Source organism: Petromyzon marinus, chromosome 10, assembly GCF_048934315.1.
Source record: "Petromyzon marinus isolate PM22_M1 ecotype Great Lakes invasive population chromosome 10, UKy_Petmar_22M1.pri1.0, whole genome shotgun sequence".
Taxonomy (NCBI): Eukaryota; Metazoa; Chordata; class Hyperoartia; order Petromyzontiformes; family Petromyzontidae; genus Petromyzon; species Petromyzon marinus.
The window spans coordinates 4,799,184-4,943,362 of NC_133676.1; the positions used below are offsets into that span (position 1 = coordinate 4,799,184).

The 144,179-nt window shown below is 49.9% G+C and overlaps 3 protein-coding genes across 8 annotated transcripts; 1 reads left to right on the forward strand and 2 right to left on the reverse strand.

Moving 5' to 3' along the window:
- The first annotated feature begins 2,411 nt into the window (after window positions 1-2,411).
- Window positions 2,412-30,941, forward strand: ICA1 (islet cell autoantigen 1). Of its 3 annotated transcripts, none has more exons than XM_032951662.2 (15): window positions 2,412-2,624; window positions 4,221-4,290; window positions 5,671-5,842; window positions 9,702-9,774; window positions 10,383-10,506; window positions 11,133-11,331; window positions 13,459-13,584; window positions 16,870-16,968; window positions 17,549-17,646; window positions 18,975-19,024; window positions 19,955-20,008; window positions 20,550-20,585; window positions 23,411-23,791; window positions 24,731-24,838; window positions 28,653-30,941. In XM_032951662.2, exons 2-15 carry the CDS (start codon window positions 4,283-4,285, stop codon window positions 28,772-28,774), a joined length of 1,650 nt encoding a protein of 549 aa, XP_032807553.2. In that variant the 5' UTR covers window positions 2,412-2,624; window positions 4,221-4,282; the 3' UTR covers window positions 28,775-30,941. The 3 variants fall into 3 exon arrangements, with proteins under 3 accessions (XP_032807553.2, XP_032807554.2, XP_032807555.2); XM_032951663.2 differs by having other exon boundaries at window positions 2,412-2,593; XM_032951664.2 differs by lacking the exon at window positions 20,550-20,585.
- A 1,585-nt stretch (window positions 30,942-32,526) lies between these two features.
- LOC116941059 (uncharacterized) lies at window positions 32,527-90,724 on the reverse strand. Of its 4 annotated transcripts, XM_032951655.2 has the most exons (8): window positions 89,708-90,721; window positions 64,760-64,920; window positions 50,722-50,814; window positions 47,444-47,656; window positions 41,985-42,137; window positions 38,474-38,948; window positions 37,596-37,803; window positions 32,527-34,376 (listed from the first exon to the last, which is right to left on the reverse strand). In XM_032951655.2, the coding sequence occupies exons 1-8, from the start codon at window positions 90,297-90,299 to the stop codon at window positions 33,851-33,853; spliced, it is 2,421 nt and encodes an 806-aa protein (XP_032807546.2). In that variant the 5' UTR covers window positions 90,300-90,721; the 3' UTR covers window positions 32,527-33,850. The 4 variants fall into 4 exon arrangements, with proteins under 4 accessions (XP_032807546.2, XP_032807548.2, XP_032807549.2 ...); XM_032951657.2 differs by lacking the exon at window positions 50,722-50,814 and having other exon boundaries at window positions 89,708-90,723; XM_032951658.2 differs by lacking the exon at window positions 47,444-47,656 and having other exon boundaries at window positions 89,708-90,723.
- A 4,769-nt stretch (window positions 90,725-95,493) lies between these two features.
- Window positions 95,494-120,865, reverse strand: UMAD1 (UBAP1-MVB12-associated (UMA) domain containing 1). The gene is made up of 4 exons (XM_076066071.1): window positions 120,691-120,865; window positions 116,878-116,993; window positions 112,548-112,627; window positions 95,494-102,234 (listed from the first exon to the last, which is right to left on the reverse strand). Exons 2-4 carry the CDS (start codon window positions 116,969-116,971, stop codon window positions 101,986-101,988), a joined length of 423 nt encoding a protein of 140 aa, XP_075922186.1. The 5' UTR covers window positions 116,972-116,993; window positions 120,691-120,865; the 3' UTR covers window positions 95,494-101,985.
- Window positions 120,866-144,179: the final 23,314 nt, after the last annotated feature.

The window sequence follows — 144,179 nt, forward strand, 5'->3', positions numbered from 1 at the left end:
GGCCTTTGCTATTGATGCCCCCAGGGTCTGGAATGCTATTGCCAATAAACTGCAACTTGAATCGCTACCACTCAAAACTGCTCTAGAGGAGTAGTACACCCCTAGCTGCCACTGCAATTCAGTGGCCTAAAATCTAATGTTTTCGTTCCGGATGACCGCTGCAACGTATGATCTTGTGTTTTGATTTAGTCAGCTGATCTTTAAAGGTGCATTTGAAATGTTTTGATACTCCGACTGATGCTCCTGCTGTTGTGGAGTGACTCATGCAGCCAGCTATGGCTGAGGCTGCAGGGTTTGGTGGTACATGTTGTTTATGTCGTTTATTGTGAAATTTCGGTCACAGTTCCTATGATCACTGTTACATTGCTTTTATGGCTTTATATTGGTGATTTCGAAAAGTTTTTTTGGTTTGGCCATGTTCTGTTGTAGTACGGAGTTAGAATGATGTCTTTAATCTAAGTTGTCTTGTGGTTGTTGTTGTTGTTTGACTTGCATCCCACTGGGATTTTTGCACAGCGTTCGTGTACGGTGCTTTTTTTTTTCTGGAAAACTTTGCAGTTTTTTCCTGGATTTTTCTGTTTGCGCACAGTCACATAGTCACTTTAAGACGTTTTCTTGTTCATGTTTTTGTTTGTTGCGGTTGCACCCGATTCAAGAGCCGAATGGCTCACAGGGCTATACCAAATAAATGAAACTGAAAACTGTGCCGCTGCTGCCACTGTGCTGCTGCTGCCATTGTGATGGTGGTGGTGGTGACACTGTGTGGGTGGTGGTGGTGACACTGTGCTGGTGGTTTTGGTGACACTGTGTTGGTGGTGACACTGTGCTGGTGGTGGTGGTTGTGGTGACACTGTGTTGGTGGTGGTGGTGGTGACACTGTGTTGTTGGTGGTGGTGACACTGTGTTGTTGTTGGTGGTGGTGACACTGCCACTTTGTTGGTGGTGGTGGTGACACTGTGTTGGTGGTGGTGGTGACACTGTGTTGGTGGTGGTGGTGACACTGTGTTGTTGGTGGTGGTGGCACTGTGTTGTTGTTGGTGGTGACACTGCCACTGTGTTGGTGGTGGTGGTGGTGACACTGTGTTGGTGGTGGTGACACTGTGTTGGTGGTGGTGGTGACACTGTGTTGGTGGTGGTGGTGACACTACCACTGTGTTGGTGGTGGTGACACTGTGTTGGTGATGGTGGTGACACTGTGGTGGTGGTGACACTGTGTTAGTGGTGGTGGTGACACTGTGTTAGTGGTGGTGGTGACACTGTGTTGGTGGTGGTGACACTGTGTTGGTGGTGGTGACACTGTGTTAGTGGTGGTGGTGACACTGTGTTAGTGGTGGTGGTGACACTGTGTTGGTGGTGGTGACACTGTGTTGGTGGTGGTGACACTGTGGTGGTGGTGACACTGTGGTGGTGGTGGTGACACTGTGTTGGTGGTGACTGACACTGTGTTGGTGGTGGTGGTGACACTGTGGTGGTAGTGGTGGTGACACTGTGTTGTTGGTGGTGGTGGTGACACTGTGTTGTTGGTGGTGGTGGGGACGCTGTGCTGGTGATGGTGGTGACACTGTGTTGGTGGTGGTGGTGATACTGCCACTGTGTTGTTGGTGGTGGTGACACTGCCACTGTGTGGTTGTTGGTGGTGGTGGTGATACTGTGTTGGTGGTGACACTGGGTTGATGGTGGTGGTGACACTGTGTTGGTGGTGGTGACACTCTGTTGGTGGTGGTGACACTGTGTGGGTGGTGGTGACACTGCCACTGGGTTGGTGGTGGTGGTGACACTGTGGTGGTAGTGGTGGTGACACTGCCACTGGGTTGGTGGTGGTGACACTGTGTTGGTGGTGGTGACACTGTGTTGGTGGTGGTGACACTGTGGTGGTGGTGACACTGTGTTGGTGGTGGTGACACTGTGGTGGTGGTGACACTACCACTGTGGTGGTGACACTGTGTTGTTGGTGGTGGTGGTGACTGCCACTGTGGTGGTGGTGGTGGTGACACTGTGTTGGTGGTGGTGGTGGTGACACTGCCACTGTGGTGGTGGTGACACTGTGTTGGTGGTGGTGGTGACACTGCCACTGTGGTGGTGGTGACACTTTGTTGTTGGTGGTGGTGGTGGTGACACTGCCACTGTGGTGGTGGTGACACTGTGGTGGTGGTGACACTGTGTTGGTGGTGGTGACACTGTGTTGGTGGTGGTGACACTGTTGGTGGTGGTGGTGACACTGTGTTGTTGGTGGTGGTGACACTACCACTGTGTTGTTGGTGGTGGTGATGGTGGTGGTGGTGACACTACCACTGTGTTGTTGGTGGTGGTGGTGGTGACACTGTTGTTGGTGGTGGTGGTGGTGACACTGTTGTTGGTGGTGGTGATGGTGGTGACACGTGTCGCGTCTCGCGCGCGCTTCCGGGGGGCGTGGCGAGGGAGAGGAGAGACCGCGGCCCGGGCGAGCCGCGCAGCCTCTGGGCCGTACCCCACCTCGGCAACATCGCAATCAGTCATCATCATTATAATTATTATTTAGTTTCCTCAATTCTCATCTCGACGTGTTCTCCGCCGCCGCCCTAAATCCTCCTCGTGGGAACGCCGCTGGACAGCCGTAAGAGCGAGGCGGCTGGATGCGGTAGCAGGTGGAGCAAGACGTTGTTGTACTGTACCGCGCATCCTCGCCTCGGGCACCTTTAAAGCCATTTGGCAAACACGGGGGGAGGCTTTTTTTTGGGGTCGCGATTGTGGCTGTGGTCGGTGGCCCCATGTTTGTTCACGCGCTGTTGTCGACTCGATATTCTTTATTCGTGTACGCGTTTCGGTCTTCCGTGAGGAGTGGATCTTCATCCAGCAGTGGATGTAGACTGCCTGCGTATGATGATGATGGTGGTGATGGGTTTAGGACCCGCGCGTGGCGGGGTGGTGGTGGTGGTGTGTTAGTGCTGTGGTTTAATAGGCTGCTGCTGTTGCCGACGATGGTGATGTGGTGAGGTAGACGACAGAATTCGACCACTGACGTGAAACACGGCCCCGGCATGGTAACGTGGAGGCGCGTTACGTGTCCGTCGAGTTGCCACGTAGCGGAGGCCTCGGCGCGTTCGGGACTTGCTCCCGTCTTTAACTCGACACGTACGGCAGTGACAACGGTGTGTGTGGCCTTATAATGAACATATATATTGTAATTATCCGACGTTTCAGGCAGCGACCCTTAATCGCATAAATATACAAGCCAGTGAAGGGAGTGGATACGATGTGGAACACTGCACTTGCTAACCTGTTAAGGGCCCGGATAAGAATTGCATTTAGAAATCATTTATTTGGCGAATTTTTTTTTTTACTTGGCATATGAATAAATATATCTTATAGTAACTATTAAAGAACAGACAAACACTTCAATAGTCACAACATGGTGTAGTGTGTCTTTACTATAAGCCACCCTATGCTATACACAGTACTGTCATGTATTGTCAAGGAACACAAACTACAAATGTGTAGAAAAATTAAACAAACAAAAAAATATGTGTGTGTGTGTTTACCCCTAAAAAGCTAAACAAACAACCTTAAAGGATCAATGCTCACGAAAATAGCTTCTGAAGTACAGGCGGAGCTCAGCCTGCGTGATGCGATGTCGTGGTGGATTGATGGATCGTGAATTCGTGACCGGCAGTCGAAACCGGTTCAATGTTTGTGTATCCTTAAGCTAATTCTGCGGGTAAACATTGCTCCACTTAAGTTGTTTCTACGTCGTGGAGGAGGAACAACCCCGTTTGTACGTTGATTACTATCGTGCGTACAGATATTGTAACGATTCATACTAAATTTCGATGTAAAGCTTTCGTGACTGCAGGGATTCATATTCTTGGTTCTTTCGGTAAAGTCACCACGTAGAAGGGAAACAATAAAATAATAAAAATATAAAAATATTAAACAGTTATATTTTTATTATTTTATTGCTTCCCTTCTACGTGACTTTACCGAAAGAACCAAGAATATGATTCATACTAAAGTGTTGTTTTTAGAAAATAATTTACGGCACATGGTTTACCGTTATATGATTTCACACGGATACTGCTGGGTATTTAATGTGGTAATACATCTAACCATATGTTGCGTTAGTCTTCTGTACGATGACGTACTGCTTAGATGCAGTCATTGCTTGACAACGTAATCATGCTGCAAGGGCTTTTTATTAACTCGCCAACTCGATTGAATATGAATAACGCCTCATGTCATTGCAGGTGTTTTGCATTTAGGTAACACTCGCAAGAAAACGGCCGAGTGACATTGGACATCCATCATAATGGAACAGTAAGTCAGCTCTTTGTACATCATCATCATCCGCCATGTGTCAATCCACTGCTGCATGAAGGCCTTCCCAAACCACCGCCTGCGGTGTAACTATCCACCTAGCACCTGAAGACGAGATTGTTTCATTTCTCCGTGACCGCCACGGGCCCCCGCTTTGGGGGCCCCCGGGCTTCGACGTCACGGTTTCAGATGTAATACTTCCGGTTTAGTTTAAAGGCGTCGGGTGGCCCACACAGTGTGGGTTGCCCCGGCCCCCCCCCCCTATAGATGGCCCTGATCGTATGTGCTTAATGTAAAAATTAAAACTACCATTTCAGTGGCATAGCGACCGAGTGTGCAGGTGGTGTAACTGCACTGGGACTCGCTGGCTTTTGGGTCCCAGGCGGTGGGCTATGAAGAAACGAGAAATTGGACAGGGGACCCAATTTCATTGCACCAAGGGCCCATTCCAACCATGCTATGCCACTCCTGGTCTAGGGCTAGATTCCCAAGTTGATTAATGTACATTTTCGCCACTACATTTGGCAACATTGTTCCATTTCCAGTACCAAAATTGGGGCAAATCGCTCAGGTCACCTGTTTCAGCCATTTGTAAATACCGCGCACTATGCTCTGATTTTAGCACACTGTTATAATATTGGTGAGCGATGTCGCAATTAGTCCTTGCATTGACTAGTCTCCTGAAATGTATTCACACAACTGCCATGGCCTTCACAATGTGGTCTGGCCTTCATCCAGCAGTGGACTGACAAAAGACTGAATTATTGTTAAAAACTGTCTCAGGCAATACATTTAGGTTTCACCTACCACAGCATATCCTCCTGACGATTTCACCTGCGGTCACACTGATACGATCCCATGAAGGATGCCTCCTTCATGATATCTGTTTACAGTTTGGCCTTTTTCATGCTAATGGGGAATTTTCACTACTCATTCACCCCATGTCTAATGGTGCAGAGAGGCACGTTGGTATAATTTTCAGATGGTGTCCATATCTTCACTAAAATTTGTATTTATTCACCGCGTGACCAACCATTGTACATATGTTGAACTTATTTCGCACCGTACTTAGCCAACCGTGATAATTGGAGGTGCGGGGGAAAGACAACAAACTAAACACAAAAAGTAGTTCTAAATAAATTAGTTTTAAATGTAGTTTTAAAATGCATAGTTCCAGTGCCTTCCTAATATTGCAAGGCAGAGCATTCCAAACAGTTGCAGAAACGCACATGAAATCTCGGGATGAAGTGACCGTCTATGTTCGATGGTTAGCCAAAAGCCACTGCAAGGATGACCGGAGTTTGCGTGATGGTTTATGCTCCATGACGAGATTGTGCCACCCTCTCGCCCCTTCTCTCCGCCTTGCCTCGCTGACCACAGGGGTTACTCGCGCGAGGCCTACGACAGGCACGTGCGTAGCCAGGACCGCTCGGTGGTGAACAAGGTGCAGCAGAAGTTCTGGAGGACGAAGCAAGTGCTCATCCGGGCCACAGGCAAGAAGGAGGACGCGCACGTGGTGGCCGGAGATGCGGCACTCGACTCCAAGCTCGGGGTCAGTAGCATGGCCGCTCCAAACTTGCCGCTGGCATGAGCCACGTAGCAGGAACACTGCTGCCACCACCACTCCTGATACTGCTTTGGCTAGAAATTCCATCCAGCGGGGCCTGTGTGTAGCTGGATCCATTATAATGCAGTGGCGAGTGATATCTGAACCAGTCCTTGATATCTGAATCGGTCCCCTCCCACTTCACAAACCTGCACTGACAGCTTTGTGAAGTATGGATAATTTTTTGTGTGTGTTTGGTTTGCTGTCCTTCCCCTGCACCTCCGATTAGCACGGTTGGCTACATACGGTGCGAAAGAAGTTCAACATACATACCAAAGAACCCCTTTGACCGATATGGTGTGGGGAGGCCTTCAGTAGTAGAGTGAGAATTCGTTGTAAAGTTTAATTTTTATGAAATGATATTTTAAAAGTCAGTCATGGTTCTTACGGTAATGTGACAGGCAATATTTGCCAGCGGTATCATGCTCTTGACTTGTAAATGGTGTATAGAGAGTCCACCAGACGAAGATTGAGGGTCGACACTCTTCTTTATCTTCTTGGTTCTTTCGGTAAAGTCACGTAGAAAGGAAATAATAAAAATAAAACATAATAAAACTAAATTCTCACGACGTTTCGGCCACAACACAAGCAGCCGTCCTCAGGTGAAGAAACAGAACTGTCGGAAAGACAGCGCTCCATTGGAGCTCCATTGGAGCGCTGTCTTTCCGACAGTTCTGTTTCAGTTCTGTTTCTTCACCCGAGGACGGCTGCTTGTGCTGTGGCCGAAACGTGGTGAGAATTTTATTTTATTATGTTTTATTTTTATTATTTTATCATTTCCCTTCTACGTGACTTTACCGAAAGAACCAAGAAGATGAATCCCTGCATTCACGAAAACTTTAAATCGAAACTCTTCTTTATTTCTCGCGGGTTCATGCCGCACACGTCCACCCTGCTCCGTCCCTCTCCCAGAAGCGCCCCGATCGCCCTGTCTCCCCCGATTCGTCACCTCTCTCTTCCTTTTCTCATGACGTCATCCTGATACTATATCCTTAGATTGCGCGAGTATTTCTACCCTCGGGTCATATACGTACCAACACTACACTTGTATAAGTCGTGCGGTTATATTGGCTAGTTGGTAGTACAACAACATTAATTGTTGTCCTGTACTTCTGTGTGTCTGTGTCTGTGCCCCCTCAATTCGCCAACCAGCACTGATGAGAGTGATGAAGTATGGGCAAACAACCCCATGATAGACATGGAATGGCGAGGCTTTCATCCAGCAGTGAATTGACAAAGGGTGAAACTTGTACTTATGTACATGGCCTGATACATCTGTAGTGGTTGATTTCACTCAGACAACTTTTGTCTTTCTTCCAACACCACTTTATTTACAGTTCTCCACATGTCCGCAATGCTTCACAACTCCCTTGTAGTCACGGCTCGCTCGCCGTGCTTCACTCGACTCGCTCGCCGCCTTTGTCTCTCCAATCTCCACTTCTCCGTCAGTTCCGAAGTCTCTGTGCTTTCCCCACTGCTGGCTGCTTCGTCTCTGCTCCCCGCTTTCCGCTATCACCGTGCTCTCTCTACTGCTGGCTGCTTCGTCTCTGCTCTCCGCTATCACTGTGCTCTCTCTACTGCTAGCTGCTTCGTCTCTGCTCCCCGCTTTCCGCTATCACCGTGCTCTCTCTACTGCTGGCTGCTTCGTCTCTGCTCTTCGCTCTCCGCTATTGCTGTGCTCTCTCTACTGCTAGCTGCTTCGTCTCTGCGCTCCGCTCTCCGCTATTGCTGTGCTCTCTCCACTGCTGACTGCTTCCTCTCTGCTCTCCGCTATCACTGTGCTCTCTCCACTGCTGACTGCTTCATCTCTGCTCTCTGCTATCACTGTGCTCTCTCCACTGCTGGCTACTTCGTCTCTGCTCTCCGCTCTCTGCTATCACTGTGCTCTCTCCACTGCTGGCTGCTTCTCTCTGCTCTCCGCTCTCCGCGATCACTGTGCTCTCTCCACTGCTGGCTGCTTCTTTCCTCAGCTTCTCCACGTCCTGCCTCGTCCAGCCCCGACTCCAACTCCCCTTTCTCCTCGCGTCTCCCCAATTTATCCCCGCTCTCATTACTCTCAAATTAATTAGCCCGTGTCCAAACAACGCTCCGTGTGCCCGTGCACCTGTTACCTCGCCAGACTTCAAGACGCCACTTCAGCCCTGACAAAAACACCAGCCAATCACAGCCGTCCTTGGCTCCCCAGCTTAATTTGCCCAATCGTTACCTCATCGTCCCAACCATCGCACCTGTTTGTCCCAATATGACCCATACTGTCCTGCCCCCGCGCGATCTCACCAATTATCCCCATGCGCCTATTTATTTCACTACACATCCATATGTCTCAATGCAAGCCCTGCCTTTCTGCTTATTCCCCTCTCAGTGTGCGAAGTTATTGTGGCTAATGGTGGCTGTTCTGTATTTTATTAGCATTGATTTTTTCGATTATAGCGGGTGGGTCATGTTTACAACCTGGGCAGCATAAAATAGTCCGCTGAAGTTGATAAAGTAGGCACACACAGTTCTATATTAGTACACGTAGTGTGTCCGCAATTTGAATTGTTGAAAAAAAGTAATGAGACCGCGAAGCTGGGCATGTCCATGTTCCCTCGCGAGCGAGCACGTCTTGCTTTCCTGGAAACTTCGGCTGTCGCCAATTACATCCGGCTGGAGGTCTGAGCCACCCTTTCGCCCTGTGTTAATTTAGTTGACAAAATTAGCGACAAACGTATTCATCAACAAAGCGCGTGTTTTTTTTTACACGCTTTGTATTAACTCACTCTGTCTGTTGTATCCTCAAATCTTGTAACTCAATTTTAACCCACTTCCCAATGTGGTATCGACTGCAAACTTGGTATACTTATGTCATACTGATGACAATACTATATTCTATCATTAAAAATACAAAAAAAAATATTTTTAAACATTATTTTGCCTATGTTATGTTTCGGCTTGGCTCTTATTGTCCACGCTCAACTGACGTTGCCTGTAAATCACCACGGCCCCCTTACGTTGTGGCAAGCTTCGGGGCTACTTCCTGGAGTCGTGGAGTTCTGCCATCACTAGTACGGTACATTTCATTAAAGCGTGTTTTAAAAAAAAGTTGTTTTAAATATTACTTATTTTACTTTAGTCCACGATGCCTATGAGTGGACAGAAATCGTTAAGCTTGATGACTGCCCATGGCCGCTGTCTGCCAAAGTGTGACTTGACGAGACGAAATTAAATTTTGATTGAAAGCTTTCGTGACTGCAGTAATTCATATTCTTAGCTCTTTCGGTAAAGTCACGTTGAAGGGAAACAATAAAATAATGAAATATATATAAAACAATAAAAAATTATTGCCGTTGGTTTTTCACACCTGATGATGACCGTTTGCGTTATGGTCGAAACGTCGTGAGAATTTCTATTGTTTTATATATATATTTTATTATTTTATTGTTTCCCTTCAACGTGACTTTACCGAAAGAGCTAAGAATATGAGACGAAATTAACGACTGAATGAACGTTATCGGACTGAGGAACACTAAACATGGTAAGTTGCAATATATGCGTGTAAAATTATTTACAATTGGGTGCGAGGAATTAGAATCCCCTGAAACGAACATTTAATAATTGAGAGTGAGGTCATTGTTAGACCGCTTTAGTCGATTAGACTAAGATCATTCTTTCGTGAAATCCACAGGCTTGACTACAATTCCGTGAGTTGTCGTCGACTGGATTATGACTGCTGCTAAAATAAAAAAAAGCGTACTGCTTGACACCGCTCCAGGTTCAGTGGTGTGGCAGTTTGCATGACTGCATTAGGTTGTGCTTTCATTTTCAGGTCTTCCACTCCATACAGAGGACTTGCTTTGACCTCCTGAAGGTGGTGGAGCGCTACCAGAAGAGGCTGTGTGGTGAGTTGTTCACGCTGCGACACTTGGTGGCCTTTATAACTGACCAGTAGACATGTCTGTGTGGTGAAGTGTGATCGAACAATCTCCATGACCCGCATGGCCTGGGGAAGATGCCGTCATCCAGCATTGGTTTGACAAAGGGCTGTAAACTGCAATTACTCAGCAATACTACTGCTATGCCATTTGTAACCTTGCCTTTGCAGAGGAAGCAGCTGTGACATTGTTAGGCCCATCCTACCAGATGTCTGTGCTCAAGGCGGGGTGTGTGTGTGTGGGGGAGCGGTGGTGTAGTGGTTAGCATGCTGCGCTATGAACCTGGGTGCCCGAGTTCGATTCGGTCACAGCCAACACCAGTGACGATTATCTGATACGGTCCTGCGCCTCTGCTAGGTCGACTCAGCCTCAGATGAGTACCTGGTGCAATGTGTAAACATCGCCACTAGAGAGCCAAAGGTGGCCGGGCGTGGCGTTTGGCCACCCACCCCCTCATGTGCCGTGCCGGCCTTTATAGGTGCTCGCTAACAGCACTTGCCCCAACAGTCTTTTCAGGCTATACGGGGGATCTTTGCCTTTGTATGGTAATGCGCGCACCACCTCCTGTGTGCCAGCTCTGTCCCAGGAGGAGAATGAGATGGGCCGATTCCTCAAGCAGCAGGGGAACCAGGACAAGACACGAGCCGGGAAGATCATGCACGCTACTGGAAAGAACCTCTGCTACTCCTCCCAGCTGAGGTGGGCGACTGCCCGATCGCCTGTTGTGTTTTATGACCACGGGAGACCAGGCTGTGTGGGTGTCCGTGCGCTTTGGCCCCTGCTTCAGTGCTTTTCACAGTTGCTTTGAAACATTAAAAAGGCTTTTGGTTGGAACCTTCAAGGTTTGGCTTGAAGTCACCGAGGGAAGATATATCTTGCCTTTCTCTCGGGAAACGTAAACACATGGTCGCCGGGTGTTGTTGCCTTTTTAACTGGTTTGGCAGACTGAAGTGGGCGTCTTGCGTACGCGCGAGCGTGCATGTGTTAGTATGGTAGTGTTGTGTCGACCCGGTATCTGGGGTGGTATGTAAGCTTCAGCACTTGGGAGACGAAGGCAGATGATGGGCATGGTGCTAGCGACATCATCCCCTCGTGCTGATCTGGACTTGATAGCATTTTACCCAACAGTCTACATGGCTACGGGGGGGGGGGGGGGGGGGGATATTCGTGTGGCTGCGTGTGTGTGTATGTTCTCACGCAAGTGTGCGTGTGCGGAAACATGTTCAATCGCCACCATTGTCCACGTTCTGTCCACTGCTTGATGATCATTCAGTATTACAGATGAAATTGTCACCTCTGATATGGCATCGTATGTTTCGCCTCAGGCTGAGCCTGCGCCACCCGCTGTCGCGGCTCTACCAGGACGTGCACACGTTCCGCTGCCGCGCCGTGGCCGACACGTGGCTCACGATGCAGCGCATGGAGGAGGCGCGCACAGAGTACCGCGGGGCGCTGCTCTGGATGAAGGATGTCTCGCAGGAGCTCGACCCCGACACCTACAAACAGCTCGAGAAGTTCCGGCAGGTGCGGCCCGCCCGCCCGCCCGCCCGCCCGTCTGCCCGCCTGGCTATGCAACCCGTTTGGATATCTGTGCAATAAAAAAAAATGTCTGGTACAGTTGCGGCTTGCAATTGGAAGAAAGCGAGTTAAAATCCTGGGGCCTGAGCATCCAATGGATTGCGCAGTTCCATATGATACATAAACCAAGCCTTTGTCCTCTCTCCGATTCCCTATGGATTTTACGTGAATGGAATTGCATACATTTCATGAGAACTTAGGGACAGATGGGACCACTCTTAATTAAGTCTTCCATTATTCTCGTCCACACATGCGCACACACATCAACACTCACAAACACACACCCAAAACAAACACGTGTGCACAATCCCCTACAAATAATCCCCACACAAACATGATCTGTCACAAATAGATCAAGAAAAAGTTTCTCAATATAGCCTTTGAACAGACTGTTCACACGATAGATGTATAAAAGGAAAAACAAACAGAAAAAACACTCAAACAATTATATACAAGCGTTCTTAACACACTCGCACAGTTAATTGCACAAAATCACACTCGTATCACTTTAAAAAAACACGTATAATATAAAGATGCAACTTACTTCAGCCACAGCCCGACAACGCACGGAGCAATGACATCAAGGCATCCATGTTGCACAATTCCTGCTATTACAACAACGGCATCCATGTTGTGTATCAGAATTGTCTTCCTGGCAGCTGATTGGCTGGTGTTGCTGGAATGATGACATAATCCCTAGCAAACACTGATGCGTGCCCAGTTTTGCGATCTGGCTGGGATGCGTGTAATGCCTCCGTTTCGGATGCCTACGTGATTCGCTGTCTGGCAGATTTTATACATATTTTCAAGACTGAGGCTCCTGCTCAGAGTGGCTCAACTCGACACCTCCTTGGATGATGGAGGGGATGATTGGTTTCGTCAACCCCCAATCAGGATTTTTTTTATTATCTTGCGACCTTAAGAATACGTTCCGCTCGCTCTACTTCTGAGCTTTTCGGCTAAATTAAATTTTACAGTACGTGCATTTACTAAAAACGTAGTCATTTGAGTGGGGTTCATGTGTAGTATGTGAGAGAAATGTTCAGGTTAGCTGGCTTTCTTTTCCTGTCTCAGAGAAGATTTCTCTTTTTTTAAAGTTTTGGAGTTTGCGATGTCGTTCGGACAAATGACCATGAGGCAAGGCACAGTGTTGGTTTAATGATGTCTAACTGTACAAGAAAAGCATATTACTGCAGTGTGTCACTTTACAACATAGCACAGAGTGCCAACCAAAACATTTCAAAATCCCCGTCTCTTCCTCCCTTTGTGTTGGACACGTAGCCATATTCAGGACTATAATTATGATGATCTAACTGGTTTATTTATACTGTACTTGTTTAACGTTAATCAGAATCAAACAGAGTCCAATTGAAATGTACAGCACACTGTAAAGTGCAGATTTACCTGAATATTTTTAGGTTTCAAATAATGTGTCGTTTTCAGTGAATCACTTGTTTTGCCACATTTATCTTCCAAATTGCGGAATCACCATCACGTCATGTGATGAAGATGTTTACATTTCAAGTGTAGCTCGCCCTACGTTTGAGAATGGCCTTTGGAAGGTGACATCAGAGAATTACTTCTGAGGTCTTTTCAGTCGCCACTTATCTACGCGAGAGGTTGCGGTCCTTCTCACATGCCGTGCTGTAGGGATGCTGATCACAGGGTAATGACACTGAAAAATATAAACTATTCCGAATTGACTGCATTTTTTTTTTACTTTGTTTTTTTTCAGTCAACAGAGTACAGATCAAGACCATACAATCACGATGTTTCAGTACCCTGGTTCGTCTGAAAACCCGGATTCGAACCTAGGGTCTCATCAGTGCCCACTACGTGCTCCGACACAGTAATAATTAGCCTATTGAGCCACCTGGCCAGCTCAGATGAGTCTTGTTTTGAAGCTGCTATTATCTCTCGGGTGACTTGGGCAAAACATGCACCATTGAGCTGCAAATTGACGCGCAAAACGTTGAGGAGCCACCTTCCGACCGATCGTGGCCACCGATCGTGACCACGCGCAACGCCCTCCGAGGTGAACTCCTCTCGTGCGTGCGCTCCCCCCTCTTGCAGGTGCAGACGGAGGTGCGAGCTAGCAAGATGCGCTTCGACAAGCTCACCAATGATGTGTGCCAGAAGGTGGACCTGCTGGGGGCGAGTCGCTGTAACCTGCTCTCCTCAACGCTCACCGCCTACCAGGTGAGGAGCGGCCGCCAATGCGCTTCACCCCTGGTGCCGTGGTCAGGTAGTGTGGCTCGTAGCCGTGGAAATCTGCATAGTTGATGCCCCCCCCCGACTTAAAGTAAACTCAACTTTTTATTTTGCCAGGTAAAGCCCACAGCTTAAAGGTCGCGGTCTGAGCTTGGCTGTGTTCGCTCCAGCGCTGTCCTCCAGACAGTCTCGTCCCTTCACCTGATGAAGGCCACTTGTGTTGTGGCCGAAACGTCGTGAGAATTTTATTGTGTTATTTTATTAATTTATTATTTTATTCTCATTCTACATGACTTTACCGAAAGAACCAAAAGAAAAAAGCCCACTGAGTTATATAGTTCTTTTTCAGAAGCGGCATGTTTCTAAATGTGGAGGTTAAATCCGGAGGACGCGGAGACATCCACTCGGCTAGGGGGAAAACATGCAATAAACAGCAGGCGTTAGGGTCAGAATCGAACTCACGACCTCCTGTATACCAGGCGAGGTATTTAACATCTCGCCACCGTGGCACCCATGTATTCAGATTGCCTGACTAAATCGCTTTGAATGCTGCCGAGCTCATCAGATCTCGGAAGCTAGCCAGGGTTGAGCCAAGACCTTAGTGCTGAGACGGGGCGACTCACCGTACCTAAGGCTGCTGTAGAGCTACTTGGTCAGCAGAGGGTGCAGTGCAGTAAAATTCACTCTTGTCATGCTCCCAACGTCTGCTCCCCGCCAGCACTGACCAAATGCATGGTGTATGTATGTTGAACTTCTTTCACACCGTACGTAGCCAACCCTGCTAACTGGAGGTGCGAGGGAAGAACAGCAAACTAAACACAAAAGGCAGTTCGGAAGAAACGAATTTTCAATGTAAAAAAATTGTTTTCAATTAGAGGTATAGTTAGAGATATCCACAACCCGCATGGTATTGCAAGGCCCTAATCCTGCAGTGGATTCATGAAGGGCTGTACAATTGGCATGCGAGTCAGTTGTGACCGCTACATTAAGAGGGGATGTTACTTGAAAGCCAAATTGGCTGCTCGTGGGGCTGATGGGGATGTTAGTGGTGTCTTTTCTCCCTGTGCCTGCCCCTTGCCCTTTTATTAACTTGCTCACTAGGGACCATGGATATTTAAGATTCTCTCCCTCCCTTGTACAGACATGCGGTTGTGGGGGAGTGGTAGTGTTCCAGTTCGACTCTCGCTCATGGCCAACATCAGTGACATTTATCTGAACCAGTCCTGGGCCTCCTCTAGGATGATTCAGCCTCGAATGAGTATCTGGTGCGACGTGTAAACATCGCCACTAGGAAGACAAAAGTGGCTGGGCGCGGTGCTGGCGACACATCCCCCCCCCCCCTTGTGTGCCATGCCGGCGTTTATAGGTGCTCGCTTAACAGCATTTGCCTCAACGGTCTGTTTAGGCTATACTGGGGATCTTGCACAGAAAAGCGCATTTGAATTTCTACACACTGTCAAGCACTGCTCCTTATAGACACATACGCTTAGAGAAGTATTTATACGTACGCATGAGCAAGAGCCAAAATGTGCACCCACACACGTACATATATGCACGCTAACATAGTCTGCCTTAAAAAGTTTAGGAATATTTTTTTTGAGTCTGCATTGCATGTGTGCACATGACAAAAAAACAAGTTAGGAAAAATGATTGCATACATATGGATTATGTAAAGCCTACTTTAACACGTTTGTCATGGAAATATTTAATTAGCCAGATGAAAGCACAAATATCCCAATTGGCTTGGATTTCTGGCACCACTTTTGGACAATAACCCTTTGATCAATGATGCCGGTTTTCAATAAGGTAAGGCTCCTATAGCAACACAACGTTATACTACTGGCCTCATTCCTATTGGACCATCTTTAGGAGAGTTATCATTTCCTCGCTATTGCCCCGGCCCTGCCCCCCCCCCCCCCCCCCTCTGGTCATTATGGACAGACAAAGCTAATGCATAAACACTTTGAACCTTCGTTTTAAAGCGTAAAAATGATAACATCGCTGGCGCTGTGAGAGACTTGATCCTGAGGCAGAGTGGACAGTGAGTTTGATGTAATCATCCGTGAGCCCTGGGACTGGAGGTGCTGAAGCGATTTGCTTTGTGATGGTTTCATTGTGGGGACAAAGGGAAGGTTCAATTTGCAGAGACTCCCTCCTCTCCCGAGGGAGTCTGTGTGAGGCTACAGGCAGGTCGAACCTTTATATCCCACGGTCAGCGTGCCAAAAGCAATCCATTGCGTTTTTTTTTTCTTGTGCCCTGTGACTATGATCACGGAAAGAAGATGAATGGGGTTTTGGTGATGAAATGGGCTCGCACGCAGGTGCCGGGCGGATTGTTACATTGCAGGATCTTCAGAGATGGCGACGGCTTAGGGAGGGCCTTCATCCAGCAGTGGATTTACCATGGCTGATTGATGATGTTGTTTAGTGACTTAATGTTAATATGTAAGAGCCACTTAGACAAGGGTTTTTTGGATTGGGGTTAGGGGCATAGGGTAGAATTGCCCTCGCTTAAATAGGCCTTAACTCTCATTGATTGACTCATGATGACAAACAGGGTGTCGTTTGTGCAGTGATATCGGTTACACTTGTTGCGCTTGTACACAGCTCCAGTCGGCCAGATCGCCTTGGATGATGCTTGATAGACTGGTATCTGGCTTCGGCCGATTTGGCTCGCTGATTTGGCACTGTGCTGGTTTGTGCACCAGCACGACTGCATGTCACTGCGGAGCAGCCCAACGCACAGTTGTCCACACTGCAGAGCGGCTGCCCCTTAACAGCGGGGCAGTTGGCAGGGAGAGTGAAAAGGCTGATTGAGCCCCATGTGATGTGCCAATCAATTGGTCGAGTCATTTGATTATTGACCAGTGATGGCAAATGCAAGAAGTAGATTAATGCAAGAGGTTATTTTTTATATTCTTAGCTCTTTCGGTAAAGTCACGTTGAAGGGAAACAATAAAATAATAAAATATATATAAATTAAAATTCTCACGACGTCGCCATCTCTGGTTTTCACACCTGATGATGACCGTTTGTGTTATGGTCGAAACGTCGTGAGAATTTTTATTGTTTTAATATATATTTTATTTATTTTATTGTTTCCCTTCAACGTGACTTTACCGAAAGAGCTAAGAATATGAATTACTGCAGTCACGAAAGCTTTAAATCAAAGGTTATTTTTTATTGACATGCTTAAAGAAATCAATGTCCGCTCATGCTCGACGTTATATTTTCGGTGTAACGTTGTTTGCTTTGATACCTCCTGCTTCTCAGAGTGCACTTCTGCAGTTCTGGGAGAAGACGGCCTCCATGATGTCTGCGGTACAAGACTGCTTCAAGGGATACCAGCCGTACGAGTTCACCACCCTCAAGGTGCCGACCCGGCATGCCGGCAATGGTGCAACCCTTGCTGCGAGCTCCTAATGCGGTTCCTAAAACCCATACACCAACGCGAGGGGTATTAAACCAAGCTTTGTAAAGAAGTATGGAAAAAATCGTGCGTAAGAATGCATCATGGAATGCTTCCCTGCATGCACTTGGCTTCACAAGTATTTTATTAACAGTGTGGAATCTGATGGGTGGATATCAGTGACAATGCATTTGCATTTTTCCGAAGGGTAGCTGTCAGGGGAAAAAACAGCTGATGGTGGCATTGCCTGAGAGGGCATACCTTGGCAGGGCTGTGACGGCAAGATATGTCCTTATTGCATTGATTTGTGTCTCCCACCTTTGGGTAACCGTTTGATGAGTTGCCCGGATTTCATGAGGGTAAGTCGCCCATAAAAGCACTATTCAGGCTTATGCCTGCTTAGCCTCTGAGATTCTGATTAGATTGGGCACACTCTGGGTAATTTTGTCATCAGTTTTTAAATAAAGTTCTGCTGCTAACACTACTACTACTACACCTGCCTTACTGCTGACGTGTGGTGGCTGTTCATTTGTCTGTCTGCAGAGCTTGCAGGACCCCATGAAGAAGTTGTCTGAGAATCCGACAGAGGAAGATGCGGATAAGAGAGAGGACAAGGAGGGCGATGGCCAGGACATTGACACGTATGTTTGACCAAGAGACGCTGGGTTTCCCTGACGCACACACGAGTGTTGAATTGGGGCACAACCGGTCACTGAAATGACGGACCGTCACCGGCGGCTGAGTCAGTGGTGACCGGTGTTCACCGCACCCATCGCCAAGCCTGCTCACGTGGAGTTTATTGGATGGATGTTGAGCTTCTTTCGCACCATACGTGGCCAACCGTGCTAATTGGAGGTGCCGGGATTGTTTCGAATCCCCAGTTGTAGTTACGTTTTCCCGTGGAATCTCAGAACAGTGCTGCATAATTCATGCCCACTATTGTCATAGCCTGAATCCATTGGTATTGTTTACACATTGCAATTTGTTTGCTGTATTTGCTGTTGGTATTTCAACGCAGGTCTCCTCTAAAGGATAGACTGTTGGTTTCAATGGGCTTTAACCCAGGCTCTATCCAAATGCAAAATTAAAAAAGCCCCAATATTAAAAGAATATTACTGGTCAATACTTAACATGGGTGGATGGGTGGCATGGTGGTTAATAACACGACACTATAAGCCCAGTGACTAGAGTATGATTCCTGGCTATGCCTAACTTGATTGGCTACCAACACATACTGACCAGCACGGTGAGGTATGGTCAAACAACCCCCATGTCTAACACATTGTGGGGAACCCTTCGTCCAGCAGTGGATTGACGAAGTCGTATAATTATACTAAATAACTGCAGTTTTCTCGACATGGTGAGGAGGGATTGATTCTCAATTGGATCTTACTTTAGTAAAGAAAAATAACGTTTAGATGCAGCTGGTATAAGGAAAAAAACAAACACGCAAATCTGGCAACATTTTTGTTATTGGACTTTTAACAAAGCTTGTTGTGTTTTGACTTCCCGTATGTGCTAGCGTGGCCCGTCTTGCAACAACAAAGATAACACTTTGGTGACGGATGCGTTATAAATGTTGCTGCTCAGTGTCTGCCTAGCAGTGCAATCCGAGCTTCTGTGACCATAAAATTAAACTTTTTATTTTACCAGGTAAGGCCCACTGACCTATATAGCTCTTTTGCAGAAGCAACTTGGCCACAAATGATAGCGCAATGCAAGTGGCTTCTCACGTGAAAATGTATAGCAGCCAAATACTCTAAATGCATGTTTCTAAGTGTAGAGGGGAAAATCCAGAGGATCCGGAGAAAGATCCACGCGACTATGTGGAGAGAGACATGCAAACCCCAAATATACGGGCGTCATGGTCAGGATCAAACCCACAACCCCGAGCATACCAGGCGAGGTGTTTAACGTTTCGCCATTGTGACACCCCTCGTTTTGCTGTCAACCCCCCCCCCCCCGCCAGGCTGGTTTCTCTCGACGAGGGAGGTCTTGCCGAAAGTGCCGGCGGCCAAGGTAACGCCTGAATACGTTCCAGCGGATTCGTCGGGCAGGTTTTTTTTTTTATGGTCGGTGCGTCACAGCTGCCTGCGCCTGCCTAACAACGGACGCTTGGATTTGTCTCGCTCCGGAATATCAACTGTCAAATGGGCAAATCGCCCCGGAGAACGCCCGGTCCTTGTCAGATCACGGGAGCATAAGCCAGGGTTGAGTTTGGATAGCGTTTCAATGGGTGACCACCAAGCACCAAACTTTTCTACTGTTCGCTGTTGAGGTGCTGCGTTGTCAACAGAGGTCAGTGCAGCAAAATGTATTGCTGTTCTGTACTCGGCTGCGATGTCTAATTGCGTCACCTTCAACCCACACTGACCAGCGTGGTAAAGTATGGTCAAATAAAGTATGGCGTGGGGAAGCCTTCATTCAGAGGTGGATTGAAGAGGGCTGTATATGAGCATTTAGATGGACCTGGCAAGCCTACAAAGCAGCCATTGCGACCATAATGCACTCGGTCTTAGTTCATAGCCCAATCTTTGCTGGCTATCGTCACCGCAATAGTTACCGAACCGTATTCTATTATAAATAAAATGTAGTTTCCCCAAATGTGAACAAATCTGACCACTGCTTTCCCCAAGTTGCAAACTGGGATCGCAACTCCCACTCAGATCACAGGGATCACATGACATACCTGAGGTTGTGTACGCTTTATAGATCAATCATGTTTTTCGTCAAAACACAGTTTTCAATTTACCTTGTTTTTCACGTGCTGGATAGAACTCTGTCTCTCTTGGTCACTACGTAGTTCGTCGTAGCGAATGTGTTGCCGTAATCATTGGCACTTAAAATGCCCTGAGTCTATTGTGAGCTTTAGGGAGCATCCCTAAGGGGGGGAAGGACTCGCTGCGGTGTTGATGTTGAGATGGCTGACGGTGGTGTTTGCTCGTGTAGAAGAGGGTGGATACTCGGGCATGACTTCGGAGCAGATGGGACATGCCAATGCAGGTATGAAAGAGAACGGGAAAATATAAAATGTGTAAAATTTTGTTGTGTTTTTTGGTATGTGAAGGTACACTGAATTGTTGTTTGATTACTGTAGTCTTGCATATTTATTTAATGTTTACAATTTTTTCTCTGGACCGTTTATCTTTTCTCTAGTGTCTTGAGATGCTTTTTGTTTTATAATATTTTTGCACGATATAAATTCATCTTAGTCTGGTTATACTGGGTGTTGTTCAGCACGACGTCTGACGCTTCGCACCTCGTGCTGGGAGCTTCTTCAATTCCTGTTCCTTCAGCTCACACTGAACAACATGACGGCACAATCCGAAAACACATGCTATTATACAGCACAACCGCGGAAACCTACAGTCGTATTAAAATTGTTATTGCTAATTTTACAATAAAATTACAGTGTTTTAAAACACCAGAGTTGAAACCTCTCGCATATGAAGGCTCAAGGATTATTAAGTTTTCTTATTAAAAAAAACTAAACTTATAAAACGGCAAGCGTTGGAGCGTTTTGGTGATAACGTTGTGCTTGCAGTGCTGCTGGCCGAGCTGGGCAACAGTGACATGCTGGGTGAGTGCAATGGGCACTGTCCGGCGCCATGTAGTATTAGCACCCCCGTAGAATCCTTCGCCTCTCTCGGCCAGTAGGTGCTGCAACCATTCCACCGCCTGCTCTTTGAAGCCATCCCTAGGAAGCCAGAGAGGGGTCCCGCTCTGCCTCTGGTTCCCGGGATCCTACCTCTCCCTTGCATTATACACGCTGTGCACATGAAACGATCTCTTGGGAGTGTTTGCTCTAAGCCTGTGTAGTCAGGTTGCAGGCAAATGTCAGAGGTGCTCCCACCTCGATATAACTCATTTGATGGATCACAATTCATAGTTCCTTCATGGGGGTTGTTTAACCGTACTTGACCATGCTATCGGTGCGGGCTGGTGAAGGGAGGGGGGTGGTTGCGGCCAGGACCAGTTCAGCTATCTCTCGCCACTGATGTTAGCCGTGACCGGAATAAAACTCGGGGTTGCCGGGTTCGTAGCGCAGCACGCTAACCACTGTGACCTTTAGGGATTAGTATTTCCGAAAACAAAGTGGGAATTATATTTGTTTATTTCATAAGCTTGTTTGAAACTAGGACACGTCATCCTCTGATGCCGGTTTTGTTAATTTTGACATTTATAATCTAATGACTCATTCAAAGGATGTCTTGTAAACACCGTGGTGCAGTCTGGGTGGTGGCGGAGGTGGCGGTACATTAATGGCCCCACGCATTCACCTTGTGGATTCTTATGCGCACAGTTCCATGCAACCTCTTAGATCAGAGCAACGCTCTCATCATCTCCTCTCCCATCGCCTTTTTTAATCTTTTTTAGAAAATGCCGCTTTAAAAAGTGTTATTTGCATTTGTATAAAAGGCGTTTGATTTATTATTTGTTGTGCAAATCATGCTATTTCTTTACAAAATGATAATTTATGCTTCATTAAGCCGTTCGGGGCACTGACACCTCTACAGCTCAGTAGCTGATGATTAGAAAATGTGTGGCTCTAAAATAATCACGGTGAATAATCTCACTTTATTAATGAGTAACCAAGCATCAATTGCATATAACAATAGTCCGCAAGTGGCAACAGCCACAAATGTTAATGTGCAAGCTTCTGGGGGAGGGGATTTTATTTTAAACCGCGTTGGCCCGACGTGGCACAATGCCTGCACTTTCAACCATTGCTGCTGCTGTCTTCTCGACTCCGTTGTCCGCAACTGTCGTAGAGTCCTTGCTGGCTGTTGCTTGGGACTAAATGGGACATGTGCCCGGTGGTTTTCAGTTTTGAATTTCCAAATTTGTTGTCCCTCCTTTGCAGATTTTGGTTGTTGTTGTTGGAAATCCACGCCGAAGTTTCCTTCACGAGTCGATGGGGCAAATCCTCACAGCCAATAGCTTCGGCCATTTTGTCAGGATGTGATTCTGTAACAACATTAATGCTTATTCTTAGTTTTTTCGGTAAAGTCACGTTGAAGAGAAACAACAAAATAACTTTACCGAAAAAACTAAGAATATGAATTACTGCAGTCACGAAAGCTTTAAATCAAAACATTAATGCTGTTTAAATTATCCTGGAAAAGCTTACAGAGTCTCAAAGCTCGTGTTCAAGAGGGTTTTGCATTTGGATATTAGGTCGGTTCCTTTTTAAGAAGTGTTATACTTCTTGTGGGATGAAATTAGAGTACGTTGAGGAAACCCACTTACAATACGAGGAGTTAGCACTCTCCATGTTGCGTATAGATAAATCAACAGCCGATTTACTGTACAGTCCTGCAATATGCCTCCTGCCCATCCTAAGTCTTGTTTTTTTGCTGGATGTGAAAACCTCGCTATGAGCGACTAGACGGTGCTTGGGTCATTTAACGGGGGACCCTCTTTGAGTTTGAGTGGGCAACCGGCGTGTTAATTTGATGGTGGCCTAGCGGCGATATTAACGCGGCAGTTCCCCCTCTGAGTGTGACAGCCGCTCACGCCTTAATGTGATTGGTCAGAAAGAATGGTTGTCTGCACTCGAGCGGCGCCTGTGACCAGAATGTCAGCCGCCAACATTAGGCCCTGCTGGGTAATGCGATAACATTTCATCAACATCTATCTCCGATATAAAAATACAGAAAGGAAGAAAAAACGTAATTGAATAAAAGAAATCAAAAAGGGCTTTTTTACGTTATCGACTTGAAATGTTATTTCGTGCCAACCTTGGCTTTTGAAAGATTTTTTTCCTCTTTCTATTCCCTTCTCAAGAGTAATTTTTAGTGTACAGAATGGCGCTTTATATAAAGGGTCTCCACTGCAGTCTGCAGATCTGTCAGCGGCATTGTCCCTGCCGGCATTCCGAGCCGGGCGTTTGGCACGGCTGCATGCTAATGAGTCGGCGCCCAGCAGGGGAGCGCCCAGCTCCAGGATTAGGGCTTGCCGAGCGCCGGGTTTGTGGCACCTGGAAAGGGGCCCGGAAGGAGCGGCGATTGTGGCGGTGGCGGGCACGGGGGACGCGCGTGATGGATGGAGACGCGACGCCTCGGTCTGTAACAGAGATGCAGCAGCTTCGGCGAGGATTAGCGTCTCTCTCCGCCGGGGATGAAGGCAGATTTGATGCCGACACTGCATTAAATTTGAATTTTTTTCATTACTTTTATCTGATGATTCCTCTGGCAGTGAGGTTTTCTTAAGCCTTTTAAATAAAGTTCAAAACCTCTTGATATTTGTCCCAAAAAAAATTAGCTTCTGAGTTATTGTCGCGACCATGAGATGTGCTCGCCAAGTTGGCCCAAAAAAAAACCGGCCCTCACTTTCGCCATCTTTCTCCGCGTTCGTTCGATCGTCGGTCGACCCTCCCTAAGCCTGCCGCGTGCCGTGCGACAGATTTGCTGGCGGAGCTGGGAGAAGTGGCGGAGGGCGAGGACGGCGAGAAGGACGACCTGGCGCTGCTCAACGAGATCATGAATGCCCCGTCCGACGCCGACTTCGGCTCGGCATGGCAGGCCGTGTTCGGGGGCGAGCTGTCCCAGTGGCCCATGCCGTCGCCTGCCGAGCCGCCCCAAAGCGGTGACGGCGATGGCAGCTGCGGTGGCGGCGGTGATGGCGATCACCTGATGTCGTTGGCGCCCGGCCTGCCAGGCCAGGTCACCGGCACGGCTGGCCTGACCCCTCTCCTCCCGGCTCAAACGATGGACCCATCAGGCGCCCGCGGGGGTTTCCTGCCATCGGAGCTCCTCGACATGAACTACAGCCGCTCTGTCTCAGGTGGGTTTGCTCACCCCTTGCCCTTGCACGTTCCCGTGCTGGTCAGTAATGCAGCGTGGTCTCGTGGCAGTTGAGCTGTGTTCCTTCAATGGTGTGGAATAGTGAGAGGAGGTGATTTCTCAGGCACGTGGGTGTACGTTAGCAAGGAAGTGAGGAATACATAAAGACACGGGTGTGTCTCATAATTGACAACTAGAAATTACGTTAATTAGCCGGTGGTTCTTCTACAGCAACGTTTGTTCAAGCATCTTGGACCATTTACTGGACACACTAGACCAGTTTTGACTTCTATAAGTATCCACAGCAGTGTGTGGGCTGTAGAACAAATGCTGCCAGGTGTTCAGGTCATATTGGCAAGAGCCCTCAATGAACATGTTTGGGCCATTCGGTGCAACTGGGAACAGTTGAGTGTAAGGTAATGTCCTTGCTCTCTCCCTTCGCTCGCAATGTCCTGGGTTAAAATAAAAGGGACTGCTTTGCCAGTAATGTTCAAGCAGAAGCTGTGAACAATTAACCACTCTTACCACTGACAAATACTCATGAATTGACTTGGTGTACCGGAGTAGTAGCAGGCATCCTGGGTTGTGACAAACTCTTATGGTGTCAACTATAAAACACTGTTGAGGAAGCCAAGTGAAAGCCACCTCAACCATCTTTCCCAAGTCATGGCTTAGGAACCTCCGTACGGAGTGTGGTGTAGCCAGGTGAGGAGGTGCCTGTGGGGTCAGCCGAGAAGGTGGGAGCTTGTGCCATGGACCTTTCTCTTGTACGTATGTTGAACTTCTTTTGCACCGTACGTAGCCAACCATGCTAATCGGAGGTGCGGGGGAAGGACATCAAACGAAACGTAAAAAAGTAGTTCTAAAGAAATGTTCTCTTCGGCGGATAACTCACCGTTGACAAACACCGTGTCCCGCTGCTGTGGTGTGATGCATGCAGGGGCGGACTGGGACGCGCTACGGCACGAGCAAATGGGCCCGGGCACCGAACTCAACGCTCCTCTCGCATCACCGGCGGCCCCACCGGGGCACCCGCAGCCAAAAAAAGGTGCCGCCACCTTCAAGGCCTAGCTCGGCACCGGCACCTGAGCCTTTATTATTGTGCTGGTTTATACAGGAGAGCCTCGCTGAGTCTCGTGACTATTTTTAATGTTTTTTGACGAGAGTCCTGACCAATGATTCTGCAGTCGGAGTCGGTGGTTGCGCTGTGTAATTCTAATTGAGTTTAATTGTTGGTAGTTTGAGTAACTTGAAAAATTTGTACCACGACAAGAGGCTGCAATGGCCTACTCTTGTGACTGACGCCACGGGATCTTTCACGTCCACTGCGAAGTAGACGGCGCGGAGTATTTTTACTGTTTACGCACGCACCGCAGCAATAACCAGGGTGGCCGTTGGATTCGAACCGTGAACCTCTGCAATAAACGTTAACTGGGCTAACGCTCGTTGGTGCCGCCGGCCCGTGCCTTCCTTGACACCTGCCGCTTGCCCAGAATTTTCAGGGGAAATGTGATTGTGCATGATCCGAATTGGATGAAATGTCACCTTGGGTAAACACACACACACACACACTTGGCTTCTATGGGCACACGTATGTGTCCGACGCGCAAACGCACGCAATGCCACGCGCGTGCGCGTTCTGGCTCGCTTCCACGCATTCCCCTTCAGTGCAGCATCCATCAACAGGAATCCATGTTGGGAATAGTTTCGTATTATTGTAACATCAAAAGAAAATTGGAAAATATTGCTCTGGAAATCACTGCCATTATGGCATACTTTACATTTGCAAACAGAGCATAAAATATCTCATTACAGACTCAGTGCGCAACTGCGGGGCGCTTGGCTGGGCCGTGGCAGCCACTTGGTTCCCCAGGTGCTCGGAACAGCAACGTTTACAACGAATAACAACCGAATTATGATTCTGTAACGATTGGGAAACAGCGCCCTTCTCTCTGTGCCTCCACAGATTTATTATGGACCTCTAATGCAGCCCATGTGTAATTGCGTGTACTCCTGGGGGTTCTGTGGGCAGATTTGATTTATTTTACAGAGTAATTTAATAATTATTTTTTGCCCTTTGTCAATCCACTGCTAGATGAAGGCCTCCCCACACCGTGTCAGTCATCCGGGGTTGTTTGACGACATGCGACACCGCGCTGCTTCAGTGCGCGTCGATGAAGGGGAGGCCCAGGATCGGTGCACATTTCACTCGCCACCGATGTTAGCCATGGCTGGGAGTTGAACAAAAATCCCCAGTGCGTTAAGCGTTGCGCAACCGCTGCGCCCTTATTTGCAAGTTTTTTTTCTCTCCCGTTTTTTGGTTTAATCTTAAACATCTTGAATGTGAGAGTTTTGACCGAGTCCGTTTCAAGCCCGGGGATCTTAAGCGTTGGCCGTGTTCGCGGGGCATCGTGGATGCTGAAGCGTCACTCGCGTGTCGCCGCAAGTAACGGCGCGGGGCTCTTTAACGAGGCGGCCGTGACGAATGAAAGTGCTCTGGGGGGGGGCGATCGCGTCGCCAGGCGCGTGCGCGTGCGCATGCACGCGCACGCGAAGGGACCGCTAGACGAGCGCGCTCCCAACGGGCGCGGATGCTCGTCGTTCTCAACAGAGAACGGCGCAGGGGGTATCGTGCAGCAATTGTAAAAGTGAACCCCTTGTGCGCACACTCGTGCTTTCTAGGATGCTGCAGTTGGTGAGATGTTAACTAGCTCACGAGATGTACAGGAGGTCGTGGGTTGAATTCTGACCCTCATGCCTCTGCCGTACCTTTGGTGTTTGCATGCCTCTCTCCGCGTGGCCGCGTGGATTTTTCTCCGCGTGCTCTGTTTTTTTCCCTTAACATTTTTTAAACTTGCATTTCGAGTATTTGGCTACTATAAATTTCCACGTGACAAATCCACTTCCTTGAGCTATCATTTGTGGCCAGGTCGCTTCTGAAAAAGAGCTGTAGAGCTCAAGTGGGCCTTACCTGGTAAGATAGTTTAAATAGTTCAAATCAGACGTCTCATTAACATGCAGGAACAGCATGGTGTGAGCCAGTGGTCTTGCTCGGGATTTGTGCCCTCTGCGTTTGTGCCCTTGCGTTTCAGGAAAATTGTATTCCACGTCGTTGCGTTACACACGTGCAACTTTGCGTAGTAATAAGCCCGGCCTGCGCCCTTGTGTTTCCTCCCCTCCCCGTGCCAAGCCACGACGTGAGCTACTCCAACTCAGATTATCCTGCCCCTTCCACGTCTTTGCAGATGTGGATCATTTAACTTCCTGTCCCGGTGGGGAAGGGGTGTGGGAAAATGACACTTGAACATGAAGCCTACTCTGTTGGCAACAGTTGTGGTGGCCAGGCCCAGCACATTAATATCGCGTTATATGTATTAATGTCACGTTATATACGTTTCATGAACTGGAACATGTTGTGCCCTCCAAGCAGCGTGCAGAGCGCTACACAAGCTGCTTATGCTGCCGGTGTGATCGTGTTCCCTGTGTTCCCTGTGTTCATCATATGTATGCTTGTTAATTTTTTTTCCCTCTGCTTGGCACTGATTCGTAAAATGTCCAAATCCAGCACCTACCTACCTGGATGTTTTTTTTTTATCTGGACTCATTTAAAACACGCCCAGCCGCCGATGCATTAGCCTGGCTGTCGAGAGAAAGTGGGCCAGCCAAGGTTGTGGCACGCCCAGAATAAGGCACTTATTTTTACTGCTGAATTTCTCCTAAAAACTGAAAAAACACATTAAGAGAAATAATAATCCTGGACGATTTCGCATTCAGCGAAATGTGAGGTCTGCGTGTGGTGGTGTGTATGTGATGGTGGTGTGTGTGTGGTGTGTGTGTGTGGTGGTGTGTGTGGTGGTGTGTGTGTGGTAGTGTGTGTGTGGCGGTGTGTGTACGTGTGGCAGTGCGTGTGTGTGTGTGTGACGGTGTGTTTATGGGGAGTGGTAGTGTAGCGGTTTTCACGCTGCGCTACGAACCTGACAACCAGAGTTTGATTCCCACTCACGCCCAACATCAGTGACGATTTTCTGAACCTGTCCTGGGCCTTCCGTAGATCGACTCAGCCTCAAATGAGTACCTGGTGTGATGTGTAAAAACATTGTCACTAGGGAGACAAAGGCCGGGTGGTGCTGACCACCCACCCCCTCGTGTGCCGTTCTGGCCTTCATAGGTGCTCGCTAACAGCACTTGCCCCAACAGTCTGTTCAGGCTATACGGGGGATCTTTGTCTTTGTACGTGTGGCGTTGTCTGTGTGTGGCAGTCTGTGTGTGTGTGTGTGTGCGGTGAGGGGTGTGTGTGTGCGTTAAGCACGCTCCTCGACACACTGAGGAATGGAAACGTGGCGTGGGGGAATTGAGCGATGCCCACCGTGCAGTGCCGGGATAAAATTACAGCCGCTGTGGGAGGATGGAGTGGGCGCCTGACTGTCCTTGACACGGGAGGAGGCTCGAGTGTAATGTGTTATCAGAAGGAAAAGCAGCGTTGAGTGTTTTTCTGCCGCGTGGTTTGTTAAAATATAAATTAATAATACAACCATCTTTCTTACGCGCTTTTCATGCCGACGCTTAGGTGTGCCACCCGACGCTGGCCTCATGCAAACTGGCGTGCTCATTTTAACACCAAAGATTCCAACGAGTTGAATGGAAATCTCACTCTTTGGTTCTTTCGGTAAAGTGATGTAGGTAGAAATCAATAAATATTAATTCCCCGCAGCTGAATGAGAAACTCAACATTTTAATAGAGCCGCGGTGCGAATGCATAAAAAAAGTCGCGTTCTCCCAACCCTAACACGCACATGGCCGGCGCTGTGACTGTGTGACCCCGTTGTGTTTGTGTGCGACCCCACTGTGCGTGTCTGACCCAGGTGAGAAGCCCGCGGCGCGAGACATGTCGGCCTGGTTCAGCCTCTTCGCCGACCTCGACCCCCTCGGGAACCCCGATGCCGTGGGGCGCACGGACTCGGACCACGAGCTGCTCAACGCCTAAATCTCCCTGTTGCCAAAAAACCCCCCACTCCCTCCCTCCTTTTCCCTCTCCGCCGTTGTGGGGGGTGGCTGGGGAGGGGGGGAAGACGGAAGGGCGGAGGGGAGCAACCGCAGACTATGCCGCTGTCTCCTCCTTCGGGGAGAGCCTCATTGTGACCTCTGGGACCGCAGTGCGGCGCTCATCTCACCGTGGTTACTCGGAGGGCGAGAGTTTGCGGTTGTGGGGGACCATAGATTGAGTTGTCGCGGAAAGTTGAGAGGGGCCGTTATTGTCCTGGGATCTGTTGGGGTCAAAGATTCAAGTCGGTTTTGGTTGTGTTTATATTTTATTGGACCAACTATATTGTAGCGTACGGTGCCTTTAGTTTTTCGACTTGGTCCCACTGCAGAATGTGATGATCATCTTCTAGAGGTAGAGGATTGCGTGTAAGCCGGAGCACTTGCTTGCTGAAGGTCGAAATCACTGGATAACCTAAACGCGGGTACCCGAGCTCATCGGATCGCGTGCCGGCTTCGGTTAAAACACTCCTTGGTGTTCACACTACTGTTTTATAACACTGCACGTTGCTTTCAGAATGATGCACACCGAGTGGCAACGACGCCACCACCCTTTTGACGGTGCCTGAACCGGGCACGCAAATTTTAGATAAGGACATTTGGATGGAAGCAGATGGGTGATATTTGGGGTTGTTTTTTTGAGGGTCTCGATCAGAACTTCTGATGGGACCTCGGGCCACTGTATTTTATTGGTTATATATGAATTGTTGCTTCTTTGGCAACTCAAATAATAAAGGCACCCGAGTTGCTGTTTAGTTCATCATCTGTATTTGTGCATCACTCCTGGGGCCTTCTCGGCCCAAGGCTCCCGAAGGCCGCAGGTTTTCGCTGACGTTGAAGGCAGCATCTCATCGTAAATCGCACCGCTCTCTTGTGTTGCAGAGATTACTTGTGCGCACCAGGTAGAACAGCGACATCCCCCTCGGCATGTTTTGCTCATTATGCCAAAGTGTTCATTTGAAGTGAGATGTGTTCGTTATTTGCGACGCTGCTGCTGTGGTGTAATGCTTGGCACGCTGGACTTGCAATCCAGAGGTCGCCGGTTCGATCTCCCGGCACGGCAGTTGACACAACGGTGCAGTTTTTAGAATCCCCCACCGCCTCTCTCCACCCAGCAGTAGGAATGGGTGAACTCTTTTAAGACAATCGGCGGGTCGCGTTTGGTGGGGTAAAGTGTGGGTACTGCCACTTTTTCGAAGACGTCTGACCAGCGTGAAACTACAGGCCAGATACCGTACCCTCTGGAGGGGCTCTCTAAAGCTCCCCCTGGTGTCGGTCCTTCCATCAGCAGTGGCGTGAGCGAGCACTTGCAGGGCTGCGCCTGTATCCTAATTCGTCGGAGTGCATTATAATTGCCGGTTCTTCATCGCAATCATAATAGCCTATCACCTGGATAAATAACGGTTGTACTTTCATTTAAGTACTTGTTAGAAATGTTGTGGAGCGGTTATACAATGGTCGAGGAAGTGTAATTATTTTAACTCTGTAGGCATTATTTGGGGGTCACCGTGAGCCCGCTATACACTGTAACGTAAGTCGGATTTTAGTTTTGCTTCAAATTCCACGATGGAAGGGCTTTTGCTATTTTTACAACTGGAAAATGTCACTTTGCATTTTACATACGGGCGTTCGGGTGATACTCTAAAGTTAAAACCTCAAGTAAAGGGACGTCTTGACAACTCTCAATTGGGGGGGGGTGGGGGACATGGGACGGGGGGGGGCTGCATTCAGTGACGCGACCTTCACTTTTTTTACCGAACGTTCTGCGTGTCTCCCGCGCACGTGCCATTTAATTTAATTACCTCCCTACGCGGGTTCTTTCTCCCCCCCTCCCCTCCCCCCCCGTATTGTGGAACGAAAATAATAATAATAATAATTCCGTGGCCTTAGGAGAGAGAGAAAAAAAAACAAAGCATGTCTCTTTTTTTAACGAACCTCCCCTCTGAGTTTCATGTGCGCACGATGCCAGCCCTAGTTCTTGTGCCAAGCGATGTGTTGGGCACCGTGGCTGTTTGCCTGCCACGTCGCTGTCGTGCCGACGGCTCGTCCTTCTCGCTGATCCGTGTTTTGTTGTCTTGGAGATGCTCGTCGAATAAAGCGCTTGGAATGGTGTCAAGATTTTGTTTGATTCTGTTCCTGGTCGTTGCATGGTGCCCCGGAGCATTTAGGCTTAGCGCACTCCAAAATTTGGAAGAACCACACTCCTTGAAACGTCGTTCTGTCCTCCGCCATTCAGATGTACCAGTGGTTTAAGTTCAATTTCATGTTTTTGTCTTAAGCAGGAGTCTTCAGCGGTCCACATAACAACCAGGTTGCGTTTTTGCATGTCGCGTGATGTCACCGTGTTACATGCACAGAGGTGGATGGGTCACAAGCACCTCCGATTAGCACGGTTGGTTACGTATGGTGCGAAATAAGTTTAACATGCATCATGACAACTTGTAATCACATGAGCACTAATCTACCTCTGGTCTCCTGTTTCATTCATCAGTTGTTTCTCTCTCTTTCGTCTCGCGAATCTGTATCTCTAGGCCTAAGCGAGCCATAGCTTGGCAGCCCATAGCTTTGGCTGGCCACTGCAAGAGCCTTCGTGAGCCAGATGTGGCCCCCTCACGGTCAGTTGGAAGAACCTTGGTCCAAAGCATGGCATGATTGTGCCGTCAAATAATAATTTGGTTATTCCATCTTAATTGAGTTGTGAGATATTGATGTAATGCATTTACGGTTATGACGCCTTCCTGGTTTATTGGCAAAGAATCACATTCCCGTACATTTTAGTCAAAAAGTCATTAGCCAAATGTCGTATTGACCTTTGCAATGCAAAAATATTTCTCAAACGAAGATCAGAAATTCATTTCTGCATTTGGAAATGTAAGACTGCAATAATTTAGTGCGAGTTGAAGTTAGTATTTTAGTTTTTTCTCTCCAAATGTCCTTTTTGGCTTTAATATTGATCAGGTGTTTGGCTTTTGTGCGTACATGTGTTTTTTTTGCTTAGTCGACCGCTAATGGGGACATGGTGCAGATGACGTTAGGCCCATTCCGGAATATTGATTGGGGCTGTGGTTCACTTTTGGGGCGTAATGAGAGGTTGTGCGTGTGGGGAGCGGTGGTGGAGCGGTTAGCGCGCTGTACTACGAACTTGGCGGCCCGAGTTCGATTCCCGTTCACGGCTGACACCAGTGACGATTATCTGCACCGGTCCTGGGCTTTCCCCTAGGTCGACTCTGCCTCACATGAGTACCTGGTGCGGTGTGCAGTAAACATAACCATGAGGGAGACAAAGGCGGCCGGGCGTGGTGCTGGCCACCCACCCTCTCGTGTGCCGTGCCGGCCTTCATAGGTGCCCGCTAACAGCACTTGCCCCAGCAGTCTGGTAAAGCTATACGGGGGGATCTTTGTCTTTGCGCTGAATTTATCCAAAGCGCGTTCCGGCGCGGCGGGAGATTTCGTGCTTTTTTGTTGTTGTTGTTGATCCAACAAAAATAGACATGGCAGGAGGAAAAGGGTCGAGAGCCGCGTCGTGATCTCACGGTGGCTCTTGTCTCGTGAAGCCGGCTCCAGAGTCGGCTCGTCGGCGTGGGTCTCAGGAAGCCGCGGAAGAATATCAACAACCACGCGCCCGCGGTGGGGTCGGTGGGCGGCTGGGTGGTAGCAGCAGCAGCAGCGACGTTTTGAGACGAGACGGCCACTCGCTAATTGTTACATTGTTTATTTTAAATAATCAACCACTGCAAACAGGAAATGTGAAAAAAGGGAATGTACAGTAGATACAGTAGTACTTGTGCAATTTCTGGACAAGGGTGTTGGTGGTTGGGTTGTGGTGGTTGGGTGGTGAGTGTTGGCGCGCGTGTGAACGGTACCAACGCCACACGCCAGAGGGAGGTTTGGGCAAGGGCGCGCGAATGATAGCGACAGCGTACAAAAGCAAAATTACGCAGGGCAAAAGCTGTCGAAGCGGGACTTTGCAGTTGAGCTATTGCCGCAAGACAAATTTGACACAAAAAAACTAAACTTTCCTGAGTCTTAGCCGTTATGTTTAAGGAGAATACCAGGTCGCTTTTTTTTTAAACGATCGATAACGCGGCCGATTGATTCATTACATTAATCATTTGAGACGTCCGCTTTCGTTTAAAAGTATCGAACACTCTGTAACACTCACAAATACCATGTATATCGAGGGATTAAAAATACGTAAATACATATGAGGTACTGCAGAACCACCTAAATTCGTGTTGCCTGCCGTGAAAACACGTTGACGATCGGAGAGCATTCTGCCTCGAGCTCCAAAAACGAAAAATAAGGGTTGTATTTATTTGGCACTGGTTCAACAAAACACAGGGCGTCTGCGCAGATGGACGGGGCTGCACGTTTTTAAATCACGAGGTCGGGGGGGGGGTGGTGGTGGACGTCGACTGGTTCAAAAAGATATTTCTGTTTTGCTACTTGACCGCCGGACCTTTTCGTCGGCCCAACCCTCGCAACAACAACAAAAAATCGGGCAGCCCGTTGCGGGGGGGGAAGGATGCACAGGGGTCTCGCGTCTGTCCCCCTCGACCGACACGGGGGAGGGGGCCCCGGTTGCAAGCTGCCCTCCCTCGGCTTGTTGGGATTTGACGTCCACGAGGGGAGTCGCGGAGGATGCGTTCTGCGATTTACAATTCGTTCACGGATAAGTGTGCTTGTTATGTTCGCAGAGCGAGCTGGGTTTATTTTTATTACAACGACGATTCCAGCCATGCGCAAATCAAAGGAGTGCTTGCTGCGCGAAGCAGTTGGTTATGTAAATGATGTCAATCCGAGTAATTGCTGAGAACTCTACGCAAGTCTCCGTTCAAATTTTGGCCCACGCGTAAAATTCAAACTGCTCTCGTGCAAACGTTCTTCACAGCGAAGAGGGGCAAGCGGTAACGCGTCCCTGACCGGCTCGTGAGTACATTTGTAGGAAGTGAACCGTATCGTGTGAAGTACGTCACGCGCTGCACCCGCCGTTCCGTACGCGCCGCGAACAGCGGCCGAACTAGCAGAGCACCGGGTGCGTCTGCGGCGGCATCGCCGCGCCCGCCTGGGGCCGTCCTCGCTCTCCGTCGTTTTGCGGCGGTCCCAGCAGGCCGACGACGCCGCTCGGTGGTCCCTGCGAGCTCGGCTTCGGACTCGCCGTTAGGTCGGGCGGCCGGGCGGCGGCGGCGGCGCCGGCGCCGCCGGGAGCCGCGGCGGTCTGCGGCTCGCGGCTCTCCGGGGGGGTTCCTGTTCGGTTTGCCGACGGGCAAGCGGCGCCGCTGTTCCGAGACTCGGGCCACCCACCGGCTAATCCGGGGGCTGCCTGTCCTCTGCTGATGTGCGCCGGTTTGGTCAGCAACGTGTCTCTGTCCATCACCAAGGTGCGGCAGGAGGAGGGTGGCCCCCAGTCGGCTTCCGACGTGCCCTCGAGGCAGCTCAGTGACGCACATCTGATGCTCCGAATGGAGATGAAGGCAGAATTGCTGTTGGGGATGAAGTTGACTTTGTTCTTGTCCGGAGAACTAATTGTCACGGTTCCGCCAAACCTGAAATGAAAAAGATGCCCAGGTATGAGGGTTGCGTTCAGCTGATAGACACATTGTGGGAGGGGGGGGGGGATTGTTGGAAGTATTTGGACGAAAGCTCAAAATATAATTTTTTCCATTTCAAAGTAAAACACTCCGGAGGTGATGCAGTGAAACGCCTCGCTTATATTTGGCTGACTGTTGATTCGGGTTTCTTGCAAACGGTTTTCCATTCTGTTCGGTTGCTCAAAACAAACGGAAGAACCCAAGTGACTCACATTATTCACATACACAAAAAGCAAATGTAAACAGTCCAAAAGAAAATTCCTCCCTTTTTTTGTACGTTTCTGAGAACCGTGCCGCACGACTGGCAAGGAGGTGGCTGCTGCCACCACAGGAAGCTCGCGGCCACTGGAAACCTGGCACCACCCGAGCCATCGCTACCCCGCATTTCAAGAAACGCGCGCCTGGGCATCGGGGCCCTCTGTCCAACTCGCACCACCGCCACCGCCGGCAGGAGTGGTAGGAAATTACAACTTTGGCTTTTCTACAGCCAGCATAACATTCAACTTTTAAAAAAAGCAGATGGTGACTAATGTTCAGGTGGTGGTCACTGAAATAGCAATGAGCTTCGGTCGAAAGTAGTAATAATAATAAATGGGACTGCCCAAACACTTGTAATGAGCAAACATTCAAATGTAAAAGTAACGAGAGTGGGTGGATAGGGGGGGGGGGTGTGTGGAATGAAGGGGTGTGCCGGTGCATGGGTGTGGAAGCCCGGGAGCCACGGCCCTCCTGGGCTCTTTCCATCGATGTTGAAATTACGAACGGTGGAGAGGGGGAGGAAGGAGGGGGGAGCGTTGCCATGCAGCTGAAAGGAGGCCGAGCGCCAGCGCAGACCTCCGTTACCTGCCCGGCGCCTCTTATCCAGCGGCACGTCCCCCCCTCCGCCCCCATTGTAACGGTGGCTAGCTACGATGGCTCGGTGGCACGTGTAACCGCCTGCGGGGAAGTGTAAACCGTAAGCACACGTGTACGGGCCCGCACGCCGTGTGCTGAGAGCCACAGATACGACGCAGTTCTTAAAAACGTCCTCTGCGCGCTCTCCCATGCCTCGGTGTTTTCCCCATGTGCAGTCTGTTCCATAACGCGGTAGTTGCGTTCCTCAAGAATAAAAAAAATGGCATAAGAAGTAATATATAATATGGGGTAAAGCACAGTCCGTGATAACACGTGCGATGCGTATGCAGGCTTAACAAAGACTGAGACGCGTGAGTAGCATCTAGAAGCATCCAGCAGCATCCCGCCTTGTGCGATGCTACGCCGAGGCAGCCGTACGACCGCTTATTCCTACTCGCGCGGCTTAGTTCTGTTCACTCGATCGTGTTATATCCAATTCGCATTATAAAAACAACACGCGGCGTTCTAGGAGAACAGACGGTACTAATCTCGTCGATTCCAATGCAACCTGAGTTGTTACTTACTGCCCGCGCCGGATAACTGATAATCCATATTGTGGTGGGGCCCGAAAAGACACCTCCACCTGAATTGTTCCTCGTGTGTGTACGTGTACGTGTGTGTGTAGGGGAGCGGTAGTGTAGCGGTTAGCACGTTGTGGTATGAACCCGGCGACCCAGGTTCGATTCCCACTCACGGCCAACACCAGTGACGATTATCTGAACCGGTCCTGGGCCTCCCCTAGGTCGACTCAGCCTCAAATTGGTACCTCGTGCAGTGTGTAAACATCGCCACTGGGGAGACAAAGGCGGTCGGGCGTGGTGCTGGCCACCCACCCCCTCGTGTACCGTTCTGGCCTTCATAGGTGCTTGCTAACAGCACTTGCCTCTACAGTCTGTTAAGGCTACACGGGGGATCTTTGTCTTTATCTTTTTAGTCCACCCAGTCAGTACAGTGTGCAAACGTAAGGTTCAGTTGATTTGAGTAATTTTTGTTCACCTGGGGTAGGGCCTATTGAGCTACATTTTTCAACGGGTGCAGCGGTGACCCTGGAGTGGTGGGAGTGGTGGGAGTAGTGGGGGAGGTGGGGGGGTTAAATCTGGATACAGAAAAATGAATGTGCGTGTTGAACTTTTTTCGCAGAGTACATAGCCAACCATGCCAATCGGAGGTGCAAGATTCGTAGCATAAATACGAAAGCGGACAATTTGAAAAGGAAAATCCACAGCAGCACCTTGCGAGCTTCGACATCGGCAACGGGGAGACAACGGCCACACCACCCCACCCCCTCCTCGCGCGTTGTTACGGCCTGAATAGGCGCTCGCCCCAACACATCTGTTTGAGGCTGGATGAGAGACCTTCCGTCTTCTCTGTTTAAAAGCCCCTTTTTTTGGTAACGAGGTGGCCCCTGGGACGGATCTTCTGAGAGTTTTGTTTTCTGCCGCGACGGAGGAGAACCTTCACGCGGCTTCCGAGGAAACTGCGTCGTGCCGGGGCGACGGTGATGTTGGCACGACCACTCGGCGGCTCGCATCAGCATGTGAAGACGTGGCCAAATGACCCCGGGGCTATGTGACCGCCATGTCATTAAACTGGGTGTGACATCGGCAATAAATAGAGCACGTGATTATAATTACTATAAAATCCACGGAGCCACCGAGTGGCGATAAGCTCGGATGTGGTAGTAGGAATAATAATAATAATAATGATATTAATGATGCCCCTTTGTTTATCCTGGGAAATGACGACTATTTTTTCAGGAGGGTCCTAGGTTGGAAGGGAGGGAGGGGTGCTGTTGTGGTGTCACGGTTACCACACCGGACTTGCACATTGAGAGGTTGCCGCCGATTGACGGTGCATGTTTATCAATGCCCCCCTGCCTCTGTCCACCCGGCTATATGAATATGAACACCACAGATGTGTGGCCAGCGCGGAGGCCAAAATACCCTCCCAGAGGGGCTCTTGAGAGCTCCCGTTCCTGACAGTGGAGCCCCTTCCACCAGCAGTGGCGTGAGCGAGCAACTGCGGGTAGCTGCACCTATCTCCCCCTTTTTTTACCTTTTACCTGCGCTGGGATGTTTAGCCATCCCCACCAATGAGCATCTTGCATTGCGGCGAGGACAAACAGGTTTTTCGATCGTTTGAGAAATATTTCTGACACCCAGTGGATGATCCGGATCTAGACCAGGCAGCGCCACACAGGACCAAGATGATGATTGGGTGGCGGTGAGCGGGGGGGGGGTTGGCGGTGAAACGGGGGTCTGGGAAGAATGCAGGACTCACTGAGTGGAGAGCTCCTCGAGGTTGCAGCTGCCCACCGGGCTGCCCTCTCTGCCCTCGGGGGCCGGCCGGTCCTCGGGCCCCCGCGCCGCGCGCACCGGCTTAGGGAAGGTCGAGCTGCGGCCGGCGCGCGGCGCCGAGATGAGCTTGGGCAGGAAGAAGGCCCCGTCCACCGCCGCGACCGCCACCGCCGCTCCGCTCGCGGCCACCGCTACGTGGGAAGAGCGGTCGGGTCAAAGGGGACCAAGCGGGACGACGCCGCTGGGTTCGGCGCTCGCAGAGAGGGAATAACAAGAAGGGGGAGCTGTGGGTGGTGTGGATTTCATGTGCCTCACTGGAGTGGCAATGTACACTGTGGGGCTATTCTCAAATCTCCCCGCCCCTCTCTCCATCCGGCGGTATTAATGGGTACATGGTAGGGTGAGGTGTAGGTATTCCCACGTCTGGTCGGCATTGATGAGGTCGACCAACTGCGCACTAGGGTTTGATCTCGTAGATGCCCTTGCATCAGCAGCAGGTGCAAGGTCGCACAATTAGCAGACCACCAGTCGGTCAATGAACACTGAAACTCGTCGGGAGCTCCAATGGGAAAGCCTTGAACTCCCTAATGATGCACAATCCCACCGTTACTGTCCCTTGCATTTCAATGCTTTGTATACATCCGCATTGTGTTCTACTTTGCATTGAAACAGAGAAAGGAAGGGAACGCTCGCCCCTGCGAGATCCCACCGATCGTGCTGGAGCCGCACGTCTACTCCGCTCGCCACGGGCGTGACCCCGCGTGCCCGCCCACTCGCCCCCGCGTGCCCGCCCACTCGCCCCCGCGTGCCCACCCACTCGCCCCCGCGTGCCCGCCCACTCGCCCCCGCGTGCCCGCTCACCCCCGTGCGGCCCGTCGCTTGCGCCGGGGCCCCCGGACGACGGCAGCGGCGTCGGCACGGCCTCCGCCTCCACGCAGACGCAGACGAACGGCGACCGCCCGTCGGGCTGCAGCGGCGCCGGCCGCGCCAGACACGGGGGGGACTCGGGCCCTTCCGCAGAACCGAGCGCCGCCACCGCCGCCGCGCTCCGTCGTTTGGCCGCGGCCTCGGCACCGGCGACGCCGCCGTCGTCCGCCCGCCGCGAGGGCGACGCGGCGGGCGCTGCCGCCGCGTCCGCCGGGCGGGTCGCGCCGCCGGAGCCGCCGTGGACGGTCGCGGCCCGGTCCCGCGGGCCCCCACGCTCCGGCGAGCCAGGGGTGCGTGCGTCCCTCCGTGCCGGCACGGGGGGCGTCTGCGTGTCCACGGTGCGAGTGGCGCTGCTCCGCCCGGGGGGGCATGGCAGCGGGGCCCGGTGGCCGTCCGGCGCGTTCTGTAACTACGGGGAGGGAAGGGGGGAGGGCTCTGTCACACGCGTCTGCCAAGGGGTCTCACAAGAATCCAAGAATCTCTCGCAAGGGCAGACCGGTTCTTTCTCCAAAGTCTTTTTGGGTCGTGCCACGTGTTTGTCGTCATGGTGTCCCGGTGTTCCGCTTCAGTTTCTTCAGCAACTGAAAGTTCCTTAGAACTTGGAACGAAACGTCGGAAAACGTTCCAAACAACACGCGGCGGAAAAGACAGTGTAGCTCGACTGCTGCAACCTCCGCAGCCGTAAAAAAACGATTCGTAATTAAATAGCCGACGGCCGGGCGTCGAGGCGCTTCCCACCATGACCCCTCGTCTGTGATGGAGCGGGCATTCACGTTGTCGTTACCCACTTGAGGACCTTCCCGGAGGAAGAGGGCAAGGTCAGGACACTGAGCCACATTGGCGATCGATCGCAATCTGGTTTCTCTTTCAAGCAAAAAAAAATCAGACAGGGCTTCCAATTCCCGCTTAATCCAAGCAATTTTAAAAGACAAATACACGCCATCAGAAGCACATTATGGAGCAGATTTTCGCAGCAGCTGGGGCTCAGCTGGGATTTGGGGGTTTGGAGCGATAGACTCGCGAACGCACGCGTGCACGGAGGGTTGGTGGTGCAGCCACGTGCTGCTCATTGCTTTACTCCCCCACCCCGGGCCCTTCAGTGACTTGTGAGCCACACCTGAAATGCGTCATCACAATCACAGTCCCCAAATCGAAGGGTGTGACTGAGGTTGTCTTCAGAAATGGCTCCGTAAGCAATGCAACGCGTAGCGTTATCACTTTCAACACGTGCTCCGTGTATTGAATGTTTTCACTATTGATGAAAATAAATTGGTATGCTCACGACGAGTGCATCGAATCAGGCGTGTAAGGTCTATTCATTTACAGTTATACGTATGTATGTTGATCTTCATTCACACCGTACGTAGCCAACCGTGCTATTTGCATACAATTTTCATATAACGAACACTACACACAAATCTTATGCAAATTTAACCTTTCGGCTAGTAAACCCGAAGAGGCAAATGCACACGGCACAGTGAATATGAACAAGATGGAGGAGAATCAAACCTTGAATGGAATCTGTGACCTCGAATCGTGTCAAGTGACCCGTACAGGGGCCGGCGAAGCATCGGATTCATTCCCCATTTAGAACGTTGGGAGCGCTGACCCGTTGCACTCCACACGTTTCAATGTGGCCCTATTTGCGGATTCATATTCTCACACGACAATTCACATCGACTGCCCGATGGATATATATGGATGTAGAATTCACAGACAACGGCAGCGTGTTTGCCACGAAAAGCCATTCGTATGATGTGGGGGGGGGGGGGGAAGCAACGGGACACTCACTACAACGCTGGAGAAGATTGTGAAAAAAATATTCTAGAGTGGGCACGTAAATTAGACACTTCAGATCCAAGCGTACGGGGACGTGTGGTAACACACGTCCCCCGTACGCTTCCCCCCCCCCCAAAAAAAAACCCCCCATCAAGACAGGAGATCACTGCCGCCGTGTGTTCGCCGCCATTCATTTAGCGTGAAGACGGATTCGCACCTCCGCAATCCCGCGATGGATTACCGCGCGAGCTTTTATAGCACGTGCCATTTTTGAAGCAGCGCGGCATCTTGATGAAAATGTGGCAGTTGTGATGACGACGACGACGATTGATGCTGCGAAACTTTTCATCAACGCGAACATCGCCGCAAGCCGCGAAGCATGTGGCGGATGGTCGCTTTGTGGCAATTTAATTCAGAACGGGGCGCTGTTTTTGTTTGTTTGTTGTTGTCATGAAAGGGATGCAGTTAAGCTCCGCTTACTTATAAATCACACACCTGATCCCGACAGGCGCTGTACTGTGCCCCCCTAAGCCAGGATTTTCCTAAACGTTGCTTCCAAGGGCTAATCCTCCTCCCACGCAAACACACGCACTCTCCGCTCTCGATCACGCCCCGCCAGTTGACGCGCGCGGCGACTCGACGGGCCCCAATTGCGCCGGAGGCAGAGGTTCAATTCCCACAGCTGCGAAGGAATTTTCACCAAGCAGCCGCCCTGCTGCGAGGCGAGAGGCGAAGGTCCCGAGCGGCGTCGCCGAGTCGCTCGCGGCCCTCGACTCGAACGTCACGTTCAACCGTTCCTGAGATTGACGCCACGACAGGCCTCGCATTCTTAAAGCCCGCGCGGGCGTGGACGCGGACACTTTGCGCCCGCACGTGCCAGTACGGCGCGCCGCCCGCTTTGTCGATCCGCTTGTCGGGTGAGGGCCATCCCACACACCGTGATGCGCGATTTGACCGTACTTCACCAACGCACCAGCCTGTGCGTGTTGGTGAAGGCAGGGAGCATAGGTTCGGATGTTTCTGTTCGTGATGGGTTTTCCCATCGTTTGTAGATCTCAACTGCATGTTGGGATGCGAGAGAAAACCGCCGTGCAGCGATGCTGCAGAGTGGGCAGGTCGGCTCCCGGTGTCGATGCCTCTGTTGTTGCGCTCGAGGCTCGAACCCTTAGCTCCTCGGGACGCTGCCGAATATGCCCCTGCACAGGGCTTCGTTTTTCAATAATTGCCACGTTGCTGGTAGCGATGGGAGATGTTCCGTATGTGGTGTGCCGGGAAAAATGTTTGCCGACCCGGCTGAAATCGATTAAGCCGTACAAGCATCGCAGTGACGCGTCCGGCACATCGCTTGATATTGCGATGGGCGCACTTCCGATTAGCATGGTTGGCTACGTACGGTGCGAAAGGGCAAATGAGAAATTTCCCCAGGGCCTAATATGCCAGAGGGGCCCACAGTAGACAAAAAAACATTGCAAAGAGTAGGCTTGTTTATTCACATTTAACTTTCCATGCGAATATAAACAATTCTATCCTTTACTACACTATTAACTGCTTATGAATTGCTGTAATGGGGGGAGGGGGAGCGTCGTCTTTTGCACTGTGGTGTCGCAAGATCGGAGGGTCTCTGAACCTGGCCGCGGCGGGTCGAGGTCGTGCGCCGCTCCGTTACCTGTCGGCGTGCACGGTCCGTGTCCTCGTTGTGCAGGAAGACGCCCTCCAGCTCCTGGTTGAGGCCCTCGAGGCTGCCCCGCAGCCAGGCCAGGCCCCAGCGGCCCAGCGGCACGGAGGACACGGGGATCGAGTCGCGCCGTGGCCACGACGCCTGCAGAAGGGAGGGGAGGGAGTTTGTCACGAATCGCGCGGCTCTATACGACACTGTTTGTGGATTTGGAATCTTTATTTATGCTGGAGGAATCCGAGGAGCGATGGCGTTCTGTTTCGCAGGTGTCCAGTCGGGGCGGGTCAGGAAGTTAAAACAACAAACAATACAAAGACGCGATAGGAGTGCAAAGTATAGGAAAGGTAAGCAAATCACAACAAAAACTTATTTTTATTTTACCAGCTAAAGCCAACTGAGCTATTAGCGTCTGTTTCAGAAATGACCGGGCCACAAATTATATTTATAGCTCGACGAAGTGGCTTATCATGTGAAAAATCACAGCAGCCAATGAATCTAAATAATCCAAACGCGTGTTTCTAAACGTGGAGGGAGGCTACATGCGATCGTAGTGCCTTCTAGCGACGGGACCACAAAGGCTATTACCAATGTAGAAGAGTATCACCTGCATGTGCAAACAGCCTGCGAACACTCTCAAAGTTTACACCAGAAAGATATATATATTGTTTTTCTCTTGTTCATCAAGACTAAGGACTGAGAGGCAGCCAAATGGGAGAACAGGCCAGAGAGGATGCCCACAGTGGAGATGGGGAGATGATATCGACTCGCGCATCCGGGAGCGAGATTATCTATCCACGGCTGGATGAAGGCCTCCGCTAGCCGTCGCCATCTCTCATGGTCTCGAAATGCAACGAATCATCGAGTGCCTGCACGCGAGTTGATCGCATGTGTAGGAGCCAGATGGATTGTCGTTCCCTCCTTTTGATGCCACTCCTTCATTAGTCTTGACATTTTATTTATTTTTATTCTTCACAATTCTGGCAAATCGCCTGATAGGGCTGGTTGTAATCACCAGCGAAACGTCGTACTCGAATTGTAAATGTTGTGGGTTTACTCTCGAACACACAACCGGTGTGCTGAAGTAGTCACTAACTGGCACGTTCACGTGACAAACCTTACTAATTCGGCTGTGTCGGGTGGTGGCGGGTTAATGACACATTTATATTTATGCGATCTAACAAAAAAACATTTTATTATGGATTTTGTTGGTATTTTAGTATAAATATCAACGTACGATATACTATAGGCCTTGGCTTTGAACAGAATACACATTACGTGCATTAACCTGGCTACACACAGGTTAATGCACGTAATTGGAGAGTAAGTAACAGATAGTTTCGCGAAATCGAATACGTTGCAACACATGTGGTCTGCATTTAGTTTTTCAACTCTCGTAGCCCGCCTGGCGTGGGGGAAAGCAGTGGCGCAGTGGCTACTGCACCGCACGATCAAACCCGTTAACCTGAGTTCGACTCCTGTCCGTAGGCGAGCTGACTTGTGACCCCCCTCCCTCCAGCCCTGCTTGGCGCCGTTCTCCACGGCGTTTACCGACCCCCGGTGATTGCATTAAAAACAACAAGCCAGCAGCCCAGAAAACGTTTTTGAGCATCTGATAATGCGGAGGAAACTGCCTCTGGCAATTGGGGTATGCAGTCACCCGCAGCCTTGCTGGCAAGTGTACAGCCACCTTTGTCAATACACTGCCGGACGAAGGCCTTTCCACGCCATGTCGATCGTTAGTGTTGTTTGACCATACTTCACACTGATGTATGGACTGGGGACTATCATTCTCCACCAGAATCTGGACATCCATGATGAGAGAGCTTCGCAGCCTATCGGATTCCTCCAGTCTAAATAGAGATTCTGTTTCTGATATCCTGCGGTTGGAATCAAGGTCGGGTCGCCGGGTTCGGTAGGGCACCGCGCCAACCACCGCTCCACCCACCAGCCCCGCAGCCTTCGACTGCGGCACAGCCAACAGTGTCCGTCCACCTCGGCGGTGGCTGCGGTGGAGATCCTCTTGGGGGTGGCATTGGGTGGGAGAGGTGGAGGCGGGGGGGGGACGGCGCCCCCACCCCCCCCCCCCAACTCGTGCGTCCCCCATTCAGAGGCCGCTCCCCACGTGGGGTGGGGCGGCACTCGGGGCCCGAGTTAAAGAGGTCACCGCGACCATTGCCACTGATGCCACAACTCTCTCCGCCGCCGAGTGTGTTGTCGTTCTCACACACACCACCCTCCCCTCCCCCCCCCCGGCTCTATCTGCCCTGCATCTCGTCCACGGACGCGGCCCTGCCACTGGCATCTGCTACCAGGGTCCTTAAGGAGGCCATGCGTAACAATCAGGGCCGGATCCAGGGCCGGATCCATCTTTGCCCCTGGGGTACCAGAGCAGAATCCACCACCCCCCCCCGCCGCTCCTCTCTCGACCCTGCTGCATGACCTTCGTTAAACGGGGTGCATACAGAACCGCGTGTGGCACGACAAAGTCAATTAAGTCAAACTTTCAAACTTTAAACACGCTTGAATCCTTAAGAATTTAGAAGGGGGGGGGCTAATCAGAATCAGAATATTTATTTATACTGGAGAAATCTGATGAGCTATGAAGCCTTTTTTGGCAGTGGGGGGCTCTGCCCCCTCCAGCCCCCCCCCCCCCCACCCAACGGGGCTGTCCTTCGCTCCTCCCGTTACACACACGGACACATGCAAAAATGACCAACCCATTAGATCTTAAAATAAAAATGTATTGTACTTTTTTTTCTTTCCCGTGGGTCTCTCTGGAGTCATGGGCCCTGGACTAATATCCCGTTTGCCCCTCCTAAATCCGGCTCTGCTTCCAAGCGTCCCTTGGCTGTGGTCAGGGAGTAGCATCGCCACCTCACCCCTCTTCCTTCCCCCCTTGCCCTCGATCCTGGCACCTCCTCCCTCCTCACAACACCCCCGAGGCTGCCGGTCGCCGGGATACAAAGAAGCTGGGGGCTCGCTGCTGGCGACGCGCGATTCAATGGGGGCCCCGGGCTCCGTTCCGGGAGTGGAAATTAATCAGAGCGCGGAGACGGCACCGCCCGCCGAGCCGAGAGAAAAATCATTCCCCGTCGCCAACGGCGCCGGCTCGGAGGGGCGATACATCGCGACGTGGGGGGGAGGCGCAGGCCCTGCAACCGCTCGCTGGCCCCACTGCTTGCGGAAGGGCCAACTCGAGAGGGTTATTTTAGCCGACTCCTCCGCACTGGCCAGACGCCTTGGACGATTGACTAACCCATTTACACCGCTGGGGGGACAGAGGTGGGGGGAGGGATATAAGAAACCTGCCATGCCAGAAGGTTGCACCGGTGACCCCTGGTTCGCAAGTCCGGTGTGCCAACTGCTCCACCACGGCACGTTGGGAGAAACTCGCGTGAATTTGAGATCGAGAGAGAGCGAGCGAGCGAGCGCGAGGACTTGCTACTCAGAAACATCGAACGCTGCACCGCTGCCGATTAAACGCAGTGCGTGTAAAAAAATCTCACACGCTACCGCCCGTAAAATGATCTCCGATCAGGTTGTGTTTGACCACAGGCTGGAGGTGCGATGAGAATTAGGACATTTTCCGTGGGCGTGCGCACACCTGCGAATAAAGTCGTGACCGCGATTCGAAGGTTCCTGTCGTGTGATTTCCCCCAAAGGCATTGTGTCCACACGACCTTCCCTCGTGCCATCCTTGGCAGGAACTATTGTCCCAGCTGCAGGACGCTGTGCCCGGTATCCTGTCGATCCTGCTCTGCCTACTGTGGTCTCGAATGACTAGACATGATTATATTTTTCGTTACTTATACGTGTGCTATCCATACTATATACCTACTATAATCACTCCACATCGACCAGCGTCCCTCATTAATATTCATGAGCAGGTGACGTCCTCCAAATGGGCACCCCCCCCCCATTATTATTACCGACTATACTGAGTCAAGAATGTCTGTGTGCAACGCTCGTGACGTCACTCCACGTCGCCCAGCCCCCATTAATAATCATGAGCAGGTGACGTCACTCCACATCGAACAGCCCCCCTCATTAATAATCATTATAGATCCCCCCCCCCCCATTCATAATAATTATCGGCTAACGTCACTCCACGGGGGGGGGGGGGGGCGAGTCGCCTCCTCCCCCCTCCTCGGCGTCAACTCACAACCCTCACTACAAAGGCAGAACCCTCACGTCACGTGATCTCCGTAACGCTGTTGTTGAGACATCAAAGTAAAAAGGACGTCGTGATGAACAAGGGATTATAACCTTTAAATGAAATAGGTCTGTGTCACTGCGGCCTTACAAATTGCACACGAATTGATGCAATGAATATCACGTCGCGGTCTGATTTTCACTTGCAAGTTTCAGATTTACTGCAATACACCCGTCCTTGGACGAGCAAAAGGCTAGTGTATTAACAATAACAGTAATGCATGTGTGTATGTTGAACTTCTTTCGCACCATATATAGCCAACTGTGCTAATCGGAGGTGCGGATGACCTTCATGACCTTTATGTACCCAGGAAGGCCACACCGAGTCTCGGCTCTTTTTTAAGAGGGCCCTGCCAAGTTTTCGCGGTAGCGGGAACACGACGCTGCAATTAGTCATTTTCAGGAAACAAAAATGTCAACAATGGGATGTTCCGCCGACACCGATGAAGTGCAAACTAGCACATTGATAGCAACAACAACAACAGAAAGCTGTTTCAAAAAAGGCATTCTGAGGGCGGTACGGTGAAGCCACCATGGTCGCACGTCCTGAAGGCGTCGAGAACCCCGCGTCGAGTGGCGTGGTGCCCAAGAGCCCCCGCCACTTGACTTAGGTTCAGCACCGTGGGCGCGAACACTCGCTCGCTCTTCAGATCATTGAAAACCTTAATAACCTAGCACTCCGTATCGTAGGAAAAACAAAACTTGGGGTAACAACTCCCAAGGCTTAAGAAAAAACACTGTATAGTTTTCTAGTTTTCCTTCTCAAGTACAGGGCCATCCACGTGTTTTTTTTTCGTCCTCAACCCTCCCCACCCCCAGCTCAAGCAGCACCCCAGAGGGGAATGCTCCAGGTGGTGAAATCCTGAGCTATAGGTACTTGCGTGTGTCATTGTGTATGCGTGTGTCTTTGTGGTGTAGCGGTTAGCGCGCTGCACTGCGAACCCGGCGACCCGATTTCAATTTCCCACCACGGCTAACACCAGTTACGATTATCTGAATGGGTCCTGGGCCGTCCATCGGTCGAGTCGGCCTCAAATGAATACCTGGTGCAGTGTGTAAACATCGCCACTAGGGAGACAAAGGCGATCAGGCGTGGTGCTGGCTCCCCACCCCCTCGTAGGTGCTCGCTAACAGCACTTGCCCCAAGTCTGTTAAATGTTATATGGGGGATTTTTGTCTTTGTATGTGCGTGTGTCCGTACGTGCGCGCGTCTGTTCTTGCGTTGTGTCCGTACGTACGTGCGTGTGTCCGAGCGTGGCCGCAGGGCTTCCGTTGTTCTCGCGCCACGCGTTGTGATGCTCGCTCTGGGGGGCCGCCCTGTCCGGTGGCTCGACCACATCGCGTGTCCCCCCCACTCCTCCTGCTCCTGCTCCCCCTCCTCCAGGTGTGACACCGGGCTCGCCCACACCCCGGCTCTTGCCACGCTGCAGCTGCTGCCGGAGTTTCACGATCTGCCGGGAATGTCCACGAACCGCGCTCAGCGCTCCGGATCACGTAGGCCGGTCCCGTGGGATTTTAACCTCAACCCTCTGGAATGTCACCGGTTTTACCATTTTTTTTCACCTGATGATGATTGCGTGTGTTGCGATCGAAATGTCGTGATATTTGATTATTTTTAAAATTATTTTTCTATCTACGTGGCTTTACCGAAAGACCCAAAGAATACGTTAAGAGAGCTTTATAGGGCCCAACTGCGCAGTGGGGTCACGACCTTCCGCACCCCCCCCCCCCCTGCCCAGAACCACGCCACTGACGCAACAATTCTCGTGAGGGATTTTTTGGCATGTAACAATATTTTTAGGCGATTCCACTCCGCCCGTGCTAGCGAGGTCTTGTCACGACGAGATGGAGAGGTTTGAATTATGAAGGCTCGTGGTGAGCGGGGCACTGTCCTGTGTTCGTGTCAAGAGGAGGGCCCCAGACGATGGACATCTTCTAACTATTGCTGCAGTTACTTCAGTCGGCTTCTCTATCCATACGAAGGAGCATATCTGCGTGTGTATATACATGTATGCCAGTCATCTCAGGCAACCCATGGCACCTGGGTCTGTCCCGTGACCCGTCAGCGAGCCTTTCAACAATCCACGTGGCCTCAAGAGTGCACCGCGCCTGCCATAGGCAGCCGCGGTGACGTCACAGTCACTTAGTGGTGAATGGCGGGTGTCGGGAAATATGTGCACCCTGCCAAGCACGTTCATTCCATGCCATTCAAGTAGAAATGTTTAATTCTTACGAAAGCAATTGACTTAAAAAAACAAATCGCAAGCGCAAAATCGAATTCACGGTCGTATTCGACCGCCCAAAGACCGACGGCCTCGCGCCCCGCCGGAGGGCCCGAGCCCCCGGCTCTCGGCGGTGCCAGCCTGGCGGTGGCCATCGTCCGCCAGGGGCCACGCGGCCACTGCCGCACGGACACTACGCAGTGAGCCCCGGTCGCCCCTGACAGCCACGCCCGCACAAAAGTCAAAAGTTCCGGACTAAACGCTCCACGCCAGGCTAATGGTGGGGTGGGCGCACACGTGCTCTGTTAATTTACACCAGGGCAGCGGATGACATTTCCCCCTACCGCTCCCCCTCCCCCACCTTGTAGAGGGAGTGGAGACCACCGGCCACACACGGGACACATCGGTCACACGGACTGACGCGGCGGCGTGAGGGGATGGCTCTGTGCCGCTCTGCCCGGATGATTGCTGTTCCTGGTGCTGAAAGTGGCAGCTGTGAATGGTGGCTCCTATGCCATCCCATTATGTTGACGATTCGCAGCATTTTACAAGAGAACAAAGCATTCTGAATGACGTAAACGCCTCCCACTGTGTCCACTTAAAACAAAATATTCAACAAATGGATCTTATATCGCGCACGGTGCATTGGCTGTGTCCTGGGCTCTCCGACATGGCATTGAAGCTTCATTAACAGCAATAAAGGATATTTGGTGGCTTAACGAAGTTCGTTGCAGTGATGGTACCATAATGATTCGATGAAGAGATGCCATTAGAGCACTAGAGCTCGAGTGTCAATGGCTTTAAATACTTATTTTCGAATTACAAAGCTCAAACTCAATCCGGTATGGATTTATATAGCGTGTAATACAATGCAATGTGTGTATATGTTGAACTTCTTTCGCACCGCACGTGGGCAACCGTGCCGATGTGCATTCGTGCAGAGTTTAAATGCAACCGCGTTTGTGTGCGGACACAGCGGACGTATTTACATTACAGCAAGAGGCAGCCAGTCATGGACGAAGAAAGGTCTTGAGTTTGGACTTGAACAATGACAGGGAGTCTACAGCACGAATAGCTGGAGGAAGCGAATTTCAGACTACGGGGGGGGGGCAGCAGAGGACAAGAAGCGACCTCCCACGTGACGAATGTTGACTGGGAACAGCCGAGAAACGCTGCAGCCGGGGTAAATGAGAGCTGTCTCTTGGGTTGTCTGTTCCTTGAAGTCACACTCCAGCTCTGTGACGAATCAGAAAGTACAAAACTCCCAAGCAACGATTTACCCCGTCCCTGTCCCGCCACGGCGCCTCGGGCAAGCAGCACTAATAGCCACGTCACCGCAGCCGGCTGTTTCGTCCATTTGATATCGCGATGGCTGAGCGTGTGTTCAAGTTCTACTTAGTTATTTTAAAAAATTTCGAAAAAGGCTGCAAGTCATAATAAACGCACGACCGATCTGGGACAACCCTGGGCTTGATAATGAACTCAAGGACAAGCCCGGGCATGTCCGTGCCAGGTCTGCGCGCTCTGCTCCACCGACCGCCGATTGCTCGCCTGGGACGACTTCAAACACGGTGCACAACGAGCAAATTCTACTTTGAAGGAATAAACAAAACGCCGCGGAATTGGCTTTTTTTTATTAAATGTAAACCGTCATCGTTGTTGGCACCGACAGTGACCTCCAAGTGCCGGCACGAAAAAAAAATCAAGGAGAAAACTTTAATTTTCTCGTGAAATTAGGGAGGGGGGGGGGGAAATAGAGAATGAAAAATGTGCGGCGAATGCCAGGCTCGGCTGTCGAGGCGAGTGGCTGGTTGCTCTCCCGATTTTACCGGACATCTGTGAAGGAGAGCTTCATGGCTGATCGGATTTCTCCAGGATAAATAGAGATTCTGATTAATTACTTAGGGTTAACGGCGCTGTGGTTAGAGCACTTCGCTCACACTTGGAAAGGTCGGGAGTTCAATTCCTGGTCAGCGAGTGTATCACTTTTGTGGGAACTCGACAGCGGGCGTTCTTTTGGAGGGACTGAGAATACTGAATTTCCACTGCTGGCTCAGGGTCACAATGAAGGTGACGCACTGCCCAGTACTCATTAATGCAGAGACCCAGCAAACGTGCAACAGTTGGGCCAAGGTTGGCACGTGGCTGGATCCGTTGGCCCAACGTTTCATGTTCAATGGGTGAGACACTTTCACCAGACTTTGATATTCAAATGGGCAGCTTGGATGTGAGATTCCCACACTCGGCTCTAATCATCCCAACTTCTGAATTCACTGCTAACGAAGACAGCTCACCTCTCGGCGTGGGTCAGCGCTGCCCCAGGAAGCCGAGCGGCGGTGCAGGCTGGAGCGTCTTTCAGGGGCCCGGTCTGTCCACGTGCAGGGCGTCTGCACGTGCGCACGCACGCACCACAAAGACAAAGATCCCCCGTATAGACTTAACATGCTTTTGGGGCAGGTGCTGATAGCTAGCACCTACGAAGGCCGGCACGGCACACGAGGGGGTGGATGACCAGCACCACGGACGACTGCCTTCGCCTCGCCAGTGATTTAAGGCTGAGTCGACCTAGGGGAGGCCCAGAACCGGTTCAGATAATTGTCACTGGTGTTGGCCGTGACCGGATCGCCGGGTTCATAGCGCAGCGCGCTAACCACTGTGCCACTGCTGCCCACCGCATTCGCGCGTCACCCACACATACACGTGCACACACACGCACACACACGCACACACGCGCACACACGCACGCACGTGCACGCATACGCGCGAGTGTCCACGCCTGCCCTGGGTCCGGTGGTCCCCCTCCTCGCTCCTCCGCGGGCCTCCCTTGCCCACGACGCTCCGCGATGCCGTCGCCACTGGCGTGTGCTGAGTAACGAATGTAATAATTACAGAGCTTATAGCCACGCGCTGGCGTCACGACGCCTTTGTCTCTTCGCCCACGTATGGTTCCGGCGGCGTCGAGGCAGCGCGCCCGTCAGACGATACAACGGCGGACGGCGGGGTCGCCCGTCACCGCTCGTGGTGGCAAGCGACGGGGATGCGGCTAAATAAGACCATTGACGAAGGGGGCTGATTGAACCCGTTTGCAAACGCAAACGTTGTAGTCGATTACAACGTTTGCATTTGCATCAGGCGTGTAAACATGCAAACGATGCGAAGCGGACATGGCCGATGTCGATTATTTATTCATTTTCCTCGCAGCTGTCTCGAGAGCCGAAGCATCTCCGTTACACACGCTCAGTAAATCGTCTACAGGCATCATCGATGAAGTCTGGAGAGCTGAATGGAGTTCTAAAGAACTCACAAACACCTTGTGAAAGACCCAATGCAGAAGATCCCTGGGTTTGATCTTCCACGAAGCTCATGGTCAACCGTAAACCGCATCCGCCGCACAAACCATGGCAAGATGCGGATACCTGATGCACAAATTAAAAACTCTCCAGTGTTGCGACTGTGGTCACCCAAAACAAACCGTACATGCGGATAACGACGCATTGCCCGATCCACAAAATACGGAGGAGACATCACAGCGATACCACTCCACTACTCGTGACGTAGTTATCTGGGCTTGGCCACCTGAATGTGAAATTGTAGTTGTTGCTCTCCATCTACATCGGCAGCCGTGCCAAAGAAGAAGAGCAAATTGCGACCTCAGTGCGAGGATTAAAGTCACCAAGATGTGCGTAACCCTAGCCGCGGCAGCACGGAAATGTATGTGAACCCATCATTTACATTTTGACAACGGGTTCGTGTTTTTCATCACTTATCGCACCCTACACTACATTTTTTTATTTTTTTAAAGTTACATTCTCCGATTTAAGGGCAAAATGGAAGGCAAACAGTATCGGGTTGATACAGCTGCGTAAATTAATAATAATTAACCCCCCCCCCCCCATTTTCTGCCAGCGTTTTAAAAAGCCAGGCATGTAAGAAGCGAAGCACCTATTGTGCCACTCCGTAAATGCAACAATTACAGCTCCTCTGAACGGCGTTCACTCAGCACCACCACGCACGGCGGAGGCGCGGGGGGGTGGAGCGAGGGGGCTGGCTGGGGGGGGGGGACCCCCGCACATCAAACACGGGAGTTGCTATGGAGGGAGGGGCTCCAACAAAGAGACCCACGCAAACATTCCTCCCATGCGTCGCAAGCCCGGGCACGCCACCTCGGGGGCCCCCCAAACAGCAAACAGCGCCCTCGTACCCTCTCTACCCGTGCCAGGTGGCTGGCGACTCGTCGCTCAGAGGGCCCACGCGAGCACCCAGACGCGCGCGACCGGCGCTGTCTGGCCGATGATGGCCGGGCCCGTAAAATTAAGAGTTTGCGAGCGCCTCATTTTTATTTGTAGCTCGCTCGCACGGCTTTTTCACACGGGGGATCCGAGGCTGGGTGAGCACAACAGCAGCAACAACAAAAGCAACAAAAAAGACGAAAAGAACATCAACGTTGCTGCAAACGACTGGCAGGGTCCATGAGGAATACTGCGCGGCTAACTAGTGGGGGAAAGAAAATGTTTTCGCGTGCAAGCGGAAAGGATGGGAGAATGATTCATTTCACACAACTGCACGGGTGACGTTGCCCTTGAACCTGCCAAGGGCCGCGGCACACATGGACAGTTATAATAATGACCATTTTGTTTGTTTAGAGAAGGCTCAGTGAGTCTTAAGCCTCTTCCCGGCAGCGTCCTTTATTGAGATGTTTGGTCAATCCCACTAAACGAGTGTTTCGAGTGTGGGAGAAAACCGGAATACCTGGAGAAAGCACTTACGAAACTCACCTAAACGGTTTTTTTTAATGTTACCAGGTAAGGCTATGTAGCTCTTTTTTAGAAGTGACCTGGCCTTCACAGGTGACAGCTCAACGAAGTGGCTTATCGCGTGGAAATGTATATCGGCCAAACACTCTAAACGTGCACGATGGGGGAGGAACACTGAACGCTCGGAGAGATTTGAATGTACCGCTTGCTGCGCTGCCACGGCTAAGCAGATTTGTTTTTGGGTGCTTCACCAATAGTTGTCGTGAAGGGCATTACTTCAAGAGCTGAGCAGTCATTGGAGATGACGGGTCACGCTTTTGCAAGGGTGAATACTCGGGTAAACAGGTGCCACATCTAATTGTGATCCGCCAACCCCAGCTCATGTCAGTTCAGCACCATTCGGTTCCCTCTCGTCTGTTTGTCGTTCAATCGGAGGCATTGCCATTTGATGCGTCAGCCTACAACGCCGCGCAGGAAAAGCCACCGGAAGACGAAACGGAAGTTGCGAAGCGTCGCATAATCCACGTGTATCGTCAGTTGTCGCAACTCACTCATTTTGCATTTATAAACGCCTATGTTTGTAAAAAATTGGCATTTTATTTCAGAGAAGTGGGTGCGGGCTGGCCGTTGGTTTGAGAACTTTGTGTTTTTCGGTCTGAAATTTGGATATTTCTCACGAAATTAATGCAGTACATGTGAGAAGCGCAGCCCTATCATCGATCCACTGCTGGATGAGAGCCTCCCCACGACGTTGCGAGCTACAGGGGCCAGGGGGGGTTGCTATTATGACGATACTAAAACCATGCTGGGCACTGCCGTTTGCTTAAGGTTGAAATAAATAACAGCACATAATTACAATACCACGGCAATCACATTTATGTATCCAGAAATGCCCGACAAGAGTTTCAACAAAAAATGTTGTTGCCTGTTGGGTAGAATATGAGATTCACCAGGGTGCACTTTAATTTTCATGGAGCACTATCTTGAGCTCCCCCTTCACCCCCCCCCCCCCCGCCGCCCCACCCCCTTAATATTCTTCTGCTCAGTACAGCTGATGTTCATGGAGAGCAGAGGGTCAGCAACCCGCGGCTTCAGAGTCGCACGCGGCTACTTAATGACTGCTTCGAGACGTAATTTTTGTCAGAACCGCCGTCTCGTATTCACGTTGCATTGCGGCTCTTGAAATACCGAAATTGAGGGTTTTTTATTGGACCGGATTCGAGAAAAAAAAAGTTGTGGCTCTTCTTGTTATTTTGGTTGCCGAACCCTTGACGCAGAGAGCAACGGCTGCAGTGCTACATCCAAGTGGCTGAGCCAGATAATTGATTCAGGAGCAGCGGGGTGGTGCATCGCTGCCCTGACGACGCCTCCTTCGGTGTTTGAGTCGCTACACGTTCCATGGTATCTGTTCTGAGCGGTGAACACAGTCGCACACTGACCGGAGTGTTTTAAAAAAAAAAATCCGTTTGTGAACCAACGTATCCGCATCTGCTGGTGGTGGCGTGGTTTTTTTGCGGTGGATGCTGTTGAGGGTTGTGGCCCCATTAGCTGCGCAGAAGATCGAAGCCGGGGATCTTCCGCGTTGTCAGATCTTTCGCGAGGAGGTGTTCGTTCGTGACTTCTTGTGAACTCCATTCGGCTTTGTGAACTTCATCGTTATGGGGGCTGAAGCTGCTTTGTGGAAGGTCAACTGCGTGGGTCCAAAAGGGCCCGCGAGACTTCAGGCGGTGGCGGCGGCGGCGGTGCTGGCGAGGGACATTATTGAGGTCCTCCTGGTGGATGAGGAGTACGTATTTCCACAATCCGCTGGACTTGCGGCACCAACCCTTTGGCTGTGTACAGACGGGGAAGAACCACACTGACTGGCGTGGCGAAACGTGGTCAGGGCAATTACCACGATCCATGCGGCCTGGACAGGCCTGCATCCAGCAGTGGCTTGACAGAGGGGCCAGCTGGGAATCCTCCAAATTTACTGAGAGGCAACCCCCACCGTGCATCGGAGTGGGAAGACAGCTCACCCTTGCTGTGCTACCATCTTCTGGCCATCTCGCAGCCCAGCCGGGTGGCAGTGTCACGAATTCTCTGCGTGATCCACCAACCCTTTGGTGTACAGAGCCAAAGGGTTGGTGTTTGTGTGCCGCCGATAAGTACATTTCCGTGTCAGCATCGATTCTGGAGCAGCGGGAGTTTGCCGTCAGGTGCGAGAACAATACTGCTGAGCCGCCCGCCGTCCGTCTGCGACGTTACACACCTCAACTCGATGTAGGAGGAATGGTGAATACTGAGCTCCTGTTCGAATGTGCTTAAAAAAAAACCGTTGTAAAAGTACCCCCCACCACCACCAAACAAAAATGGGAAGTGTGCATAAAAATAAAACAGCAACCAACTGCCGGATCAAATTGCTCGCATTTGCTGGTGTTTACCAGCCACGGCTCGTGGTGTAATAAGGTCGCACTCATTAACACACAGAGTGCTTTCCACAAATAAACCACAACATCTTGCTGATCTCGTCAAGGAGCATAAACCGTCACGCGAACTCCGGTCATCCTCGCAGCGGCTTCTGGCTCGGCCATCGAACAATGACGGTGGTCACCGCATCGCGCGCTTTCAGACGCGCTTCTGCGACCGTCTAGAACGCTCTTTCCTTCCGATATTAGAAAGCCACTGGAGCCACCCACTTTAAATCTAGATTGAAAACTCTTATTTTGTTAACTGCGTTATGTGTTTAGTTTGTTGATTAGCACGGTTGGCTACATACGGCGCAAAAGAAGTTCAACACACACACGTAATTCCGTCGCATGGATTTCTGCCAGGAGAACGCATCCTGGGCGGGGACGAAACACACGGGACGAGGGACGCACACACGGGATCGGGCGGCGGTCGCTAAAACATTTTGCGTCTCTGCGCGTTCGACTGCGCGGCCTTCCACGAATATTTTTTTCGATGACAGGGCACGCCGCAAAACCCACACACGTGGTAGAGCCATAATGAGAAATTCAAGTACATGGAGGAAGGAGTGACTTGCTGGAGTTTGATCAACAGAACAATGCGGGGCACGTGCTCTATCCCCCCCCCGCCCCCCTCCGTTATCCGTTATCCAGAAATGCAGATTGCTGGGATAAAAAGCGGTGCACGTCTGGACGACTCGTTTTTGCAGAACGGGAAATTTGATGTTGGTGCACGACTAACGGCCCTTTGGATCGATTTGAGAGAATAGATTTGAGAAGAGAGCGGTCTGTACAAGTGCATTTTGAAGATGCTGTGTCATGAGTGTTGTTTATTCATTTCCATTCGCAAACACGGCTACACATCAGTGGCGAGCAATATATCTGAACCGGTCCTGAGCTCCCCCCCCCACCCACCATCACCAAACCCACACTGACCGGCACGGCAAAGCATCCTCAATAAATCCCCACGACCGACACGGCATGAAGAGGCCCTCCCATCCTGCAGTGGATTGGCTGTAAAGCATTAAGTAAAGCAATTCACTCTCTCCCCCAAAGGGTTGCACAGTGGTATTTCCAAGCCTTGGGGCATTTTCCACGGGAGCCTGCGAATTCAAACAGGGTCCCCTTGCAAAGCGCGCTCCCGCATGCGAGTTTGCATGGTACGCGGGTATTAATATCGTCTTGGCAGCTGTCCATGAAAGCCTTATCTTTATTGTGCTGGCCTAGAGTTGACCGCACAGTGTGGCTCGGACCAGTTTTGCAGATAAGCGGCAAACAAGTGGCACGCAGATGTGCCGCCTCTCAATGTCACCTTAGCAGCGGCACCGCCGGGCTACTTTGCTCGCAAGTAAGATGGCCATGGACCACGTCAGCCAGAATCAGAACCTGTATTTATACTGCTGGAGGAGGAATCCGAGATGAGCCACAAAGCTCGTTTTTCGCAGATGTCCAGTAGGGGCACGGGGTCACAACCTGACAACAACAACAACACAATACAAAAAAAAACACGGCAGGGGTGCAACGTAATAGGAAAGATAAACAAATCACTTTAAATATATATACAAATAAACGACTCTGGTTTGGTGCTGGCCCAAGGCCGATAGACGTTACAGCCCGCAGAGACTACGGCGCAGACGTGTTCTCGGTTTGTGCTGCGCTACCGCCCTCCGACGTGTGACTCGCGTTGTCACCGTTGTTCGGGAACGATGTCCGACGTTTCGCCGCGCGTTTTTTCTGGGAGCTCTTCAACTCGTGGGATACTCGCGGAAACTTTACAAAGCAAAGTTTGACGCGTTCGTTCCGATATCCGAATTGCATTTCGTTAAACGTCGGAACCACAACCTGAACATGTTTCGGAGAGAAACTGCGGCCTCGAACTTTTATTTCCGCCGCAGGAGATAATTTATTTAATATATTTCAGACGCACGTGCACCTGTGGAGTCGTGGCCAGGAATGGAATATTACAGAATTGCATTCGGAAATTGAACTTGTAAGTGTCGTACGATGTGGTGCAAGTCTTTCGGGAAAAGGACATTTCCAAAAGCTATTTTATTAAAAGCCGCACCACTTTAACGCCTTTTAATTACACTTGGAAATGACGGTGATTTGCTCACCGCTTTGGATGCGTGTGAGGACGTTGCCAAACAGCACACGGCTGGGGCGTGTGTGTCGGGCGATGTTCAAACGCAGGGGGCTTCCTGTAGCAGCGAGCGCCCGTCCCTCTACATCACTGAACTTGTGCGCATTTTCACGCAAACTCTCCGAGATGGAAAATTTCCCCCCAAACAGTTAATCGTCTATCCATAAGAGGGGTTTTGTTTTAATTTGTGTTAGATCGCGTGAGTATATAAATGTGTCGTTAAACCCGCCACCACCCGACGCAGCTAATCGGTAAGGATTGTCACGTAAATAAAACGTGACAATTCGTCACTAGTTCAGCACTAACCGATGAGGTTAGTGCCGTGACGTACGGACGGCGATTACAATCAGCCTCATCAGGCGACAGCCAGAGAATTGTGGGGGGGGGGGGTAAATGTCATTGTCGTCTTTTGTGAGCCACTTAGGTGCGAAGACCAGAGGGGGGTGGTGGGGGGGGGGTTAACGTATCATACAAATACATAAAACAGTAATCGTTTCCTGGACGCTCGAAAACTCGGCGGAATTTTTGCTGTGCATGGTGGACAATGAACCACACACACAGAGATGTCTGATAAGGTGTGCCCGTGACAGCCGCGTAATATCGGAATATCCATCACTTGCATGCCCCCCCCCCTCCACGTTTGTACGATTCGGATCGCTGTTCTCGCTGTTTTCGCTGCTGCTGCTGCGGCTGCTGCTGCTGCTACGGCTGCTGGCTGCTGGCTGCTGCTGCTGCTACGGCTGTTGCTGCTGTGGCTGCTGTGCTGCTGCTGCTGCGGCTGCTGCTGCGGCTGCTACGGCTGTTGCTGCTGCTGCGGCTGCTGCTGCTGCGGCTGCTGGCGGCATGCGGACGCATTTTAATTGTCATGCTGCCTGGGACGCCGGTTGAAAAGTAAAGCGCCTGGCACTGAGACACTGCGTGCATACATTGGATCGTCTTTGTGAAAGCTATCGTGAGCTCCCCCTTTTTGTATTAGAGAGAGACTGACGAACAAACGGACAGAGACAGACAGACAGACGCACGTACGGACGGACAAGGCGAATGAGCTCACGCTTTTCTACCTTATCTGGAAAGCGTTACAAAGAGCTGCTCAACTGAAGCACCACGGATGACTGAGCTCTCCACTGCACTCCTCTCTCTGATCGTGATCGTGCCACGGTCGCTCACCTCATCCTCGTAATGAGAAAAAGGTGAGCCCCCCCCCCCCCCCCAGAGCCACTCGCTCGACCGGATCCTGCAGATGCAGCGGGTACCGGGCGCACCTTCCAGCTGGGTCAATCTTCTGATAAAGGCATCGCAGGACTTTTCCTAATGCCAAATTAATGAGCTTTTTATTTGACCCAGCTTCCAGAGAGCATGCCCCCCCATCCCACACCCCCCCCCCATCCCACACACCCCCCCATCCCACACACCCCCCCAGAGGGCCGACCAACAATTTCCGCCGCTCATCTTTTTTTTTGCTCTTCATGTCGTCTCACGGATTAGTGTTGCAGAATTAAGGGCGAATGCCAATTGTGGTCACTTGGTCGTGGTTTGCTTTTTTCTTTGGTGTGTGTGTGTGTGTGGGGCCATAGGTGACCTGGCAGAGACGCACGTGTGCGTGTGTGGACTCTCCCACGCTGTCCAGAGGTGAGCCCGTTTGTTGTTGTTGTTGCTTTTGTCCGTCTGCGAGACTTACACCCCGGATCGAAGAGGTGTGGACATGGACGAAGTGACCTCGTGAGTATGCGACGCTTTGTTTCGTCAAGTGAATTGGCACCCATTGTTGGCACCGCGCAAAGTTCAACATTCGGTGGTTTAAAAACAAAATTGATCAGAACCACCCGATGTTTTATGTGCTCCCCAAACATGTGGTGTCTTGTGTGTGACGTGACGGCTCAAATGACCTCGATTGTGCCTGTGTTGCTCTCGAGCCAATGAAACCCCCTGCCACGCTCGATCATCAGGCGCGCCACGCGTTCAACGAGTCTCAACGCCGCGAGCGATTACTGCAGCCCGGCGCATCTCTCCGAGTCCGCCAGCGGGCGTAGCTGTCGAGTGCGCAGGCGGTGCAACTGCACCAGGCCTCAACGGGGCCGCAGAGTCCCGGGACGCCGGGCTATGACGAGGTGGGGACATAGGAGAAGGCGTGGGGGGGGGGGGGTCCCATTTCAATCCTCGCAAAAGGCCCCCTCCCCCCCACGCCACGCCGCTCGAAGGCCACGGTGCCCCCAGCTGCCGCGTGTCTCGCTGGACCCTGCGATCGGCGCGGCGGTGCTGGGCGGAGATTGAGTTTGGTTCCCAGTGAATAGTGTGCGAGTTTCTGTGAGGCCGGAGTAGTTTCACGCGTGACTGTCAGTCACCAGAGCCACAGCAATCGCGAGATGTATACTGGACATGGTGCGCCGGGGGTGGAAATGTTATCCGGGGTCACGGAACTGGGAAGAACCGGCTGAAATGAAGCCCTGGTGCTGGGTTTTGTGTGTGTGTGTGTGCGCGCGCCGCATGCGGGCCCCATATCAAGCAGTACTGGGGCCATTCACACGCTCTGATGTGTAGCGAGACAAGGACTGTGCGTGTGTGCGTGTGTGTGTGCGTGTGTGTGTGCGTGCGTGCGCGTGCTGCCTGGCAGCAGATGCCGGGAGACGCTGGCAGATAGCATGAATCGGAGCACTTTCTAGCGGACTGCAGGGAGGACGTGAACCCATTATGTACATCATGTTCGGCATTTAAGCGCTCGATAAAGACACGCAAATCCTTATCCTCGTATATGACTATTTATCGATGAATCGATACGTTATTACAGCCATAGCTTTTAGCCATCACAGTATAGGAGGTCTGTGAGGCTCACAGTGATTTTCATCAGCATCATCGTCATCATAATATCCTTAATTTATAATCGGGCAAGGGATGCATTGACCGATAGGCCATGCACGATGAGACTCAATGAAATGCGCAATTGTGGGTGGAACTCTCGTGCGGGAATCCTCTGTTCCTTTAGGATGTATAAGTTTAAACTCTAAACACCTGTGTGAAGGGCAGAGTGCAGGCTTGCTAGGACTGCAGTTACTTCTATCCAGTCCACACCAGCAGTGGATATCATGGCAGAATTCAAAAAATCCACCTGGAGCGCTGAACGTGTGTGCTCAGTGATCACTGATGCAATCTGTGACGGCTTCGGAAATATTCTATGAAGGTTTAAAGAAACGTTTAGTGACATAGACACAATTGTGACTTTTTAAAACAAATTAGTGATTTTCTGGGTGTTTGTTTTCTCCACATCAACAGTTCTAAAGCAAAGGTTCTCTTTATGTTTGTTTTATTGTGTTTGCCCACAATTATCTCCGTTCGGACCTCTCGCAGAGAAGTGCAACCCCTCTGTGTTAGAGAATGGCCTGCGGAAGTGTACATCACAGAGCTACGTCTGAGATCCCCTGAGAGTGGCCTGTAATCCGTGCCATAGGGGGCCAGCACTTTCCCACACACCTCGCCATTCATTAAGAGCCATGGTCATCACACGATCGTCAAAATATATTAAATTCCCAGGCCTGGAATTCATCGAAATTAATTGCAGAAACTAGATTTATGTCATGGGTTTTTTGTGTGTGTATATATTGGTGACCGGGCTGAGACCATTAACTCACTGCCAGGGGCGGAGCCACAGGGGGGGGCTGGGTGGAGCTCAGCTAACCCCTGGAATTTTTGGAAAGTCGGTAATCGGGATAACCGGATATCCGGCTGCTGCAAAATGCTGCAGGCTACCACCTTGTGCTGCCCTGCAGGCTGCTACCTTGTGCTGCCCTGCAGGCTGCTTGAGCGGCAGCCTTTCGAACTTATTAGCCACATCAGCGGCTCCGACCTATTAATAAACTCCGCGTTCAAATCCCTATAAATTAGTTTTATACATTTGTAGCGCCCATTGGAAAACATAAACACTGGATATCTCAGAATATTGAAGTCAGCCCCTCCCAAAGTCAAAATCCTGGCTCCGCCCCTGCTCACTGCACCTGAGAACTCAGTTTAATCACAAACCACCACTGACTGCATTCAAACTCAGGAGCTTGAAAGTCAGCGGTACCTGCTCGGCGCTCTGAGCTCTGAGCCACGCGGCGACCTCTTTAAACATTGACACACACACATACACACATATGTAGTGGAGTATGAAGGTGTGTTGTGGAAACTGCGCGATTGCATGATCACACGGACAGTGTGGGTTTATCTGGGGTCAGCCTGTGGAGAAGGCGTAAACAGTGTGGGTCATGTTAGGACAGCCAGGTGCAAAGGCTGGGATGATGAGGTAACGGTTGGGCCAATTAAGACAGAGGATCAGCAACGGCGGTGATTGGCTGTGGCTGTTGTCAAGGGCGAGGAGGCGTCGGGATGTCTGGAGAAGGACAGGTGTTTGAGGACGCGAAGCGTGCAGAGGCACGCGGGCCAATTAATTAGCGATAATGAGAATGGGGATAAATTGGGGGAGACACAGAGAGACAGGGGTTGGTTAGAGTTGGGAGCTGTACGATGAAGACGCAGAGTTAGGAACGGAGTAGAAGCAGAGTCTAGAAACAGAGTTTGGAAACAGAGTAGAAACAGAGTTCGGAACAGAGTTGGAGACAGAGTGAGAAACGGAGTTGGAATAGCGTCAGCGGAGCTGAAGCAAGACGAAGTAGTTAGCAGTGGAGTGAGCGTAGCGATAGCGGAGCGAAGGCGCTGTGTGCGAGTTGCTGAACGGAGACTCGCTTGTGCGAAGACGCTGTGTGCGGAGGAGCTGAGGAGAATAGCCAGCAGTGGAGAGAGTGTAGCAATAGCGGAGGTGAAGACGCTGGGTGTGGAGCTGCTGAACGGGGACTCGCTCTGTGCGAAGACGTTGTGTGCGGAGAAGTGAAGTGATAGTGGGGAGACAAAGGTGGTGAGCGAGACGGGCGGAGCACGGCGAGTGAGCCGTGGTGACCAGGATACTGTGGAGTGTGGAGGACATGTTGAATGTTGTAAATAAAGCGGTGTTTGAAGAAAGACAGAAGTTGTCCGCATAAAGTCAAACACTACACATATATACAAAAACCAATTCACACCAGTAGCCACTTGGCCTCATCCGCCAGCAGTGTGGCCATGCAGAGCCAGACTGCCTTTGACGCAGAAAGACCGGAGTGCAACCACCGGCTTTTGCAGCGTCAAGGTTACGCTGACAGTCTGTTGGCCCCGGACTGGCAACACATTTCTTTTTTTTTAGTTGTTGTTGCAATTTCTGCTGAATGTGAGAGCGCCAGCGGTCAGCGATACTTCCTGCGGTGTTAATAGGCGAGGCCTCAGCACTCGGCCGAGAGGGCACGTCGACCGTCGCGAGCAAAGCGGCACTGTAGACACAATTGCCGCCGCGCCTGCTGGTGTTTTGAACTTTTTTTTTGTATATATGTTTAAAAAAAAACATTTATAAATCAGCAAGCGTCTCGCGAGGGACGGGCGGGGGGGTGGGGTTTGTTTATCGTCGGCGGCTGCGAGGGGCGCATGTGTCGATTGCTGCGCACTTCCTTCCTGGCTCGGGAAACACAAAGCAAACTTGAGGCCAGCCCAATATCACGTTACGCCAGGCGGCGAGGCCAACACAGTCGCAGCCTTATTTGCCGCAAAAATCTTAACTGTTTGGCCTTTTGCCGTGATGGCGCATTCCAAAATTGCCCCGCGTGCGTTTTGGAGCAAGCTTGAGGCTGTTTTGTGTTTGTTGGTGGCGTTGTTGTTGTTGTTGAAAGAGACTTGCCTTAAATTGTTTACTTTAACAATATAAAGGCACCGTGCTTCACTCTCGTTTTGCTATTTTTACCGGAGGCAGCGTTAGAGAATATTTTTTTTCCTCTCCCATCTAAAGTCAGAATTTTTGCCGCAGTGCCAAAACAAATTACCTAGATGCTCGGCGTGGAAACAAGCACGCCTTGTCACGAATATACACATATATGTATAAGTGTATAATTACGTATAACCTGGTCAGAATCAAAAATTGTGCATTAAATTCGGACACTGCATGAATAAATCTCGTGCAGGCTTGTGCGCGGACGTTTAAAGGCGTTCCCTCACTCTGAGCATGCCACAGCGTGACTTTGCGCAACGACCAGCCCGTTCGTTGAAGCATTCTGGCACGGCGAAAAATGGTCGGTCCTATACAGGCATAAAATAAAAAAATACCCTACAAAAACACGTGCAAGCACACACACTCACGCACTCAAGTGTACACAAACCCCGGCAGGCGTAACACAAACTCAGCCGAGTGAAAATTCGTACCGACAGACGTGCATGGTAGCATAAACATCCAAACTCCCACACGCATCTCTGCTCACGCACACGTTACGCAGGTCCTAAGGACGACGGTTAAAATGGTGCCGGTGATATGTGCGCACGCTACTCCCGGTGTGCCCTGCCCTCGTAATTGTGCCTGGGGAAGGACGCGCCTCTGCGGAGGGGATGCCGGTGGTGGCCGGCAGTCGAGACTAATGATGGAGTGGCAGCCGAAGAAGGGAAGCAGACCCCAAGAGAGCATCCACCGGGGAAATGGCACGGTGAGGTCAGAAATGGTACATTGAGGTCAGAAACGGTACGGTGAGGTCAGAAATGGTACAACGAGGTCAGATTGCACGCAGGGACTGGATGGATTGTTAATTAGCGGCAGTGTAAGGGATGGCGACAGCTTGGATAGGCCTTCATCCAGCAGTGCATAAATGATGGCTGATGATAGTGATGACCATGATCATAACCCACTCCCACGAATAAAACGCACTGACACTATGGTCATACGCAAGGCTTCATCTCAGCTGGGTCCGTCCGCGTCGGCGACACGAACAACGCTTCTGCACCCGGCACACCGCATCCAATGTACCACCTGTCGCTAAGGCCCTGGCTACTCGCCATGTGCCCCCTACGTTCAGCGAGCAATCAATCCCCCATCTGTAGCGTGTACGGCCGCTACGGGCGCCCTTGCGCGAGCAGAGGCAGCGGCGACGCGAACGCCCCAACGTGGCAATCGCACCTGGGTGGCCTTGTCGCAGGTGGAGTTGAGACCGTGGTGAGGCACGGGAGGCTCCCTGGGCCACTGCCCGCTCAGGTAGGGTCCCGTGAGGGCACCGGGGGGCCCCCCCTGCCAGCCGGCCCCTGCTGGGGCAGTCACGTGGAAGGTGCGAGAGCGCTGCACTGTGGAGGGGGGTAGAAAAAAAGCAGAGCGGACGACGAGCGTCAGCGGACGACGAGCGTGAGCGGACGACGCGCGTGTGATTGTCGGACGCAAGCAGTGGCCGTTGCTGCGTTGCTTCACACGTTTTGCATTTCACACATTTTAAACGTCGTAAAAATTGTACAACTCGAGCCAGTGGAGCGCCACGACTCTCGAATTCGCGTCGCTCGCGTGACCGAGACAGCCAGGGACACCCAAGGGCCGCGCCGCGTGTTTGTTGCAGTACGCGTGCACGTGTACAGCCCCCTTTGTCTCTCCACTGCTGGATGAGGGCCTCCCCACACACATGAGGGTCGTGGGAGTTTTATTTGATGGTAATTCACCAGGCTTGGTTAGTACGGGTTGGTTAAGGCGGTGGGCGCATAGGAAATACAGTACAACAGTGGAGTTTGCTGCACTGCCGTCTGCTTGTCAACCACGTGTAGTGTGCTAATTCACAGACACCAGTAGAAGGTACGCTCTCTCTTTTATTCCGGCCTTCACAGCCTTAGGGGATAACCACACACCGGGTCGGGACAGCCAACATGCTGCCAGACCCACAGCTTGAAGAGGGTGAAGATCACAACGACGACGGCAGCACGACGAGTTCCATTCCAGATCGCAGCAGCCCCGACTGTGAGTCAGAGCTCGCCTTTTATCTTCCCCAGCGTGGCCAGGCTCCGCCCTCGGGCCCGCACCCCTCTGGATCCCCCAGAGGGCTCCGTGCCTAGCCCACAGGTGCAATTGGTAGAACGGGCTGCTACCCCTAATTCCATTGTCCAACAATCTCCCAGCGGCACGCGCTACAGTGACTCATTCAATGTCACTACACATGTAGCACAGTCCCGCAGCTGTCGAAAACAACAACCAGGCGTGCACACGGTGTTCACCCAACCGAGCGCTATCTTGGCTCAACGCCGCTTAGCTTCCAAGATCTCACGCTATCGGATGCATTGCTGTTGATGCGTTTGTAGGGTTAAAGTCATTTACGGTTACGGAGATTCATATTTAAGAAGGGCAAACGTCAGAGATATTGTAAACTGCTCTTATGTGTCACGGAAGGGAAACTGAAATGGTTAGCACACTTTGCGCTTGAGCCTCGTGAGTCGAGTTCAATTCCAGCCATCGTTAATATCAATGGCAAAGTGGTATTTGAAGTAAGTCTCGTGCCACCCACATTCATCAGTCTGCATGAACCAGCCTGGTGAAGTATGGTTAAATAAAAAATCCCCCATAACTGCCACAGCATGAGGGGGCCCTTCATCGGGCAGTGGATTGACGAAGGGCCACCTCCGAATGGCACGGTTGGCTACGTACGGTGCGAAAGAAGTTCAACATATCATTAGACCTCCTTTGCCTGTACCAAAATGTAATAATAGGGTTTTTTTCCCCTTTTTTCTGGCAACAAAACTGAAACCTTTTTACAAGTATTCATGTCTGCATTAACCACGATACCTGCAGTCAAAATGCAAACAAAAAACATACTATGATAATATATGCATTGTCCTTGAAACTGATTGGTCCACACCAAGGGAAGGCTTTCTTTTGAGCCTCGACCCAATTGGTGCTCGACCAGATGACGCCAAAAGGCGTACAGCTCAAAGACAATGCACTATCAAAGTAATGAGGGCTCGGGGTGAGCATCTACATCATTAGACCTCCTTTGCCAGTACCAAAATGTAATAATAAGGTTTTTCCCCTTTTTTCTGGCAATAAAACTAAAACCTTTTTACAAGGATTCATGTCTGCATTAACCACAATACCTGCAGTCAAAATGCAAACAAAAAACATACTATGAAAATATATGCACCCAGACTGCTGAAACTGATTGGTCCACACCAAGGGACGGCTTTGGTGTGGACCAATCAGTTTCAAGGACAATGCATATATTATCATAGTATGTTTTTTGTTTGCATTTTGACTGCAGGTATTGTGGTTAATGCAGACATGAATCCTCGTAAAAAAGGTTTCAGTTTTGTTGCCAGAAAAAAGGGGGAAAAAACCCTATTATTAAGTTCAACATACATATGCAAACAATTAATACTATTATAGGATATTTAGTAAGGGCAAGGGGGCACAGAAATGCTGGAACTGTTTTTCTAAATACATTCAGGGCAATTTAGCTTAAACTCAGTTTCCATCAAAGGTTTATAGAGGTGCGTACATTACAAAAAGAAACCATCTGTGTGTATAAAGTGCACGCAGTAATGGTAAACATTTCTCCAAAGGCAACGCACACCGCGAGCTTTCTTGCAAATGTAATTATAAATGCAACGGTACAGTTGATCATAATTGTGTTATTATTCACCTGACAATTACAAAGCGGGAGAGGCCGCGTTTTGGAAACGTGCCGGGCGAGGCCGTCGGGAGAGACTTTTGCAGAATCCTCAAGAGGTGGGGATCGTGGTGCTTGCAATGTGGACGCACGCAACGAGATGAAGGACACTAAAGGTAAAGATACCCCCGAGAGCGCACCCAGACTGCTGGCGCAAGTGCCATTAGCGAGCGTTGAGACAGAAGCATTCACGAGCATGGGGAGACCGCCCTTCGCGTGTGTATGTTGCCAAGTTGTGAAGGAACCTGGCAAAAAGAGAATAACGCAGTGTTCCAATTTACATATGGATGAGTCGGGTACCTCGTGCATTTTAAAGAGGCATCATTAGCAATGATTGACAACACGTAAGGGATATATATTTATTTCTTACACGTGCCATTATGATCGCGCTATGCCAAGTCGACACCTCCCCCAATTCCTTTTTGAAATTTATCGAGTTGATTCGGTCGCCGGACCCGTAACGCGAGCAGTAAATTACGATCTTCGCACTGCGTACATTGGCACGCGCGTGTGAATATTAACAACCGCGTTTTGACGCCGATGAGCATTCGTCGCTGCACTCGACAAAAATGCCATGCTGTCCCGCGTGTCATCAAAGAAAAATGTCACGTGCCGTCTCAACATTTAAATGTGAGCGCGCGCACGCACGCACACACACACACTGGTGCAGCCACTCAGGAGAAGGGGGGGGTGTATCCGCACATAGAAAGTCTCGCGCGAATCGGCAATGCATCTTGGCTGGCGTGAGCCAAGCTGCCCAATTCCAACCACCCCCAAACACTTTCTCAATCTCTCCATGGCCTGGCACATAGGCCTCTCTGGACTCTCCGGTGCAGTTGCACCGCCTGCACACTCAAGTCTCCCACCCCCCCTCCCTCCCGTATTTCCCGTGGATCACGGGCAGCCACCGTTCTTCGTGAGCGCTGTCGCGGCCTGCGCTCTCCAGCCTCCAAAACAAGGATTCCATCTTATCTGAGTCTGTGCAGAAGTCCGAATCTCGAATTGATTCATTCATTTGTGTATTCATTTGTGTTTTTTTTTTGGGGGGGGGGGGGGCGGGGGGAGGTTTTTCATGGCGGGAACTGCCCGTGACTTTCCACCACAAAAATCAGAAGCGGTTTGATGACCAGCGCACGCGACAACGCGGACATACGGGCGCCTCACGATGATGACTTAAGGGCCGTTCATAAATGACGTCACGCGATTTTGGACCATTTCTGACCCCCCCCCCACCTCGTCACACGGCGTCACAAAAGTCAAACCCCCCTCAAATATGACGTCACAAAGCTCTGCCCCCCCCCCCCCCCGCCAAAATAAAACATGCATCAAATCGCTTTAAACTATTGTCATTGTAATGCGTATTTAATGTTGCGCTGCACTCTGATGTTGTAGGAGAGAACATTTATTAAAAAGTCTATTCAATTAAGTAGAACGTACTGTCTATATTTATTTAAAGTTGTGCATTTTGATGTGACGTCACATTTCTCAAACCTCCCCCCCCCCTTCGTCACACATCGTCACAAATGTCTGACCCCCCCCCCCCCCCACGTGCGAGACGTCATTTATGGACGGCCCCTTAAGGCAGGAAACGAACATCTTCAAGTGGCTTCTGGGAGGAGCCAGATTGTTCTTTGCCGGTGCCACGTGCTGTGCACGCGCGGTGCACACGTGGTGCATGTCCCTACTGGACATCTGTGCAAAAAGAGCTTCATAGCTCATCAGATTCATCCTCCAGTTTAAATAAATATTCTGATTGTGCGCGGAGGGATGGAGGGATCACGTGTGCTTTCCCTTTGCGTCACAGCGTGTACCCAAAACCTTGACGCTCTAGCCAAGCCAAATTGTGACTACTCGGCATTTTTATAAAATGGTTTAAAATTAGCGCAGCGACATCTGCATGTGCGCACTCTGCGTGTGTTTGCTTGAGAATTATTAACGGCGGTGGTTTGTTTTTTCGAGAGCCGGACTTTGGAGACTCGGTAATAAGAAATAAAACATTTCCCATGGCGCGTGACGACATGCACACACTAGGTGCCTCTTGAAAATGTGTTTTCCTTCTCGCAAGGAAAACAGAAAACGCAGGTCGGAGCGTTTCTGCTTAAATTTTCGGTTTATGTTTTATGGTTGGCGCAGAGGTAAAGGCCATTGAGCACTAAAAGCTCATTTTTGATGGAGACCTGGTTACTAGAAGCTGGTTACTACAGCAAAAACACACGGACAAAACGATCCGTAAAAAAAAAACTGTACACATGGTCAAGTTTCGAATGGCAAAATATCATGCATCAATATTACGGTAACAACCAGCACGGGAAATACAAGGCTAACTAACGGAACGCATCGCATACAAAACAAAATGTATAACTCAAAGTCTGCAAAGCAGAGGAATGGATTGCGCGCACACATGAACGGAAATCTGAGGGCCCAGAGGTGATTTAGAAGGAGGACAAGGACGGTAAGGTTCTGATCCCAAACATTTTTGCTCGGTTATTCCAGAGATTAAGGGCCGCCATAGAGGAAGAAATTGATTGACAGCTCACGACAACGCTTGAGGGATATATTTATGAGCAATGGGTGTGACAATCATCTATGTCCATTGTGGCAGCCCTTTTATAGCCTTGGGAATTTCACAGTCTCATGAGCAGGCCCAGTCTCTCCATAAGAAGACCACAATTGATCTCATGCAGTAACAATAATAATAATTTTATTTAAATTTCATGGAAAAAAAATATCCTACAATGTCGATTTATGTATGAATTGAATGCCTCGGCAATGAAATGCCTCCGCATCTCAATACGCTGCACATAGATACTTGACACGTGTATTTTAGAGCGAGAGATAGGCAGGTCCAGTCATGCACAACAGAGCAGTAACTATATTCTTGGTCCTTTTGGTAAAGTCACGTAGAAGGGAAACAATAAAATAATACAAAATATATATGAAACAATAAAATTCTCACGACGTTTCGACCGCAACACAAGCAATCATCATCATGTGTGAAAACCACAGCAAGAAAATTTGAAAAAAGTGGCGATTTTTTTTTAACGTTAGCACCACGGAGAGCGATTTGACAGTTTGTTCAGATGGACGAGTCCATCTATGTTCGGAAAAGAGGAGGGGGGAGACGAAAAATGATGGATGCGGTCTGAAAGCCACCGTAAGCGTGAACAATCAATTAAGAGCACTAACTATTAAAGGTCTTGAGCGTGGACTTGAACCAAGGGGCAGGGAGTCAACAGCACGGACGGCTTGCGTTAGGAAGTTCCGGACTCCCGAGGGCGACTAAGAGGGTCGGGTCGTGGGGGTCGGGGCGAGAGCTCCCCAGTGAAGCGAGAGGGGAGGCGGCTGTGTGGGAGTGCGAGAGGCCACGTTGGGTCCTGTGTGCTTCTCGGCCTCCATAGAGACCCGACTTCACATCCCCCTACCCCCCCCACCATCACCCCATCCACCACCTCGACTCTTATTAACAAACATAGCCTTCGCTAAGAAACATAATCATCGATCTCTTACAGGTGATTACACTTTCTCTCCGAATCAATGTGAGTGAAAGCTGACTCGGTCCGCGTGCAGTCCAATCGATGGCAGATGCACGGAGCGGGGTGGCTCCACGTGCTCGCTACGCCTGGCCCCCCTTTGTTTACTTGCCTCTCTCTCTCTCTCTCCCCAGGGTACGAGACGACCCCCCGATGGCCAGGAAAAGTACACGTACTCATTTTTCCCTGTTGCTCCAGATGTTGGCACGCCCATTAAATGTGTATGACTCTCCCTTGCCCTCTCTCCCCTTCTCCTCCAACACCGGGCTTCGCTCGAGACGCGAATCCTCATCCACGCCATTCGGCGCCGACGCTGAGATATGCGACTCTGGCAACTTCTCTCCGCCGTCGACGCCTTTTCGATCGCATTGTCTTGACCTGGCAAATCGCAGGCTCGCGTTCACGTGGGCCTGCGTTTTTCGCCTCGACCATTCGAAGCCCCCGTGGTTTGTGACCAATTGCGAGAGACGTTGGAACAAAGGAAGAAGATGCGACGAAGCGTTGGAAGAGACACGTTAACATTGAATTTGTCGTTGTAAAGTAAGCGTAAATGAATTTGTTTTATTCGTGAAATATTACGCTCACCGCAATGGCAATTACGAGTAAAATTACTCCAGAAAGGGGGAACACAATTACAGCGAAATTGCAGCGTTCGGTTGTGTAATGAATTACCATGGACGCAGTAATTACATCTCGCTAAAGCCTGGCACGTACTGCACATGCGGGCAAATTCATACATTACAATGCATCGTTTCTCCATTGAAACGTTTTGCCGTGCATACATTTGCATCGTATAATTTGATAGACACCCGAGAGGCAGGATGGGATCGTTTCTATGGCAATCTCAAACGCGCCTGACAAATACGATTCAACCTCATTTACGAGGGACAGCAAGTTCCCGTTTGTTTTGTTTATCCCACTGCAAGACCCAAAGTGACCCGAACCACTGGATCCAGTGGCGCGGTTGGCATGGGCCCTGTGGAAGGAAATTAAAATCGGGCACTCCCTCACCCCTCCCATCCCCCACGCGTCCACTCCCCCCCCCCCCACGTGCCTACTCCCCCCACCCCCCGTTCTCCTCTCCCCCCCCCCACGTGCCCACTCCCCCCACCCCCGTGTCTACTTCCCCCCACCCCCCCGTGTCTACTCCCCCCACCCCCCCGTGTCTACTCTCCCCACCCCCCGTGTCTACTCCCCCCACCCCCCGTGTCTACTCCCCCCACCCCCCCCGTGTCTACTCCCCCCACCCCCCCGTGTCTACTCCCCCCCCCCCGTGTCTACTTCCCCCCACCCCCCCCGTGTCTACTCCCCCCACGTGCCCACTCCCCCCACCCCCGTGTCTACTCCCCCCACCCCCCCGTGTCTACTCCCCCCACCCCCCCCGTGTCTACTCCCCCCACCCCCCCCGTGTCTACTCCCCCCCCCCGTGTCTACTTCCCCCCACCCCCCCGTGTCTACTCCCCCCACGTGCCCACTCCCCCCACCCCCGTGTCTACTCCCCCCACCCCCCCCGTGTCTACTCCCCCCACCCCCCCCGTGTCTACTCCCCCCCCCCGTGTCTACTTCCCCCCACCCCCCCGTGTCTACTCCCCCCACGTGCCCACTCCCCCCACCCCCGTGTCTACTCCCCCCACCCCCCCCGTGTCTACTCCCCCCACCCCCCCCGTGTCTACTCCCCCCACCCCCCCCGTGTCTACTCCCCCCCCCCGTGTCTACTTCCCCCCACCCCCCCGTGTCTACTCCCCCCACGTGCCCACTCCCCCCACCCCCGTGTCTACTCCCCCCACCCCCCCCGTGTCTACTCCCCCCACCCCCCCCGTGTCTACTCCCCCCACCCCCCCCGTGTCTACTCCCCCCCCCCCCGTGTCTACTTCCCCCCACCCCCCCGTGTCTACTCCCCCCACGTGCCCACTCCCCCCACCCCCGTGTCTACTCTCCCCACCCCCCCCCGTGTCTACTTCCCCCCCCCCCACCACTCTTTGTAACCCAGCGCCTGAGCCCCTCTGGCCCCGTAGGTCCCGGTCGCAGCAGTTGCACCGCCTGCACAATCGACTGAACCGTCACGTGAGCACACCGAGAGGGCGGCACCAGCATTGTGGACGCATCCCCATCATTCAAAGCCCGCTCGAGTGAGGGGGGTCACTCTCCTCTGTTGCCCATTGAGTTTGGAACGACGTTCCTCCGGCCATCTGTGCTGTTCACACCCCCCCCCACTCCCCACTCCTCCTCTGTTCAAGTCCAGGCTCAAGACTTCTCTCATCCCCTCTGCCCATGACTGACTGCACTTCCTTCTGAAATACATTAATATACCGTAAAGGAAGCCAGGCATGGCCACTGGTCGCACCACAACCCTTCATGTGCAGACCTAACTAAGTTCTCGCTCGCAACACCTGCCCAAAAAGTCTATGCAGGCGATATGGGGGTTATCTTTCTCTTGTTATTGGCTTGTCGATATATATATCTGTCTATGTATGTATGCAAGTCAGGCACGTTGTGTATCTACATCTGTAGTGGGAGCTCTGCATGCCTGCTCGGGTTGAGTCGCTTAATATACTTCATTTTATTTGCGTTTGTATTTATTTTTAGTGATCTGCTCACCTTTCTTATACTTTGCACTTCCATCGTTTTGTGTTGTATTGTTTGCTGTAACTTTCTGGCGCACTCCTACTGCGATAACAATGAGCTTCACGGCTCATCGGATTTCCCCGGGATAAATAAAGATTCTGATTAATTGGGTAGTGCCGTCCTAGTTGCATCTTTAGCTTTGTTCTCCCAATTTCCGTTGTTCTGAGTGAGCCACGGGGACTCTGTGGGTAACGACGTTGTTCTGAGTGAGCCACGGGGGTTCTGTGGGTAACGACGTTGTTCTGAGTGAGCCACGGGGGTTCTGTGGATAACGACGTTGTTCTGAGTGAGTCACGGGGACTCTGTGGTTAACGACGTTGTTCTGAGTGAGCCACGGGGGTTCTGTGGTTAACGACGTTGTTCTGAGTGAGCCACGGGGGTTCTGTGGTTAACGACGTTGTTCTGAGTGAGCCACGGGTGGTTCTGTGGTTACCGACGTTGTTCTGAGTCACGGGAACTCTGTGGGTAACGACGTTGTTCTGAGTGAGCCACGGGGGTTCTGTGGGTAACGACGTTGTTCTTAGTGAGCCACGGGGGTTCTGTGGTTAACGACGTTGTTCTGAGTGAGCCACGGGGGCTCTGTGGTCAACGACGTTGTTCTGAGTGAGCCACGGGGGTTCTGTGGGTAACGACGTTGTTCTGAGTGAGCCACGGGGGTTCTGTGGGTAACCACGTTGTTCTGAGTGAGCCACGGGGGCTCTGTGGGTAACGATGTTGTTCTGAGTGAGCCACGGGGGTTCTGTGGTTAACGACGTTGTTCTGAGTGAGCCACGGGGGTTCTGTGGGTAACGACGTTGTTCTGAGTGAGCCACGGGGACTCTGTGGTTAACGACGTTGTTCTGAGTGAGCCACGGGGGTTCTGTGGGTAACGACGTTGTTCTGAGTGAGCCACGGTGACTCTGTGGGTAACGACGTTGTTCTGAGTGAGCCACGGGGGCTCTGTGGGTAACGATGTTGTTCTGAGTGAGCCACGGGGGGTTCTGTGGTTAACGACGTTGTTCTGAGTCACGGGGACTCTGTGGTTAACGACGTTGTTCTGAGTGAGCGACGGGGGGTTCTGTGGTTACCGACGTTGTTCTGAGTGAGCCACGGGGGTTCTGTGGTTAACGACGTTGTTCTGAGTGAGCCACGGGGGTTCTGTGGGTAACGACGTTGTTCTGAGTGAGCCACGGGGACTCTGTGGGTAACGACGTTGTTCTGAGTGAGCCACGGGGACTCTGTGGTTAACGACGTTGTTCTGAGTGAGCCACGGGGGTTCTGTGGTTAACGACGTTGTTCTGAGTGAGCCACGGGGGGTTCTGTGGTTAACGACGTTGTTCTGAGTGAGCCACGGAGGGCTCTGTGGTTACTGACGTTGTTCCACACAGAGCCACTGCGGCAGCGCTGCTGAGTGAACCCGAGCGAGCACGAACGAGCAGAATGAATGGGCCACGTGCGTGCTGAGCCGGTCTCTCACCAGCACTGCCGTTGTAACCGGGCCAACTCGACTCCCTCCCGGCCACACGAGGCTCTTGAACGTCAAGGGCGCGTGGCCGCGTTACCTGTAGCAGCTCTGCAGCGACCGAGGGAGAGGCGTGAGCCTGGAGTTTTTTTTCTTCCTCTTTATCGCTGCCGTTCGTGCGCCCAGAATCTACCACCCCCCCCCCCCCCAGCGTAACGACCCGCTACGCAAACAGGCCCGGCGCGAGCTGTGGAGGCCACTTGAGCCGTAAGTGTCACCAAAATCCCATGGTTACATGGGCCCTGTATCCAAAACAGCTCCTTTTCTAAGGCCCCCCGCCACCCACGACCCCCCCACCTCTCTCAATTCTGTCTGTAACGAGGCTGGCAGCTGCACTCAGGACCCACCGCCGCCCTGCGTCTGCGATGGTTGAACTCTTTCTCTCCTTTCCCACCCACTCGGCACTACTGCTTCACACGTCCCAGGGGCTCCGTTACACCGTAAATATAACCACACACTTTATGTCCCGCTACACACCCCCCCCCCCCTTCTTCCTTTTGTTTTAACAACTGGAGGGGATAAAGGGAAAGAATTTCGTGACCGCGGAAGAGGGGAGAGAGAGCTCGCTCGCGGCTGAGCTGTGCCGATGTAGAGATGAGCACGGTTGGCTACGTACGGTGTGCAAGACGTTCAACGTATCATAAATGTGTAGTGACATAGAACCGGTCACGTCGCAGCATAGCGCTGTCTGCTGGCGGGGAAGGGGATCTGCAGCTCGCAGCAGCCCTGACTGACAGCAGGCCACGTGATAGACTCCGAGAGGGATCTAGGGGAAGGGTCACGGAAGGGACACGTCGAGAACCCGCTAGTAGGTTCCAGAAGGGGGCGTGGCCGGGGGGGCGGAGCCAGGCCGCCTTGGCAGTGGAGGAGGGGCCTCGGGAGGGGACCTCGTGGCTGTCGTGTGGAGTGGGGGGATCCCCGTCGTCGTCGTCACTTGACATTGCGTTGCGAGATGTAGTTGGCTGTCTTAGTTCAGCGCCGTCAGTGTCAGGCGGCCAAGCGTCGTGTTGTTAGGCGAGCAACCAGTGGCGAGTTGCGTATCAGCGAGAGACAGCGGGAGTGAGTGTACCGGTGTAGGGTGCGTATTGTACAAAGTGTGCTCGGTGTTAATTAAAGAACTGCCTCCAAGAACTTACGTCTCCAAGTCAGTCACTGCGCATACGCGTGTTGTCAAAAGTGTGACATGGAACCCGGCCGTGAAAATCACCCCAACTCCCTCTTCTCTCTCTCTAAATGACAGTAAACCTGCTTCGTGGGCATCAGAGTCGCGTTGTGTTCGTAGACAACGCGACGCGCGTGCAACGTGAAGTGCAATGCGGTTTGCAGCCGTCAATTTCACTGGGATGGCTCGCCGGAATGGAAGGGAAGGAATGAGCACACACAGTGTGTAGAGTAAGTACACGCAGTGTGTGTGTAGAGTAAGCACACACAGTGTGTGTAGAGTAAGCACACACAGTGTGTAGAGTAAGTACACGCAGTGTGTGTGTAGAGTAAGCACACACAGTGTGTGTAGAGTAAGTACACACAGTGTGTGTAGAGTAAGCACACGCAGTGTGTGTAAAGTAAGTACACGCAGTGTGTGTAGAGTAAACACACACAGTGTGTGTAGAGTAAGTACACGCAGTGTGTGTGTAGAGTAAGCACACGCAGTGTGTGTAGAGTAAGTACACGCAGTGTGTGTAGAGTAAGCACACACAGTGTGTGTAGAGTAAGCACACGCAGTGTGTGTAGAGTAAGCACACTCAGCGTGTGTAAAGTAAGTACACACAGTGTGTGTAGAGTAAGTACACACAGTGTGTGTAGAGTAAGCACACAGTGTGTGTAGAGTAAGCACACGCAGTGTGTGTAGAGTAAGCACACGCAGTGTGTGTAGAGTAAGCACACACAGCGTGTGTAAAGTAAGTACACGCAGTGTGTAGAGTAAGTACACGCAGTGTGTGTAGAGTAAGTACACGCAGTGTGTGTGTAGAGTAAGCACACACAGTGTGTGTAGAGTAAGCACACGCAGTGTGTGTAGAGTAAGCACACGCAGTGTGTGTAGAGTAAGCACACACAGCGTGTAGAGTAAGTACACGCAGTGTGTGTAGAGTAAGTACACGCAGTGTGTGTAGAGTAAGTACACGCAGTGTGTAGAGTAAGCACACGCAGTGTGTAGAGTAAGCACACGCAGTGTGTGTAGAGTAAGCACACACAGTGTGTGTAGAGTAAGTACACGCAGTGTGTAGAGTAAGCACACACAGTGTGTGTACAGTAAGCACACACAGTGTGTGTGTAGAGTAAGCACACGCAGTGTGTGTAGAGTAAGCACACAGTGTGTAGAGTAAGTACACGCAGTGTGTGTAGAGTAAGCACACACAGTGTGTGTGTAGAGTAAGCACACACAGTGTGTGTAGAGTAAGCACACACAGTGTGTGTAGAGTAAGTACACACAGTGTGTGTAGAGTAAGCACACAGTGTGTGTAGAGTAAGTACACGCAGTGTGTATAGAGTAAGCACACGCAGTGTGTGTAGAGTAAGTACACGCAGTGTGTATAGAGTAAGCACACGCAGTGTGTGTAGAGTAAGTACACACGCAGTGTGTAGAGTAGGTACACGCAGTGTGTGTAGAGTAAGCACACGCAGTGTGTGTAGAGTAAGTACACGCAGTGTGTCTAGAGTAAGCACACGCAGTGTGTGTAGAGTAAGCACACGCAGTGTGTGTAGAGTAAGTACACGCAGTGTGTAGAGTAAGCACACACAGCGTGTAGAGTAAGCACACGCAGTGTGTAGAATAAGTACACGCTGTGTGTAGAGTAAGCACACGCAGTGTGTGTAGAGTAAGTACACGCAGTGTGTAGAATAAGTACACGCAGTGTGTAGAGTAAGCACACACAGTGTGTGTAGAGTAAGTACACGCAGTGTGTGTAGAGTAAGCACACGCAGTGTGTAGAGTAAGCACACGCAGTGTGTGTAGAGTAAGTACACGCAGTGTGTGTAGAGTAAGCACACGCAGTGTGTAGAGTAAGCACACACAGTGTGTGTAGAGTAAGTACACGCAGTGTGTGTAGAGTAAGCACACGCAGTGTGTAGAGTAAGCACACGCAGTGTGTGTAGAGTAAGTACACGCAGTGTGTGTAGAGTAAGCACACGCAGTGTGTAGAGTAAGCACACACAGTGTGTGTGTAGAGTAAGCACACACAGTGTGTAGAGTAAGCACACACAGTGTGTGTAGAGTAAGTACACGCAGTGTGTGTAGAGTAAGCACACGCAGTGTGTGTAGAGTAAGCACACACAGTGTGTGTAGAGTAAGCACACACAGTGTGTGTAGAGTAAATACACACAGTGTGTGTAGAGTAAATACACGCAGTGTGTGTAGAGTAAGCACACACAGTGTGTGTAGAGTAAGCACACACAGTGTGTGTAGAGTAAGCACACGCAGTGTGTGTAGAGTAAGCACACGCAGTGTAAGCGAGCTGTGAGAAGAGCACGCTACCTAAAGTGCCCCTCACTTTCAACCCTCAGTGCTCTCAAACCGGCTCAGGGGGGCCCGCTGGAGTTTACTGATGATCACGACACGCAGCAGCGTGGACTGCGCAAGTTCGGTCCCCTCCGATTCACGCGGCCAGAGTGTGCGCCTTCCACGTCGCCAATCGCAACCCCTCCCCTGCCGCTGTACTTTTTAATCCCCTCTCCGCGAGGGGGCCGCGCCGCAGCATCGCATCGCTGTGGCGGGCGCGCGTGTGTGTGTGACCCATGGCACTTGCCACGACCCGCAACGCAGATCGTGGCCGTGACACTCGGGGTGGGGGGTCTTGCGTCGGCATAGTCGCGTGGCTACGGTCGTTTGTTCGCTCGCTATTATTGAAGTCGGCCGCAACAAATATGAAAGAAGAAAAAAACTCGTATTGTTAGTTAGATGATTGTTATGACGCTCGCTTCGTCGACAGAGCCTCGCTGAGTTGAGTCTCAAGACTCTCTTGCCAGGAGGGTTTATGCCAGGTGTTCGCAGTCGGAGGAGGTGGGGCGTGAAGATTTGGCATGTCGAATCCAAACCAAGTCAGTTTAACACGTGGTAGGCTTTCGCGACCAATATCGTCCATAATAGAGGTTTTTGGGTTAGATCGCGTAAATATATAAATGTGTCGTTAAAACCCGCCTCCACCCGACACAGCCAGCTAGTAAGGGTTGGCACGTAAACGGAACATGTCAATTCGTCACTAGTACAGAACGCCGGTGTGTTGGAGAGCCAAGCCACAACATTTACAATAGAGGCGCTTCTATATAAGGAACGAAACAGTTCGACTTCTCCACAAATCTGGCTGTCGCCTGATGAAGCTAGTTGTAATTACTGGCGAAACGTCGTGCTCAGATTGTAAATGTTGTGGCTTGGCTCTCCAACAGACCGATTAGTGCTGTACTAGAGACGAATTGGCCACGTTCTGTTTACGTGACAACCCTTACTAGTTGGCCGTGTAGGGTGGTGGCGGGTTTTAACGACACATTGATATTTTTACGCGATCTAACCCCAAAGCCTCTATTATGGCCGAGTCATTTTGTTTTCGAAATCAAAGTGGGCACGTTTGGACCGTGAATCCCGTCACGCGATGGCCTGCTCTTGCGAATGTCGCTGAGAAGCGGACGGCGAGGCGCGTTCACGCCGCGGCAAAATTAACCAGGGTGGACGCTGGAGTCGAATAGCGAACCTCTGCAACAACAGCGAGCGGCGAACGCGCCGCCTGGAGGCCGTGCCACTTTGCCGCTCGCTCACTTCTGGACGCACTCATCAAGTCGCTACCAACCCCGATGGAATAAATGAGAGATCCCCCCCCCACTCCTCCCCACTACCATTGGGATAATTATCCAGAGTGCGGGGTGGTGCAGCTGCAAAGGGATCCACGGCCTGTAGGGGCCCAGGTTGTGAAGAGAAGTGGAGGTGGGGTGGGTGAATTGAATATGGAACTCAATAGCATTTTACACACCAGTGCACGTGCCAACCACCCCCCCCCCCCCGTGCCACCACGCCCAACCAAGTGTCCACCCTTCGTGCGGAACACATCAAGGGGACGCCGCATAGCCCATTCAGCACGGAGACTTTCGCCGCGACCAACATTATTCATAATAAAGGTTTCAGGGTTAGAGGGCCTAATTTATATGTTACGGGATCGCACCCAAAAACCTTTTTTTTGTGAATAGGACACACAGCCTCTTCGGCCGCTTGAGTCACAAGTGACGTTCTACCCCCCGCCCGCACGCACGCACGCCTCCACCCCCACCCCTTCGCCAACCCACAATGACCAACACGCAAAGCACAGCGCGGCCACATTAACAGATTGCGTGTGCACTGATGGCCTTGTTCTTTACATTGTGCAGTCCCGGCGGGTTTCATTATGTTACCGTGTTCGGTTGCCAGGCGATAGCGCTGGCACCAAAGAGCACAAATGACTCTTCGAAGCCTCTATGACGGGAACAACAACAACGACAACAACATCATCTTCATCATCATCATCAATATAAAGCCTGTGGCCAACTCGCCCTGAGCGTGCCGTTAGATATCTCGAGGCTAAGCAGGATTGAGCCTGGATAGTGCGTGGATGGGTGACCACCACTGTCCACGGACACGTGATCATAGTTGGCTGCTGTCGGGTTATATGGTGGGCAGTAATAGGGGGGCTGCATCAATATCCGTTTGTTGTACTGTACCGCTATGTTTCAGTGTCTGTGCTCCTCGCCGTCGTCAACACGCACTGACCAGCACATGCAAATAACCCCCAAGACCGACCACAGTTCGTGGGAGATGTCCTCATCCATCAGCAGTGGATTGACACAAAGGGCTCTGTATGCACACGAAACACATTTACTATTTGTGATTGTTTAATTTACGCAGTCACTGAGCAGAAGGCGTAACAACTATGAACTAAACACTTGTATTTACCAGGTAAAGCCCACAGAGCTATGTGGCTCTTTTGCAGAAGCGACCTGGCCACAAATGATGGCTCAACAATGTGGCTTATCATCGTGTGGAAATGTGCAGCAGCCAAATACTCTGAGCGCAAAAACCAGGAGGCAAATCCACGTGACCACGGGGAGACCAAGCAAACTCCAAATGTACAGCAGGCGTCAGGGTCGGGATCGAATCCATGACCTCCTGCATACCAGGCGAGGGGTGACGAGGGCCTGGCTCACAGTGACGAGGTGCCTGGCTCACGGTGACGAGGTGCCTGGCTCACGATGACGAGGTGCCTGGCTCACGGTGACGAGGTGCCTGGCTCACATTGACGAGGTGCCTGGCTCACGGTGACGAGGTGCCTGGCTCACGGTGACAAGGTGCCTGGCTCACGGTGACGAGGTGCCTGGCTCACGGTGACGAGGTGCCTGGCGCACGGTGACGAGGGCCTGTGTCTACGGAGGTGAGGCCCACCTTGGCCCTTCACTTAAAAATAAGCGAGGTGGCCAGGTGGACAGAGCACCAGAGGACAATTATTTAGCTGTGGGATGCTAAAGAGGTGTCACCTTTTACATTGACTGTCACAAAAATGATATTTTATCATGCGGTGAAACGGTCACTGGGTTCATAGTAGCACGGTTGGCTACGTACGGCGCGAAAGAGGTTCAATATGCGCACATAGATAGCACACTGAATTGTATGCCTGGCCAAGGCAAATCATCGTCAGTGCCGAGTGATATCTGAACCAATCCTGAGCCTCTCCCTTCACCAACGCGCACTGGCTCGCGTGGTGAGGTATTTGGGATCAACATGGTGTGGGGGAGGCATTCATCCAGCAGTGGACTGACAAACGGCTGTGAATTAGTACTATTAACATGAGACACTCAAACATTGCATTGTACACTTCGTTCGTCATAAAATAGTGTAATCAGCAATCAGCAATATACTTATTTTTTTCATCTCGACTTGTGAATACCGTTTGATGTTAATATTGCTGTCCTGAAATTTGGCAATTCGCTTTAAAAAAAAAATAACCTAATAAAATATTTCTAAGTTAAACGGAAAAAAAAACACCCCCTTGCGACGCACGTAACAACAATCGCACCGTCTCGCGAACGCGGTAAACGAAACAACACCCCGCACTTCAGCACAACGCCAACAACGTGCGCGCACAGATAATTATTATCAATGTAATAATAGGTGAGGCAGGTGCCGAGCACAGCGGGCTGAGGGTGGGGGCGGGGGGGGGGAGTCCCAGTCGGTCATCAGACATTTCATTCGGGGGGCAGCTGCATCGAGCCGTGCCCCCCGCCCCCCCCCGCCGCCTACCTCCCGCCCAAGCCACCCCCGGGCGCCCGCCCCCCACACGACATCGACAAGAGAGCACGCGGGCCGCCAATAAACTATCCGCCGTGTGGCGCGGGCGAAGCGTGTTGTGGAGCCTCGCTGAGAAGCCACGCCGCAGACGAGACGCACAGATGGACCGACGACCGACCAATCGACGGACGGACGGACGGACGTTTGTTTCATAAATTAGAGGGAGCAGCTTCGTCCGGGGACGCCCTAAAGCTCCAGCGGGGGAGGCCACTTTTTGACCTTTTTTGCGCGCGCACACACACCCACACAATGAAAACACGCGCTCGGGGGCATGCTCGGCAAGAAACAGGGTCCTCGGCTTGAAGCCCTTTCCGCCCGACGATCCCTTAAATACTGGCGAGCAAAATTAAATTACTGCGCGGAGGCCCTGAGCCTGTTTTTTTTTTATATTTGACTGCGCCGGTTCTGAAATCGGCAGCTAAAAAAAAAACGGAGGGGCAGACCTTTTTGGAAGCCCAGAGGAAATCATCATCAGCAGCTCTGAATTTATTCAATAAAGACATTCAGCGCTGTGGACTTCGATGCTGCTGCGCGCCGTGCGATGCAGGCGGTTGCCCAACAAAAAAAAAATTGTTTAGAGAGGCCGCCGGCAACGAGACCCAACAAATCTCTCGGCAAAACAGACGCCGTCTTGAGTGGGAACTGCTCTCAGGGAAGTGACACACACAAAAAAAACGTGAGGAGCTTTATTCAGATATAGCTCAACGTGAGTGACACCTTAATTCCCCGCGTATAATTAGGGCCAAATGCGTTTGAAATTACAATGTGTCCCAATTGATCTCAATAAAACAAAAAAAATCAAAGAATGTCTTTTCGTATTCGTCATTTATATTTCGTATGGCGTTTTTGCGAAGGTTAATTTAGGTGATATTTTATACCTACGTGACTTTACCGAAAGAACCAAAGAGTATGGATTCCTGCAGTGACGAAAGCTGCAAATCAAGATTAGGTCATGCTGTAAATAGATGGTGATGGCTTGGAGAAGAGGCCTTCATCCAGCAGTAGATTGATGATAACTAATGATGATGATTCAAAGACATGCCTACCCACGTTATGCATCTTATTATGTGATCTTACTGATCTTAGCGAGATGTTAACTCCCTCGCCTGTTATACAGGAGATCGTGAGTTTTATCCCGACCCTGACGCCTGTATATTTGGAGATTTCATGTTCTCCCCGTGCTCGCATGGATTCCCCACGTGGATGAAGGTCTCTGCATCGTGTCGGTGATGACTGCTGTTTGACCACATTTCTCCACGCCGTTTCATTGTGGGTTGGTAGAGTGGGCATCCAGGGTCAGAACAGCTCTCGCCACTCGTGTTAGCCATGGCCGGGAATTGAAACCAGGCTGCTGGGAACATAGCGAGGTGCGCGAACCGATGCGCCACCACTCCACCCCAGTGACGTCTATCGTATTATGTTGTATTGCGGTGAAGGCCATTCACTCGCTGCGCACCAGATGCTCTCTCTTTGTCAAGATAACTGAAGCAACGGTTGTTGTATGACCATCGCGTTGAACCAATTTGTTTCATGACAGGATTAGAGTCACACGGAGGATGCAATGAGAAGGACTATCGAGATGACATCAGTGCAGGATACGAGGGAGTAGAGAGAGAGAGAGATCGAGAGGGTGCGATATATGTACGTTGAACTTCTTTGGCACCGTACGTAGCCAACCGTGCTCATCAGAGGTGCGGAGATGGGAGCATGTGGTGGAACGAGGTATGAGGACAGAGGGCTTTGACGAGACGAAAACGCGCGGAGCAGAAGCTTTACGACGAGAGGCAATCTGAGCGGCCCATCCCGTGCAATAATTGGGCCTTTCTGGATGAGAAGAAGTGGAAGAGGCTGAAGACGCAGAAGAAGAGGTTGGAGTTGGTAAAAGTGCAGAGCGACGGTTTTGCGGGCTCCGTGCGCTTTGTGGAATGGTGAAGGCCGGAGCGCACTGTGCGATTTGGCACAAAGAGACGCGTCATCTGATCGCGCTGAAATCGTGCACGCAATCGTGCACGCACCGCCCCCACCCCATTGCTCAGTGATTGCCAATTCTCTTTTTTTTCCGTATCGCCTTCGCAACCTGTCACAGTAAATGTCCACCTGGCTCAATCTCCTGCGACGGTTGCCGTGCCGGGGTGCAAGGTGCACATTTTTTTTTACGAGTAATGAGATGCACGCTCGGAATTGCACCGAGAGACGGGAAGGGGGTGAAACGTGGGATTAGAGAGCAAACGCAAGCTCGAGACACCATCACACTGACGGCCAATGGGCTTGGGCAGGACGTGTCGCTTAGAAAGGACTATGGACTCGTGGTCGGGACTAACAATGGAGTGGCAGCCAAAGGGACAAACATTCCCACAAGGAGGTGGAGTGATACACACGGACCGCGTGCAAGGAGCGAGTTGGATTATTGCCTCATGAGACCGCGAGGGATAACGAAGGCTCATCCAGCAGTGGATTAATCATTGATGAAGGTGATGGAAGGACTGTGAGTAAGTGAGCATGTTGATCAGATCAAAATCTCGAGGTTCGTTTGGATTTTTTTAAAATTGTTTGTTCAAAAACACTTCTGCGCAAAACGATGCTAGACGCGGTCAAATCACGGTCACGTTCCTGACCAATGAAAGAGTGTTCCTCAACAATGTGGGCTGATAGGTTCGCTGTCTGGATAACCGGGCGAGAGCCACAGGGAGAATTGCAAATCCTAAATGACAAAGTGGCAGTGAAGTAAACAAAATGAACAAATACATTATTTTTAAATGTTTTTTTTATTTCACACAACCTAACGTTATCTTGATAATCGAAACCACCGGACACATATCGCTAGCAGGTTGCTCCTGTGCATATGTATATGTTTCGCAGTTTAAGCATTTTAAGAGTTAGGAAACGTTTAGCAAAACAAAGCAAATGGCCGTTGCCACCGGCTCACATCGCAGGAAAACCTTTGGCATCTCTGCTCAAACGCCTCCTGACAGACAAAAATGTAGCGAGCTCTGCGTGCTCAAAAAACAAATCACAGGGGCACAAAAACGTGTTCATCGGTGGCCAGGAGGGTCAAATCCTTTCACACAACTCGAGCCGGTGAAGTGCCGCGACTATTGAATTGGTGCGACCCCTTTTTTTCGCGTGACCGAGACAGCCGGGGGACACCCGAGGGCCTTTTCCGCCGCGCGCTGTTTGTTGCGGCACGCGCGCACGTGCACAGCCCCCCTTATCACTCCACTGCTGGATGAGGGCCTCCCCACAATGCACGGGCCGTGAGGGGCATTTTGCTATACATCACTTGGGAGCATAGAGGTTCCACGCAGCACTGGATTTGCGGTGCTGCCCTCTGCTGCATGCATCGTCGCCCCGTAGCCTAGAACACCTGCCTTATTATGCACGTTTGGTCGCCCTTCCAAGCACTATCCAGGATTAACCGTGCTTAGCTTCCATTATCTAATTTGATTTGGTCATAGGTTGACATAGAGAGAAATAAAACGAGTTTATTTCTTATTACATATGACCGTAATTGTTATTGTGCAGGAGTTGTATGAAATTATTGTTTAAAAAAAAAACCCTTCTCTTTGCCGATAAATGCCTCAATGAGTCTCAAGACTCCTTGTCAGAAGGGTCCTGCATTCCGGTGTTTTGCCAATTCCATTGATTGGCGCTTGACATGTGGGAGAATACTGTAATGCCTGGCGACATCCCATGCATACGACAAGATAGCCCTCGAATCTCCAACAAAGATAGATTCAGGAATGTACTTCTCTCTCCTGGCCCTCTCCTGGCCACCTCACGAACCTGTAATTCCCAAGTGTATACTCCCAATTACTAACCAGGCTCGAGCCTGCTTAGCTACTGAGACAGGTAATAATTTAAAGAATCATCGCTGATTTCAATGCTTGTAAATGACTGACGAGAGTGCTGAGATGGATGTTGGAAACATCTCTGAAGGGAAAGGAGGTGGCATGAAGATCTTAGAGCCTTGGCTGGGGTTGCTGATATTCTCTGGACTAATGCGGGTAGAGATGACTTATTTGATTCATGCAGCCGTTGAGAAAGCGACAAAGACAATGCAATTACAAGGACCACGGAACACACCACTGGTGCACGGCTTCAATGAGTTGAGGGAGAGTCCGGGGTGAGATGTGAGGATGCGGGGGAGAATGGATGTGACGAGAGAAGAGACAGAGTATGGGCTCATGGAGAAAGAAAATCCAGACACTCAACCCCCTTCTCTCCGTACACTAAGAGGGCTTCTGGCTAACAAGAGCAGGAGTGTCGTGCTAGTGTTCTGGCTTCTATATGGAGCAGGCTAGCTGGGTTTGCGTTATGATGCTGACACTGACGCATAGCTAGAAACAAATACCACCACTGCTGTCGCATGAGGTGCAAACCTTCAGTTCCATCATGGTAAATGTTTGCACAGAGAGACACACAGCCACGTGTTGTGTTATTTTTCCTCTCGGTTGCATAGCAATCTGTGTAAGTGTTAAAATAACAATCCCATTGTAAATGCTCATTTGCATATTCAATGCAGGAGTAATTAAAATGTAATTATATGGTGCCTAAATCTACGTTTCAATGTGCACATATACATAAGTGCGCTTTTTGTTTGATATACAAAACACACACAAATGGTCTGTGCATAAACTAATAACAATACACATAAATATTTTGGCCATTTTTAAATATCATTGGCTGTCAGAATACAATTAGTAGAAATGATAATGACACGTGAATAGAAAATGTGGTCGGTACAAACATGTTTCCGACGTCATTTGTCCAATTTTAAAAAGCAATAACTTTTAAAAAACAGACCACATTGTGAAATTATGATGATGACGATGATGGATCACAATGAGACAATTTGAAGAAGAAAAAAAATCATCCAAACATAATTTGAAAATATTTAAATATCAATATTTGTATTAAAAAAAACAACCCCTACACAGTGTGAAATAAATATGGCACTGTCTAACACTTTAGAATTAATGCGGTGTCTGTATTCATGGGCTGTCATACCCTGCTCGAAGAAAGCAGCACAACAGGTTGCATCGTGTATGACGGATTGAAATCTGCGTTTGTGTTATTGACTTGGAAATCTGCACCGGTTCAAATCAACAATAGCCGTGTTATTCATGTTGTGTTGCCGTTAAACAGATTAATGTTCAGTGCAAACTACATTAATGCAGTTATGCATGTAACACGATTGCAAATGCACTGCCCTATAACCTTACCATAAACGCGTCTTAATTGCACTGTCAAAGTTTTATGTTGAGATTTTTTTTATTTTACTTGAGAATTACATAACGGGGACGTTGAGCGGTGGTGCAGCGGTTGGCGCACTGCGCTATGATACCCGGTGACCCCGAGTACGATTCCTGGCCACACCAACATCCGTATCTCGAGCGAAATCTCAACGTCTTTCACCAAACCCGTGCCGACCAGCTCGGTGAAGTATGGTACAAAAAAACCCGATGACCTTTATCTAGCAGTGGATTGACAAAGGCGTTGAAAAATATCATTATTACTGCTGCATAATCCATATGGAAAATCTGAAAATAATTGGGTATCAAGCACATTGCTAGCATCCATATCACGTGTGTGCGTGCACGTGTTGATATACTGTAAGGATCTACCTCCCAATACACGGGTCGTATGTGAAATATTCCACAGTGTATCTGCGACTCTGTGGACCTGACCGAGGGTTTAATCGGCGATCCTCTGCGCAATGTTGTTATGAGAGCTTGGAGTGGAGAAGGGGCAGGGGTAGGGTCTGCTAAAGTCCACGTTTCTTGATGCAGGCAAGGAAGCTATCCTTCATTGACATCCATTATTACTTAACCGGCAGGTGAAAATACAGGCCCATCGCCTCTTTTTTATGTTTTGCAAGGGCGATCTGGGTTACACTAAAGTAATTTAGAATACAACAACAATTTAATTGTTCCAATTCAATGGAATCCAAGTGCAAATGAAGACGGACTTGACGCGTCTCCTTTCGCCACGCGTCTCTTCCCGATAGGGACCTCGTCCCCCCCCCCCCTCCCAACGCGTGTTTGTCCGTGTGTCTGTACCGAGACGTTTTATTCTCGCTTTCACCCATTACCTATTAATTTGCCGACGAGCAAATCTCGTCAACTCCTCCGGAAAGCTAAGCAGGCGTTGTTGAGCCTGGATAGGCGAAACCAACGCGCGCGCAAACGTTGTTGGTTGCTTCAGCATTGACGGGGCAGTGGGGACAGGTTCATTGGTGCCGCTGTACGTATTCACGTGCTTGCAGGTCTGTGCTCGCCGCGATCAGCAACGCACGTGGTGAAGTCTGGTCGAATAACCCCTACGAGCTCGCGGCTCGCGAGGAAGGCCATCGTCTAGCACTGGGTCGACATCAAACGCGGGGTTTTCTCACGCCGTGTGCGTGCGGTTGAAGCCTCTTCGTAGCAAATGAAAGGCGCTGTAAATCGCACGATCGCGTCTCGTGTTGATCAAGGCGACATTACATTTGGCACGCGCAGAGCAAGCGTAAAGACAACGCACAGCCTTGGCACACTGTTAGGGCAAGTGCTGTTAGCGAGCACCTGTGAAGACCGAAACGGTACACGAGGGGGTGGGTGGCCAGCAACCACATCCCCGGTGTCACGCCACGCTAGGTACTAATTTAAGGCTGAGTTGACCTAGGAGATTCCGACCGGTTTAAATATTCTTGACTGGTGTGAGCTGTGAATGGGAATCGCGGGATCGCCGGGTTCGTAGCGCACTGCGCTCACCACTACCCCACCGCTCCCCGCACCATGCACACGGCATGTATTGATGAAGCACACGGACTCACCAAGATCAACATGGGTACGCGCGCACGGCAACGTTGGCTCGCGCAAAACAGAACAAAGATCCCCCGTATAGCCTTCACAGACTGTTGGGGCAAGTGCTGTTAGCGAGCACCTATGAAGTCCGACACGGCACACGAGACGGTGGGTGGGAAACACCACGCCCAGCCGCCTTTGTCTCCCCAAATTACGATGTTTACACACCATACCAAATACTAATTTGAAACTGAGTCGACCTACGCTTACACGCACACACACGTTGTACCCGCACACGCATTTACTGGTGTGCGCACGTGCACATGGACAAGCACGTGTGCGCACACACACGTATACGCGCACACGTGCGCGCATAGATTCACGCACGCACACGTACCAAGACCACGTGTGCTCGGGTATACGCGTAAGTGATGACGCACACACACGCGTGTGGATGCACACACACGCTCGTGTGGACACAGTCACGTGAACACACATGTACACATATCCACACGCGTGTACACACGCTCGAAAACACAAACACACATGCACACGAGTGTACACATATGTGAGTACATGCATACATACGTTCGCGCATACGCACAAACGCGCGCGTACACACACGCGCTTGCACACACGCGCGCTTGCACAAGGGCAGCCGATATTGGCAAGCGCAGCCTGATCCGTGCGCTGACCTTTAGGGACTGGAGAGCCGGGGCTGGATCTCTCGGGGGACACCCTCTGCTGCTGATGATGATGATTATGCTGCTGCTGCTGATGTGGTTGATGGTCAGCAGACGGCACCGCCAGCCTGACGCTGCTGCTGCTGCTGCGCTCGTCTAAGCCCACGGCGCTGAACGGAGACAATTCGGACGCGCGGCCGTCGCTGCCACCGCAGGTGCTGCTCGTGGCGCTGCCGGTGCTCGTGCTCGTCGAGGTGGTGACGACGGCCGCGGCCGCCGATCTCTTCCCGTAATTCTGCGCGGCCGGAGCGCACGGCAGCGAAGTGCACGGGGCCACGGGCTGGGCGCACGGACTCGGTACCGGGGTCGCGGCGGCGGCGGCGGCGGCGGCTGCGACGCCGGGTGATGATGATGGTGCAGTAGCGGTGGCGTTGGCGGTGGTCGTGGTGGCCGCTTTCCCGACGGCAGGGAGCCCCTGTCCGGACGGGCTAGCTAAGCCGGCTCGCAACTGGTAGGGCACGGTCGCTCGCAGAGGCTGGGTTCGCGTCGGAGTCGGGGAGACCGCGGAGCGCCGCACTCGCTGCGAGACGTGCGACGATGCCATTGCGAGTCCCGTGCTGCGCTCGCTCGCTCACTCACTCCGCTCCTCCTCCTCGACCCGCGTGCAGTAATACAGCATACGTGCGTACGTGCATGTATGTGACCTACGCATGTATAATACATGCACGCGTATGATGTATGTATGATGCGATGTCAGGAGGCGTGGATGCACATGTTGGCTATTGTGTGAGCTCGCTTGGTGGTGGGTTGATATATCGGTGACGATGATGAGGATGGTGGTGATACTGATGATGATGATGGTTATCCGGGAGTCAACAAAGACGCGCACGCGATGCTGCCGTGCGCGCTACATGCTCGCTCCACCACAATGCAGGGGGAGGAGAGAGGGAGGGGAGGGGATAGAGAAGGAGGGGAGGGATGGAGGCGGGCGGCTCTCTACGAAAGGAACTCCTCGCTCGCTCTCTCTCTCTCTCTCGTTCCCACTGCCCCCCCACCGACGCGGCACGCTTCACTTGCTCTGTAAGGGATGGCATGCGGAGCGCGGGGGAGTGTACGAGTGGGTTATGTGCGCGGTCGAGTGCGGGGCGGAGTTGGTTGGTGTGGGGGTAGAGGGTGCGCCTTGTGCGATGGTGAGTGTTTGTCTTGCGTGGTGAGTGCCCGGTACGATGTGCAAACATCACCACGGGGGAGACAAAGGCGGTCGCGGGGAGCGGTGGTGTAGCGGTTAGCGCGCTGCGCTACGAAGCCGGTGAGCCGGGTTCAAGATTACCGCTCACGACCAACATCGGTGACGATTTATATGAACCGGTTCTGGGTCTCACCTAGATCGACTCAGCCTCAAATGAGTCCCTTGGTGCGGTGTGTAAACATCGCCACGAGGAAGACAAGGGCGGCCGGGCGTGGTAATAGCCACCCATCATCCCTTCGTGTGCCCTCCCGGCCTGCATAGGTGCTCGCTAACAGCACTTGCCCCTAGAGTCTGGTCCGGCTACACGGGGGATCTTTGTCTTTTATTTTGGTGGGGATATCTGCGGTTGCGTACTTGTGGGGCGAGGGGGTGTGTGGAGCTGTTTACGATAGTCGGTCGGTACGTTGATTGTGAACGTGCGACGCTGAGTGTGTTGGTCACGTCACGCGGCCTCAATGTGCACCTAGTCTGGCACAAGCGCCGTGGTGACGTCGCAGTCTCTTCGTGACAATGTTGATTGTTGTTGCTTGTTGATGGTGGGAGGCTGTGGAAGAAGTGGCGGTGTCGCGTGATGTGCGTGTTTGATGGCGAGCGCTGTACGCGTGGAGAGAACTTCTTTCGCACCCAACGTGGCCAACCTCTGTGGGTCACGGCGCTGCACGACACCGAAATCGCATCTCGAACTCAGCCTCGAGCGCCGAACATCCCAGCCAGTTCGGTATTTTAAAACATCGCCAACCGGGGGAGACAAATGCGGCCGGGCGTGGGTTTCTCTCCACGCCGCCGTCGTGTGCCACACAGACGCTCGAGCTGAACGGCACTTGCCCCAACAGTCTGTTCAGGTTGTTACACTACTGTACAGAGAGGATCTTTGTCTGAAGAAGGGGTGGACGAAATATGCTACCCACATAGCTGGTGGGTGTCGCCTTTGTGCGTGTGTCTGCGCGTGTGAGTCTCTGTGCGTGTGTGAGTCTGTGCGCGTGTGAGTCTGCGCGTGTGAGTCTCTGTGCGTGTGTGAGTCTGTGCGTGTGTGTGTCTGTGCGTGTGTGAGTCTGTGCGTGTGTGTGTCTGTGCGTGTGTGAGTCTGTGCGTGTGTGTGTCTGTGCGTGTGTGAGTCTGTGCGTGTGAGTCTCTGTGTGTGAGTCTCTGTGTATGTGAGTCTGTGCGTGTGTGTGTCTGTGCGTGTGTGAGTCTGTGCGTGTGTGAGTCTGTGCGTGTGAGTCTGTGCGTGTGAGTCTCTGTGTGTGAGTCTCTGTGTGTGTGAGTGTGTGTGTCTGTGCGTGTGTGAGTCTGTGCGTGTGTCTGTGAGTGTGAGTCTCTGCGTGTGAGTCTCTGTGTGTGAGAGTCTGTGCGCGTGTGTGTCTGTGCGTGTGTGAGTCTGTGCGTGTGTGAGTCTGCGCGTGTGAGTCTCTGTGCGTGTGTGAGTCTGTGCGCGTGTGAGTCTGCGCGTGTGAGTCTCTGTGCGTGTGTGAGTCTGTGCGTGTGAGTTTCTGTGCGTGTGTGAGTTTGTGCGCGTGTGAGTCTGTGCGCGTGTGAGTCTCTGTGCGTGTGTGTCTGTGCGTGTGTGAGTCTGTGCGCGTGTGTGTCTGTGCGTGTGTGAGTCTGTGCGTGTGTGAGTCTCTGTGCGTGTGTGTCTGTGCGTGTGTGAGTCTGTGCGTGTGTGAGTCTGTGCGTGTGTGAGTCTGTGTCTCAGTGGGGAGCGGTAGTGTAGCGGTTAGCGCGCTGCGCTATGAACCTGGCTACCCGGGTTCGATTCTCGCTCACGGCCAACACCAGTGACGATTTTCTGAACCGGTCCCGGGCCTCCCCTAGGTCGACTCAGCCTCAAATGAGTACCTGGTGCGGTGTGTAGTAAACATTGCCACTGGGGAGACAAAGTCGGCCGTGCGTGGTGCTGGCCACCCACCCCCTCGTGTACCGTTCCGGCCTTCATAGGTGCTCGCTAACAGCACTTGCCCCTACAGTCTGTTAAGGCTATACGGGGGATCTTTGTCTTTGCAGTAGGAGGGGACGCGGCGGGTCGCCTGCTGCTCTCAGAGCCTCGTGTGTCGCTCCATATGCGGCGCAGCAGCGCCCCGTCCGACGGCCCTGCCGTCATTATTGGTCGGCCTCGCATCGTAAACAGCCCTTCCCTATCCCCCCCACCACACAACCCACCACTGCCAACCAACCCAGAGCACACGCCACAACACACGGGCATTGGACGAGCTCGCACTCTGAACGTGCCACGTGCCATTCAACATTTCCCAGGCACGACTCGCCGCAACACCTCGGCTCGTATCAACACCCGCGGTCGTTTCTAGCCAGGTCCACCCAGGTCACCGTCTCGAATATTGAGACCATTGAGACCTCGCTGGGCTATCGATAGTACTCACCCCGTTGCAACAAACGTACACTTGACTGTGACCCACCTCCCCCCATCCCCTCCGCCTAATAGCCGCCAGCCATATAAAGGGGAGCTGTCCGGGGCTTCGCTCCGGATAACGTGACCATGCCCCCTTGCCGATGTGTGGGGGGGACAAGGCGGGTAAGCTGGCGGTGGTGCTGCAAGGCACGATGCAGGGGACGTCGCCTCATCCCTCGGCTCTTCTTCTCGTCATCCTCTCCTCCCGAATGCTTCTTTAATGCCACGTGTCGGGGAGCGGTGGTGTAGCGGTTAGCGCGCTGCGCAACGAACACGACGACCCCGAGGTCGACTCCCCCGCACACGGCCGACGCGATTTGTCTGGACCGGTCCTGCGTCTCCCCTAGGTCGACTCGGCCTCAAACGAGTAACCTGGCGCGGTGTGTAAACATCGCCACTTTGGGCGCAAAGGCGGCCGGGCGTGGTGCTGGCCACCCACCCCCTCGTGTGCCGTTCCGGCCTTCCATAGGTGCTCGCTAACAGCACTTGCCCCTACAGTCTGTTGAGGCAACACGGGGGATCTTTGTCTTTGCACACCGCCGTCGCCGCCACCGCCACGACCATCATCATCACCACACGCACAGACGACGCACGCAAAACTCGCACCAGAATAGTCAACACTCAACCCATAGCCTGCTATATTGTAATATATTGTTACAATATAGCGGGATATATTGTAACATAATGTAACGCAGCACTGTATCACGAAAACACAAGAGGCACGCTCGTGTAATATGCGCGCTTGCCAGCATCCTGAATTTCTGCCGAAATGAGTTATTTTAGAGTGCTTAAAATATTCGAGTATTCACAATGTCAGCCATTGACGATGGGCTCGATTCGCGTGCACGAGACCGAGACGGAGATAGCGAGGATTCATGAGAGGAGGGGGGGGGTGCGAGGTTGCGGATCATCATCCAACAGCCGGTACATCATAGCTGACTAAGATCACCACATGGCGACGGGATACAGAGAGCGTACGGACAGCCGAGCGCGGCGGCTGTGGGTTGCTATTGCGCATAACATTAACATCGGCGTCATTTCAACGAGTCAACATCCGCCAAACAGCTTGGTACCGTGGTACGAGGCAGCAGCAGCAGCAGCAGCGAGTGTGTGTGTGCCTGTGCAGTCCCGAGGCATGCGATTCACACGCGCACGCCGTACGCACACGCGCGATTGAACACCTTCTTCACCAACCCACGTGCTGACCTGCGCGGTGAAGTGTGGGTTGGAACAACCGCCAGCCACGATCAACACGGCCCGTGTAGAGGCTGTTTCATCCAGCAGTGGATTAAAACAACTGTACGTGAACTGTAGAGTGTAATTGTAAAGGCTATGTGAAATCTATCACGCATAGCTGACCTATGCCTGCACAGGTAATTTATACTTTACTGGTTAATGAGAAAGATTATTTTAAATAAATGAAAGCCGTCATATATATTTATTCGATCCAAAAATCAGTGCTTTAATTTGCCGTTTTTATTTAACTGTAATATATTACACTTGTTTACATAAGTCTCTCTTAAAAAAAAACCTCATCTGAAATGGGGATCTCCATCTGGTTATAAACAAAGGATACATTATTAAAACGTTCCGCGTGGCTGGCCTGCTTTAGCTGGATGGCGATCATAGTCAAGGTCATCTCGCCAAAACGTCAACCCTGTTCTTCCCTCTCGGATTTCAATGCGGTGCTGCAGATGCAGGAGGTGCGTCGTTATTCGCGTTTGCACACTTATACGTGTACAATAAGACACTCGCGTGCTTTCAAAACACGTTCCGCATGCGGCATTGCCCAGCTTTTCCGGGCACTTTCCGAAAGGGTTTTCAAGTAGGCCTACTCTGCGTAAGCGCTTTGAAGTGTTGCGTGACCTCCACATCTCGCTTGGTAATTGGCCGTGCGCTTTGAGAATACCTGGGGTTCAAAAAAAATGTTCACACATTTTTACGCAGATTGTGCTTTCGCGTCACGCCACGAGATGAGAGATCCATTCACATTTCTCGCAGAGCAGTGCAACCCGTTGTTTGAGAGTGGTCCTGTGGAAACGGATATCGCAGAACTACTTCTGAGATGCCTTTAAGTGACCTCTGCTCCACGTAAGTGGTGGGGGGGGGGGGTCAAACGTTATTTGTAAAGAAGCAGGACTGAGCTTGCTTGGGGAATGCATTTATTTAAAGCACTCGATGCACGTCATGAGGAATAACCAAGAGCCTAAACATCCACGACTTTAATAGATTGCATAAATGAAAGCGCACAGTTAACGCACCGTCGTGATGTGCTGGCCCCTTGCCTTTAAAATCAGTGGCTGTAACCATCATCATGAAAGCCACCTTGGTCAGCATTTGTAAAAACGAGAACAAAAAACGGGGCGTTTGTAAATTTCCATCAAGCGCGCCTGTGAAGTCTGGCACGGCGCATGAAAAAAGGTGATGGTGTGTCCGTATCCCCCGTCGCAGATGTTTACACGCACACATGAGCATTACATACTTAGATATACGGCATGTGTATATTTAACTACAAACCAACACTATACAGTGAGGGAAAAAAAGTATTTGATCGCCTGCTGATTTTGTACGTTTGCCCACTGACACAGAAATTATCAGTCTATAATTTTAATGGTAGGTTTATTTGAACAGTGAGAGACAGAATAACAACAAGAAAATCCAGAAAAACGCATGTCAAAATTTTTATAAATTGATTTGCATTTTAATGAGGGAAATAAGTATTTGACCCCCTCTCAATCAGAAAGATTTCTGGCTCCCAGGTGTCTTTTATACAGGTAACAAGCTGAGATTCGGAGCACTCCCTTTAAGAGTGTGCTCCTAATCTCAGCTCGTTACCTGTATAAAAGACACCTGTCCACAGAAGCAATCAATCAATCAGATTCCAAACTCTCTGCCATGGCCAAGACCACAGAGCTCTCCAAGGATGTCAGGGACAAGATTGTAGACCTACATAAGGCTGGAATGGGCTACAAGACCATTGCCAAGCAGCTTGGTGAGAAGGTGACAACAGTTGGTGCGATTATTCACAAATGGAAGAAACACAAAAGAACTGTCAATCTCCCTTGTCCTGGGGCTCCAGGCCAAGGGAGTTGCAATGGTCATGAGAACGGTGAGGAATCAGCCCAGAACTACACGGGAGGATGTTGTCAATGATCTCAAGGCAGCTGGGACCATAGTCACCAAGAAAACAATTGGTAACACACTACGCCGTGAAGGACTGAAATCCTGCAGCGCCCGCAAGGTCCCCCTGCTCAAGAAAGCACATATACATGCCCGTCTGAAGTTTGCCAATGAACATCTGAATGATTCAGAGGACAACTGGGTGAAAGTGTTGTGGTCAGATGAGATCAAAGTGGAGCTCTTTGGCATCAACTCAACTCGCAGTGTTTGGAGGAGGAGGAATGCTGCCTATGACCCCAATAACACCATCCCCACCGTCAAACATGGAGGTGGAAACATGCTTTGGGGGTGTTTTTCTGCTAAGGGGATAGGACAACTTCACCGCATCAAAGGGACGATGGACGGGGCCATGTACCGTCAAATCTTGGGTGAGAACCTACTTCTCTCAGCCAGGGCACTGAAAATGGGTCGTGGATGGGTATTCCAGCACGACAATGACCCAAAACACAACGGCCAAGGCAACAAAGGAGTGGCTCAAGAAGAAGCACATTAAGGTCCGGGAGTGGCCTAGCCAGTCTCCAGACCTTCATCCCATAGAAAATTTGTGGAGGGAGCTGAAGGTTCGAGTTGCCAAACGACAGCCTCGAAACCTTAATGACTGGAGAAGATCTGCAAAGAGAAGTGGGACAAAATCCCTCCTGAGATGTGTGCAAACCTGGTGGCCAACTACAAGAAACGTCTGACCTCTGTGATTGCCAACAAGGGTTTTGCCACCAAGTACTAAGTCATGTTTTGCAGAGGGGTCAAATACTTATTTCCCTCATTAAAATGCAAATCAATTTATAACATTTTTGACATGCGTTTTTCTGTATTTTTGTTGTTGTTATTCTGTCTCTCACTATTCAAATAAACCTACCATTAAAAATATAAACTGATCATTTCTTTGTCAGTGGGCAAACGTACAAAACCAGCAGGGGATCAAATACTTTTTTCCCTCACTGTATATGAATTACACGGGCTCAGGATTATCAACAGCGTTGCGTATATTATTACACTCCCAACAGTATACCCATAATGTAAATATTGACTTAAAGCTTTCGTGACTGCAGGAATTCAAATTCTTTGGGTCTTTCGGTAAAGTCACGTAGATAGGTTCAACAAAAGACTACGACGTTGCGATCGTAACACAAGCGGTCATCAGTAAAAGGGGATGACGACCGCTTGTGTTGCGATCGAAACGTCGTAGTCTTGTATTATTTTGTTATTTTCTTTGAACCTATCAACGTGACTTTACCGAAAGACCCAAAGAATACCCATAATGTAATTTACCATGCCAAACACAGATTGTCTTAAAAGTCAACGGGCTTGCAGCTGTCCGACACGAAGGCTTTCGCGACCAATATTATTCATAATAAAGGTTTGTTGGGTTAGATCGCGTATAAATATATAAATGTGTCGTTAACACGCCACCACCCGACACAGCCAATTAGTAAGGTTGTCACGTAAAACAAAACTTGCCAATTAGTGACTACTTCAGCCCACCGTTGTGTTTGCAGAGTAAACCCACAACATTTACAATTCCGAGTACTGTGACGTTTCGCTGGTAATAACATCCAGCATCATCAGACGATTTTTGCCAGAATTGTGAAGAGATCCACACTGTTTGGGGTCTTAACTGTAATTGCAACCTCAGCAGAGAGTCGTGTTTGGTTCGGACAAATTGTGTTTTTTGGTGTGTTGGTAACTCGAGCAAAAACTGGCGTGAGAAAAAAAAAGCATTTTACTTCCTGACCCAGGAAGAACGTACCTCTTATAAAAGTATGCTTTTAAACATTAACAACAAAAATCCCCAACGTTGTTTGTCTGTCTGCGCAAGGTCTTGCTCAGGTTACCAACATGATAACCATACTTGGAAAGAAAAAAACATTCTAATCATAAGTGGCTGTCACACTGCGATCTGCGATCCCCTTGGAGCGATCGCGAGTTTTGTAATAATGTACACATCTCAAATTAAATTACCCACGTAGCACACTCGATAAGCAACATACCGCATTCCATTTGAGATATTAAGAATGCTGTCATTTTCTTTTACAAACATAAACAAAAATGTAGGTAAAGTCTTGTCCACTATGCCAGCATATTCTACACGTGATGATTAATGTTTTCACGTTCAACATATTATTTATTTAAACTTCTACCCTAAATCGGCCCTTACCCGCAGGTCAAAAATAGAATCTAATTACGTGCATAATTGGCAATAGCGTAACCATGACATTAACAGTAAGCACCATGATGCTTACTTGCAAATAATGACCCAGGCAAAACATTATTATACAGCTACTCGATAACCAATTGTCCAGCTCATTCCATTTGGAAATGTACGCATGCTCATCGTCAGTGGGCCTGCAATGGTTAATCAATTAATACCAATGCTTACACTCATAATACATTATTTGAATCATACGAATAAGCATAGAATATTTTCCAATGATACACTTTTTTTAAATTTCTTTAAAACAAATGGAATGATTCAGACAGAACAAACGAGACAGCGCAACATTAAAACAGTACTGGAAAAAACCCGACGGTGCACAGAGTACGCACGAGAGAGACAGTGGGAGCCCATACAAATGAGACGGCGCGTTGAGAAGAAACTAAAAGTGATTCGATTACCGAATCAAATCATCGCACACCTCATCCGGTCACAGAATGCCCGTGCATCGTTTCACGCCTGAATGAAGACGCCAAGTCTCTAAGCAAAGCCGATAATGACGGACGAACCTCCCCCGCAGCCGAAGGCAGCACCGCGAGCTCCCATGACTTCCCATCAAATTAAACCGGCGCTCTAATTAAGGGACTCCGCTTCCCTTGACTGACGGCCGTCACTACCCAGCCCGCTCGCCAAGTCGCTGCACGCACCCCGAATTGGCCGAGCTCCTCCTGCCTGCCCGACGCTGGGACGCGCGCGCAAGACGACGCTTCGTTATCGCTGCGCAGCGTAATGGGCCTTGAAATTAGACACACGTGCCCCTCCGTTATATATATATAAAAAACAACAACTTAGTGCTACCGAGCAGTTCCACCACAACAATAAACAGATTGACATTTTTTTTATTTCTTTGTTTTCAATTAACGGTTCACGGAAAAGTCGTTTTAATTTTCTAGCCTCCGTAACAAGCGTGCTATTGTTGGCAGACAGAGGCCACGTCTAATGTGCATCGCAGCTCACTTTATACGTTGCAAGCAATGGCTATTAAAGAAAACCCCACCAGTATCTTTAGTGCAAAGTATTGCAAATGCTTGACCTAGCTATTACAATTGTATTCAATTGCCAAGCACCACTCTATGGCTCAGGAATACCGGACACATCGCACGTACCTTGCAGGGGAACGGCACTATGTGAACTCAGCAAATTCCTTCAATAAGCCACCTCGGGCCAAAAAAAAAAACCTCCATTGTACACGGTCAACCTTGTCCGTTTACACATTGTACAAGTCACTATATATATGTAACTCAATTATAATTGTACAGTATTACGATCAGTCGAAAAATAATCTGCCCAAACTGACGTAAGCAACAGGGATTGTATTGATGTCGAGTTGTGTTTGTGCAACGTTATCGATTTTTCACGTGGCACGGCTTTTGTTGCTCCGAATTCTATAGGCTCCATTGCTGTAATTTATTTTATTTGGTTTGCTTTTGTCATTTTGGTGACCCCCACATCTCCCCTCCCCGGTCACGCTTGCGCATGAGGTGACATCCTGACCTCGTGAATTCTCACCTGGTTAAACAAGATAAACTTTGAAAGTTGAACCACCTACAGCGGGCTACAGGAAGCGATTGCCATGACCATAGGAGTGGAAGCAGTGCATCCAGCCTCACTGTCACCTGCCATGTGATGGTTAAAAGCAGAGAAGGGAGTTTCAGACTCACCATGAGCTATAGGTCAGCCGAACCTGTCAATGCCTCACTTACCCACTATTAACCAGCCAATGACGGTGCCCCATCGTGTAGCTGTTGGCGGTTGGGTGATTGTCGAAGAGTTGGTACCACTTGCTGTCTCGTTAGAACTTAACAGGGCCTGGATGCTGCACCCTGTGACTCGCGATTTGAAGGCGACCCATCGCCCGTCCGACTGCGGCTGGCCGGGGTGTCGCAGGCGAGCCTCAGGCTCGTGTCGACAAGAGCGGCGGCTCAAGTTCACCGGCGATCACTCGGAGCTGCGTGCTTTGTGGAAGATGCTGTCGGCACGGTGAGTCAAGACCCACGATTGTCCGCGTATTTGCTTAGTGGGTTGCGAAAGTGTTCACAAACCAATTCTGAGCTGAGGTAACTAAAGTACTGTGCACTTTCTGCGTACACGCTGGCCCCTAGGCGCGCATGTACCAGAATACATTAAAATGGTTAGAGAACGAGAGCAAGCCACATTACCAAACACAGAGCAGCAAGTGTCGTGTTCAGAGAGAGTAAACAGCATATAAACATTTGAATAAAGACCTCTGTGACAGCGTGTGTGATTTCCTCTTCCAAGGATTTAGCCGCCAATCTAAACGAAATAAACCACGTAATTGATGGCTCTGAAACGCCTTAATTAGGTGTTCACAAAAAAAAGCCCACAAATTATACGGCTGCACAAAGGTACTGCCGTCGACATGACCAAACAACTGCAGGTTGGAAAGTGTAGCTGCAGGATCGATCCAACGGTCAATACGACTAATTGCTTCAACTCTAATCCAGGGGATGTCAGCCTCGTGTGGAGGCAGAGGGGCACCTGGGGATGAACACAGAATGGAGGATAGTCGCATGCATGTGTGTACGTTGAATTTCTTTCGCGCCGTACGTAGCCGATCGTGCTCATCGGAGGTGCAGGGGAAGAACAACAAACTTAACACAAAAAGCAGTTCGAAAGAAATTAGTTTTCAATCTAGATTTAAAAGTGCAACAGCTCCAGTGGCTTCCTAATATCGGAAAGGAAGAGCGTTCCAGACGGCCGCAGAAGCGCGTCCGAAAGCGCGCGATGTAGCGACCGCCTTTTGTTTGACCGCTATCAAAGAGCCGCTGCTGCGAGGGTGATCGGAGTTCGCATGATGGTTTATGCTCTTTGGCGAAGTATAGCACACCCAGCTATGCTTATTAGTTTGTGACTCGGGCAGATTTGTGAAAATCTAAAAACCCACCGGACCGCGAAGTGGCAAGGAGGTGGCAGTACAGCAGATACGCTCGCAAACGTTGGCCGTGCAGATCTCCGAGTGTTACTTCAACCTCTACTGAATGGCAGGTTGTTACTTACACATGCACAACCCCAATACCCTTCTACTGACAAAGTCTTGAGACTCGGTGTGGCTTTTCCAAATGAACGAATGAAACGACGTTGCTTAGTACAGTATATGCGGGCAACAGAGTTTGTGGAAGTGTAAGGACACACGGGGGGGGAGGGAGGTTGGGGGGGGGGGCTAGGTGACCCACCACCACGACAACAACGACAACCAGCACAAGCAGGAGCGGCGCAGAGGGGCACTACGAGGAGCACAGCACCGAGCGCTCCAAAGCGAAGTCGTACGCGTAGCTCTTGAGGCTCTCGTCGGCTTGGCTCAGCTGCACGAAGACGGAGGGCGGCGGGTCCTGCTGCCCCTGCCGGCCCAGCTGGTAGCGTGGCGCCAGCGAGAAGGGAACTCCGTGCAGCCAGCTCAGCGGGTGGGCCGCCTCGCCGCTCTGCTGGGCAGGGCCGCCGCCGGCCGTTGCGCCTCCCGTCGCCGCCTGCCCCGGCTGAAAAATATAATAACGTTGGAATACGGAGGGGTCAAGTGAGGTCGTATATTAAGTCAGTTCAAGCACGGGACGCTGCAATGATTTGGACGTGTGGTCCAGATGAATGGTGAATGGCTGCAAAGACGGTGATGGAGGGGAACACGAGACCACGAATTTGATGTCAAACGTCAACCGCTGCATGGGATGGAAGGAGAAGCTGCCTTGGTTGAAAGACGCGGTGACGAATAGAAAAAAGTGGAAAGGCCACTGCAAGGAGATGTCGGTGAAAGGAAACGGTCAGGGCCCCAAAGGCCTAAAAGGCTGCGGGGCGAGAGGAAGACAACAAAGAGGCCCCTTGAAGACGGCAACCAACCAAGAGAGATCGACTTGCAACTGAGCAATATACGTCAACCTGGGCAGGGTGGTGGATAGAATGGTCTAGACTCAGCTACAAGTGTGATCATATGACCCAGGTCAAAGAATGAACAGCCACCTCACCTCCGCACTGCCAGTCAATGGTATAATGAGCAATAATACCAGCTTTGAACACTTCATTCTCCTCTCCACTTATTACCAGGGCAGTTAATACACTGGAGAACAAAAAAAACAAGGATCGGCCCATTGGTTCTTTGGATTCAAACCGATACAAAAAAAACACGTTAACATCAACGTTGTGGCGTCAGCAATACTTCTCATAGTTTAAACCTAAAAAGTGAGTCACCATTTTGCAACATTATAAATGTGAGATGTGCCTCATCTGCCACTCCGTAGGAGCCTGACCTGTGTGACAGCACATGAGACAATATTGCAATGACTAAACTTACATAACCGTGGAAATCGGGGCACGCATCACAACGTCTTTAACAAAATAAATGCTTAAACTTTTATGGACGATAGCGGCATTCCTCTAACCACACTCTCGTGCATGCGGGCATTCCATTTCAGTTTTCCACGATTCATTTCGCATTTGGCACAGCGGCCATAACGAATTGAAATGTCCGTCCGTCGAGGAGATGCAGTGACGAAATAAGTTCGTGCACAGGTGTAAGGTGGAATGGGGAGGCTTTCATCCAGCAGGGGAATTTGACTGCTGAAGATTATGATGATGATGATAGCGACTTGTAAATGTGGTCCGGTCCATGCTGTGATCCAGGCTTACCAGGTTTTCTGAGTGCCTTAGTCAGGTGTGGCCAATGTCATTCCATGCCAATCCCACAACACAAAAACTCGCACTCAATGGCCACACCTGTTGAAGTTATCTATGTAGCAAACTCCAGTTTGAGCTCAGTACAGGTTGCAGAGAGCTGCTTTTTCCGGTTCTGATTCAGCCGATTTGATTAGATTCAAATGTATCATCAAAGCAAGGTTGCTTGCACTGATAATTGCCACCAAAAATGTATCACTCCAGCAGAACCTGGACCGTGAGGGGAGTGGACTACAAATAAAAAACACAGCGTAATGGAAATATATAGTGTACGTTACAATTAATGGTAACGTTTGGAATATTAATGCACAGAAATGCATGCATAGAAGTAAAATTACTTGTCGTGGGTATAGGCTGACCGTTGTGGGTTACTGAAATATGTCGGGGGTTAAAGTCCAGGCGGTAAGTACATAAAGTCGACCATGTACTTGCCTGCTATAAATCATTTACAAGATTTATTTTCGGGCCCCTTAAATTATATCCCCAGTGCGACGTAATGAATTGCTCGACTGACACGTTACATTTTTTTACGAGTCATGAAGACTATTGCAGAGGTAAACTATACACCGTGAAATAAATCAACGCATCAACATTATCGGCACGCTACATTTTCTCGTCACGTGGTGCACGGAACTGTTTATAAAAATGGAATAAACAGGGGAGACCGCTCAGAGGGGAGAAAATATTTTTCTGTTTTATGTTTTCACATGCGGCCCTGTTTGTTCACGTCCTCGAGCCTTTGAACACGTGGGAGATCAATAGCTCCATTCAGGGAGCCCGTTCTGCCTGCCTGTGCTCTGTAACAGTGATAACACTTGACAAATGAATGGCAAAGTCCAGTTCCCTTAGACTCCACAAGGGTAGGGGTGTAGGCGGAGGAAAAGAAAGTGCCCCCCCCCCACCTTCCCTAATGAAACAGAATTGGTCTGTGGGCTTGGGAGGCAAGACTTCAAGAATGTGTGCAAAGGTTTCTCCTTTGCAAGGAGAAGGACACGGGGGGGGGGGGGGCGGGGAGGAGAGAGGGGGAATGCATCAACTCACGATTAATGTCTGGAAAACGAAACCCGTGGTCGACAACACTTACATGCTCAAAAGCGGCTGCCGTTGGGCAATGTGGGGTCAAGTGAGCGAGGCGTTACCTGACCTTGCCTCCAACCTGTTGCGCCCACGTGACAAGCATGACGGATAACGCCGGCCCGTCGGGGCAGTTCCGCCCAGTGGGCGCAGGGCCTCGTTAAGTGGCCTGGTCAAGGACTCGGGGAGGCCAGTGAGACCGTGAGCGAGCGAGCGAGCGAGCTCACGGTCTCCAAGTGACCCGACACCCCCACCGACATTTTGTTCACGTGGGGGGGGGGGGGGGGTGTTACACGTCTGGCAAGTTATGGTTTGTTGTTTTGGTGTTAGCCAGCGCTTCTTTACGGAGTACCACCCACACAAAGAAAACAGTCACTCCTTGTCTAAGCAATCCCCAGCAGCCATATGAGTACAGGGTCATGCGTGCTTGCCTAGGCAGGCCACGATACAGTATTTTCATGCAGTGCATTGCACTACAAGTGCTTTGCTCATGGCTGGATGGAAGCATGAGCGGTTATCGTCTTTGCATTCTGCTTTGACGTAAGGATAATAAAACATAAATGTTGTTTGCAAAAAAAAACATTTATTTACGATTAAAGCTTCAGCCACGTGCAGTTATGTATAACATGGCACTCAATTATGTGTTGTTTTGGTTGAGCTTGGTGACATTGTGGGCATATTGCCAACATTCGAATTGATTGACTTTAAATAATTATTAACTCCCTTCACATAAGAGGTGAAAACAAGCTGCAATTTTTTTTAAAGGTAGATTAAAGTGTGTTCTTAAACTGGGTTTCTAATTTGATGAATGGCATTAGAGCCTGCTAATGTCGAAGGAATGTTATTGCTGCTTCAGGATTTCAAGCACCACAAGCGCTGTTTTTGTGTATATAAAAGTAGATTTTAAAACCAACTCTGGATTCCTTATTTATAAACACCGTGCAAGGGAGTGGTGGCACAGATTGTGTGTGCGCACTGCCCTATGAACCCGGGAACCTGAGCTCAACGCCCAGTCACGGTTAACATCAGCGGCAAGTGATATTCGAACCGGTCCCGGGACCTCCACCCCTTAACCAACTTGCATTGACATGCACGGTAAAGTATGGTCAAAATCCCCCATGACTGACAAGGGATGGGGAGGCTTTCATCGCGCGGTGGGTTGACAGAGGGCTGACCACTATTATATACCACTGCAACAAAGCTCTTTAAAAAAACCCAACCCTTCTGCCTCTCTCTTCTCCCGTGCAGGGAGAGCAAGCAGCAGGGCAAGACCTCAAGGGCCATAGCCCCATCAGGCCTGTTTATCAGGCTTCTAGGGTTTAGAGCAAGTGTCAAGCCAAACATAGAGATCACTCGCGCCCGTGACTGGAATGCAGAGTCGGAGCCACACACAGGGCAGCCGGACCGGTCCGCCACCGTGCTAGCACAAGCGTCTGATGGGACGTCGTGCCTGCCGCAGCACGGGGTTTGTAATGCTAAGCAGCGTCCACGAATTGACTCGCGGTTATAAATAATGCTCAAACCTGCACGAGCCCCAGTGAGGACGAGCGGCGACACGGATCGCCGACAGCCTGGATCGGTGACCGCCTAAGGCGATCGGATTGCAGAACCTACTGGGACATCTGTGAAAAAGAGCTTCATAGCTCATCGGATTCCTCCAGTATAAATAATCGGATTCTGAGAACCTCCTGCCACTCCCCACCTCCCACCAAAGCTAATGTTTTGTGACAATTGCCCTGGAAGCACACCTGCCCCCCCCCATCCCCCCTCCTCCACCTCTTCCCCATACTCTAAGGCACATGCGTAGCATCTGCGGGGATCACGCTCTCCAGTTTGGTCATCTTCAGAGATCACCTCTCTGGCTCCGTTCCGCGCTCTCTCCCCCACGTGGGAGCCAGACCCAGTCGCGGGTGAGCAGCTGGAGGAGACGTTGCCCCGGCTAGGCTCGATGGCTCTGCTGTAAATATTCCAGTGCCTGAGCAGCGTCTCAGATGTCAGCAGGACTTAAGGGTCCCCCGCGGTTATGTTATTGTAGATCGTTTACATATATATGTAAAAAGCCTGTTCATTATAACTTTCAAGATATTAATCAGAAATTGTGAGAGAGAAAAAAATTCAAAGCAATTGACTTTTCAGCTGTAACTTATTTTGACTTAAGAGTGCGTGAAGTCTCCCAAGTAGGAAAAGGGTTGATTAAAAATCTATGTCCTGTAACTTCAGCAACCCGCACTGACCAGCGTGGTGAAGTATGGTCAGACGTCTTTCATGGCCGACAATGTTGTGGAGATGCCTTCATCCAGCAGTGGATTGACCAAAGGCAGCAAATAAGTATTATTACCTTTAATTTGTCCTTATTACACATTTTATAATCAGGGTATATATTGCAAAGATTATACACACTATATGTGCATTACAGTACCGGACATAGTATGTGTGCATGCATGTGCACACATGATATGAATACACATGGCCTACTCAGGCCTGAAGTGATGAAATGCACCAGTGCTCCAGTTTTTATCCAGGCGCCATACACGCCACGGACCCCTGGCGGCTATGAATCTGCGTTGATTCTGGACGCTTTATGGGGCTGAATTTGCGGTTCATGGCAAAGATGCGCCGAGGTGTAGGAAGCGGCCAGATGAAATGCGTGAGAAAAAAAAGCAGTGATGAGAAAAACCTACGAGAGAGCGGTAATGCACTCCTCCTGTGGCACGGCGGTAATTGGTGGCAGGTAATCCTGTCAAATTCTTGCCGTATGCACAGCACATGTAAGTTGTAAAAAGTAGGGGGGGGGGCGGCCGGGGAGAAACCCCAACAAAATAAGAGCACAATGCCGCTAGTGTGTGGCTTGACCCTATGGCATATACTGCCTCCTTAATCAGTAACATGAGGATATATTTATAGCAGGGCACTGCTGCATGGACAGACTCTGCACTGCCCGTGTTGTGTGCGTGTGTGCCGAATTAATCACAGACGCACCCCCCCCCCCCGCCCGCCTCCGGGCACTAAGAATGTGAATCATATGACACCTGTACATTGTTTACCGTAGAATTCCACCAAGGTGGGTCGGTTTTATTCTCTCCTTCCTAGGCAGGTGAGCCATCGGTCATTCCCATGGCATGTTAACGTGAAACGTAGCCGGAAGCACGAATAGTTGCTCTTCATTTGGCCGTCCGGTAAAAAATACATTGGAAGCAACGAGCCACGTGGCTTATTACTGGCCGGGGCACAAAAACAGCTGACTGGCGACGGGTGGAGTTGAGGTAAGCGCGAGTGGATAGCGCACTGCGCTATGAAGCCGCCAACCTCGGTGTAATTCCCAGCCATGGTTTATATCACAGGCGAGCGATATCTAAACCGGTCCGGGGCCTCCCATTCATTAACCCAAACTAACCAGGGTGAAGAAGTATGGTCAAACGGCCCACCACGACCGACACTGAATGGCGAGGCCTTCATCCAGCAGTGGATTCACAAAGGACCGTACCGTATAACTGGTGATAAAAGGATGGGGGACACGCAGGGATAATGGTGGGATCAGTTAAGGGGCTGGGGTACGAACCTCGCGTTTGGAATGGGTCACACCCTCACAATTTCCAGGAGATTAAATTAATTACCTCCATTAATCGTTACTCTATTGTGATTAATAGTAGCACCTCTAGTGGCTGCAGAGGTGACGTTTATCCCATTTCGTAAAATATCATCATCGACCAAGATCGATCCACCGTTGGATGAACGCTATACAAATCAAATACCTCGATTGCTGGACTATAAAACTATTTTATAATTTACCAGGTAAGGCCCACTGAGTTATGTAGCTCTTTTTCGGAAGCGACCTGGCCACAAATGATAGCTCAACGAAGTGGCTTATCACGTGGAAATTTAGAGCAGCCAAATTAATCTTAACGCATGTTTCTAAATGTGGAGGGGAAAAAAAACAGAGAATCCGGACAAAAATCCACGTGACCATGGGGAGAGTGACACGCAAACTCCAAATATATACAATAGGCGTCAGGCTCGGGATCGAACCTACGAACTCCTGTAAACCGGGCGAAGTAGTCAACATCTCGCCACCGCGGCACACATCATGTGAGCTTAACAATATGTACGTATTTAATTAAATGATGCATTATCCCGCCCTTGGTTAGCGTGAGCACATGACCCGTCCTGTTTGGCACGGGGGTCTATTAGAAAACCTGGGCGTTGGCCCGCAGAAAGTTCCACGTAGCCAAACAAAAATCACATGAGGCTCGCGGGGCTGAGTGCACTGCGTGACTCTCTCCCAGCTCGGAGCTTTGATGTTGCCTTTCATTTTAAAGGAATTGCCTAACTAAATCATACGCAAATTTTGACCCTATTATGAAACACGTGGTATCTACAAAGAGGGGGAACAGTTGTTTTTTTGTTGCTGAAGTCCTTAGTCCGCTACGATGAAGCTGAGGTGGAGTATGAAAATAATTGATTCCCGCAGATAGTATCGTGGCATCGTTCTAATACCAAGAACCACTACTTCTGTGCCTTCCGCAGATGTCTTTTGTAAAATTACAATTCAACTTAAAAACATAAACCAGTCACCTTTACATTGCATATTGTGCACGAGTACATTCATTGTTCAATTATTTAATCTTTGATGAGACCAAATATAGTGAACAATATTAATAAAGGTATTTAATACCTTTTCAAATGTATAAATAATAATACTTTATACTGTTAAGTGCAGATCTAAAACAGGTTGGACATTGAAATGATCGCTCATAATTTGAAATGTTGAACTGCACCTCGAAAGTTGGAACCGTGAGTTTGACTCTCAACTATGGCGAACATCAATCGTGATATCTGAACTGGCTCTGCTCCCCAAACACCCACTACACCCAACCCTCAACCAGGCATCTTAAAGTCTGACCAAACAACCTAGAGTCTCAAAGGAGTATGGGGAAGGCTTCGTCCAGTAGTGGATTGACAACGAGCTATAAATTATAATCTTATAGTTAATAAATTCACAAGTTCAGCAGTGCTTGCGGAGTAACTATTTTTGCTACGTCGAGCACTTTTTTAATTTGCAACTCTTTTAACATCGTTACCAATGTCCATCGGTTTCTACCGGCGTTCTCCCGAATGTGTCCTAATAGGCGACCAAAGAAACTGAGGGGCACGGTGGTAAGGTGGGTACGGGTGCTGTAATTTTCTCCGCTGCCAAACAGAACGCTTAGCACACTCTCTCTTGGCTCCCCCCCGGAGATGTCTCGCCTCCGACAGGCCCCACTATATAACCCCGACAGGGCGATTCCTCAGGCTAATGAATGGCTTGGCCCCCGTGCGAGAGGCCCCGACTTGCTGCGTAATTACAAATCAATCACCCGGCATCGATGCTCCGCTCACGCAAAAGGGTGCATCCCATTGAGAGGAGTACTGATGCGACAATACATTTGAAAAACGATGCAACGCTGTGCCTTTTCCTGAATCCGCGACACGTAGCTTGGCGCAGCGGTTAAGAATTTTTGATCCTTAATTCCTCAATCAGAGAAAGTTCCGAGTGAAAGCGGCTGATTGCAATCGATGGCACAACGCCAAATTCAGTCGAGGCACGCATCGGCCATGTGACCGAGATGAACTGTCGTTAAACCACCAAGAAACAATCATGATTGTGACCTATAAGCAAACAGCTGAGAGGAAGAAAAAAATAATCCGCACTGGGTAATTTTTCTAAAGAAAAGCAAAAGCACATTTTTAACCACTATAACTTTCTGAGATACAAAAAAAAAACCTTTATAAATAACGACCGCGTTTTTTTTTTAAGGGAGCCATTCAAGAACTGCTGGTTTTGATTTTACGACTTGTGGAATGCTGACCAGACGTTTGCGAGTGCGCGTGCCCGAGCTCGGGTTGCACAGGGGCTTTCACTCTGCCCACCGACATCTGCCGATGCAGGTTGTCCCCGCCAACGCAGCACACAGGCCAGCTGGGCGGCACGGGGCACACGGGCCAAGCAGCCGCTGCCATCGCCTCCCCACACTTCGCACACCACCCCACCCTCTCCACCACCTCCAAAAAACAACAAAGACAAAGATCCCCCGTATAGCCTGTAACAGAGTGTTGGGGGGGAGGGGGGAAGGGCTGTTGGCAGGCACCTATGAAGGCCTGGCGCGGCACACGAGGGGAGTGGGTGGCCAACACCATGCCCGGCCGACTTTGTCTCCCCAGATGTGATGTTTACACGTCACACACAGTGTACTCATTTGAGGCTGAGTCGACCTAGGGGAGGCCCGGGACCGGTTCAGATAATCGTTACTGGTGTTGGCCACGTGCGGGGAATCGAACTCGGGACGCCGGGTTCGTAGCGCAGCGCGCTAACCACTACACTACCGTTCCCCCTTCACACATGCACACGCACGCACGAGGCTTTCATTTATCCAGTCAGTAGCCGCCGTACGCCGTAAACGAGCGGCGTTTAAAGCCTGGCAGTACAAATGGAATGGCACAAAGATTAAACACCGTTCTTGTATACTCATTCGTTATTTCGGTAAAAGTAACGTAGGTAGAAAAATAAATATATATCACGACGTTTCGATCGCAACACAAGCGGCCGTCCGCAGGCGGAAAAAATAATCCAGCAGTGGAACTGCCGAACCAGCACGCAAGCTTCAAATCAAAGACAGTTCTTGTATTTATTTTGTTAGTTTAACACGTAGGCTTTCGCGACCAATATTATTCATAATAAACTTTTAGGGGGTTAGATCGCGTTATTTATAAATGTGCCGTAACCCTCCACCACCCGACACGGCCAATCAGCAAAAAAAGTGTCACGTTGACAAAAGACAAATAGTTTACTACTTTAGCCCACCGGTGTGTTGAAGAGTGAATCCACAACATTTACAGTTTGAATTGCCCGATGATGCTGGATGTAATTACCAGCGAAACGTCGTACTCAAACTGTAAATGTTGTGGATTCACTCTTCAACACACCGGTGGGCTAAAGTAGTCAACTATTTGTCTTTTGTCAACGTGACACTTTTTTTGCTGATTGGCCGTGTCGGGTGGTGGAGGGTTACGACACATTTATAAATAACGCGATCTAACCCAAAAACCTGTATTATGAATTTATTTTGTTATTTCCCATTGGGTCAGATGTTTACTAGAAAAGAACAGGGAAAGGGAAAATGCTATAAATGAAGCGCCGCCATTGTTGTTATTCATCTTGAAGCAAGTTTTCACGGAGAAGAACGAGCACTGGTTGTTGGCACTGCCCTCTTGAATTTCGATTTAAAGCTTCCGTGACTGCAGGGATCCGTATTCTTGGTTCTTTCGGTAAAGTCACCACGTAGAAGGGAAATAATGAAATAATACAAATACAACAATCAAATTCTCACGACGTTTCGATTGCAACACAAGCAATCATCATCAGGTGCGAAAAACCACGTGACTTTACCGAAAGAACCAAGAATACTGCTCTCTTGTATAAGAATGCTCCTGTTAAAAAAGAAATATGCTTGCTTATCCTAAATGATAATATTGAGATCAATGTCCCCATTGGCTTTGCAGTTAGTATGGTGTGCACGGCGCATATGCCGTATCTTAGGAAAGTTAAATGCCCCACGATAACAGCCCACACGTTCTTTGTGCCATGCAATCCATCGTGTATAGGAGTACACGTTTGTCATTTGTTCTGCTGGCAAGCAACACATGTTCAGACAGGAACGCATTTTAAGTTCAGGGCAATTTGAGTATTTAACCACGTACGAGGCCGATTGACGAATAGCTTCTGTTCAGGGCGCGACTTACATATGCTGAGAATGCGTGTGTGTTTGTGTGTGCGTGCGATAAAGTACAATGTACAAAGATGCGTGGTCATTTTTACGTGGTCATTTTCAATTGTTAAATAGTTATTATGGAACAATGCAATTCTTGGTATATCCTTTGTCTTTGTGGGCCAATAACATTTGTACTTTACAGAACATGCCAGCTGTCTTTGTAGGTGATAAGGATAAGAGGGATAAAAGTATTTATATATCCTGTGGAGGTTGTGCCTTCATGTTTGAGAAGATTAACTGTGACTCACCTGAGCAGCATACAAGGGAGGCGAGTACAAATGCGCAGGCGTTGCCTGCCCTGCAGATCCCGCAGCAGCTGATGCATCTCCTGCCAATGATAGCAGCCATGAGAAGATGACATGTAACACTGAGCACATTAGCTCAACTTGATTAAATCCAATTCTGCAAAATTGGGGAACATTTTTTTTTTATTATCACAGTTGCCGAGTGCAGCCCAAAAGGCCCAAAAAGTGACAAGTGACAAGCAACAAACAGCACTGTTGAAGGTACAATAGATAAGAATGTATATGTTTCTTAAACAGACCTGTCGTCCCGACAGGTCTGTCGTCCCGACAGGTCTGTTCCTTCACCTGAAGAAGGGTACTTGTGTTGTGGCCAAAACGTCGTGAGAATTTTATTGTCTTATTTTATTTTATTATTTTATTCTCATTCTACGTGACTTTACCGAAAGAACCAAAGAAGATGACCAATGTTGTAAGAAGTAAGGAAGCGCGGCCATGGGATGGAATTCCAAAGTGGAGCAATGCGAAGGAAAAACGCAGAATGTGTTTTGACCTGCAGTACGGTGTTTGAAGACAGCATGGAGGAGATGGAACGATCAAAATGATCGAGTCCTCATCATGGGTGGAGGAATTAACGACTGAAGTTCGTAGTAGAAGCAACAGATGAGTGATCAGGAGGGGAAATTCTGAGCAAAAGTGCTATTATTGTTACTAAAGTTTGTACTTTAAATTTAAATTATGATTTCAGAATGGGAAAATAAAATGTTGCAGGTGGTCATGGAAATTAATCAACATTGGATTCATTTATTTGCATGGCATGTTGGGTTACTATAGGCTAAGATATTCCAGGGCCTTTGCCAGGAACAGACATGGGGGAGTAGCAAAAACTCTCATCAATAAACTTAACAAAAAATATCTGTGCAAAGCCAGGATGCACAGTAACATGTGGAACGTGGATTTTTTTGTTTGTTTAAAACACCCATGCCACAGAGAGCAAAGCGCTGTCATAAAAACAATCTAATTGGCAATAAACATGTGTTTAGAAACATGTAAACATATTTAAGCTGGTGAACCTGCCAGTGTAATTCCTGAGCTGAACCAAAATAAAATTACTTCCATCGACAAAAAAAGTTATACCTTTAACCTTTAGCAATAATTTATTATTTAACAAATTCCACATGCAAACTAAAATCGTGGATTATTGGATGAGGTGGATGGCACCACCACCTTGTTCGCAGGAAGAGGTTAATGAAGAGGCTGATGTAAATCGCGTGACCAGAGGTGCAGCCGCATTCAAACCACACTCACCCAGTCTCTGGCGGCTGGCATCGAATTTATCGGAAAATCCTTACCTTGGCAATGTATCAGATCTAAGCAAGGAAAACCCACCACTCTCTGGGCAACACACCTAGGGCGGCTGGTGTTTACAGAACAACACTGCTCTGGCGGTTCCCAGAGCCGTCCAGAGGGGGGGGTGGAGGCAGGGGGGCCGAAAAAAAGGGGGCATTTTGCGCTGGGCCTCACATAAAAAGAGAGCCTCACAACAGGACTAGTTTTTGTTGTTGACACGAATGAAGAAGGGGGACATCACGTGGCATTCTGCCCCAGGCCTCCCGACCCCCCAGGCCTCCAAAGACCTCTGGGTTGCCACTGCCTGCTCCTTACGTGCGGGGAGATTTCCACCCTGGGTTGGGCAATGGTGGCACGCCATTGTATGCATTTTTAAGAAATGATAAAGGGCGATCAAAGGGGTCTGTTTACTGTCAGTAGGTTTAGGTTATAACAAAAACAAAACATAACAGTCAAGGCTGTTTTGTAACAAGCAGTCATGTCGAGCAATGATTCATCCCACCAGCGATTTTGTGGATTGTCGTGATACAAAATAACAGCTCAATTGAAGAATCCCCTTTTTTAATAAAAAAAAAATTGCCCGGACAAGTTGTATTATATTTTCTCATTTGTGCAATTTTGTTCACGCCATTACTCTGGCTGTAACATTCTGAAGGGATTTCCACTTAACTTTCTTAAACAGTAATCAGCACTCATCTGCACAATTCAACGGGTGCATCGTGTGTGTAAGAATTAATTTTGGGCCATGAATCAATATATCGCATTTTCAAATACCCAATGATTCGTCGCTAACTTCAAGTAAAGGATGAAAAAACCCATATATATTCCGTTTGAATATTCTCCGTAAAATCCGAACGTGCGGATGAAATGGCACTGCAGGGAAATGTCATCGGTCGCTCGGGTTTATGCTGAAAAGGAAACATGCGCAATTCTCCAAAATGGAAGACGCACAGCAATAATAGCCTTGCAGTGGGTGGCAGGCAGATGGGCTGTCACCTCGCCAGCAATGGTGGAAAGGGTGATGTCAGAACGCAAAAGAAGTCTTGTGGCTTCACAGGGCGACACTTAAAAGGCACTGCCCTCTGGTGTCTTGTCGGGCTCACGCCAACGCACTCGGTCTGCTTTACACACGTGAATAACCGTTGCCCTCGGGAATGTGCAAATTGGTTTGCCGCAGTGTATGAAGGTAGAGGGCCCTCTCTACGTATATGGGCCACCCAGAGGAATATGACAGTAGCCAACGTTGACGACTGTACGTTACCGATGGGTCCCATTAATGATGAAACTGGTTCGCAGTTCATCTTCTTTGGTTCTTTCGGTAAAGTCACGTAGAATGAGAATAAAATAATAAATTGATAAAATAAAATAACACAATAATATTCTCACGACGTTTCGGCCACAACACAAGCGGCCTTCATCAGGTGAAGGGAGCGAGACTGTCTGGTAGGACAGCGCTGGGGTCAAAGCGGCAGAGTTGCAAAATGCTGGAGGTGCGTGCAGTTTTCCAGAATATTAAAATGATGTGGGCCCCCCTCCCGCTCTCCACCGACTGATGCTTGTCTCTCGGCAGATCGGTTTTTGGATAAGTGCTGTGGTGACTTGGCCACACACCAATCTAAACGATTGGCTTTCTTGATAAGGAGACAAATTGATAACATGTGTGCTACCAAACAAAACAAACGAATAAACACACGGCCAGCACTTGGTCGTGTTGTGAAGTGTTAATTAATTACACGGATCTAATGATCTCGTATTACTCTTTATTTAATACCAAAAAAATAACAAGCACATGCGATGCATTGTTACAAAACCAGAGCACACATTTTCATTCCGCATTCATTCATCGTCATAATTTACTGTCATCAATGTTGCTTTCGCCAAATTCACGCATCACAGATTCGCCCTCCCCCCCATTGCTTGCCCTCATCTATTTTATTCACCTCATCTCAACCGTTACATTCATACATTGTACCGTTTTTAATTCTCTGTCAAGGCGCTATATAAATGACGTTAAGATAATAAATGTAAAAGCTAGATAAATTACAGCCCTTTATAAGTCTACTCTTGAATGAATGCCTCCTCGCAACTTTGGGACATGGGGATTATTTGACCATACTTCACCGTGCTGCTCAATGGGACTTGGTAAAGGAGGACCCGGGACTAGGGTAGGTGTCATTCGTCACTGGTGTTAGCTATGGCGGGAATTGAACTGAGGTCATGCAGGTTCACAGCGCATTGTGCTAACCACTGTGCCACTGCTCGAACCGACTTGCATGTAAAAGTAAGAAATACACTACAAACAAAGATAAAGATCCCCCGTTCAGCCTTACCAGACTGTTGGGGCAAGTGCTGTTAGCGAGCACCTATGAAGGCCGGCACGGCACACGAGGGGGTGGGTGGCCAGCACCACGCCCGGCCGCCTTTGTCTCCCCAGTGGCGATGTTTACTACACACCACGCCAGGTACTCATTTAGGGCTGAGTCGACCTAGGGGAGGCCCAGGACCAGTTCAGATAATCGTCACCGGTGTTGGCCGTGAGCGGGAATCGAACTCGGGTCGCCGGTTTCGTTGCACAGCGCGCCAACCACTTACTACTGCTCCCCACATTGTCAGAAACACACATTGCCTGTTTTTGACTTCTGTAATTAAAACGAATGAACACTCATAGTCAAAGTTGCATATTAACAGGTGCCGAAAACAACACCACACCAAATAGAGCGGTGTTAACCAGCGTGTGCTCGCTAAGTATATATTTTTTAAAATCTAACTTGCCTGACGGGAAAGATCAGAAATGTCCAATTTAAATGCAATGCCCAAACAGTAGGTCAGTTGGGATTTTGCAGAAAACCCTTTCAGCATGCTGCTGCTGCTGCCGCCACGATCAACTTCCCCACGCGCACAGAACACGGGCGAGCAAAACGTCGCGTGTCATCATGCGGCAGCATCAGGTTCACTCCATCCACGATGTCGTCTCACTGAGTCTCACCCAGGAGTACGAAGCCTCCATCTTCCTTCTCCGTGGTTGCAGGTGCAATGTTGGTCTGTTCTTTGTTTCTCTTTCCGAAAAGACTGGACAGCATCGTGGTAAAAAAACAGAATTGCCTGCGGCGGAAAAGGGAGCGCATGATGAGAGTGTGAGCCTGTACACGGGTATTACATATGCGTGTAAGCGTACCGTGCACGCTCCACAGATTATTGCACACGAGGATCTCTTCTATTGTGAAAGCCCGGCGTTCCGTCTGTTCGATTGTCCGTCAAATAAATTATGAGAGCCTTTCAGAAGTCCCGAATCAAAAAGTTAGAGAAAGTGGACACCCCCCCCTGTAAGAATCATGAGACAGAAAGTGAGTGTATTATTTCTGTATATAGATTTGATGTACATCTGTCATACATTTGTTGACGGACTGGTTATATTTGATTTGGAATATCCCGACTGTGTAAAAAACCCCCCTGTGGTTAGACGCTCTATTGGTTGAACCCATGATGTCACTTCCGGTTTTTACAGTATAAATGGGGGCTACGAGAAGAGCCGGTGGGGAGCGAGTGGATACAGCCATTTGACTGTGCGACAGGGTGATACAGTCCGTGAAAAGGCGAAGATATAACTTTAGAAACGCTCGTTTTTGTGCAACTAAATAAAGAAACAGTTTGATTTAAGACACTTCAAACACGCGTCAGACTTATTGCTCCCACAAGTTAAGGCGTATCTTATTTTCTGGTATAATAAAGCTGCGCCTACACCACCACCCCCCGCCCCCCCCCCAGATGTGGGGGTAAACAGTTGATCCAACAGGTTTACAACAATTGTCCACCTCCCCCCCCAACCAAAATTTTTTGATTTATTTTGTAGGCATATAAACCTACACACCCTACATACAATAGAGTCCGTACTATCTACATGCATTGGCGGCGGGGGGGGGGGGGACATCAGTGGGGGCGATGAGCAAGGTGCGTAGCACTAAGAAGCCCTGCGCAGGAGCTAAAATAAGGTGGCCATAGGCCGCCGAAAATTCTAGAATTTCAAAAAAGTCATCGCATTTTATGTTGATTGTCAATGTGTCCGGGTTCTTACTGTTTCTTATTGACTATTTTACAGTCACTGTTAGACATCAACCAGTTCGTCCACTTAACCTTGCCAACTCACTCTCAAACGAGACCCGGTTAACATTTTAAACCAGACAGAACTCATTCTCTAATGTTGTACCAGACCAAGCTCACTCTGAAAACCAGACGTCTGTTACTTTTAAATATAACCAAAGATTAATCGTTAAACCACACACAGCTCACTCTTAAATTATGCCAAGCTCACTGTTAAACGAGAATCTGCATACTCTTTAAACCAGACCAAGCGTTCTCCTAAACCAAACCCAACTCAATCTCGAATCTTAAACCAATTTCATGAGAACTGCTTTTTGTGTTTAGGTTGCTGTCCTTCTCCCGCATCTCCAATTACCAAGGTTGGCTATGTACGGCGTGAAAGAAGTTCACCATACATTTATACGCAGCTCAATCTTAAACAGAACTCGGCTCACTCTTAAACTAGACGCAGCAACCCCTTAAACCAGTCCCTGCTTACTCTTAATCCAGACCACTCACACTTAAACCGGATACGACTCTTAAACCAGGCACAGAAAACTATTAGTTCATAACCAGCTCACTTTGCAGTCTTAAACTAGGCCCCCTTCATATTTCAGATCCAGCTCACTCTTAACCACACACAGCTCACTCATAACCCGGCGCACAGCTCACCCTTAACTACACACAGCTCACTTTAACGACACACAGCTCACTCTTAACCACACACACAGCTCACTCTTAACTACACACAGCTCACTCTTAACCACACACCCAGCTCACTCTTAACCACACACCCAGCTCACTCTTAACCACACACCCAGCTCACTCTTAACCACACACCCAGCTCACTCTGACCTACACACAGCTCACTCTTAGCTACACACACAGCTCACTCTTAACTACACACACAGCTCACTCTTAACAACACACCCAGCTCACTCTTAACTACACACCCAGCTCACTCTTACCTACACACACACAGCTCACTCTTACCTACACACACACAGCTCACTCTTACCTACACACACACAGCTTACTCTTACCTACACACACAGCTCACTGTTACCCACACACACACAGCTCACTCTTACCTACACACACACAGCTCACAATTACCCACACACATAGCTCATTGTTACCCACACACAGTTCACTCTTACCTACACACACACAGCTCACTGTTACCCACACACAGCTCACTCTGACCTACACACAGCTCACTCTTACCCACACACAGCTCACTCTTACCCACACACAGCTCACTCTTACCCACACACAGCTCACTCTTACCCACACACAGCACACTCTTACCCACAAACACAGCTCACTGTTACCCACACAGCTCACTCTTAACCACACACACACAGCTCACTCTCACCTACACACACAGCTCACTCTTACCCACAAACACAGCTCACTCTTACCCACACACAGCTCACTCTTACCCACACACAGCTCACTCTTACCCACAGACACAGCTCACTCTTAACTACACACGCAGCTCACTCTTACCCACACACAGCTCACTCTTACCTACACACACACCTCACTCTGACCTACACACACAGCTCACTCTTACCTACACACTGACACAGCTCACTCTTACCTACACACACACAGCTTACTCTTACCTACACACACAGCTCACTGTTACCCACACACACACAGCTCACTCTTACCTACACACACACAGCTCACAATTACCCACACACACAGCTCATTGTTACCCACACACAGCTCACTCTTACCTACACACACACAGCTTACTCTGACCTACACACACATAGCTCACTCTGACCTACACACACATAGCTCACTCTGACCTACACACAGCTCACTCTTAACTACACACACAGCTCACTCTTAACTACACACACAGCTCACTCTTAACTGCACACCCAGCTCACTCTTAACTACACACCCAGCTCACTCTTACCTACACACACACAGCTCACTCTTACCTACACACACAGCTTACTCTTACCTACACACACAGCTCACTGTTACCCACACACACACACACAGCTCACTCTTACCTACACACACACAGCTTACTCTGACCTACACACACATAGCTCACTCTGACCTACACACACATAGCTCACTCTGACCTACACACACATAGCTCACTCTGACCTACACACAGCTCACTCTTAACTACACACACAGCTCACTCTTAACTACACACACAGCTCACTCTTAACTACACACCCAGCTCGCTCTTAACTACACACCCAGCTCACTCTTACCTACACACACAGAGCTCACTCTTACCTACACACACACAGCTTACTCTTACCTACACACACAGCTCACTGTTACCCACACACACACAGCTCACTCTTACCTACACACGCACAGCTCACTGTTACCCACACACAGCTCACTCTGACCTACACACAGCTCACTCTTACCCACACACAGCTCACTCTTACCCACACACAGCTCACTCTTACCCACAAACACAGCTCACTGTTACCTACACACACAGCTCACTGTTACCCACACAGCTCACTCTTAACCACACACACAGCTCACTCTCACCTACACACACAGCTCACTCTTACCTACACACACACAGCTCACTCTTACCTACACACACAGCTCACTGTTACCCACACACAGCTGTTCATCTTTACTCCACCGCGTTCGTCCGCATTGAGATCCCCCACAAACTGTCGCTGGACTTTCCTTTTTTACATCATTAAGCCGAAGTCCTCACTTGTAAATGACGCCGGGTGAAGTGTTGTCGTCGACGTCGTAGTTGTAGTGTTTAACGAGTAGGTAGATGATGAATGTGGTGTGTGTGTGTCGGGTGTCCGTGCTACGTGAAGGCAATTCCAGAGCGGGTGACGCGCGTCAGCCCTGAGCCGCTAAGGGACCGCGGACACTTTGCTCGGTTCAGTTCTCGTTAATCGCCGGCGACTCGCAGTAGTACTTCACCGCGGACCCCTGTTGGGGGGCTCCCGAGACCCTCTGGGGGGGGGGGGCTAGGCCGACCCCCTGGGGGGGGCGGGGGCTGTACGTGTGGTGGTTAGTGTTGTGTATAAGTGTACGTGAGGTGGTTAGTGTTGTGTATAAGTGTACGTGAGGTGGTTAGTGTTGTGTATAAGTGTACGTGAGGTGGTTAGTGTTGTGTATAAATGTACGTGAGGTGGTTAGTGTTGTGTATAAGTGTACGTGAGGTGGTTAGTGTTGTGTATAAGTGTACGTGAGGTGGTTAGTGTTGTGTATAAATGTACGTGAGGTGGTTAGTGTTGTGTATAAGTGTACGTGAGGTGGTTAGTGTTGTGTATAAGTGTACGTGAGGTGGTTAGTGTTGTGTATAAGTGTACGTGAGGTGGTTAGTGTTGTGTATTAGTGTACGTGAGGTGGTTAGTGTTGTGTATAAGTGTACGTGTGGTGGTTATTGTTGTGTATAAGTGTACGTGAGGTGGTTAGTGTTGTGTATAAATGTACGTGAGGTGGTTAGTGTTGTGTATAAGTGTACGTGAGGTGGTTAGTGTTGTGTATAAGTGTACGTGAGGTGGTTAGTGTTGTGTATAAGTGTACGTGAGGTGGTTAGTGTTGTGTATTAGTGTACGTGAGGTGGTTAGTGTTGTGTATAAGTGTACGTGTGGTGGTTATTGTTGTGTATAAGTGTACGTGAGGTGGTTAGTGTTGTGTATAAATGTACGTGAGGTGGTTAGTGTTGTGTATAAGTGTACGTGAGGTGGTTAGTGTTGTGTATAAGTGTACGTGAGGTGGTTAGTGTTGTGTATTAGTGTACGTGAGGTGGTTAGTGTTGTGTATAAGTGTACGTGTGGTGGTTATTGTTGTGTATAAGTGTACGTGAGGTGGTTAGTGTTGTGTATAAATGTACGTGAGGTGGTTAGTGTTGTGTATAAGTGTACGTGAGGTGGTTAGTGTTGTGTATAAGTGCACGTGAGGTGGTTAGTGTTGTGTATTAGTGTACGTGAGGTGGTTAGTGTTGTGTATAAGTGTACGTGTGGTGGTTATTGTTGTGTATAAGTGTACGTGAGGTGGTTAGTGTTGTGTATAAATGTACGTGAGGTGGTTAGTGTTGTGTATAAGTGTACGTGAGGTGGTTAGTGTTGTGTATAAGTGTACGTGAGGTGGTTAGTGTTGTGTATAAGTGTACGTGAGGTGGTTAGTGTTGTGTATTAGTGTACGTGAGGTGGTTAGTGTTGTGTATAAGTGTACGTGTGGTGGTTATTGTTGTGTATAAGTGTACGTGAGGTGGTTAGTGTTGTGTATAAATGTACGTGAGGTGGTTAGTGTTGTGTATAAGTGTACGTGAGGTGGTTAGTGTTGTGTATAAGTGTACGTGAGGTGGTTAGTGTTGTGTATAAGTGTACGTGAGGTGGTTAGTGTTGTGTATTAGTGTACGTGAGGTGGTTAGTGTTGTGTATAAGTGTACGTGTGGTGGTTAGTGTTGTGTATAAGTGTACGTGAGGTGGTTAGTGTTGTGTATAAATGTACGTGAGGTGGTTAGTGGTGTGTATAAGTGTACGTGAGGTGGTTAGTGTTGTGTATAAGTGTACGTGAAGTGGTTAGTGTTGTGTATAAGTGTACGTGAGGTGGTTAGTGTTGTGTATAAATGTACGTGAGATGATTAGTGTTGTGTATAAGTGTACGTGAGGTGGTTAGTGTTGTGTATAAGTGTACGTGAGGTGGTTAGTGTTGTGTATTAGTGTACGTGAGGTGGTTAGTGGTGTGTATAAGTGTACGTGAGGTGGTTAGTGTTGTGTATAAGTGTACGTGAAGTGGTTAGTGTTGTGTATAAGTGTACGTGAGGTGGTTAGTGTTGTGTATAAATGTACGTGAGATGATTAGTGTTGTGTATAAGTGTACGTGAGGTGGTTAGTGTTGTGTATAAGTGTACGTGAGGTGGTTAGTGTTGTGTATTAGTGTACGTGAGGTGGTTAGTGGTGTGTATAAGTGTACGTGAGGTGGTTAGTGTTGTGTATAAGTGTACGTGAGGTGGTTAGTGTTGTGTATAAGTGTACGTGAGGTGGTTAGTGTTGTGTATTAGTGTACGTGAGGTGGTTAGTGGTGTGTATAAGTGTACGTGAGGTGGTTAGTGTTGTGTATTAGTGTACGTGTGGTGGTTAGTGTTGTGTATAAGTGTACGTGTGGTGGTTATTGTTGTGTATAAGTGTACGTGAGGTGGTTAGTGTTGTGTATAAATGTACGTGAGGTGGTTAGTGTTGTGTATAAGTGTACGTGAGGTGGTTAGTGTTGTGTATTAGTGTACGTGAGGTGGTTAGTGTTGTGTATAAGTGTACGTGAGGTGGTTAGTGTTGTGTATAAGTGTACGTGAGGTGGTTAGGTGGCAATTTGTAAAAAAAATGACGTTTAAAGCCGTAATTTTATTTCTTAGAACCATTGTTGGGGGGGGCAGAGTAACTTGTTTGAAACAAAATTCTACAAGGGGGGTACAGCTGTGGCACATTAGGAATGGACCACTCTTTTAATAAGTCCTTATGTGCTGTGTGCAGTACATCAATGCACGTGTGTGCACCTGCATGTGATGACTGAGTTGGGCCTGTGGGAGCCAAGCTTGAAGTCGAGACCAAGTCTAGAACATTTCTATAATGCAACCAGCACGTGTGACACGCACAGCAATCCTCAACCGAGTCGCCATTAACCACGTGGCTAGTGTACACGTCCGGTTAATCAATAACCCTGCCAGCCCACCACAGGCTCAACTCAGTCATCAACATGCTGGTGCACACACGTGCATTGATGTTCTGCAACAGCACGTAAGGACTTATTAAAAAAAGTGGTCCATTCCTAATGTGCCACACAGCACGAGCCCAAAAAAAGTTTTAGAAACCACTGCCGTAGAGTGAATACATGGCGTAGAGTAAATACACATCGAGCAAGTGACTTTGTTAAAACATTAAAAAAAACACTTTCAAACTTACACCAGTGTGATTTTATTTTAGAGAGATTACATTTAGCGCCGCAGTCACGTCACTGCGTCATTTTAAACGTGTTTAGTTTCCCCCTTTAATGCGCTGTGTGATTAGTTTGTATGTTGAGTCTGTGTAGTTCATCTGTTAATAGTTTTAGTCTGGTTGCTTGTTATATTGTTTTGACTTTTACTGGGGCAAGGCTAAATATGGAATCATGTCAGCGTTTTGCGGGTTTGACATCGCGGTATTGATCCATTTTAAATATAGTAACTCTACAGTACTGCGTGGTATTAGATGTCCGTGTAGGATGTTAAGAATTATTTCGTAAATTGTGTTTGAAATTTCGATTTAAAGCTTTCGTGACTGCAATGATTCATCTTCTTTGGTTCTTTCGTTAAAGTCACGTAGAATGAGAATAAAATAATAAATTGATAAAATAAATTGAATAAATAAATAAATTGAATAAATTGATATTATTGTGTTATTTTATTTTATCAATTTATTATTTTATTCTCATTCTACGTGACTTTACCGAAAGAACCAAAGAAGATGTGTTTGAAATTGTATACCCGCTACTGTGTAGCCAACACAAACATTTACAATCCCCTGTCCCAGGTCACCAGATGACCAGTGTAAATATTTTGGTCAGTGTATTTACAGGTGACGCTCTCGGTAGCATTACTCCCCGTCTCCCTGCCTCCGTATCTGTGACCCCCCCCCTGTCTCTCTGTTATCCATATCTCGCCATAGGAATGTGGAATTTCCACAACTGGTTTCAAGGGAATCACAATCTCGCCAACGCTGCTCGCGGCAGGGAGTCCCCCGTGTGTGTTCACAGCGGTGCCCGACCCCTGAACTCTGCGCGTCACGTGCCTCAGCCACCCGTCACCGTCACGAGACCAGAGACTGGGAGCGGCGTCTCCACGTGTCCCTGTGGTGGCTCCCTGTGTCCCAGTGTCTCTCTGTGTCCCTTTGTCCCAGTGTCTCCCTTTGTCCCAGTGTCTCTCTGTGTCCCAATGTCTCTCTGTCTCAGTGTCTCCCTGTGTCCCAGTGTCTCCCTGTGTCCCTGTCTCCCTGTCTCCCTTTGTCCCTGTGTCTCCCTGTGTCCCAGTGTCTCCCTGTGTCCCTGTGTCTCCCTGTGTCCCAGTGGCTCCCTGTGTCCCAGTGTCTCCCTTTGTCTCTCGGTGTCCCAGTGTCTCCCTGTGTCCCAGTGTCTCCCAGTGTCTCTCTGTGTCCCTGTGTCTCCCTGTGTCCCAGTGTCTCCCTGTGTCCCTGTGTCTCCCTGTGTCCCCCTGTGTCCCAGTGTCTCTCCGTGTCCCAGTGTCTCCCAGTGTCTCCCTGTGTCCCTGTGTCTCCCTGTATCCCTGTGTCTCCCTGTGTTTCCCTGTGTCTCAGTGTCTCTCTGTGTTCCAGTGTATCCCTGTGTCCCAGTTTCCCAGTGTCTCTCTGTGTCTCCCTGTGTCTCTCTATGTCTCCCTGTGTCCCTGTGTCTCCCAGTGTCCCAGTGTCTTCCTGTGTCCCTGTGTCTCCCTGTGTCCCTGTGTCTCCCAGTGTCTCTCTGTGTCCCAGTGTCTCTCTGTGTCCCTGTGTCTCCCTGTATCCCTGTGTCCCTGTGTCTCCCTGTGTCCCTGTGTCTCAGTGTCTCTCTGTGTTCCAGTGTCTCCCTGTGTCCCAGTGTCTCCCTGTCTCCCTATGTCCCTGTGTCTCCCTGTGTCTCTGTGTTTCAGTGTCTCAGTGTCTCTCTGTGTCCCAGTGCCTCCGTGTCCCAGTGTCTCCCTGTGTCTCCCTGTGTCTCTCTGTGTCCCTGTGTCTCCCTGTGTCCCTGTGTCTCAGTGTCTCTCCGTGTCCCAGTGTCTCCCTGTGTCTCTCTGTGTCCCTGTGTCTCCCTGTATCCCTGTGTCCCTGTGTCTCCCTGTGTCCCTGTGTCTCCCTGTGTCCCTGTCTCCCTGTGTCCCAGTGTGTCCCTGTGTCTCCCTGTGTCTCTCTGTGTCCTAGTGTCTTCCTGTGTCCCTGTGTCTCCCAGTGTGTCCCTGTGTCTCTATGTGTCCCTGTGTCTCCCTGTATCCCTGTGTCTCCCTGTGTCCCTGTCTCCCTGTGTCCCAGTGTGTCCCTGTGTCTCCCTGTGTCTCTCTGTGTCCCAGTGTCTTCCTGTGTCCCTGTGTCTCCCTGTGTCCCTGTGTCTCTATGTGTCCCTGTGTCTCCCTGTGTCTCCCTGTGTCTCTCTGTGTCCCTGTGTCTCCCTGTATCCCTGTGTCCCTGTGTCTCCCTGTGTCCCTGTGTCTCCCAGTGTCTCTCTGTGTCCCAGTGTCTCTCTGTGTCCCTGTGTCTCCCTGTATCCCTGTGTCCCTGTGTCTCCCTGTGTCCCTGTGTCTCAGTGTCTCTCTGTGTTCCAGTGTCTCCCTGTGTCCCAGTGTCTCCCTGTCTCCCTATGTCCCTGTGTCTCCCTGTGTCTCTGTGTTTCAGTGTCTCAGTGTCTCTCTGTGTCCCAGTGCCTCCGTGTCCCAGTGTCTCCCTGTGTCTCCCTGTGTCTCTCTGTGTCCCTGTGTCTCCCTGTGTCCCTGTGTCTCAGTGTCTCTCCGTGTCCCAGTGTCTCCCTGTCTCCCTGTGTCTCTCTGTGTCCCTGTGTCTCCCTGTATCCCTGTGTCCCTGTGTCTCCCTGTGTCCCTGTGTCTCCCTGTGTCCCTGTCTCCCTGTGTCCCAGTGTGTCCCTGTGTCTCCCTGTGTCTCTCTGTGTCCTAGTGTCTTCCTGTGTCCCTGTGTCTCCCAGTGTCTCCCTGTGTCCCTGTGTCTCTATGTGTCCCTGTGTCTCCCTGTATCCCTGTGTCTCCCTGTGTCCCTGTCTCCCTGTGTCCCAGTGTGTCCCTGTGTCTCCCTGTGTCTCTCTGTGTCCCAGTGTCTTCCTGTGTCCCTGTGTCTCCCTGTGTCCCTGTGTCTCTATGTGTCCCTGTGTCTCCCTGTGTCTCCCTGTGTCCCAGTGTCTCCCTGTGTCTCTCTGTGTCCCTGTGTCTCCCTGTATCCCTGTGTCCCTGTGTCTCCCTGTATCCCTGTGTCTCAGTGTCTCCTTGCGTCCCTGTGTCTCCCTGTGTCCCAGTGTCCCAGTGTCTTCCTGTGTCTCCCTGTGTCCCTGTGTATCCCAGTGTCTCTCTGTTTCCCAGTGTCTCCCTGTGTCCCTGTGTCTCCCAGTGTCTCTCTGTGTTCCAGTGTCTCCCTGTGTCGCAGTGTCTCCCTGTCTCCCTATGTCCCTGTGTCTCTGTGTCTCAGTGTCTCAGTGTCTCTCTGTGTCCCAGTGCCTCCGTGTCCCAGTGTCTCCCTGTGTCTCCCTGTGTCTCTCTGTGTCCCTGTGTCTCCCTGTGTCCCTGTGTCTCAGTGTCTCTCCGTGTCCCAGTGTCTCCCTGTCTCCCTGTGTCTCTCTGTGTCCCTGTGTCTCCCTGTGTCCCTGTGTCTCAGTGTCTCTCTGTGTTCCAGTGTCTCCCTGTGTCCCAGTGTCTCCCAGTGTCTCCCTGTGTCCCTGTGTCCCAGTGTCTCTCTGTGTCCCAGTGCCTCCGTGTCCCAGTGTCTCCCTGTGTCCCAGTGTCTCCCTGTGTCCCAGTGTCTCCCTGCGTCTCCCTGTTTCTCTCTGTGTCCCAGTGTCCCTGTGTCCCAGTGTCTCAGTGTCTTTCTGTGTCCCAATATCTCCGTGTTCCAGTGTCTCCTTGTGTCCCTGTCTCCCCGCGTCTCTCTGTGTTCCTATGTCTCTCTGTGTCCCAGTGTCTCCCAGTGTCCCTGTGTCCCAGTGTCTCTCTGTGTCCCTGTGTCTCCCAGTGTCCCTGTGTCCCAGTGTCTCTCTGTGTCCCTGTGTCTCCCTGTTTCTCAGTGTCTCTCTGTGTCCCAGTGTCTCCGTGTCCCAGTGTCTCGCTGTGTTTCCCTGTGTCTCCCTGTGTCCCAGTGTCTGTCTGTGTCCCAGCGTCTCCCTGTGTCCCAGTTTCTCCCTGTGTCTCTCTGTGTCTCCCTGTGTCTCCCTGTGTCTCTCTGTGTCCTAGTGTCTCTGTGTCCCAGTGTCTCTCTGTGTCCCTGTGTCTCCCTGTGCCCCAGTGTCTCCCTGTGTCCCAGTGTCTCTCTGTGTCCCAGTGTCTCCCTGTGTCCCTGTGTCCCAGTGTCTTCCTGTGTCCCAGTGTCTTCCTGTGTCCCAGTGTATCCCTGTGTCTCAGTGTCTCTCTGTGTCCCTGTGTATCCCTGTGTCCCACTATCTGTGTCCGTGTGTCTCTCTGTGTCCCAGTGTCTCCCTGTGTCCCATTGTCTCCTTGTGTCCCAGTGTCTCCCTGTGTCCCAGTGTCTCCTTGTCTCCCTGTGTGCCAGCGTCTTCCTGTGTCCCAGTGTCTCCCAGTGTCTCCCTGTGTCCCAGTCATCTCCCAGTCTCCCTGTGTCTCTCAGTATGTCCCTGTGTCTCCACATGTATCCCAGTGTCTCCCTGTCTCTACGTGTCTCCCTGTGTCTCTCCGTGTCTTCCAGTGTCTCCTATTCTTCCTCTATATCCACATATTTCCCTGTGTATCCCAGTATCCCCCTGTTTCCCAGTGTCTCCACGTGGTTATCTCCCAATGTGTCCCCGTGTCGCCACGTGTCTCCCTGTGTCTACCTCCGTCTTACACGTGTTTCTCTGTGTCTCCCTGTGTCTCCCAGTGTCTTCCTGTGTCTCCCTGTCACCACGTGTCTCCCTGTGCCTCCCAGTGTCCCCGTGTCTCCCTGTGTGCCAGTATCTCCCTGTGTCTCTGTGTTTTCCTTCCCCCTAGTGTCTCCCCGTGTATCCACGTGTTTCTCTGTCTCCCAGTGTCTTTTCGAGAGCACATCTGCTCGTCTGATTCGAATATTAAAATATTGATTATTTAGATCTCACTGTAGCTGTTCCATTTTTGCAACAAGAAATGTATGCTAAATGTGTTTTTAGGGACGTGTTTTTGTTGTTATTGAGGACTTGTATGAATGCATCAGTGTTCACTGAATTCAATCCCTTGTCTAATATAACAGCCAGGCATACGACTATTTTACATTCATTAGGTTTTTTTGCATGAGCTGCTTTTATTGTAATAATGTACATTACTCGATTCTATATGACCTTCGTGATACGTTAATAAACGTACGATGTGGGGCTCTTGGGTATAACACGAATGATATAATTTTGGGTGGGGAGTGGTGGCACCCGTGGCGAGTCCACCGCAGTTTTGAACCCGGCCACCTGAGTTCGACTCTTGACCCAGCTAACATCAGTGGCGAGCAATGTGTGGCCTCCCACCCCATTGTTCAACCCGCATTAATGAGTGTGGTGAATTATGGTTAAACAACACCCACGACCAACATGGTGCATTGATATTACGTGAAAAATATATATGTATTCGTCATAGACACCGGGTCAAAGACTGATATTTACCAATCCCCCCCCCACACCAATGGATGCATTTAGGATTCAACGAATGTGGATAAATATTGCACAGACGGGCGACGTTTGTAATTGAGTGGAAATAATTTAGCTTGCTTTCTAATTGGAAACCCCAGCTATAGCTTCAATTCTTTACGACATCCAACTGGCCGGCTCCCTGCCAGCAATACACGATAACAAAGAGCGATACAGTGCCTCATTACCCTGGGGGGGTGGGGGACATCGGGTTTAATCCCCAACGCGACTGGGCTAACGAGGGGTCGTGTTTTTTTTTACAAAGCCTCGGGTCGTCACTGGAACGTGATGCAGGTGAACAAAGATACGTGTACAGTATTTCAAGTTGCTTTATACCTGTGCCCAAAAGAACAACACATGCACGTTCAATGCACACCATGTATTTAATTGTTGTTGAGCAAAGTGAGCGGGCTTGGGCAGCCACGTGGCTGGAACAGATGATGGTCAGTGGTTGGAGACCAACATACGTAGCCAACCGTGATAATTGGAGGTGCGGAGAGGAAGGACAACTAACTAAACACAAAAATAATTTCTAAAGAAATGAGTTTTCAATCTAGATTTAAAAGTGCATAGCTCCAGTGGCTTCCTAATATCGGAAGAAAGAGCGTTCCAGACGGCCGCGGAAGGGCGTCTGAAAGCGCGCGATGCGGTGACCTCCGTCTTTGATGGCCAGCCAAAATTCGCTGTGACGATGACCGAAGTTTGCGTGATGGGTTATGCTGCTTGCCGAGATCAGCGAGGTATTGGTGGTTCATTTGTGGCAAGCGCTCTTGTGTGTAATGAGCGCGACCTTTGAATGTATTCGAGTGGCAATCGGAGAACAGAATGTGCCCCGGTCGATTCCATGAGGAGCTGGAGCGATTACATGAGCTTCGCGTGCATGGCTGGTGATGACCGAAGCCTTGCAACAACGACGTTTTACGGTCACGATTTTTAAGGGGCCGTCCATAAATGACGTCACGCACCTAGGGGGGTGTGGGGGGGTCAGACATTTGTGACGATGTGTGACGAGGGGGGTGAGAAATGTGACGTCACATCAAAATGAGCGACTTTAAGTAAATATAGACAACACGTTCTACTTAATTAAATAGATGTTCAAATACATGTTTTATCCTACAACATCAGAGTGCAGCGCCACATTAAATACGCACTACAATGACAATAGTTGAAAGCGATTTGAAGCAGGTTTCATTTTTTTTGGGGGGGGGGGGGCAGAGCTTTGTGACATCATACTTGAGGGGGGTCTGACTTTTTGTGACGCCGTGTGACGATGGGGGGGGGGGGGGTCAAAAATCTTCCAAAATCGCGTGACGTCATTTATGGACGGCCCCTAAAGCGTAACTGTCTGTAGCTATCCACCTTCCTATCGTCGTCGTGGCCACGAACGAGGCCTGCCATACTGCCCTGTGGAGGCGACAGTCGGCGGATCTCACGCACGTGTCTGCGAAACCCGCTTCACGTGGGAGTTGAGAAGATGCCGTGACTCCCTGGGCTCACCAGGAGATGGCACTACAGCAAAACAAAATGTGAACTCCACGCGTGCCATCTGTAAAGGACGGTGTCTTTGTGTGGACGTATGTTGAACTTCTTTCGCACCGTACGCAGTCAACCGTGCTGATCGGAGGTACAAATCGGAGGTTTTCTCCCTCGCGAGCCACCCGTGAATTGGCCGCTTTTCACAGCCAAGAGGATGAACGTCATCGGATGAGCAGAGTTAATAGACACCGCCAATATTTCCCCCGCATAGTGTGGACAAGAGGCAGTCAGTCCACTTTGTTATATCATCGTAAAGCAGCCTGCCATCAAAATTAAATTGTGGAGGTAGCTTGTATGTATGTTGAACTTCTTTCGCACCGTACGTAGCCAAACAAGCTAATCGGAGGTGCTAATGCCACGCTGCACGATCTTGATAGAGTGTCGTGACATTCATGGTCATGAAGAAGGAAGGGCAACGGCTTATTGAGGAACTTTAAAACCACTCACCTGTATGCAGTAGTTGAGTAGTGACAACTGTTATCGGATCCTCAAAGCCAGACTCGCTGTCAACGGCTTCTCGAGTTTCTTAACACCTCACCAAACTGTTTAGCCCGTAGGCTTTCGCGATTAATATAATAATTCATGGAGGTTTTTGGATTAGATCGCATGAATATAAATGTGTCGTTATACCCGCCACCACCCGACACAGCCAATTCAGTAAGGTGTGTCACGTAAACAAAACATGTAAATTCGTTACCAGTACAGCACACCGGCGTGTTGGAGAGTAAACCCACAGCATTTACAATCTACATTCATGACCTCATTCAGCCGTCAAGATTATCGTCAGATTGTCAACGTTGTGGATTTACTCTCCAACACGCCAGTGCGCTGTACTAGAAACGAATTGGCGTGTTCTGTTAACGTGACAGACCTTACTAATTGGATGTGTCGCCCGGTTGGGGGTTTGACGACGCATTTATATTTACGAGATCTGACCCAAAAAAAACCCACGACTTTGGACCTCGCTAAATCTTCCCTCCCACCATTCCGATGTATACAGAGAATGACCACCAGCTGGCGCTGTCTCCACGGTGAATATCTGAACGCTGTGCCCCCCCCCATACACCCTCACGATATTTCAGCCACTTAGCACCCCTACCCCCTACACCCACAAGGTGGCAGCAAAGAACAATTACAAATCGCGTCTGCGCGCTTTAGCTATAATATAATTATTTAACATTAACACAAATACGCGACATACCCTTTTAAAATATGAAAAAGTGAATGCGGAACTATGTTTCCAATCCGTGTAGTATGTAGGGTGATATGCACTAATTGAAAGCTTTTTTTCTTGGAGCGTATTAGTACGTTGCGTTTCATGATCAAATGTATATTTCAGGATTAACCAGGCAGAAAAATTCCACATTGAATAATTATGCAGATTATGAATTGTAAAACATATAAGAATGCACTGCTCTTTGTCATTACACTATTGGATGAGGGCCTCCCCACCTTGTCAAGGGGTTGTTTATTTTGTCGTTGACCATTCTTCTCCACACTGCCAAGTGTTGGGGGGGGGGGGGGGTGAAAAGGAATGGGGTGGGAAGGAATGAAGGGCTGAGTTAGAAATCACTCACCACTTATATTAGCTATGGCTGGAAAAGCAATCTCGGGTGACTGGGTTGATAGCTCAGTGCCCGGACCACTTACATGCCACTTGTGTTTATTATATTTCACAATGAGTATTTTCTCCTAGGGTGTAGCCTATATGTCAGCATTGTTGCATTATTAAATCTTTTCAGGACGAGTTTTTTTTCTTCCATGTCAGTCGCACAGTTGCAGCCTGCTACGTCCCGCACCATAATTCGCCTTCATCGCTCACTTCATATCGCATTGTATCGATGCGCGTATATATAGTGTTACATTATATTGAGAGGGATTTAAGTACTGCCTGAACACCGATTTGACCAAAACAGGCATATATCACTGCTCACACTTAAACACCTTTTGACAGCTTGCAGGGTAATAATTATGCAATGTGTTTCCCCGGGGGCCTCCCTTCGAGTGGGAGTTTAGACAGTTGAGCGACCACTGCAGTGAAATCCACACCCCACCATCCCTCCCGAGCGCTGTAAATCTCATATGGTTCAACACTGTGCTCGGACTACTATTATTATTCAAAGGGTGCGGTTTGTTTGGAATTTTGCTCCGGGCATGGAATAACAAAGGAGGCCGTTGTTGGAGACACTTTTGTGAGAGGCGGTCTATCCCTCTCGCCGACAAAACTAGGTGCCTGTGTCGGGGGAGCCGTTCGGAATACCAACAATATAAGTGGGACTGTGTTGCCTACCAACTGTTTATGGCAACACCGGTGCAGATGTTTACAGCAAACTCGAAAAAATCATGCCATGATGCCCCACACAAACTAGGCATATCACGCGCATGCAATAAATACACAGCGTGCTATTTTTGCCCGCCTGCTCTGTTCCCACATTAATTTCAGCCACGGAAAGGTTGGGTACATGCCACTTGATAACCAGACGAGTTTCTAATGAGACCCAGCTATGCGAAATGGCTCATTGGTTAGAAAGGTGGCTTGCAGGAAATGCATTTGTTCAGAATGTATTCGCTTTCTGAAGTCTGTCCGTCAGGTTGTCGCGTTGTGTTTTTAAAAAATTATGAATGAGTGAATTTAATCCCCAGATGTCCCTTGAAAGAGCGATTCCGAGCTCAATGCAGACAACCCCCTTGAGATTTGTCGTGATGTTAAGAACGCCCAAACTCGTAACTTATGTTCGCGGAGTTACGATAAATATTGTCATAAACCCAACTTACCACATTGCCACGATGTAACAGATTGTATCCTCTGGCCCTCGGTATTTGCTAAATTTGTATATGATTATACTCCTAAAAGCAGGAGTTGTAGACCTTTACCAATAAGACGTATAAAGTGCGTCGAAAACATTAATATGCTGTTCATGTGCAAAGGATGAATGCATTCTTGTGTTGAGGAACTAGGAATAAGGAATCGATCTCAATACCTGAAACCAAACATTCATGTGTGGCATTGTGCATCCTTCCTGCGACACACCACGACGCCACGCTCCTCGCTAACCCCACAACGGTAGCACGTGGAACATGCGATCACTGGCGCCACCTGCTGGCCAGCCGGGGGCTGTGCAGAAAAACCCATTCTTGTATTCTCCTTCGATGTTCCCCATGTTTATGCTGCCTCCGCACCTTCACCAAAACCCAATAACCTCCATGGGCATGGCTAGGCCATGATCCATGGACTTGCTCCTCCCTACATTCATGACCTCCTTCAGCCACCAAGGTCATTAGGATCCTCAGATTGTGCATTGCTCACTGTCCCAGGGTCTAGGCTTCACCCTTGGGGGTGACGGTGCCTTTGCAATTGCGACACCTAAACTGTGGAACTCCTTGACCCTTCGAGGTCACGACTTCCAAGACACTACAGATATTCACATGTCGACTGAAACGTCCCTTTAAAATGGCTTTCTCTCTTTAGTTGTTTTCAAACGTCTTTCTCACTTCTTCATTCCTCGGTTGATGTTCACAATTTTTGCCTTTTCATGAATAGCGCCCTGAAAACGACCGTTCAAGGGCGCCTTATAAGTTTAAATGATTGACAAACTGCCTCTCGGTGTCCATGTGTCAGTGTTAAGTCACTGGCACTGCTACACCGCTCAGCACACCTGATGCTTTCTTTCCTTCCCAAATTAGGATTCGGTTTTGTGTTTCTCACCATTTTACCAATTCCACTTCAGCGGAATTTACCACTTCCTGTTATTTTGGAAACATCAGACAAGATAACGTCGAGGGTTAGTATGACCCCAAGCCCTAAATAAATATATTAACGCGTTTAGTTTGTTTTCGTTGAGTACTGAGTGCGAAGCGTAACTTGTGTTCCACTGTGACATCAACGTGCTTGACAGGTGTAGTGGTTGGGTGGGGAAAACATTATTCAGGTAAAGCAAATATTTTGTATTTATTCATTTTGTCATGAGCAGAAATCTTCAGCACTCGTTTACATGGCAGTGTGTTAACAACGTCGCGCATAAAGGAATGCGAACAGACATTAAAACACACCACGACCACAACCGCCACTTGCCGTGCATTGCCTTCATTCACAAAAGCGGCACACAATGTCGTAACGCAGTGCACTTCTGAGCGGAAAACACGAGAGCGTGAGCTCCACATTTATTTATCGGCTCAGTGTGTGTCTGTGTGTGACAGTGACAGGGGGGGGGGGGGACTAAGAGGGCTGCTGGCAGGAGGCTAGTTCCTGAACGCGCTGGTGGCTACAAACACAGACCCCGCCGTGTCTCAACAACAGGTCTCGCCTCCGCTCACAATGGAGACCTGCAGCGGCTTTGGCAACGCGCCCCAGTTTCAACGAGCGCCGCTCCGATTCGCGTCAACGTTCACAGTTTAAATGAGTGGAAGAGACGCAGCAGCAGCAGGAGGTGGTGGTGGTGGTGGGAGACTTTTGACCCTAAAACTCCAACTCGTGCATGTACCGTTGAGCTTTCATTGCCGGTACTCGCTTTGCATTATGAATAAATATATAAAAAAGTGTTGTTTTTGTTAGCACGATCCACAGCTGATGGGAACGCATTGGAATGCGTCCGCATGAGTGGGAGGGAGTGCCATGGGAAATGACAAGCGCATGCACGATCCTGCTCACGTCTGTCAGAGATGGGGCGCAGCCTTGCCCCGATGATGGCCATTGCTGCTAAAGGCCCACAGCCCAATCCTCCTCCACAGACTCACTTTATATGAATGCAGAATCTTGATTTTATCCTGGATAAATCCGATGAGCTATGAAGCTCTTTTTTCACAGATGTCCAGTTGGGCCGGGTCAGAAGTTACATGTATATATTATATATAATTTGACGGATTCTTTTCAAACAATAGTGCAGAACCAGGGTATAGAGGCATTAGGGAATCGGTGAACAGATATAAAGAGAACGGGGGGGGCGGGGGTGTGGGGGCTGCGGACAATGGGGGTGTGGGGGTAGGAAAACGAATAGGGAGGTTAAGGATAGCTCACGTACAGCGACCCTGCGACAGAGACCCCATCCCCCCCCCCCCCTCAGGAGTTCCAAAATGGATATGTCCCACATGAGGTTTATCCAATGGTCAAACGTGGGAAGTTCGTTTTCCATTGCTTTGAAAAATTCCCAACCCCCTCCCCACCCGCCCCCTCGCCAGCTTTAAAGAAGTCTAACGCTTTCTGTAAACGATGAGAAACTTGGCTCTACAGCAGCGCCCTGCATTGGAAGGCTCGCCGGCCACTGGCTGCTCCTGGTGGCCTTTAGTGCGGCTGCCAAACCCCAATCGTTTCAGATCCGTGGCGGCCCTCACACTGATGATGTCTTACCGGCGAAAGTGCCCCCCCCCCCCTCTGAAAATTAGAGATCTCCTTTTTGCATGCGTTAGTATTCCTCCCCGCTCTTGTGTTCGCAAAGCAGTGACGGCTATGTTGGTGCCTTCGCGTGTTCCTGACATCTGTACTCATGCCTTCGGCATACCTTTGAGCTATGTTACCATGCATCATACAACCGAATCTCAGTGCTGGATTATCCGAGTAGCAAAATAGCTACACATGCTACGGGTCCCGCACTTTCAAGGGCCCCGCGCTGAATGCTTTCACAAGCTATGAACTTCGGTTCAGTGATTCCTGCACTTGCTCTATTACTATAGTACTATACTGCCTTAAACTTTTATGAACGACTGAGTGTTTAAGGTTAGCGATTTGTCGTATTATCTGGCTGTATAGCAAATGAAAAAATACAATTACTTTACTATGCAAGTTAAAAATGTGTGTTTTAATATTTACGTGTGTTTTTTTTATGGAGGGTCCCTTTATAACATATGCTACAGGCCCCGCACTAACTTAATCCGGTACTGCCGAATCTAACAACCTCTGCTCGATGCGGTGGACACGTTTTTCATCAGATCTCAGAAGCGAAGCCGGACAATGCTTGCGGAGATGACCAGCATGCCATCCTAGGTTGTCATAGGTGAATGTGGGACTGTGTTGCTTGGAGGGATGCCCACCATGCATGCCAGGTTGTTAAAAGGCGGATGTGGAACTGTACCGCGTGATTTTCAGCAAGGGGAGATGCAACAAAATGTTTGCTACCTCGCTCGGTATATACAGTGAGGGAAAAAAGTGTTTGATCCCCTGCTGATTTTGTACGTTTTCCCACTGACAAAGAAATTATCAGTCTATAATTTTAATGGTAGGTGTATTTGAACAGTGAGAGACAGAATAACAACAAAAAAATCCAGAAAAACGCATGTCAAAAATGTTTTTAATTGATTTGCATTTTAATGAGGGAAATAAGTATTTGACCCCTCTGCAAAACATGAATTAGTACTTGGTGGCAAAACCCTTGTTGGCAATCACAGAGGTCAGACGTTTCTTGTAGATGGCCACCAGGTTTGCACACATCTCAGCAGGGATTTTGTCCCACTTCTCTTTGCAGATATTCTCCAAGTCGTTAAGGTTTCGAGGCTGACGTTTGGCAACTCGAACCTTCAGCACCCTCCACAGATTTTCTATGGGAATAAAGTCTGGAGACTGGCTAGGCCACTCCAGGACCTTAATGTGCTTCTTCTTGAGCCACTCCTTTGTTGCCTTGGCCGTGTGTTTTGGGTCATTGTCATGCTGGAATACCCATCCACGACCCATTTTCAATGCCCTGGCTGAGGGAAGGAGGTTCTCACCCAAGATTTGACGGTACATGGCCCCGTCTATCGTCCCTTTGATGCGGTGAAGTTGTCCTGTCCCCTTAGCAGAAAAACACCCCCAAAGCATAATGTTTCCACCTCCATGTTTGACGTTGGGGATGGTGTTCTTGGGGTCATAGGCAGCATTCCTCCTCATCCAAACACGGCGAGCTGAGTTGATGCCAAAGAGATCCATTTTGGTCTCATCTGACCTCAACACTTTCACCCAGTTGTCCTCTGAATCATTCAGATGTTCATTGGCAAACTTCAGACGGGCATGTATATGTGCTTTCTTGAGCAGAGGGACCTTGCGGGCGCTGCAGGATTTCAGTCCTTCACGGCGTAGTGTGTTACCAATTGTTTTCTTAGTGACTATGGTCCCAGCTGCCTTGAGATCATTGACAAGATCCTTCCGTGTAGTTCTGGGCTGATGCCTCACCGTTCTCATGATCATTGCAACTCCACGAGGTGAGATTTTGCATGGAGCCCCAGGCTGAGGGAGATTGACAGTTATTTTGTGTTTCTTCCATTTGCGATTAATCGCACCAACTCTTGTCACCTTCTCACCAAGCTGCTTGGCAATGGTCTTGTAGCCCATTCCAGCCTTGTGTAGGTCTACAATCTTGTCCCTCACATCCTTGGAGAGCTCTTTGGTTTTGGCCATGGTGGAGAGTTTGGAATCTGATTGAGTGCTTCTGTGGACAGGTGTCTTTTATACAGGTAACAAGCTGAGATTAGGAGCACTCCCTTTAAGAGTGTGCTCCTAATCTCAGCTCGTTACCTGTATAAAAGACACCTGGGAGCCAGAAATCTTTCTGATTGAGAGGGGGTCAAATACTTATTTCCCTCATTAAAATGCAAACAATTTATACAATTTTTGACATGCGTTTTTCTGGGTTTTCTTGTTGTTATTCTGTCTCTCACTGTTCAAATAAACCTACCATTAAAATTATAGACTGATCATTTCTTTGTCAGTGGGCAAACGTACAAAATCAGCAGGGGATCAAATACTTGTTTCCCTCTGTAGTGGCGAGATGTTAGCTATCTCGCCTGGTATACAGGAGGTCGTAGATTCGATCCCGGCCCTGACGCCTGCTGCTGTATATTTGGAGTTTGTGTGCCTTTCTCCCTGTGGTCGTGTTTTTTTTTTTTCTCTGGGTCCTCCGGTTTTTCCCTCCACATGTAGAATCAACATCACGCGTTGAAGAGCGTTTGGCTGCGATAAATGTCCACGTGATTAAACCACTGCCTTGAGCTCTCGTTTGTGGCTGGGTCGCTTCTGAAAAAGCTATAGCTCAGTGGGCCTTACCTGGAATAATAAAACATCTTTATTTTAAACATCAATTGTTGTACTGTGCTTGCACATCTGTGCTTTACCACCTTCGCCAACCTGCACTGATCATCATGGTGATGGGGCATGAGGTGGAACAATCCCCACGAGCCGCACTACGTGGGGGGAGGCCCTCTCAATCACAATGGATTGACAACAAGGGCCGCACGTGTTTCATGTACACATCGCTGTACATTCCTGATAGGTGTAAAAAGATATCCGGTGTCTCTTGTTCACACGGTTCTTTGTTGAACCGTGTATAGGTACATACTATTAAATATGTGCAATATATGTCCAAAGTTCATGCCGTGATCGACGGCAGCAGATAACTCCCCAAAGAGTCACACGGCGTGTAACCTCAGCACGGTCACGTGAGTCACCAAATTCCAGCTCTGCATCGAGTGGCACGTTATCTCAAGCTATCATCTACTCGCTGAAAGAACTCCGAGTCCAGTGATGAATGGATGCATCACCACGGAGTGGAGCGGCCAAGTGAGGTTGCTCGTTTCAGTCCCAGTGTGTTTTATTTTCTGCTTTTCCTGGACTGTACCGACAAATTGTCTTGCGGTGCCACCACCCCTCCTAAACACGTGTTTCCTCCCTTCCTTCCTCCATCCTTCCGGCGCTGCGGTCAGGAAGCCACAGGGAACCCCTGCACGTGCACACAAAGACAAAGATCCCCCGTATAGGCTGTCGAGGCAAGTGCTGTTAGCGAGCACCTATGAAGGCCTGCGCGGCATACGAAGGGGATGGGTGGCCTGCACCACGGCCGGCCGCCTTTGTCTCCCCAATGGCGCTGTTTAACACATCGCACCAGGTACTTAATTGAGGCTGAGTCGAGCTAGCGGAGGCCCAGGACCGATTCAGATCAGTTCAGTTCAGTTCCATTTATTTTGGTATAGCCCTGTGAGCCATTCGGCTCTTGAATCGGGTGCAACCGCAACAAACAAAAAACAAAAACATGAACAAGAAAACATCTTAAAGTGATTATGTGACTGTGCAAACACAAAATCCAGGAAAAAAACATCAAAATATTCCTGAAAAAGCACCGTACACCAACGCTGTGCAAAAATCCCAGTGGAATGCAAGTCAAACAACAACAACCACAAGACAACTTAGATTAAGGCCATCAGTCTAACTCCGTACTACAACAAACAAAAACATGGCCAAACCAAAAAACGTTATCGAAATCACCAAAATAATCCCATAAATGCAATGTAACAGTGATTTTTAACAATGAACTACATAAATAACATGTAACACTAAACCCTAGAGCCATAGCTGGCTGCATGAGTCACTCCACAACCACAGGAGCATCAGTCGGAGTATCACATTTTTCAATGCACCTTTAAGATCAGCACACTAAATCAAAATACAGATAATACTTTGCAGCAGTCATCCGGAGCGAACCATTTTATTTTATTTTAGGCCACTGAATAGCAGTGGCAGCTAGAGGTGTACAACTCCTCTAGAGCAGTTTTAAGTGAAGATCTCATAGGTCGTGATTCAATTTGCAGTTTATTGGCAATATCATTCCAGACCCTGGGGGCATCAATAGCAAAGGCCCTTCCTCCGGTTTTTGTAGGGCAATAGGGAATGTGAAGCTGGTAAATGAGCGAAGACCTGGTGCACAAGCCGTCGAACATTAAGAGATGTTAAGTTTGACCCAATGTAGAGATCACAGTGGTGAGTCCTATATGGGCAGCTCAATGCAAATCTTAAGGCCGAGTGATAGATGGAATCAAGCTTCTTCAGTACAGTACTTGGGGCTGATTTATACACGATGTCACAGTAATCAAGTAGAGGCACTATGGTAGCTTTTATCAAATCCAAACGGAACATAGGGGGCAAGCAGTGCTTGTCACTGGTGTTGGCCATGAGCCGGAATGGAACAGGGGGGTCGCCAGATTCGTAGCACGGCGCGCTAACCGCTACGCTTAGCGTACACACACACACGTGTGTAGGGCACACGCATACACGTCCATATTAGTGGGGCCGCACACCCACGCATGCAGTCCTGTGGCATTGCTCACCCACTCTCCCCAACGGGCCCACGCACCGCTGACACATTCCATTCAGCTTCATCAACAGACTCTCTCACACGTTATGCCATCCACCCTTTTGCCACTTTTGAGAAACGCGCATTGCGTGCCGGTACGGTCCAAAAGGTCGCGTTGCCACGACATTGGCCAGGGATAGGAGGTGGAGGGGGCATTGGTGCCAGTGAGAATTGCTACGTGGGCGATACAAACAGGGGAAGAACCTAACCCCGCTCCCGTTAGCAATTTAAAACCGCCACGCTAACTCGACCACGTGTATTGACCTCGTCAACCCACGTGGCTGCTGCCTTCCCAGCCATGAACTTGACGTTCACAAACCGATGCGACGATAAGCTCCCAGATTATTACACATTTCTCATCATCGCTAATAACTCCTCAAATATTAACAACCGACACAATGTCTCGCCGTTTCTTTGTTTCTTGGTTTTCAAGAGAGAATAATGGGAGAATGCTACTGTCGTGTGGACACGTTGTATGTATATGCATTGCACATTTACCTGCATAAGATGCGGACCGTGAACATGCCGACTGACAGAGAACATGGAAAGGGAGCACTGGACATTGATTGCACTGAGAAACGGAAAGAGAAACGTGCACGTGGCCAGGGCACATCGTGAGACTCGATGATGGGCAGGGGTCAAGGCATGGGTGGAATTTGTGGGGGAGGGGGAATCACCCTTCCAAAACCTGACACCTTTCTAAATATATTTTCAGTAGTTTACAATTACGATTAAATTCATTACATGTACTAGCTGTTCCTCATGTGAGGGACAAAGCGAACCTCTGCCCCCCCCCCACCCAAATATAGAAGTCAAACTCCGCCTATGGGTTCAAGGCTAACAGTGAAGTAGCAGCCTGAGAGGACACGCACATTGTTGAGATGAAGCGATACAATCGGCTCCTGTGGGAAGGTGTCCGATGGAAGCGTTGCAATCTCAACGCCGCGAGAAATCACGATGGCTTTTGGGGAGAGCTTTTCATCCAGCAGCGGATTGATCATGGCTGCTGATAATGATGTGTATTCTACTTACTAGGAACATCGTTTGGAAAGAACCAGAGGTTCATATAGCGGAACAGTAAAGTATCCTCGCACTGCGATACAAAGATCCCCCATATAGCCTTAACAGACTGTTGGGGCAAGTGTTGTTAGGGAGCACCTATGTAGGTCGGCACGGTACACGAGGAGATGGGTGGCCAGCACCACGCACGGCCGCCTTTGTCTCCACAGTGGCGATGTTTACACACCGCAGCAGCTACTCATTTGAGGCTGAGTATACCTAGGGGAATCCCGGGACCGGTTCAGATAATCGTCACCGGTGTTGGCCGTGAGCGGGCAATCGAACCCGGGTCGCCAGGTTCGCGCTAACTGCTACACCACCGCTCCCCACACTACGTACACACACCAGTGCCGGATCAAGCTAGTGCGGGGCCTGTAGCCTATGTTATAAAGGTGGCCCGAAATAATAACAAAAATTCGTAAATATTAAAACGCAATTTTTTGTTACTTGCATAGTAAAGTTATTGTATTTTTTCATTTGATATTCAGCCAGATAATACGACAAATCGCTAACCTTAAACACCCAGTCGTTCATAAAAGTTGAAGGCAGTATAGTACTATAGTCATCGAGCCGGTGCAGAATCACTGCACCGGAATTGATAGCTTGAAAGCATTTAGCGCGGGGCCCTTGAAAGTGCAGGTCCCGTAGCACGTGCAGCTACTTGTGCTACTCGGATAATCCGGCACTGACACACAAACGCAGTGCCCGTCCCCATCGTGGTGGGTGACCCTCTCCTTCACGTGCATTTAAAGGCACAACAGCCGGCGGCGCTGTGCTTCAAGCGCAGAGTAACACTATTTACGCGATCTTGTCACTGCACTGACTATTATCATAAACAGCACAGTCCTTACGTAATATTGCAACAACAACAAAACGAACTGTACGCATGGTGGCAGGATGGAGGAGGGGTTGGGGGAGGAGATGTGGAGAATGGAAATAAGGATGTAAAGCCAGGGGATGCATAAGAGGCCAACGTTTATTAAAACTGGAGAAGAGGGTATCACTGTCTGATTTCAAAGCTCTGTGATAGACCAAAATGTCACTTGCCCCTACAGTCTGTTAAGGCTATGCGGGGGATCTTTGGTTTTTAAATTTGGTGATTTATGTTTGCTGACTTCTGGCCAGGCCCACCCCCCCTCGCAAAAAGAGGTGTTTAACCTCAAGGGTTTTCTTTTAAATCTGTTTAAATAAAGGTGAAATTAAACAAACTTATCGCCCATGGCGAGAGACGCCGTCTCTGTGTGAGAGGGGGTCCCGAAGCGCACTTGGAACGGGCCCGGGCCTCGTGGAGTTTCACTGCTCGGGGGAGTCGCGCTCCGTCATGAATTCGTTCAGCAAATGTTTGCTTTTGAGGTGGACAGGCAAGGAGTGCACTTAAGCACAGCCTTGAAGTAGGCTTGTAACGCAAGTTCCTTTGATTTGCCGTAACATTAACCTGGCAGTTATCGGAATAATTAGTAGGTATATAAACCAAGATCCGCCAACCCCCAGCGCCCTCCCAACTTGGTTGTCTTAAATTTAATACGACGGTCGCTTGTGTTGCGATCGAAACGTTAATATTCTACCTACGTGACTTTACCGAAGGAACCAAAGAGTATGGATTCCTGCAGTCACGAAAGCTTCACATCGCGATTGATGTGAATTGTTCTACTTCGTTGTGTGCTGATGTTGTTCAGCAAACTGAGGTGTTGATGTTGGATGTTGGTGGGTGAGCCACTGGACAGGCAGCTGCATGAGGTTTAAGCCTGGCGAATGCTGCCGGTGACTTGACGGAGGAGTGGACAGCGGCGACGTCAACTCTGTGGCAACGCACCGTGTGGGAATGGTCACAAAGGTTTGCACTGTTGGGCTCTTCTTAATTGTCCATTGGTGCGGGCAACGGCCGTCGATAGTGGAGGGTACGGGGGGTGTCCCTTCAACTCCTCCAAACTAAACCGGTGGTATTACTATACTCTTTGGTTCTATTCGGTAAAGTCACGTAGGTAAAAAAAATAAATAACAAAAAATCACGACGTTTCGGCCACAACACAAGTGGCCTTCATCAGGTGAAGGGACCGTGCTGTCATGAGGACAGCGTTGGAGTGAAAATAGCCAAGCCCAGGTCGCGTCCTTTAAGCTGTGTGGGAGGAAGCAAAACGCTTTGACAAAGGAATTAGCATAAAAATGAGCATGATGTATT

Bases quoted from the DNA above. Each gene is read 5' to 3' on its own strand.
- LOC116941059 (XM_032951655.2), bottom strand. From the start codon at position 90,299: ATGGCATCGTCGCACGTCTCGCAGCGAGTGCGGCGCTCCGCGGTCTCC. The intron at 64,921-89,707 runs GTCAGCGCACGG...CCCCCTCCACAG, and splicing joins CGGCTCTCCAGTCCCTAAAG to TGCAGCGCTCTCGCACCTTC. The intron at 34,377-37,595 runs GTGAGTCCTGCA...TTTTCATTTCAG, and splicing joins CTCGAGGAGCTCTCCACTCA to GTTTGGCGGAACCGTGACAA.
- UMAD1 (XM_076066071.1), bottom strand. From the start codon at position 116,971: ATGCTGTCCAGTCTTTTCGGAAAGAGAAACAAAGAACAGACCAACATT. The intron at 112,628-116,877 runs GTGAGACTCAGT...TATCATTGGCAG, and splicing joins TGGAGGCTTCGTACTCCTGG to GAGATGCATCAGCTGCTGCG. The intron at 102,235-112,547 runs GTGAGTCACAGT...TATATTTTTCAG, and splicing joins CTCCCTTGTATGCTGCTCAG to CCGGGGCAGGCGGCGACGGG.
- ICA1 (XM_032951662.2), top strand. The intron at 9,775-10,382 runs GTGAGTTGTTCA...CCTGTGTGCCAG, and splicing joins CTACCAGAAGAGGCTGTGTG to CTCTGTCCCAGGAGGAGAAT. The intron at 24,839-28,652 runs GTGCCGCCACCT...TGTCTGACCCAG, and splicing joins GCACCCGCAGCCAAAAAAAG to GTGAGAAGCCCGCGGCGCGA.